The 144,179-nt window shown below is 36.7% G+C and overlaps 4 protein-coding genes across 6 annotated transcripts in view; 2 read left to right on the plus strand and 2 right to left on the minus strand.

The window, feature by feature from the left end:
• Positions 1-4,303: 4,303 nt before the first annotated feature.
• On the plus strand, positions 4,304-12,961 carry serp2 (stress-associated endoplasmic reticulum protein family member 2). The gene is made up of 3 exons (XM_030124981.1): positions 4,304-4,487; positions 10,975-11,047; positions 12,424-12,961. The coding sequence occupies exons 1-3, from the start codon at positions 4,404-4,406 to the stop codon at positions 12,462-12,464; spliced, it is 198 nt and encodes a 65-aa protein (XP_029980841.1). The 5' UTR covers positions 4,304-4,403; the 3' UTR covers positions 12,465-12,961.
• A 2,898-nt stretch (positions 12,962-15,859) lies between these two features.
• Positions 15,860-65,340, minus strand: LOC115412185 (TSC22 domain family protein 1-like). Of its 3 annotated transcripts, none has more exons than XM_030124528.1 (3): positions 61,858-65,340; positions 19,424-19,475; positions 15,860-17,608 (listed from the first exon to the last, which is right to left on the minus strand). In XM_030124528.1, the coding sequence occupies exons 1-3, from the start codon at positions 64,605-64,607 to the stop codon at positions 17,339-17,341; spliced, it is 3,072 nt and encodes a 1,023-aa protein (XP_029980388.1). In that variant the 5' UTR covers positions 64,608-65,340; the 3' UTR covers positions 15,860-17,338. The 3 variants fall into 3 exon arrangements, with proteins under 3 accessions (XP_029980388.1, XP_029980391.1, XP_029980390.1); XM_030124531.1 differs by lacking the exon at positions 61,858-65,340 and adding an exon at positions 30,192-30,546; XM_030124530.1 differs by lacking the exon at positions 61,858-65,340 and adding an exon at positions 19,752-20,460.
• A 22,630-nt stretch (positions 65,341-87,970) lies between these two features.
• LOC115413027 (general transcription factor IIF subunit 2-like) overlaps positions 87,971-144,179 on the plus strand; it is a 125,259-nt gene continuing 69,050 nt past the window's right edge. The window contains exons 1-4 of the mRNA XM_030125742.1: positions 87,971-88,036; positions 88,290-88,363; positions 88,464-88,482; positions 90,431-90,575. Of these exons, the coding sequence (XP_029981602.1) occupies positions 87,971-88,036; positions 88,290-88,363; positions 88,464-88,482; positions 90,431-90,575 (304 nt within the window). The remainder of the gene's footprint in view (positions 88,037-88,289; positions 88,364-88,463; positions 88,483-90,430; positions 90,576-144,179) is intronic.
• On the minus strand, positions 138,937-140,870 carry kctd4 (potassium channel tetramerization domain containing 4). Its single transcript, XM_030125741.1, has one exon. It carries the CDS (start codon positions 140,692-140,694, stop codon positions 139,918-139,920), a length of 777 nt encoding a protein of 258 aa, XP_029981601.1. The 5' UTR covers positions 140,695-140,870; the 3' UTR covers positions 138,937-139,917.

A 144,179-nucleotide genomic window follows, 5' to 3' on the forward strand; every position in this document is an offset into this window, starting at 1 on the left:
TGTAAAATACACAAAAACAATGATCTATCATCTAATTTGTTTCTCATCTCTTGTTTACCTTGTTAGGTTCCTTATCCATGAAAATATTGGTTTTAATATTTTTGGTGTGAGCTTCTGGGCCTTTTTTTTGTCAGTACACCCCCCTATGCGCGCTACCAACTCTAACTGAACTGACCTCACATGTGTGGACTAGGGGTGTGCATTAGCAAGAATCTGGTGATATGATACAAATCACAATACTAGGATCACGATACGATTCATCACAATATATCGTGATACTGTTAAAAAGACCATTTTTTATTGGTTTTGTTTCTTTTTTAGAAGATTATTTCCTGGAAGAATTGAATTACACCAGAAATATGCACAAATACTAAACACATTTTTATTTAATCACAACAGGATCTATATATTCCTGTGTTTAAACTTAAATTATGTTTTACAGACATTACAGTTTAAAATCCTGCTCAAATGTTCATATTCTATTAGTTCATAACTAACATCATAAGATTATTTTTGTGCAATCCAAACAAAGGAACTAACATCTGCCACTCCCAGATCGCTTCAAATCACCATTATTTAATAAAACAGTGTTAAATAATGATAAATAAGACATAAACAATAAAGAAAAACAAAAAACAAAAATGAACCTTTGCCATATCTGCATTTGAATGAATATCTACAAATATCGATACAGTACTTTTTAATATAAATACAGTATTGTGAGATGAAATATCATGATATATTGCAGAACCAATATTTTCTTACAGCCCTAGTGTGGACATGCTCGTCTTTACTTGTTTTGTTTTTGTGCAGGTAAAACTGGATAACAAGGCAAAGTGAGAATCCCCTAAAGTTCACATGATTGTTAGAGGAGCTGTCTGTCAGTGTGTTGGCTGCTTTTTTGTTTCCAGTTGGGGCTCTAATTATTGCTTTATGATCTTATTTTTAAAACTGGGTCAAAACTGACCCTATAACAACACAAGGTCAAAAATTTCCACATGAGCATGTCATAATTTAGTGAAAAAAAAAAGTTGTATTATTTTGTTGAAATAGAAGTTCCTTACAAAGTCAAAAAACCTTGATGCAATACACAAATTCTATGTGGTTCTTTTATGCATTTAAAATCTAAAATGGGTCAGTAGTGCCGACTCTTACACAAAAGGAAGATTAAAGCCACTGGAAGCAAAATGATGTAATGCGGGGTCCTGTGTAGATAACAGTGAACAGCAAAAAGTGAATTATATTTCAATCCAAATTCAGTCTGTTTCATTATCTTGATAAAACATCCAGTGTTAAACCTCAACAGAAGTGAGCATGTGCAGAAGGGAGCATGTGGGTTTGGAGAATGGAACAAGACTTTACAGAGTTTAATGTCTTAAGAGTCAAGTCAGTTTTATTTATAAAGCATTGACCAAAGTCCTGCACAGATTTAAAGCAGGAATGGAAATAAAAAACAGATAATAAAATCTACACAAGTAAAATAAAATAAAATTAAGCAGAATAAATACAAATACCAAAATGCCACTTCTCAGTCCAGTTCAAAAGCCAAAATATCAAAATGGGTTTTTAAGGGAGTTTCAAAAGTATCAGCTGTAGGTGAGGTCCTGATATGGACACGTACGCTGTAAGTGATTCAACAGCGAGTCTTAATGTGATATATCACAAATGTATGGGGTGAACAAAAACCCTTTTCCACCACTGTATGTCTGAACTGAAGTCACACTGTCAGATCTTTATCCTAAAGTTCTCACTGTTTAATTTTGTTCTGAGACTGATGTGACATCCGTCTGTGAACCCCCTGAACTGCGACATGTAAAACCACCACTTTTATCTACAAACAAAGACATCGTTATGTTTGTCAGAAGAAAACTGCACCATGTATAGTGTTTTAAGTCATGTATTAAACCCTTTATTTGTCCAGAAACACCTTCGATTTGACACAAATAGGCTCTAGAACTACTTTTTCTTCTAGAAGTCTTGTTTTATGTCAGACCATTTGAATGACAATATGCTAAACGCTAATCATGAAATTTTTGCAATGATGCCAAAAAGCCCCACAGCTGTAATGACAGCATTTACATATGTATTTGTATTTTTTCTGATCAAATATCCAGATGCTTTTCAGCTGTCACCACAGTCCGAAGTGTCAGTTAATAAAACTCAACTGGCTGTTCGTCTTATGTTCATCACGCTAATGTTGATGTAACGCTGAGTATTCGTCAGCCCACACCATGAGTCGGCTGTTTAGACTCGTTGGCTCGTCTCATCCTTTCTCCATCCGCAGATTTGTTGTGTTTCTTCCCAAGCCAACCCTTTGATGCAGTTGCTAGGCAACATCTCCTCTCTGGCCTCCTTTTGCTCTGTGCTGCCAGCGAGTGAATCTTGACAGATTGAGGGAATGATGTAAGTCAGAGGCAACTGATTCAGAAACATGTGCTCATCATACCTACGTGAAAGGGACGTGTCATTCACATAAGACAGAACCACAGCTAAATCTACGGGAACTGGATCAGGAGGGTTACAGTGTAAAGAGGATGTGTTTGTTTTATTTAATTTTTTTTGCTTATATTTGCATAAATCATACATCATCTTCCACATGCAGAGAAATTCTTCAACAAAACAAACCTCACCCCACATGCACACACACACAAAAAAAACAAATAATAATGAAAAATTTAATTCATAGCTAACAAAAAGTGGCAAAAGGCTGATGTTATTTTAACACTTAATTAATGTTAATGTTTCATTTTAACATATTTGTCTATATCAACTTAGTGGTCAATAGGGTCCTTATCTAGGTTTTTAAACGAGAATGGAAAAAAAGTCTATGAAATAAAAGATATTAAACATGAATTCTTAACATTGAAATGTTAAATAAAAAGTTATGGTTTCCAACTACAGTTGTGGATCTGGTGGTCATGTGATTCACTTTAATAAGGACTGAATTTGGAGCTCTTGTCTTTAGGTCTCATACTGAGACAATGTCCTGAGATTCTGAGAAAAAAACCATTACATTAAGACAATTAAATTCAGGTTAACATCTAAATGTGTCATGAATATAAGCATGATGAAATGGAATTTTAGACAATCTGAAAAAAAAGGTGAATTTCTTTTTGTTTTCATGGTATTTCACAGCAAAAGATTTAATAAAAGATTCAGATCAGGAGAGTATTTTGTTTGTTATTGTCCGTTTTTGTCATTTTAGTGATTATTTGTATTTCAGTTCATTTCCTTTATTATTTGTGGTTCATTTTGGTAATTATCTTTGTAATTTTTAATAATTTCATTAATATTTTGTTCATCCTTTGCTCATCCCCCCCCCCCCCCCCCCCCATTTTCATTTCCATATATATTGTTGATTTATTTTCTTCTCCATTTTAATCATTTTTGATAATTTTATTGATGATTTTTGTTTATTTTATTTTACTTTTGGTCATTTTTCCTCATGTTGTTATTGATGATTTTGATCATCTGAATTTGTAATACTCACTATTATGTTATGTTTTATCCATTTTTCTAAGTTTTGTTTAACGTTTTGTAGATGTATTACTTATTTTGTCAATATTTATTTAATATTTTAAAATTCAGTTCACTCATGATCCCCACAGAATATTTTTTATTCTTTATTTCTTTATTTCCAGCAGTAGGAGGAGAAAATACGTTGTGCAAATATAATCTGCGAAGTGTATATTTTCTGAGACTTTACATTTAGTCCATCCAGTGTATTTATTTATTTTACATATTTTGCACTAATATCTGCACTATTTAAACATATAAGTATTTATAAGTCATTACATTAACATATTTTGCTTGTGACCATGTTTTATACTTGTATATTTGATTATTTCATCAAAACATTTACAGTATTTACTTACTTAGTTATTAAATGCTTTTCCTTCATGAAGGTCGTGTATTACAACCTTTTATATTCATCCCCAAAGCTGTAAAACAGAATGTGTGAGTCATATTTTATTTTTCCAAATTGAACTAATTAAAATCCATTATTGATGGAGATTGGAGGGATGTTTTGATAAAAACAATAAAGTCTATCAACATGTTTCCGGTAACGTTCTTCAGAATAAAAGAACTTGTGAAAACTTAACTGTTAATTAGTTAGAAGATAATGATAAATCTAGCTCTATTGACTTATTGGAACATTTTTATTAGGCTTCCCTAAATAATAACAAACCAAAATGAAATTCGCGATTCAATTAGACTATACCGGTATAAAATATTTCTAGATTCTTTTATTTTGAAAGCCCCTGAGAGGAGCTTCCGGTGGCGCCGTTGCAGATTTTTCCGGACTTGATGCTTCGGTACGGTCGTCACCCTGCAGCTTCAGAAAAAAACCCAAGTAAACTAGATTTATTTATTTATCCTGGGTGTTGTAAACGTTCCGGAAGATGGTGGCTAAGCAGAGGATCCGCATGGCCAACGAGAAACACAGCAAGAACATCACGCAGAGAGGAAACGTAGCCAAGACGCTGGTGAGACGTTCACGGACAGGGAGATGCCGCCTGACGTTAGCCCAGATAGGTGACACTCAAGCCGGGCTGAGAACAGCAGCAGCTCCGTTAACCGGTGCTTTTCCTACATATGCCGAACAGCATGACTCAGGAGTGGTGGTCCTCTACCCACCGACATGAGGCTCATTTTCACACCGGGTTCACTGGGCTTGTTACCGCCCTCCGCAGTGGAACTCCACGGTACTTTAGTGGAAGCAGATAATTATATTAATAATAATAATAATAATAATAATAATAATAATAATAATAATAATAATAAAGACAGAAAAGAGAATATTAAACACATTCGCCCTGAGAATTGGAGGGGATGGATTCAACCAGGGATGTTTGTTTATAAGTGAAGGAGGATGAGGAGGCTGAAGACTTCAGGATTCAGGATGTCAGGGTAGATACTGATCAATTTAATCAAATTATCAGCTGATCAATTTATCAGTTCATTGATACATAGATTAAAAAAAAAATAATAATAATAATTTACTCTTAACCTGTGTACATCCTTCTGTTTTATCATCTGTAATATCTAAAAACTTCTCAGCTCTTAAAACTACCCAAAAAAAAAAAAAAAAAAAAAACCTACTAAAAAAAAAAAAAAAAAAAAAAAAAAAAACTACCACAAGAAAAAAACAAACAAACAAACAAAAAAAACAGTTTTCAGAGGAGTCTGAGGCAGGTTGCTGAGTTAGATACAGATCAATTTCATCAACAAATAATCAGCTGATCACTTTATCAGTTCATTGATACAGTCAGATCTTTAAAAAAAAAAACCTGAAACAATTAACACATGTACATCCTTCTGTTTTATCATCAGTAATGTCTAAAACCTTCTCAAAACTACCAAAAACAAACAAACAAACAAACAAACAAACAAAAACAGTTTCCAGAGGAGTCTGAGGCAGGATGTCGAGTTAGATACTGATGAATTTCATCAACAAAAATAATCAGTCAATCACTTTATGAGTTCATTGATACATAGATCTAAAAAAAAAAAAAATTATCTGTGTACATCCTTGTGTTTTATCTTCAGTAATCTCTGAAACCTTCTCAGCTCTCAAAACTACCAAAAGCAAACAAAAAAACATTTTCAGAGGAGTCTGAGGCAGGTTGCTGAGTTGGATACTGATCAATTTCATCAACAAATAATCAGCTGATCACTTTATCAGTTCATAGATACATAGATTAAAAAAAAAACTGTTAACCTGTGTACATCCCTCTCTTTTATCTTCAGTAATCTCTGAAACCTCAGCTCTCAAAACTACCAAAAACAGAAAAAAACTCTATTCAGAGGAGTCTGAGGCAGGTAGTTGAGTTAGATACTGATCAATTTCATCAACAAATAATCAGATGATCACTTTATCAGTTAACAGATACATAATTTGATCTAAAAAACCAAACAAAAAAAACAAACAAAAAAAAAACAACTTTTAACCCTTGTGCTCTGTTTTTTTTTCTTCAGTTATCTCTGAAACCACCTCAGTTCGGCTCAAAACTACCAAAAACAGAAAAAAAAAACCTCAAAAACCCAAAAGCATCTACTGATCTAACATTTTTATAACTTTTGAACCATTAATTCTATTAATACAATTAAAGGATTCAGTTAAATGCAGGTTTGTCTTTTTTTGGATGCATCCAAAGTCTGTGTAGGGAACATAGAAACACCAATAAAACCCATGTAGTTTAACAAATGACAGTGGCTGTAGATGCTTGGTGTTATGTAAAATAATTATATATTTTGCTGAAAAAGTAAAGTTTCCTTAATTTTCTGAGCTTTCGTTAATATTTACATAGTAAATAAAATATTGAAAAATACCTGATTTTCATTGGAAAAAATGCAAAGGCTAATAACATAATAAATATTCATAAATTACTCGTTAATGGTTGAATTTAGATAGAAATTGGCTTGGAAATCACCACAAAAATATTTCTGGGTCTTTGTGGGTTAATCAGTAAATAATAAGCTGATCGATTTCTCAGTTCACAGATACACAGTATGATCTAAAAAGAATCCACATTTTGGATTTAACACTTGTGCATTCCTTTGTTTTTTTTCTTCAGTAATCTCTTAAACCATATTAGTTCTGCTCAAATCTACCAAAAACTGAAAAAAATATAAACATACGGTAATTTTGTAGCAGTTCTTTATTCTTGGCTTGTACATTTTATCTGCCTCCAACTGTTATAAGACTAAGTAGGAATAAAGAGCAGCCTGTTACAGCACCAATCACCATTATTGATTTATACCAAATGTCCATGTAGGATAGATCAACAGGATTTTATGTGGTTTGACTCATTCCTTTCTTGGCTTTTGCTTGATGCTCCTATTTTAAGATTATGATTCAGAGACTTATGTGTTGCTCGCACATGTGTGACTGACTCCCACCACTGATAAAATCTTACAAAACGAAAAAATTTAAAATATTAGTTTCACAGAAGAGACCAACATTCACATTTGAGAAAATGGAAGCAGTTTTTCCTAAATGTTTAAATAACTTCTAAGACTTGTAGATGAGTATGTTTACGTTATTGTCTCGGAAAAAATATGTATAAAAACAAACAAAAAAAAAGTTTAAGTTTGGATTTAACAAAACAAATATGTAAGAGCCTTATATGAAACTCTTATTTAACCCTTTAACTGATGCAGTGAGGAGCTTCTCATGTCTTAAACAACTGCCTGTTTGCAGCGGGAATAAAGACTGGACTGAGTTTAAATGGAAAAGTCATGTGGTCTGATGAGTCCAGTTTGACCCTGTTCCAGAGTGATGAAGAGAGGCGGATGAAGTGATTACCCATCATTCTTAGTTCCTACAGTCCAAGCCTGTGGGGGCAGTGTTATGGTCTGGGGTCGGTTCAGTCGGTCAGGTCCATGTTCATGACGTTATGTGTTCAGAAAATGACAGAAATGAGTTATAATTAATGTGACACTGCATAAACTTATTAAAATGATGTCACAGTGAATATAGTGATAATCAAAGCTAAAGATAATCTAATGAAATATTAGAGTAATGGACTTTTTTGTGCCCAGGTTGTGTTTGTACTGTAAATCAATAATCCTCTTTGGTGTTTCACAGCGAGTCAACGAAGCAAGTTATGGACTCTGTCATAAACAGAGGACTGTTTTGTAAATTCTTTACCTTTTACAAACTAGTAATTACTTAATTAGTTGCAGTTATAATTAACTAATTAGGTCTGCATGTAGAATTAATGTACACTAGTTTTGTACTAGTTCATTTGTCTTTCAGGGCTTTTTATTAAAACAAAATATTACAAATAATGGGTTCCAGACACAACAAACCCGCCCCTCTCACATATTGTAGTTTATTTTAGCATCGATCCAGCTGATGTCACCATGTCTATGTGTGCTGATGTCAACATATCAATGGCCTCTATATATGTGCCAAGTTTGAAGTAAATTGAAACAAAATTGATGTTTTTTTTAGACATTTGAAATTTTGCCCATTATAAGTAAATGGGAAAAGAAAAAGATTAAAAAAAAAAAAAAAAAAAAAACTCATAAAAAATAAGAACTTTGATCTACTTTCCCCACAATGTAACCACATCTATTCTAGGTTACTGGTAATCTATTAACCCAATTTGGTATGAATTCAACCAATAGTTTTACTGCTAAAGTGTTAACAATCAAACAAACAAGCCGAATCCAAAACAATACCCATTGCCTCCCCTTCGGGGGGTGGGGGGTGGGCTAAATATGCAGTTGTTAGCATTGTCGCTTCACAGCAGGAACATCCTGAGTTTGATTGTCTTTTCTGTGCAGAGTTTGCATGTTCTCCTCATGTTCTGTCCATGTTCTCCAGCTTCCTCCCAAAGACATGCACCAGAATAGGTCATAACTGGTCAATCTAAATCACCCATAGGTGTGAATGTGACAGGGAATAGTGTATTAGCTTAATATTAAATAAATGTGAAAATACCTGAAAATTAGTGACTGAAACATTAACTTAAGGCCATTTCTCTGCATGTTTTTGAAGCTTGTGAATGAGAATCTGTAACTGAGGAACAGGCAAAATAAGCAACGTGAAGGTGTCATCATTTGCTCTAAAATGCACCAGTTTTTTCACAATTTTCTGACAAATTACAGAGTAAACAGTCGATTCATTACTTGGTATATAAAGGCACAAATTATGCACAGAGTCAGAATTGTACTCGAGCCATTATATAAGGCATATGTGCAGCATTTAATGTGTTTTAATTCAACTTAAATCAATGTACACACCGTAGTAAAACGCTTCTTTTGGAAGTTTTCAGTTTAAACTTTTTCAATGATATTTATTATCAACTCTAGTATTTCAGAATTTTTCTACACAGATATAATACAAAAAAAAAATTGTCAAAAATAATGCAGATTATTCATATTATTAGTGAAAAATGAGGACTCTATAACCTACCCTTTAAACAGAAACTTTCAGATCAAATACGGACACTGCTGAACAGAAACAGCCTCCCTCCAGCATCATTTAGATCACGTCTGTATCAGTTTCCGCGTCCTTCACCAGAGGCAGAAACACAAACAGAAGCGAGCAGGGTGACCTCATCCCGCGGGGATGATGGGTACTCCCCTCAATCTGTCTAGACTGATGTCTTGTGCTGTTCCACTCATCTTTTCCACATGAGCCATAGTGTGGAAAAACTGCTAACTGTGCACTCCTCAGTCTATAATTAGACGCCTGGGTTTGTTCAGCGAGACCGCCAAGTTGTTATTGTAGGCGTTTTAATTATCAGGAGACACTTGTTGTCCTCATTAAAGTTAAAAAAAGAAGTGAGCAGGATGACGCGCTGTTTAACAGGTTGTAACAGATAACAGGAGGTAGAAACAACACGACCAGTGGTGAAACTTAGTTGTAAACATACTACGGTTGTGTTTCTGTGGCAGTGGGACATGAGGTTTGTTAAAATACACACATCTTATATGTACAGTCATGTGCAAAAGCCCTGGTCCAACATTTGGTTTGTTGGTTTTGTAAAGTTCTAATGATGTCACATATGCATTTCTCAGTCTGTGTTAACATACACTGAGCAAAAATATAAACGCACCATGTGACACTAACTTTTTAATAGCAATAGATGTTATACAATATATTAAATCACACACAGTTTATTCTGTTGATCCATATGGTACAGATTTGTGTCCGTTAGAACATAGTGGCGTCTGGCATTCAGGGACATTCATGTGGACACGGTGGGGGCCAGTGGAAAGAAATCACAGCTCCATATCTCATGTGTCCACCATTAGCTTCTCATAGAGCAGGGGTGTCAAACTCAGGTCCTGGAGGGCCGGTATCCTGCAGGTTTTAGATATTTCCCTCTTCCAGCACACCTGGAAGCCATTACATCACTATCAGGCTTCTACAGAGCATGATGATGAGCTGATCATTATTTGATCCAGGTGTGGCTGGAAGAGGGAAATACCTAAAACATGCAGGATACTGGCCCTCGAGGACCGGAGTTTGACACCTGTGTCGTAGAGCAACACATCGTCTTCTCATCGAGTTGAGGATATTGTCGCTTGTGGCCCATGGAAAGTTATTCCACTCCTCTTTGAGAACCGCACAGAGCAATGGGATATTATCCAGAAACATTCCTGCATGATTTGCGACATCTGTGGCATGGTGACATCTGAGGAAATGCAACATTTTGAGGTGTCCTTTTATTGTCCCCAGTATAAGAGGGTCTGAATACTGTTAACACTGTTTGAGCAGCGTCTGCACATGACACACCTGTGTTGTGGGTGGAATCACTAGACCACTGAGCAAGTGCTCGCTCGCAGAGATGGACACAAAGTTTGTTTATAAGTCAAGAAAATTAACCATGTCTAATCACTAGAAGACATCATGAGCTCATTTTGGGCTGTACATCTCGAGTTACACAAATACTGTACATGGTGTGTTTATATTTTTGTTTAGTATACTTGTGGATATATACAGTCGTGGAAAAAATTATTAGACCACCCCTTGTTTTCTTCAATTTCTTGTTCATTTTAATGCCTGGTACAACTAAAGGTACATGTATTTGGACAAATATAATAATAACAACAAAAATAGTTCATAAGAGTTTAATTTCAGAGCTGATATCTAGACATTTTCCATGTTTTCTTGATAATAACCAAAATCACTTCAGTTGTTACAGTAATATCTATGGCATTGTACTGACAAAAACAGTGCTTTTAGGCATTCCATGTTTTCTTTTCTGTCTGTTTTAGTCACATGATACACACAGGAGTTGGTACTTGATTGCATAACCATTGTTTTTAATGACTTTTGATGGTCTAATAATTTTTTCCGCGACTGTATGACAGTAAATTTTTAGCTTGTTATTAAATGTAACTGTGTATTTTGTTCCTTCTTATGTTTGAATTAAAGTTCATCATAATCAACTAAACCAAACATTGCTATCATGTCATTTACTGATCTCCATGTTTGTGCTTTTTTTTCTGTAGCGACCACAGGAGGAGAAGTATCCGGTCGGCCCATGGCTGCTCGCACTCTTTGTATTCGTTGTGTGTGGATCAGGTGAGTCGCTCTCGTTTCACCTCATGTGTGATCGATCCTGATGGAACTCTGACAGTTTCAGACTCAAAGAAAACTGAATAATAGAAACACATTTGATGATTTCACACAAGAGTTTGGCTTCAACCATTCTGTTTATATGGAGGTTTGGTGTTTATTAATTAAAGGCAATATTCTGTGTTTTATCACTTGGCTGTACATGTACATAGTGTGGCGTAGGGATGGGGGGTTTACTGGGAACTGTTAGTTGAAAAGCTGACAAACTGCCTTTTATACCAATTATTTACATATTGACAGGATTTGTGGATCAACAGGTATTAAAAGGAGTGATATTTTTCTTTTTTTAAACTTAGTGTTTATTAGATTTTTTTTGTTTTCAAATACAATACAATGTATACATTTAAGCACAGTTCAATTAGTTTGTTTTCCTTTTTCACAGCTGTATGTATATTCCCACAAACCTCCACAGGCAACATAGGATGGAAATTAAAGAAAACAATAACAATCATAGCAAACAAATAATGTCCACTTCCAAAAATAAGGCTGTAGATATAAATCTTAGAGGCAGAATGACAACATCTTGATTAACAACACGGAGTTTTGCATCAGCAATAAATATCATTGCAGCAACAAAGGTAACAATATTTTGCTTTTTTAAATGGAGTTATGCATTTTCAAACATTTCCCTGTGGTCTATATAAACTGTAAATGCTCTGCTTGGGTCTGAATTCTTCATTAATTCAACTCCACAGGTCCATTTTCAACCCTATTTCTGAGTAATGACACCAGAAAGGTCATTCTGAGCGCTGGCCCTTTAAATGCAAATGAGCCACTTCAGGCCCCACCCCCTCCAGGTTTTTGACCATGCTTTCTGTCCCGTTCAGCCACTTGTGTTTGTTAATGCAACCAACAACTGAACATTTGAGGTGAAGTTTGGACATATTTTCAGTTTTTACTACTGCTGATAAACAATTATGTTGTACTCTGAGAAATGTTTGTCGGAAGTCTTGACCTTATATGTGCAAATGTTGTGACATAACTAGTTATAAAATGGAACAAATTAAGCAAGAATTAAAACAAGTTGTAGAACTCCACTCAATTTTTGCCAAAATGAATATAAAGATAGCTTTGCAGCACCTGGAGGGTTCAAATTCAAACTTTATGAACTGTTAGGGTCCAAATACACAAATAAATGAACCAAAGACTAATAAAATTGAGTTTAGCAAAATATGACCCCTTTAAACAGTTTAGATCCGTAGATGGTTTTGGATGTTGGAGTGGATGGACGTTTGGGTCTTTATGAGTTAAAGCAGTCACTTGTTCTGGTTGAAACGACGGTTCAAACATCACTGACGGAGGTTCCGTGTTTGCGTCCTCAGCCATATTCCAGATCATCCAGAGCATCCGTATGGGCATGTGATCCCGCTGGAGCCCCTGGACTCGTGTCCCCGCCTCATGCCCTCACTGAGCCCGGCTAAGCCCTCGTCTGCACACCCCCGACCCCCTCCAGAGGCCCAGAGACGGACGCCACGGCTTCGGATCCAGCAGACCTCGGAGACAGACAGACAGGACGGACGGACAGACAGACAGAAGCCCCGCCCCCTCCTCCTCTGGACACCGTCCCACCGTCCATCAGCGTTTACAGTGTTGCAGTCTGTGGTACTGACAGCTTTTCTATGGACAGTCTGAAAACCACGCTGGCTGTGGAGCGCCTGTGTCTCATTCCTCACTCGCCTCATACGTGACGTGGTTTTACGTGTGTGTGAAAGTGTCAGACTGTGAACGTGTGTGTGTGTGTGTGTGTGTGGCCTGTGATGTGATTCCTGCTGACAATGTGCCATAACTGTCCGATTCAGTGTTCGTCTGTGTTGTGTGAGGAGACTTTTTTTCAAATAAATGTGGAGCATTTAGGAAGCAGCCTGTTGGATTTCTACTTCGGTGGACTCAGTGTTTTGACCGACACACACACACAGTCTGTACTGTTCACACAGCTGATGTAGTGGATGTGGACACGTGTCCGAAAAGGGAAACACCACGAATGAACAGGCAGCTCAGTGTAGAGGAAACCCAGGAGTGTGGAAATGTCAAGTTTGATCTGAAGCTGGTGGTAAAAGTCAGCGCTGCAAAGCTCCGATGTAAAACACATTAAGAGGAACATTAACTGGACTTAAAGCAGGGCAGGGGTGTCAATATGAGAAGTGCAAAACTTACACTGAAGATAACAGTCAAGGGTGTGGAACTCATTTTAGTTCATACAGAAAAATGTGATCTCAGCTGGGTCAGATCAGACAGAATCTAGTTTAATGACCAAGTGTAGTAAATTCAAACTATAACCAAAAAAATATTTTGCACAAAGGGAAAAGAAGCTTTATTTGTAGAACATTTGTCTTATTTTTCATCTAAATAGCGACAAAAGCTTGCCAAGAGAGGTGACTGACACACACATCCAGAAAATGAAAGGTGTGCAGGATCCCAAAAAATTGGATGAAAAAATGAAATAACAAGCTTACAACCTGTGAGCTCCCAGAGAATTTATTTACCACGAGTGATGTTTGGGGCTGATGCCTTTCATCAGACTGGCTTGCCAAGAAATTTTTACATAACATTTATTCTTTATTTCCCAGCTAATATCAAGGTGATTTTAGAATAGAACAGAACAGGCTTTATTGTCATTACACCAGTTGTGCAACAAAATTGCAGGAGGTCTCTACCATTTTAAAAATTCATAGAAAATCTGAACTTTGACCTATTTTTCCCAAAATGCAATGACATCTATTCTGGGTCACTGGCAATCTACAAACCTAATTTGGTATGAATTCAACCAATAGTTTTGTTGCTAGAGTGTTAAACAAAGAAACCGAAACAAACTGAACCAAAAACAATCCCTCTTATCTCCCCTTTGGAGGTCGGGCTAAATATGAGCCAAAAGTTCTAAAAGGTGGTTTGGGTAAGAACCCTCACCTTCCACTAAGTCTATCAAAAGGATAAACCAGAAACAAAAAAGTCATTAGACCCACAAAACTAAAGACTCTGTGGAAATCAAATGAACAGGGGAATAGAGAAATACAGGGAGATCCAAATGGGGACGTGGACACCTCAGAGGTCACAACCAAACTGAACCAGGAGTTTCAGCCTCCTTTTATAGCCCCGCCCACTCAAGCCTTTCCCCCTCAGCTGTGGTGGAACCTCATGTGCATCCACTCACACCTGATCAACAGAACCTGAAGGCAGGATCAGCAACAGTGATCAGTGATTACAGCTGAGACTCGTACATTTAACCCCCAGTGTAAATGAAAACACCTCTGTAGAAGATGTTCAAAGTCTTGTTTGTGAATATGGATTTTTTGCTGAATGATGCTGAAAACTATCAAGTAATACAAGTACCTTAAAGGGGATAAAGATGTTTAAGTGTCTGAACACCAACTATAAAACAGAACAGTCATCGTCTTTGTTTTACCTGCAAGTAAGTACACTCTAAATGATTGAATAAGGAAACTGATAACTTTTCTTCTATAGTGTTAACCCATAAAGACCCAAATATCCACCAGTGACCAAAAGCATATACTGATCTAACGTGTAAACTTCAAAACAACTATAACCCTTCAATACATGTAAATAATTGGTGTAAAATACAGTTTGTCATCTTTTCATGGTCATCAGATTGTACCCATTTGGACATTCAGAGGCTCTGTAGTTACCGTGGAAACACCATCATCTTCTACAACATTGAGCCTGTTTACATTCACACCAATACTCTGATCATTATCTGATTTCTAGAGTTATCAGATTATTCCAGTGATCATACAGGATAATCTGATAGGCTTTATCTGATAACGGCTGTTATCTGATTATGACAAATCAGATTAACACCTAGATTTCTCCCCAGTACTCTCATGTCTTCACAGTATGAAGTTCACACATGCATACAGGTTCATCTGATTTCTTTAATTTTTGTACATCTGTGCATGTGTTAAAAAAAACAAAACAAAACTATACAAACAGAAGTTACGCAGTGACATCATGAGCCTAAGAAAGAAGGTAAATAATGAAATGAAGGATAGCAGCAACATGTGACCTGTTTTGTGGTCTTATTAACTCCCACATTAGGACAGCTAATGTTGATGCCATAGGTGTTGCCATGGAGACAAGACTGGTTGTTTCGAAAATGACAGGAAGTGTACGTTTTATCTGATAACGTGCGTATGTACGCCAAAAGAAATCAAATAATGGACTGAAACATGTAAACCAGGGTTTTTTGATTAGCGCATTTCTGAAGTGCATGTAAACGCGTCGCGTCTGATTATGGCAATCATCGGATTACTCCCAATTATCGGATTTTAATGGTCATGTAAACGGGCTCACTGATTCACCAGTAAAACCCATGGAGTTGGATCAGTGACAGTGGATTGACACACTTATTTTTACATTCAGTTAATGATATATTTTACTGAAAAAGTCCTTTTTTCTTAATTTTTTTTTCAATAACCCTCAAATGTAATCTCAGCATGATGATTAAAGTACACAATAAGTAAATTAATATAGGGAAATACTGGATTTTCACTGAAAAAAAGAGCAAAATACAGAGCATAATATTATAAATAATTACTTAAAGGTTAAACAGAGAGAAATGAATTTGGGAAGTGCAAAAAAAACTAGCACTGGGTCTTTATGGGTTAAATTTACTCCACGTTCAATTTAACATAATACCAATTAGATCCCACTAGGGTAGGTTTTACCCCTGACTCAATAAGAGTTTTTACTGATGATTTTACACACCTAATGTGTAAAAGTAGGAATCAGACACAGACAAGGAGGTTATTCTTCTTTAAGCATGTTTATTGAAAGTTGTGAAGTGCAGCTGTCAAGTGCAATTGTGGTATGTATGTTACAATTTCTTAATCCGGTCTCTGCGGAAACATGCACAGAACATGAGCATACAACCGATACACTGAATGAAAAAAAAAACATCCTCAGAGTTTGTAGTATTTTATATGTTGAGTTTCATCCAGAAGTACTTCACTGTCAAAAAAAAAAAAAAAAGGAAGTCTTAAAGGTGTAATACATCCGAAAAAAAGCGGCAAGTGAAAAATGGTTTTACAGTAAGAGTTAATGTTGCAGTAGAGGATATGGACAACAGTGTTGGCTGAGTGTTGTCAGTTAAATAACCTAAAGTCCTTAAGATCCACAGTCCTGAAAATACAGCATTAAAAATAGACACAGACTGGGCAAGACCAGCATGTTCCTCGCTCACCAGCTTCAATCTGTGTGACCTAGATATCATCTGTTGTTTTCTGCTTCTCCTCCTCACTATTTTACATGGTACTTACACTATACAGAAATATACATCATCTTCTGCCCATCACACTTTTTAGGTAAAAAGGAAAAAAAAATGCAGCTTAGCCCAATGTTTCAACCCTGTCAAATAAGGTTTAAATTACATGCCACTTCAGGGTCGAGAAAACAGCAACGATGAGCTTTGTCAAGGGCAAATGAGGAGCTTCAAAGTGAAATACTGAAAATAGAATATCATCATCTCCATAAGAAACCAGGTTTTGTTCATCCCACCAACCCACAGTTGAAGTAACATCATCAATGCTGCCAAGTGTTGTTCAAAATACCCTCCCACCCCTTTGCCCATACCCTCCCCCTCCTCCCCCATTCCAGATGGGGACTTTGTCATGATAATAATTGCTCACATTCTTCATTTGTCACTCTGAGAAGGCTTTTTCTCTCTCGTCTCCACTTAAATCTCTCCACCTGTAACTTTAGGGTCTAGCCTTAAGAGAGAACGTTTTTGTTTTATTTACATTACATCATTGAGCAAAAACTGTTAACCAGTACAATCCTCCACCTCTTACTCTTCCACCGCCATCAGTAAAATCGACATCACTTAAAATCCAGACACAGGCACAGTGATTTATTTTTCTAAAGTTAAGTATGTTGTCGCCACTGATGAGCTCTTGCTTCTTCTTGGTAAGACATTCTAGTTGATATGTCCAAAGGTTATTTGGCAAAAAGTTCTATTATTCATTCTCCACGGGAATCCAACCACCCATACAGCATCTCCAGATTGTCTCCCACCGCTGTGCGCCCCAGCACTGCACAGCTCATCACGCTGGCTGCCTCCGTCTGAGAGATAAATATGTGCAAATTCTTGTCTTAACAGCGAAACTTCCTGCTGTTGAAGGCAAGGTTTAGCTCTGCTGCTGTAGCAGAACTCAAAAGAAAAAAAGGAACAAAAAGAAACAAAAAAAATAGTAACGAGTCAGTCAGTCTTTGTGTGTGCAGACCAGGCTACGCTGGGGGGCCGGAGCTGTGTGAGGCGGGCTGGGCGAGGGTGGCGGCGCTCGGGGGTCCTGGTGTGGCAGCTGTCGGAGCGGCGGGCGGGGACCCGGTCTGAACCTGGGCCTGGAACTGGGCCATCTGCTCTGGGCTGGCCAGCGTCTTCAGCAGGGTGTTCTCCTGCTCCAACTGGGAGTTTCGTTCGATCAGCTCCTTGATCTGCTCCTTTAGGACCTCCACCTCCTCACGCACGGCGTACATCAGGTGACTCTTCACCAGGTCCTGAGGCAGAGAGAGATGAAGGTCATGTTAGTCAAGAGACGCCAAGTCACGTCGAGTCCATCAATGTCACATCAGTATAGGGTCAGTCCACTTTTAATGCATGAAGAGTATAAAGTGTAAATGAATACAGATGAAAAATGCACTGCAATTCCTCTTTCTTACACTAAAGCAGGGGTCTCAAACTCAGATCCTCGAGGGCCGGTATCCTGCATGTTTTAGTTGTTTCCCTCCTCCAGCACACCTGACGGTCGTTATCAGGCTTCTGCAGAGCTTGATAATAGGCTTATCATTTGAATCAGGTGTGTTGGAAGAGGGATACATCCAAAACATGCAGGATACCGGCCCTCGAGGATCTGAGTTTGAGACCCCTGCACTAAAGTAAATATCAGACCTTATCTCATTCAGAGTCTTTATAAAAAGGACCCTACAACATGATTCATCATTGAGCAGTGACATAAGAGTAACTAAAATATGTGGCACTGCCTCATATGCCCTGAGAAAAACTACTCAAGGATACATGTTGGTATAATGTAAACAAAGCATTAGTAGAGTATCACGCCACCAAGTCATACAAGAAAAGGGGGATTTTGAGACAATAATAGATCAATTCAACTCTTACGTCTAAGCCGATGTTTAGCAAGTGCCACAAACTGTTTCAGAGCTACAATGTTGAACAACTTTGTACAGTTTCTAGAAAGATGTTATACTCATAAATTTTTTTTGTAGGGTATTTCATCCATCACACTTTATTTAGTGGACTTGCTTTTTGTGTACTTTATAGTTAATTGCTTCAGTTATTAGAGTTTTACTGAATCATGACTGTAGTTTATCTCAGATTTTAAAAATGACACTTTGGCTTTTAAGGTTAGTCAAAATAGAGTATGATTGACTTAATCAGTAAAAATCCATATAAAGTTAATATCACTGCATATCTACATAGCTGATTCTGCTTGTGTAACTGTTTCATTTTGAGCTCCTATTTTTATTTTCTGATGCACAAAGGGTATCCATAAGTGTTTCCACTTCATTGTTGAATTAATGAAAAGAAACTTCTCCCTTTAGACATCAAACACCTATAAATGTGTATGATTAAAACCAATTTTAAGTTCATTCCTACACAGACTAGAAATGGATTTTTACAAAGGCTGCAAATGTATACAACTTGGTGAAACCCCAGTTAACAACATGAATAAAAAATGAAGAAACGTGATCACATTCGCAGGATGCACCGTCATTAATCCCGCCTACTGTAAACTGTAAGCCAATCAGAAGCCGAGATATTTATAACAACCTGTGAAAGCGTTGAAGTTTGCCTAGCAACAGGGCTGACAGGGGCCATAACAACAGAGACGCAGAAAATACTATCATAGTTAACAATCAGAAAAAGAAATGAAAAGCTTTATCTTGCAAAGCCTTTCTTCCCCTTTTCTTTTTTCCCCTTGATGACAGCGAAGCGAAGACGTTAATCATTGTGTTAAAACCAAAACAATGCGTTTGTAAAAGGTGTTTTGTTAAGCTAGTGCTTTGTTAATGGTTATTATCACAGCTCATTTGTAGCGTTGTAAGCTAGGTCTGCTTTTTTACAAACGCTGTATATTTCCACATAAGAAGGTTACTTTTAATGCGAGGGTATTTTTACAGAATTAAATTTAACTGTTCAAAATTTACGACATTTACACAAATCAGTGTGATAAAAAAAACCAAAAACAATGCGCGTGAGAGCTAATGTAGCATCATCTATTATGTAGCATCCATTCAGTTATATAAGAAATACTCAGCTACTGTTTAAGAGTGAAAAAATGGGGGAAAACTCACCATTGCTTGTTCAATCTTGTTGTCTATGGCCACAACGCTGGCTCCCGACGAGCTGAAAAGCAAGAAAACAATATTAATAAACACGTTTCATGCTAAATAGTGCTACAAATAAAAGATGCAGGGCCTATTTTTCTGTCTCCTTGTTACTACAGGAAGCAAAAAATGCACCTATAGTCCCAAAGAGGCGTCTGGAAATGTCTATAAATGCAACGGGCTTTTTCATTGTGTTTAGAGGGAGCCTGTGTGTGCATCCATCCGACACAGGCTGCAGGTGAAGGAGCAAGCAAGCACGGCTCGGATCAGATCAGCTCGGATCGGGGTTATTTACCTATTGTCGAGCTTGACGTGTGAGCTCTCCGCGCTCAGCAACGAAGACAGGAACGATATGGACGAGAAATTTCTGAACTGGCAAACGCCTAGATCCATAGCAACGGTGTAGCACGGCGTATTCATGCTGGTCATGTTTTTTTTTTTTTTTTTTTTTTTTTTTTAAGAGTCCGCTAACAAAACAGCCACGTCCCGACTCGACCTCCGCAGCGCCGGCCCCGGTGGTATCCGCATCCACACGGCCGCTCTGTGCTTCTCTCTCCCGTCTCTCCTGTCCGGTTTCGAAAAGCTCATGCACCGACCGCAGCGGTACAAACAATCCAAGGTCAGCTCATATCGGCTCTACACAAAAAAATCTGCAGCTCGCGGACGGAGACGCATAATTTATCCGGCGCACACAGGATGACGCCGCTCTGCCATTGGTCCGGACATGCGCACATTTGACTAATGTATGCGGGAACGCCTCCACCTGCCGCTCAGCTGACTCGTTTTTGCATAAAATATTCGAGGAGAGGAGAGGAGGTGGATTAAACCGGGGAGAACCGGATAGAAAGGAAGAAGAAAGAGCTGTAGTTGGAGAAAACAAGGAGCAGGGGATGGGCTGCGATCAGCGACAATCAAAGGAATTTATCTGCGGCTTTTAACAACAGATGAGAGTTCAGTCACCCTGAGGAACACTAACAGGACACCCATCTGATAGGCTGATACTGTCGTCTGTGATCTACCCCAACAGGACAATAAACAGCAGCCATACCAGGAGTGACAAACTCACTTTAGTACAGGGGCCACATACAGCTCAATAGGATCTTAATATATATATTTATATTTAACATATATCCTCAGTGTTCAGCCAGGGGCAAAGTGCAATATGTTTATCTCTATCATTTCTTGGTTGGTTGACATGCTTGTTTTAATTCTGTATATATATTTACACTTTTCTTTTGAACTGTTTAGCACTACGCACCATAAGAGAGTTGTCACTTTAATTTCATTGTACATATGTATAATGACAATAAAGGCATTCTATTTTGTTCTATTCTATTCTAGCTCCAGTACGGTAGGGATTCCCAAACTGGGGTATGGTACCCCCAGGGGTACTTGGAAGAAGCCCAGATGGTACTCGAAATTTTTTTGGAGAAATACATTAAACCATAAAGACCCAGTGCTACTTCCTAAATGAATTTTCCTCTATATTTAACCTTTCTATCACCATTTAATGTAATATTATCCCCTCTTTATTTGGTCTTTTCCCAGTAAAAATCAGCAAATTTCCTATATTTAATTCACTGACCATGTAGATCTTCATAAAAGTCGAGGGATATTATGCTAGAAATAGAGAAAACGGAAGAAAAAGTGACTTTTTCAGCAAAGATACCAATAACTGAACATAAAAACAAGTGTGTCCATCCACTGTCATTGATCCAACACCGTGGGTTTTACTGGTGAATCAATGCTGTAGAAGAAAACAGTGTTTCCACAGTAACTACGGAGCCTTTGAACATCCAAATGGATCATATCTGATGACCATGAAAAGATGTCAAACTGCATTTTATACCAATTATTTACATGGACTGATAGGATTAATGGATCAGAAGTTATGGAATATTTTATATCAGCAGATGGTTTTAGTCACCAGTGGCTGTTTGGGTCTTTATGGGTTTAGTAAGTCATCATGTACCGAATACAAAATAAATAATGAGAATTAATGCTGAAATGTGAAATACAGCAAATGCATTTATATAAGATTTTTATTGTCAATCATCTTGTTTAAGCTTCGGTAACATTTTAAGAACATTCTATTTTATATTATTAAAAATGAGTTTGAGTAGCCAAGTAATTATTTTTTGGTGATGAAAGGTTCAATTATAAATTAGTCACCAATTTATTTATTTTTCTTATTAATGAAAGAGGGCACTTTTCAGTTTATATTTTGCACACAAAATTTACTTAAAAAATTTTGTTATTTTTTATATATTACAGTTAAATATATGTTGTTGGTTTACAAAGTTTTGAAAATATAAACAAACACCTTTGGCACAGGAACAAATTTTACCAAATTTTTTTTCAATCAAAAATGCTTAAGTGAAAGTTGGGGTACTTGGCTAAAAAAAAAAAAAAAAAAAAGTAAATTTCAGGGGGTACTCCACTGTAAAAAGTTTGAGAACCACTGCAGTAAGATAACAGCATAATAACCAATCTTTGTTTTTTTGTGTAATGCAAAGGATAAAACAATAAACAGCTTATAAATCACTTGGGAAAAGTTTGGAAATCAGCATAAAAATTGTTCTAAGAGTTAAAACAAACAAATTTGAACTAAAGGACCTCTACAGGATCAAGTCAATATTTTGTCCGACCTCTAATCACATGACAAAAAGCAGCTGAAACTATAAGAAACGCCTGACGTGTGTTGAATGAAACCTGGTGTGAAACACTAGTGGATTAGTGCATCTTATATTGTCTGAAGAAAACAGTTAGACATGTTAAGTGCATAAGGAGGCTGATTATTTTTAATGCTAAGTATCTTTCTTGTATATCTTGGTTGTATCTTAGTACAGAGACAGATAATTGCATGTGGTAGTTTTCACTTTACTAAAACAACAAACCCTAATGGTGGCTTTTAGGTATTCTGTTGTACTCATATATGATTTAAAGTCAGTGGTGTGGGCCACATACAGCCCAATATGGTCTCAAGTGAGCCAGACCAGCAAAATAAGAGAATAATAACCTGTAAATAATGAGAACTCCAAAAGTAAAATAAAGTTATAAAAATGTAAACATTTACAAACTATTCTTTCCCCCCAAAAAACATGAATAACCTTAACAACCTGAAATTTCTTAAGACAAATAAGTGCAGTTATAACAATATTATACCTCAGATGATCATTTAAACATGTGCATTACAGATCAGATCTATAAAGGCACAAAACATTTAATAACAGGAATAATGTTGAAATTTTGGAGTTTGGAACTATGAGTTTGACACCCTTGACTGCTTATATCCTCAGTGTAATTTTTGCATTTTGGAAATTCGTCTCGCAGGCCAAATTGGACCCTTTGGCAAATGCTTGACACCCCCGATCTAAACTAAAGGTGGCACAACAGAAATAGAACATGTAATTATTATTTTCTTGTGCCTGTACAAACACAAAGTAGTCTCAGAGGGTTTAGGAGCAGCCTGGGATCCAGATTTTCCCTCAGAGAATATCATGCAATTTTGTACCATTATTATTCACTTATGTGCACAAGAAAGAGCAGATAATACACCAAACATCATCCACAAATCTTGCAAAACCTACAAACGAATCCAACTGAAAACAATCTCTACATCAGGGGAAAGTCTTCCACCTCCTTTTTATTCTCTCCACTTTGACTCTATAATAATTAGGTTTTGGTGCTGCACGTCAGCCTCATTTCTAGGAAAAACCCTGACATACTTTAAGAACTTTTTAATAATATCAGAACGCGCACTCGTGACAGAATCAAAAGTCCTTGTCTGGGAATGATTAAGATGCCAGATATTTTTAAGGGTTACACTAGCAAAGCATCCAAATACACACACTGCAAACGTCATTAGAATCCTTATATTACAGATTCAACACCGCAGAGTTATTTTTACAGTAAATTTCAGCTGAGAGTGCAGTTGCATCCTTCAGCTTTGTGCAGGTGATCAATCAAAATGCTCTGTGAGGCTGATGTAGTGCAGGTCTGTATGGGTCTGGTGCCCCCATGTGGAGATAACGGTGAGAAGCAGTGATGAACAAAGACGCTCAGACACAAAAATCACCAAGTAATCAGGAAATACTTTCACATGATTATATGAAATTAAGTCTTACAAAGATAGATGTTGAAGGCTTAGACGTTTAAGGCTGGAGATTGGGATTATTTTAAGAAGAGAACATGCGGGATGACAGTTCAAGTTTGTGCACAATGAATATTTCGTGGACGACAATGTCCGATTATTGGCTAGAGAAGACAAATGGTTTGAGAGGAGTCAAAGGTGATATTTTTGTGAAAGTGGAAAATCCTTCCCTGAACAGAGGTGGTGGTCTGAGACACTACTTATCAAAAACCTATAACACCATTTTAAATAACACTCCTCCATATACTGCACACTTGTGGCAGAGCTACAAAAAGAGATCCATGCACAAACTGGTGGATGCTTATAATGACTCGATGAGGATACTGCTGAGGGTCCCAAGACATTATAGTGCCAGTCAGATATTTGTGGATAGTGGTGTTCGATGCTGTGCAGCTCCTATACGGCATTTTATTTATTCATTCATGTGCAGAGTTACAAAATTATCTAACTCAATTGTGCAAGCCCTGGTCTGTCCAAAGAGTAGTTCTGTAAGGTTTACGTCTAAAATGTGGTCTCACTGGTGATCGAGCCTTTATGTGTAAGTAATATATGGATTAATGCAATTTCTTTTCATTGTGTGTATTTTTATTTTATTCTATGGACCTAATTTTTGTGTCCTTAATAAAGCTTGAATGATTCCCAAACAACCTTCCACACCTGGACTCACCTGAAACCAAGCAAACCCCCCCTGCAGGATTTGTATGGTGACCCACCCCATCTAGTCAACAACCCTGACACTCACACACAACACCCACTAACAACCCAACTAACGACGCAAACCCCTTACGACCCTAACAGGTAAATTGGGAGTAACACCTACACAGACCCCCTGCAGGTTTGTAAGTCCAGTTTCCCCCCACCAGTTATTAGAACTGAGGAAGTCTCTTAGATGAGAGATGAAACGTTTTCAAGAGCTAAATCAGTCTAGTTGAACCGAGAAGAAGGATGACCTGGGCAAAAGAGAACCTACAGACATGTTGCACACTGAATAAAAACTTACAAATTGTAGAACTATCTGCTTCTTAGCAAGTTTAAGTTCTGCTGAATTCAGCCATTGATCATGTTCATCTTAATAACTTTATTTACTAATTAGAATTAGAGATAGACTTATTAATTTACAGATGCGTGTTGTAAAACCTACTCCAAACTTGGCTCCAGTGGTGTCCAATCATGAGTTCGGTCAACTGGTATGACAGATATTGAGGGGAAACCCCACTTAAAACTGTTTTTTTAATAGTGAGTTTAACTCCTAAAGACCCAAACATCCACTGGTGACCAAAACCATCTACTGATCTAAAATGTTTAATAACTGTTATTCAATTAATCCTATCATTACATCTAAATAATTGGCGTAAAATGCAGTTATTCATTCGTTTATGACCCGTTTGGACGTTCAGAGGCTCCATAGTGAATGTTGAGACACCGTCATCTTCTACAACATTGATTCACCAATAAAATCCATAGAGTTAGATCAATGACAGTGGATGGAGACACTGGGTTTATGGTCAGTTAATGATTTCTTGGCTGAAAAAGTCACTTTTCTTCAGTTTTCTCTGTTCTTTGATAAATTTCCCCTTAACTTCAGTCTGAGCTTTGATGAACATCTACATGATCAGTAAATTAAATATGAGAAAATACCTGATTTTCACTGAAAAACATGCAAAACACGGAGGACAATATTATAACAAATGGTGACAAATCACTTAAAGTCTAAATAGAGAGACAAATTTATTTGGAAACTGCCATAAAAGTAGCACTGGGTCTTTATGGGTTAATGGTCAGTGTCAGATTTATTGATATGTTACTGTTTAGTGCTTATATAGGTATTTATTACTTTAATTGAGATGTTTAGATCAGCAGTTATCTGGATTATAATAAAGTAAAATGCTTAATTTCAATTTTTAAGGCTAATATTGCTTTTTCCTGTCTTTAAACAATTTTTTTTTCATCAGCCTACAAAAATCCTCCATCAGTCAGCCTCTAATGTGACTATAACCCATGATAAAAATGTAGTAAAAGTCAAAAATGAACCTGTACTGCAGCATTTACATACAAATGAATGTGTTTCATTCATTTTCTCACTTATTATGTTAAAAGGACTGTCTGACCTGATCCAAACTTACTCACAGATTTGTTTCTAACACACAACATGACCCATTCGACCGGGAAAGCATATGTCCCGACAATGACAATCTGCATGTGACGAAAAACTGAGGCTGATGTGACCTCATTTACTCCTCGCGTACAGCCTGAATGAGGTCAGTGTGACTCAAAACTTTTCAACACACAACCAAAACTGCCTTCTCCGCACTACACGGGGAGTATGGTCGCACACAGACACACCTAAAATGACTCCCACACACCCTTCACACCACATCTCCTATCTTCCCCTACACACACAAAAAGACCACTCTCACACTGCTGCGTACACCCACAACCCCCAATATTATGAGCACACACCCTTTACATTCCAGCCTCAGATCACACCCACGCACCTTATACAGTCTGCAACCTCGGACAAATAAAAGTACAAATCCTCCAGACTCTTCACACATATTTGTCAGTGTTCGTGGTTCACTGAAACGTGGAGCACGTAGCAAAATGACATAGAAACTCACAAAATATGCTCAGATTCATGCTAAGAAAGACTAGATGAGGACCGGATTCATGAAGCACTGTGTATATGTTGCCAGAGTTCTGGATTATTAAAGTCCATTACTGTGAAGGGACACTCCCACATGCAGGAGCTCCAGATGTCAGCTTCTGTTCACCTCCGATTTTAGTCAAATAAACATCACAAGCAGCCAAAGAGCTTTCTACAGCAGATGTACAGAAAGAAAAGAAAACAGTCCATACACCCCTATTAAAAAAGTAGGTTTTGGAAATGGGAGACAAAAATTAAACCAAGATAAACTGTGCTAAAAATGTTGGCAGGCTCCACAAAGAAGCTGATAAGAAATCAAAAACCATATGCAACTTATTAAAGTCTGGACGCCCCTAAACTAACACTTTGTTGATGCACCTTTTGGATTTATTTAAGAGTCTATTGGCTTGGCGTCCATCTACGTAATAGTGAAGGCATCCAGGGAGCCTGTAGCTTTAGCAATGAAGCGGCAAAAAAACTTCAACCTTGGTCTCATCAGAAGAATCACACATTCTTCCACATGGTTTTAGGAGGCCAACCTTGGATGTTTTCCTTCATAAGAAAAGGCTTCTGTCTTGTGCCTCTACCCTACAGCCCCGACATACGAAGAGTAAAAGAGACTGTTGTCACATGCGGGGACCAACCGTTACATGCCAGAGAGTCCTGCAGCTTCTTTACTGTTGCCATGAGTGTCTTGGCAGCGTCACAGACCGGTTTTCTCCTCGTCCTCTCGTCTATTTATTAGGGACGTCTGTTCTAGTGTCACTGTGGCACCAGCGTTTCTCCAGTTATTGGCAGTTATCCTCACTGTACTTTGTGGTTCATCTAATACAGGGGTGTCAAAGTGATTTTTGTTCAGTTCAAAATTCAGCCCAATATGATCTCAAGTGGGCCGGACCAGTAAAATAATAATACTATAATTCATAAGAAATGTCAACCCCAAACTTTTCTCTATGTTTTAGGGAGAAAAAAACTAAAATTACATTATGAAAATGTTTACATCTACAAACTATCCTTTAAAAAAAGTGAAAAATATGAACAATCTCAAATTTATTGAGAATAATAAGTACGATTTTAACAATATTATGCCTTAGCTTATCATTTACAATGTGCATTACAACTTACAGATCACAGTGGATCTACAAATACACAAAGCATTTATCAACAGGCAGAATATTGTTAAAATTGCACTTCTCTTAAGATATTTCAGATTGTTCATATTTATTCAGGTTATCCACGTTTTTTGTGAAAGGATAGTTTGTAAATGTAAAAATCTTCATGTAATTTTCCTTGTTTACGCTAAAACAAAGAACAATTTGGAATGGTCATGAATTATATGTTATTATTTTGCAGTTCTGATCCACTTCAGATCAAATTGGGCTGTATGTGGCCCCTGAACTAAAACGATTTTGTCATCCTTGATTGTTAATATCTTCAGTGTAATTTTTGCATTTCACATATTCACTCCACAGGCCAGATTAGACACTTTGGTGGGCCGGTTTTGGCCCACGGACCGTATATTTGACACCCCTGATCTAATAACTAAAATATTCTTATATTATTATAACCTCAGTGTTTGTGCACAGTAAATAAGTAGAAGAACCAGACACAGCCAACATTTCTCTACCACTCAGAGATCATATAATTCCAGATAGAAACAGAAACGAAAATACAAAGTGCTGGATGTCTATTATTCACACAAGTGAGACTGCATGTTGACCTAAAATATGAGAAGATTTGTGTCACATTTCTTGGAGCCATTATCTAAAAATGGTAATAATATAGAACCAAAAGAATGCAAAAAATGCAGTTTTTCATCAAATAACAACACAGGCCCATCGCGGCACATAAACTGTCTGCAAATATAGGAAAAACCCTGTCATGATTCATACCCTTCAGGAACGTGATCTGATGTTTGGAGAGCTTTTTATGAAGCGTGGCTTTCAGATGATGTTGGGATAATCCCGGAGGAACAGCTGAATTCTTTTTTTAGTTACTTTGTTGTGCACTATCCACTATTTGACATGGGATTTGATGTGTTTGTTTTATTCCAAACACCACCACATCCTCAATTATGAATGTGTGTACTTGCTTACCGCTAGATTTTTCTTTAATCGTTTTAATTTTTGCCCCTGAACAGTTGGTTTCCTTTTTTAACATCGCATAAAGCTTCCATTTCAACAGGACTGTGTAGACTTTTATATCTGCTGTAATACACTCTAAGCCACACTTATCTCTTCCGGTCTCTTCTTTGACTGGAAGAGGATTTAGCCAATTACTCAGACCCAAATAACCAGTAGTACCTGGAGTACAACTGTCCTCTAGCGTGGACACATTTAGAAACACAAGCACACAGAGGATTGGTTCGATCTATAACTGGTTTGAGTGGCAGCTAACAAAGGAAAAAAACTAGATCACGTTCCAAGAAAATGTCCTTAAGTCAGCGGTCAGGGACAAGACCGTCATACTCAGGATGAGAAATGTTAACATACCAAACACTGTGAAGATGTTTCCATTTCTGTGCTGTAGGTCAGACATTTAGTGATTGATTTGTCACTATACTGGACATCATCATTAACCTGATGGCCTGAGACAACACAAATAAATAACCTCAAGTCTGACAAACAAACATCTATAAGAGACGTCCTTTTAGCTGCTCTTGAAGTGTCTTAATCTACTTAATCTAAATATATCTTTTAATATAAAGCTACAACACCAGCACTAACTACTGCAGCAAAACTACAATGGCAGGATACTCATGTCACAGACACATGATCAATTAATTTCACACATTAAAATTAAATAACTGCAAACATATTGCACTTGGTTGCATTAGATTAGACCAGTGATTGCTATGCTTTTTCACCTCCAGACCCAGTAGTATAGTAAGTATAACTGATAGTTTCGTCATGAAATGCCCTCGATCTACATTTCTACTGACACTTTCACTGTCAAAACAATATCTCTGAAAGTCTATATTTAATTTTTTAAGTCTTATGTCATTTTCATCCTGTTGTCTCTCTTGTAAATATTCATTTTTTTGTCTTTATACTTCATTTCTGTCATTTTTATCTTGTTATATCTATGGTTTTGTGTGTTGTTTTTGTCTTTTTTACTCGTTTTTTGTTAAATCTTTTATCACATCCATCTTATTGTATCAATTTGGTCTTGTGTCATTTCCTTCTCATTATTACATCTTTCATTTTAGTCTTGTCAGGTTTTTTTTGTTTTGTCTACATCACTTTTGTCTCATATCTTTTACAGTCACTGTAAATTTCTCTGAATTTCACTTAACTTTGTTGAGGTCATCATTTACAGACTATACACTTTTGTTCTGCTCCAGTTAAGAAAATTAATCCACATCATCATATTATTGATATGCATTTTCTCCTGCCAGTTGGCAAAACAATGAAAACAGCTCTGTGACCTACTTTGGGTCCTGACCCTAAGATTTGGAAACATAGGATTAGACCACTTAGTCAAACAAACAAACTAATCACTAAAAATCAATGTATCTGTAGCCAACAAATGGTTGTAAAGGTACATATCCCACGATGTAAAGCAACAAAACCGTACTCTTTATGTGCTGCAGAACAGATGCCACACATGTCAACAAAAGAGTTCCTCCAAATCCCAAAAAACACGGGAAACAGTCAACTAAAAGAAGCACTCAGTGAGTTTACAGTCCCCTTAAAATAATATCAAATACTCTATTTGGGATGAATTCACCCTACTCCAGATCTAACACCCCCCAGGACTCCTTAAAGAACCCCTCGATGTGAGACCCTACGGGAAGTGCAGACAGGAACACAATAAAGTCGCACAGCCTTTTGTGTGCAGCTACTGTAGCGACTGGCTCGGGCAGCGCTACAGTGCACAGGCCCCCCCAAACACCCCCCGTCCCCCCTCCCCTCAGGACTCCCCGTCTTTATTTTTACCTTTTGAGATGCTGCTCCAGTTCCCAGAACAGAAGCTTCATCGCCATCTCGTCATGGCCTTGCACCCGTACCCCCTGCACTCGCATGGAGCCGTCCGTCAGCGGGAGCATATACACTCCGAAGTACCACCGGTATGCCTCACTCCTCTTTGTTTAGTGTCCCCCCCCCCAGTAGTCGTCTTTCTTCCTTAAATTTGGCAGGCGGATCTGGGACACCCCCTATAGATGCATTAATGAGCCGAGCAGGATGGGGCGCTAAAGGCAGCATGCCAGGTAATGATGACTTGGTGTACGTGTGCTCTTCATTTTCCTCTTGTCTATATAATCCATTTGTGTTTGAATGGCTGAGCACTGAGTGAATTACTGAGTAGAGACAGTAGCTGGGCGGGTGGTGACGCGCGATCATGTGACACCCGGCGTTACATAAACCATCAACAGCGATTAGCGTGTGGCCCGATGATCTCCCCACTCCTCACACACAAGCCCTCTGCCCTCTATAGCTTCAGACAGAAGTACACAACAAAAGGCTCAGTCACCTTCCCTCTCCTGTTTCAGATGGCTAAGATCATATTTTGGTACTTTCCCTAAAATTGTGGCAGACTGAGATGCATGGTTGTCGAGTATGGATGTGCTTCCGGAAGGAAATGTTAGTTTCAAAGCGTCATTTTGTGTTTGTTTTGCTCAAGAATTTGGAACAGGATTAAAAAATGCCCCCAAAATATCAACATAAAACATTAAATTGAAGTTCCTTATGTTAGTTCTGGCACTCCTCTGCACTGATTTTACTGAATTTGGCTTATGTGATGCCCAGAATGTCGTAAAATCTGAGCATAAAACCTCGTTGTAGTTCAGTCTTCAGTACCGACACAGATACAGTTACTTATGGCTCTCATTTTAGATTAATGTTACCAGCACATCCCCCTTGAATAAATGAAGACACAGGAATACCCTTGAATGTCTCCAATTTCTGGTATTTAATAATAATCCATTCATTAAATTTACCCTCAGATTACATCTTAGGATAATCAACACCTGCACTAGACAAACATGCTTTATAAGGGTCATTTCATTTCAACTCCCACTGATTTTCATGAAAAACAATTAATGTCAAACGTTCTACCAAATGAATGGTGTGCTGCCCTATTCCAAACAGTAAATGTCATTGGAATGATTATTTTAAGCCGTAAAAATTTCTAATTTTTCACATATAAATGGTATAAAGGGACAAATATCAAGGAACTAAGGATGTGCATGAACAGTTGATTAGTTGCTTACTCAAAACAGTCAAACAGTCTACATATTTTTGAGAGCTGACTTTTTTTTAATGGTTTTACTTAATGGTGATGTTAAACTAATGTTTATGTCGCCATTTCTGTCAGGAAGGTACATATGTTTTGAGACAGCCTAAAAAGTGTTTAAAGTGTTAGTTATAGTTCAGGTACTCTTTGGTTGCTCAGTATTTTTTTGTTTTGTCATGTTGGTTTGGGTGATGATAACGATGATGACCAAGCCCCTGAAACCATCTTACTTCAGTTAATTACATGACCATCTTTTGTACAAACCCTACGGATCATTGGCAACATAAATTCATAGAGTTTTTACTGAAATCAATTCGAGAAATGGTACTACTTTTGTTAACTAAATGAAGCATGTTTTCTTTTCACCAATATTTCAATAATACATTCTCTTCTTTTTGGTTTCGTTCAATTAAATTTGTAAAGTATTAATATTTTTCCATTACGTTATCTGGTCTTGCAAAAAAGCTGACTCCCAAAGACATTACTAAACAACTTCAGAGGTGAAAAACTGAAATTTTCTTAAAATTTCAATACAGCTATAGAATATTTGAAGGCTGTTAGAATACCCTATTAGTCGTATTTTAAATAAGCATGTTTTAACACTTGTGATGTAGTGGACAGACCCAGAAAAACGTGAACTACAACTGAGGAAATAAATAATAGACCCAATTCCTTTTACTGTTTCTTTCTTAGAATATTAGTTGATCAACAGATTCTCTTAATTTACATGTTTCTTGCCATTAATTTTTTTGTTATTGTCACTAATTGAAATGCAGTTTATTCTTTTATTAAATTTGTAAATCAAACATTTCCTGTGTCTTAGACTTTCATTCATGTGCACACAAGTAAACACTGATGCTTTAGCGGTGACACTATGCCATGAACTTTGAGGACAGTCTGAGTTGATATGACCTATAAACATTCTCTTTCAGGATCTGGATGTGAAACAGGATTTACAGAGTAAAGACTGCACCAAAAGTCAGAGATGACTGAGGTGGACAGTGGGACCCCAGTGTTGTTTCTGATTGCACAACAGTTATCAGAATTGCTGAATGGTCAGAGCTGTCAGGGTTTCGACTTTTCTTTTCGTGGAAGCAAAACTTCTGACATTTTAACCTGTTGGTTTAGTTTCAAAGTTTAATCACAACTTTTCGGACATGCTGCAGGTTTGTTGGCCAGACCTCTGCCCAACAGACGAGAGACCCTGTGCTCCAAGGTCTTATCTTGTCATTTCTCATTGAAAGGCAGCTTTAAGATGGCTTAGTGTCCCGGCAGACAGAAAACACAACACGCACTCGCAGAGACTCCGACCGCTCAGAGACGGCCGGCCAAGAAACAACAGGTATAGGAAGAGCACAAAGCGGGGAATTCACTTGTCCTAACAGATGTGCTGGGGTGAATCAGTATCACATGACTTCTGGGTAGGTCGTCAGTTCTACAGCAGCATATACGGCATGTTGGAATTAAACACCTCCAACAGCATTTTCACCCACATGGACACACTCATTCTAATAAAGAAGGAAAAACATAACTGACTGTGATGTTTGTGCTTTTTCAAGCTTAACTTTCCATTGAAGAGGTTGAAAAGTGTGTTAAAGTTCACCAACGCAAATATAGCAGACTTATAATTTTGATCCAAAATGTCAAGAATCACAAATAACATTCTTATCATGAAATACAATGATTACATATTATAAAATAAAAGTCTATGCTTCCTCTCATTCCACATTATTATTAAACTGTAAACCATAATCTACATTTTCCTCACCTTTATTGCTTTATTCTACTGGTTAATTTAATGAATTCATTTGGACTTGCTCAGATTGTAAAGGGTTGCCCTTCTTCCACCTTTCATGAAAACTGCTGTAGCGCAGTTGCATAAATCCGCATTCAGACATAAGTGATCACATAACCGCAGAGGTAATTACCAAAAAATTCTAGACGCTAAAGATGAAAGACACTATTGACTTTCTACTGAAAAACCAGTTATTTCTTTCACTCAGACCTCATACTAAACTGTTTTTACACTGAAGTGCCCAACATATCACTATCTGGCGACCCAAATCTGAGGCGATGCTAATGCTAAATTATTAGAAGGTTCAGTGTGTAATCCTTAGTGACATCTAGTGGTTAAGCTGAAGATAGTGTTGTTCTGTTGTTAACTCAGCCTTGCTATACAATGACCGCAAACACAGACATTCCTCATTAAAGTCATGGGCTTGTTTTGTTTGTTCTGGGCCTTTTACTTATTAGTATATTACCTCTGGTCCACAGTCAAAGGTAGAAAGTGACATTACTGCACTTCAGTGCTGGATGTCACAGGTACAGAATGGAAAAAAGAAGAGAAAGGAGCTGCAACAATTAACTAATTACTTGTCAATTAAACTGACAGCTATTTTGATAATTGATACTCCGAATAAGACAGAATAAAATGGTCTGATTCAGGCTTATTAACTCTGACTAACTAACTGGTTACCTTCCATCTCTACGATAATAAACTGTGTATCTTTGGACTTTTGGGTTGAACAAGTCATTTGAGGATAACATATGCTTTGGGAAACAATGATTTGCATTTTATCGACTTATCAATCAGTTGGATAGTCAAGAGAATAATCCATGGATTAGTTTGCAGTGAAAATGACAGCTGCAGTGCTAGTTCTGAACAAAAGTAGAAACATGTACAACTCGGTGGATTCTGAAAGGCTGTCCACTCTTTAGATGGAAACATCTCATTCTAATGCAAACAAAAACAACAACTTCAACTCCATGTCTGTGATTAGAGTCCATATAGACCTTACACACTGGACCACACAAAAATATGTTGAGCAACAAGCAGCAAAGGATGGAAAAAACGGAATTTTACAATAAAAGCTGATGGTGCATTTGGTACATTTCAGTGACAGTCACTAGCAGCAAAGCTCTACGTGAGTACATGTGTTGATTTATGCACCTATGAACAGGCCTCATCAACCTACTAAACAAAAGCCTTCACACTAAGAGCCAGTGTCTTCAGCTCCAAATGATAAAATCCACATAAAGGAAAAGCAGTCTGGACAAATAACAGGTTGTCAACTACAGAAGTGCAGCTCAGAGGTTTCTTTTCTATGGTTATAGCATCAATGGGGTTCAATACTCCTCAGCTGCTATTAGAAGAATGTACACTCCAACTGAGTTATTATCAACCATCCTCATTTCAAGACTTCAGATTATAAAGACAGAGAATTTATGTCTGGTTGAACTCTTGCTTTTTGACTAATATCTCTTACTCACAGGCAGAGGGATTTCAATCACACCTGCTGTATTTCAGGGAAAAAGCAATCTCCAAAAGTTAATAAAAGAGGCCTGGCATGTCCCAGCGATGAAAAAAGAGGCCTATTGAATTGATGAATTGCACAGGCTTTTGGCTGAGCTGTGGTTTGATAGTGTAGAGCGCTCACAGACTTTACCAGTAAGCCCTGGCAGGGGTTTTCCATAGTCACACCCTGACTATGGAGAATGACAGAGAGCTACTCAGTGAGTTAGTCAGAGAGGCAGGGAGGAATGATGAGTGGCCATTTTGGCCTCCATAAGAGAGAGAGGTGCTATTGGAGCATTTGGGCTGACAGCAGCAGGACCTTAGTCCTCGCTCTACACTAAACACACTGGGCCCGAGGCAGAGAAGGAGGGGATGGTCGGCCAGAGACACAGAGCTAGAAAGACCTGGATCCACTGCCTCAGCATTAGTACTGTCTCAAAGAACCACACACACAGTAAGACACAGCAGGCATCACCACACACAGCTCAGATTTAGATTAGTACACAGTTATATGGAAACCTGCAAGTCAGGTTTGTGTGTGTAGTTCAAGCTTTTGTAACACAGAAGCTGTTGTATCATGAGTATGTGAATAAACTGGTACTTCTGGACCATATTACATCCTATAATTCTAAAACCTCAGTAATTACAGTACAATATGTTTAATACATATTGCACATTGTGGGCTACACTGCAGAAAAAGCAAGTTTTATTCGGTAAAAAGACTTGTTTTGGGGATTTTTTTTCTCCCAAGGAAAAAATAATCCCATCAGTCATGTTCTAAGAAAATTTGACAATTATAAACCTTTTCTCAAGATACAAAATACAGAAATACATTTATCTATTCACAAGCTAATTCAGTTAAATCAGAAGGTTGTTTTTCTGTGATACATTTTCAGGGTTCCTACAGGTTTCTACAAGTTCAATTTAAGACTTTTTAAGACTTTTTTTTAAGACTACTTAGATTTTAGATTAGATTTTTGTGCCCATTTCACAGCCATACTGGCAAAAATTTGTGAGTCCTAGAATTTGGGAAAACGTATTTATTTACATCAGCAGAGACTGACTATTCCATACATACTGCACGCAGACCTGAATGTTCTGTAATCATTTCTCAGCGTGGGCTGCAAAGTTAGCGGTAACTGGGCTCCTATTTTAAATATAAATTGTCTTTATTTAAGACGAATTAGTAGAGTATTATTTTTCCATAACACAGGTTATAACGAGTGGAACTGAGTCGACTAACGTTACTTTCTTTCGAGTTTGGACATTTTCCTAACACATTTAAACACAATGCAGTGACCAAGTTTATGGCAACATAACTTAACACCTACCATATCAAATTTAATACCTTTTAAAGACTTTTTAAAGTTACTGAATGCAGATTTGTAAATTCAAGACTTTTAAGACTTTTTAAGACCCAGCAGGAACCCTGATTTTATAAGACAATTTGCACAGCTTGTCAATATATGAATACAAAGTTTTAAATAATTCATTTTTAAAGCCTTTAGTAAGCTTACTTTGCCTCAAATTTTGATTTTTTCCTTGTTTTAAGGCCCGTTATAAACGTTCAGTGGCTAGCCTTTTAAATACAGTTTTAAGAAGTCTAGTGAACCTAACTTTATTTTAGTTTGCTTTATCTGCTTGATACAAAACAATTAGCATACTTTAAATGACTACTTTTAATACTATTTAGCTTCTTTGTAGTAGGACTGTTTTTCATCCCCATCTATTCTAGCTAGCTACTCTATATAGCATGACAGCAGTGAACGTAATGGTAATTCTGAAGAGGATGACTCCATCCAACCAAGAGAAAAAAAAAAGGAGTTCAGATGTAAAAACAGGGGCTACTTCTGTGACATGGATGTGGTTTGGGTGTGACAAGAAAAATAGTCACTGGCTGCACCTCCAGTTCTATGAGTACATGCTATGCCCTTTAACAGGCTTAGCTATTGGTTTCCTACAGAGGTGAAGGCTGTTAGATGGAACTTTGATGGGAAAATCCAACAGTGAAGCTCTTTAGATAGAGGGTGCAGCATTTACAAAAAAATAAGAATCAGAAAATGACACTTATGTTGTAGACCAGTTCCCGTCAGAGACTCAAACACCATTAATCTCTTTTAGGACCAAGTTTAATGTCATGTGACATGTCTTGTGTTTTGTTACACATTTAATTGAAAATTTGGTTCTAAAATAAAGAGAAAAATATGAAATATGAATGTTTTATTTGTCAAGTATATAATTTAAAATGTAATAAAGCTTTTCCACGTGCTAATATTTATGTTACCTGCTTATTTATGTCCTATATTGTCTTTAAATATGGGAAAAAATTATAAATAAGTATGTTTTTGATCATATCCCACAGCCCCATCACATCCGACAACCCAACAAACCATTTAAAGGCAAAAAAACTCAAAAGTCCAAGTCCAAATCCAAGCTTAAAACAACATGTATGTGCAGTTTGAGCTTCTGCTGTCAACGGCAAAACTTCTGAGGAGGCCTCTAACACTGCCCTTCTCATTCACACAGAAGACCCGTGTTGCGTAACGTTGTCTGATGTGTGTGAGCAGCAGGTTTGAATAATGTGGAGTGAAACCTGGCATTAGAAGGATTAGCAGCCAAAGAACACACAGAACACTCTGAGTGCAGCCAACACAGGACAGAGATAAACGCCAAACGCGACAATATAGGAGAGGAGAGACGACGCACTATGGGTCGGACCATTTGTGTGGTGGAAATGTCGGAATATAATTCATAAACTATTAACGATAAATAAGAAGCAACAGCGAAGGTCACTTGGCACAATGTTACTGATAATACTGATATTGTGCAGTTTTGGAGGGAGGGAGTTTTCCTTATCACACTCCACAAATCTACAAGACCTGAGTCATCTCTGTTTTCATCTAATACACCCATCCCTTCCTCCCTTTGTTCCCTCAAATGCAATTTCTCAGACAGAGGGAGCGTGTATAAGGACATTTTTTTGTAAATACATCTACACCTACAACAAACTCTAACCAGTTTCCATGGGAAACTCAGTTTGGTGGGAGTCCACTAATGGGCAAAGTTAAGGGAAGGTTAACATCTGGTCAAAAAAATTTAATTACAATAATCTGCACCAAAGTTATATTTTTGAGAAGGTAATTACTTATGTTTTCAGGAAAATGTATTTTGAAATGAGAAGAATTTGTGAAGAAAAAAAAAATTAAGGAGTTTTACAAGTGAATGTTTGGAAAGTGACGTTTTGTGCCATCATTCTGGGTTCATTTTATAAACTCTCATAAATAAACTACATTTATTCCAAATACACTGATATTTGACTATTATGTCATATTCTAAACATACAGTGTTTAAAATGAATAAATGCATGTATCTATGCAAAATACATTTGAATATACTGTTAATATTATTTGTATGTTGTAAATATTATAAAAAAAAATGCATATGATATTGATAATTGAAATAAAAAATGTTTAATTTGATATTTACTTTTGTTGTCCATCCATGACGCTGCCATTTGTCAAAACTCTTGCTATTTAGGTATAACATATTTTTGTCCTCTAACCAAATATTAGGCTGTAAAATAGAGGGTTTAAGGTATACACTGAATACATTTTAGGATGAAAATATCAGAGGAACTTCACTTTTCAGAACTTTGTAATTCTTGCAAAAAATAGATGCTAATTTTTTGTCCATCCATGACGCAGTAGTTTTGGATATTTTCCATTTAAAAATATCTGAAACTAAATTTTGCCCTTTGAGTATGTTTAAGATGGCATTTAGACCTTTCCAATTATGTGTAATATTTGTCTTAAACTTGTCTGGTTCAAAAGTTATAGATCAAAAAGTAGTGGGCTGTCCATCTGTGATGCCCTTGACCTCGCCCTCATATTCAGTCTCTTTATCACATGGTGTAAGGTAGGTCACAGAACATTACATCTTGGGTTGTTTGCAGCTTAATGTTATTATTCCTTTAAACTCATAGGATGTAGCATGGCTCAACCTATGGTCCATATTTTACTTAATTTTCTTGTGTAACTTTCCAATGATGTTCAAATTTAGAAAAAAAAATCCTTGATTTATTCTTTGTTATAGTTTGTTATTATAGTCCATTTCCCTTCATGGCCTGTCATTGGTGTCATATCCGTTTACGAAGCCAACATTAATTACTTGTGTGTATATATGTTAAAAGCAATTCTTGTGAATGGTGATGTAAACAGTGGATCTACAAGGATAAACAATGGACATCATCTGCCATATCTATCAGAGACAAATACTCTGATTAAAAACACTTGCAGTCCTTTCAGGTCTATTTATAGGAGGGCTGCACCATTAATTGAATTGCAATAATAATCATAATATATTCAGTTATATAATCGCAAAAAGCTGCAATTTAAAGGTCCAGACTTGGGAGGATTTAGGGTGATATAATCACAGAAACAGGAAAAAAAAACAATCTTTTTTGTCCAATGACGTGTTGGATTTGTAATGGTGATCAGAGAGAGGGAATGTGGAAAACCTGGAAAATAATGACACTTTTTTAGGTGGTTTTTAATCTTGGTTTAGTTTCATGTTTGAGCTGAAAACTAACCTATTTCAACATTAGTAATCTGTTTTTTTCATGCAGGAAGTTATTACAGTAATTCAATGTATCTGCAGTTAGTCCATTTTAACCTGCAGAGATCGGTCTAAAGTCTTTTACTGCCATTTTGTTGACTACGCCATTGGACTTGAGTGTCCTCGTGATGGAACAGACATAAGCTAAACTGTTTAGTTTACCTGTATGTTGGATTAGCAAAGCAGTAAACTTAGAGCATTAATTCTCTGGCTGATGCACAGGCTGTGAATGAGTCACTGCTCTGTTGTGCTGTTTTTAACTCTGCTCACAGTTAAAAACTAAAGTTATGTACAAAGGAGATCAAAGGGTTTTCACTGTTCAAAAGTGAGTTACTGCACTCCATAATATTTCTGGTTCATTATGAGAGTGTGAGGAAGCAAAATAGTGTATGGTGTCTACATATTAATAGTACAGCTGTTTTTATATCCTTTTAATCTATTCTTGTATTTTATTCTATTATTTTACTTTTTTACTCTTCTGTACGACACTGTTTTTAAATTGTACAGCTGTTTTTAATGTCTTTAATCTATTCTTTTATTTTGGTCGTTATTTATTCTTCTGTACGGTACTTTGGTCCACTGTGGTTGTTTTAAAGTGCTTTACAAATAAAGTTGAGAGAGCGAGAGCTTAATTGTTAATCTTCCAACGTAAGTCACTTTGGAAAAAAGTGTCTGCCAAACGCATGTAAATGTTTTCCATTGACCCTCAAATTGCGCGAATATAAATAGTACATAAAAATTGGCCTAATGGAAAAACAACAATTTCGCCAGGTGGTTTTTTGGGCTTAGCATAAATGGTATATTACAAAAAACTGCAATGGAAAGACCCTTTTCCGCAACTAGAGTCATGTGAATAAAAAAAAAAAAAAAAACAGATGTTGACAGACGTTACAACAAGCAAAGAAGAAGACTTTTTAAAGAAACATGGCACAGTATGTGTGGACTCACCAGGAAACTGAATCATTTTTTAATTTAGTACGAAATAGAGGGGTAATATATAATAATAATGAATATATCTGTAAATCTACACCATATTTATGTTCGTTTCCATGTTTATGGAATAATTTCTCATGTCATCTTGTGACAACAAATAAACAAATCATCGCATTTGTGATTGAATGGAAAAACCAACCATACGCAATTCAGTTTTTTCGACATTTAGTAAATATCAGTAAAGTTTTGCGCATATGTCCAATGGAAAAGTGACTATTGTGGAATCTTACAATTCGCCTAATGTATGCAAAAACTTATTTAGAATTTACAGAGAATGAACATGGACATTATGATGAAGTCCCTTTTATCGTGACTTCCTTGTCAAAAACAGTTTGATTAAAATCCTAAATGTTTTTATAGGAACAAAGGGCACCGACATCCTTCATCAACCTCCCCCCGCCTGTACCAGACCACTGGTTAGTTTCATCATTTTCATGGGGATTGTTTTAAATGGGTCTGTTATTTTAACTCCACCGTTTCTCCACTCATGAGTCATCCGTGGCCCCTTTACACTTTTCTTTGTGCGTCACCTGCTGATTCAACAAATCAGAAGCCGCAGAACAACAGGGTCCTGACCCATTTTCCTGCCATCCTATTTGTGTCTGGAGGTCAAATGTAAGATTACAAGTGAAGAGAAGAGGCCGGAGCAGGAGGAGGATTAACTAATGATGACTATGCCGTCAAGGTGTAAGTCTCTGACGACAGCAGCGCTATCATAAGCACGGCTTAGGTAGAAACTGCTGTGTCCTGTACAGCTTTAAAGAAGTGTCCCTTTAGCTAAGACCATCTGTAAGTCACTGCATATAAATACCCTGTCACAACAACACTGAGGCTGATGGGACCACAATAATATATATTACACACATGAGTCATAGAAGATGTTTTGGATGGTGACAACTATGGGAGATTCACTGGCAAGAATGACACAACACCTGACAACATTTAAAAACTGTACTCTACAAAGTCCACACAATGAGGCACAAAATAATGCACTTAAATTATTGCAAAGAGTGATTTCTGTAACATGCTGCTTCAAATAATAGTAAATCAAGGGTGGAATAATTAGAATTTAAGATTTGGATTTTTAACAGATAGTTTTTAGTTTACCAGCATGATTTATAATTACATCATATAGTTAATTACAACTCAGGGCTCCATAAATAAAGAATTAAAAATGTCTTACCTGTTTAAATGTGAAGAACCGGTGGGGATAAGACATGAAAGAAAGAAAAGAAAAACCAAAAATGACTAAAAGTGAAACAATGCACAGGCAAGCAGTTTGCTATTTTCAGTTTCATTCAACATTAATTAATGAAAAAAACAAACAAACCAAGAATCAGAGTTATAAAAGTTGAAATACCCATATGTGTTTCTGTGACTATGGTAACAGAATTAAAAAATAAAGACTTGACATTTCAGCCACATACAAACTTAAGTGAATACTAAAAAAATCCAACCATATTAAATTGAATTTCTTGACACCACTCAATAGACTCTTTGGTGAGATTAACAATAAAACATTATGAAAAACAAACACATTTTTGATATGTGCAATAAATGTAACAAGGCATTCTCTCACATCTCTTCAATACTGTAATGCACATTCCCACTGGCAGGTAGAGAATGCTTATGGATATGGTGGCATACAACGCCATCTAGTGGCCAACAGGAACAATACATATTAATACACGTTTCAGTACTGCTGATTTGCAAACCATCAAAGTGTTCTTGTTTTTACATCCAATAAAACTCTGATTCAGCCTCGAGTAAAAACCCTCTGAAGCTCGTTTAAGTTCACACATATCATCAAATTATGCAAACACTAGCTTTACCCGGCCTACCATCTTTACTTCTATATTTAGGCATTTGTATATAAAACCTACATAAAAAGTTAAGGTTCTCCATGCCACTTTTAATAAAAAAAACACAAAACAAAACATAGCAGTCTTTGCACAAAATGACTAACACGTGGTGCCAGGCACAACAAATCCTGCCCCTCACATGTATTTCAGCCATTATAAGTAAATGGGAGGATTTTTAAAAAATCTTTAAAAATTTGAACTTTGATCTACGTTTCCTAAAATGTAATGATATCTATTCTGGTCATTGGCAATCTTTAAACCCAATCTGGTATGAACTGAACCAAAAGTTTTGCAGCTAATGCATTAACAAACAAAAACAGAAACAAACAAACAAACCAAAAACAACACCTCTTGCCTTCCCTTCGGAGCGCGGGGTAATTATCCCTTTAATAAGACAGACAGTAATTTTATTTTATTAGCATTTAGTCGTATAACAAGACCTCACTGACTCTCACTATTCAGTCCCTTCAATAGACTCAGACACTGGATTCTCTGGTTTCAGATGTCAGCGGTGCACAAATGCATAAACCTTTTCAAAGCACAGTCAACTTTTACTACAAAATGAAAAAGCAATTAAAAAGGTGATCTGATTATTGCAGTAATGAACAACCTATAACAACATCTAAAAGATGAATGAGGAAATGGGACAACAGATAAAAAGAATAAAAGAAATATTAAGATACTATTAAAAATAAGACCAAATACTAACTTGACGTAAACAGCACCGACAGCTTATTGATCTAATTATGATCAATTTAGTTAATTTACCTTTTAGGTGATGTGTACGAGATGCAAATATATCTCTGCAAATGTCTATAATTGTTCAGCATTAGCTCAATAAGCACTAAACTGCACTTGAGAGGGAAAAGGGGGAAAAAAATCCAGATCTAAGGACACGACTTGATATTTATCAGAGGTGTGAGAATCAGTTTTTCTGCATCATTCCTGGAAACGTGGAAACATCTTAATTCAAGATACATTATAATTGTACTGTGAGGCCAGTGAAGTTCAGCAGCTGTACCTGTAATAGACTGCAAAAGAGTTTGTTTTGTAATATCCACATACTGAGGTGGATCAGAGACGCTCATAGTGACGAGATGCTGTCATTCATATAATTAAATATCTGGTTTTGAAAGCACTTGCTAAACAACAACCCTTCAGAGGATGGTACATCCACTTGGCCCCTCCAAAAATCAAAAAGTGGTCCTTGTTAGTGCTAGCTTACTTTCACTGACAGCAGAAGAGTCAGGAGAGTAGTTTGAGTATTTTACTGGAAAAAAATATTTAATAGTTTTCCAGTTCTGCTGTAAAAACAAAATTATGCCTGACAGACTGATGTACAGTTCTGTGCAAAAGTCTTAGTGCACCTCTAGCTTTGTTTTTGCAGGGTTTAAATGAGCATACATGTTTATTTCTCATTCTCTTTTCTTCAGATACAGCAATAAAATACTGGAAATATGTGCATAGCCTTAAAAAGACATACAAAAAACACAACTAAATGGGTTGCAAAGGTTAAAGCTACTATTTAGTGTGACCTCTGACCCCATGACAAGAAGCAGCACAAACAATAAGAAACATCTGACTTGTGTTGAATAAAACCTGGTATAAAACACCAAAAAATTTATGCAATAAATCTCATACTGTCCAGACATGTTAAGTGCAAAGGGAGGTCACACTAAATACTATCCGCTTTGGTTTGTAGAAGCTGTTTTTTTCCCCTGAAACTTTTGCTTTTATGGCTGTACACACTTATACGCACATATAAACCTAAATTACAACATCCCATTCTGCAAGACAACTTTCAGACAGTCATCCTTCTCCTGTAAGAGTATTAAACTCTGGAACTCACTGCCATCAGAAATAAAATCCATCTCAGAGTTCAAGATGTTCACCACCAGAACCAAAACCTGGTTAAAGAAAAAACACAACTTTTCTCATCTGTATATTGTGTGGAAGAGTGAGTGAATGAATGCCTCATATCATATAAATGCAACACTGGATTATTGAATTGTAAGATCTGATTGTTTGAAATGATGTATATTTTATATTGTTCTGCAATGTTGTGGAAGAGCCCAACCGGGGACTGGAGTTGAGAATTAGCACTAGCAATAAACTCTATATGCATCACATCAGCTGCAACTATGTTTGACTGCATTGTCCCAGTCAAATAAATAAAAAAAAATATATATAAGTCTATCCACTCAATACAGAGACTGAGAAAAGCCTATATGTAGTCATTAGAACTTTAATAAACCAACAAATCTAACCTGACTGATCCAGGACTCAACCTTTATCGGACTGATTCTATAACTTACTAAAAAGGTAGTCATGTGCAGTATTGCAGAAAAGGAAGAATGCAATATTGCACTGATGAGCAGGCATTTGATTTGGCGAGAAGCGAGACCAGTGATGATTTACAGCTCTAATAACCGCGATGCTTTTTGATAAATTTATGCCAGCAGTCACATTAGTCTGAACTTTTATTTTGGGGAGTGCTTTTAATAATCAGACAACAGCCTATAAAACACAAACAACACCACCTATTGAATGCCTGTACCTCTACAAATACAAAACAACCACTGCGATACTAGGTGTGATGCGATGAGATACACCTTTAAATCGGGAATTTTCCACACCTAAGCCTGAAAAAAAAAAAAAACTAGTAGTCAGTTCATCACATGACACGCACTTAAAATAAGATGAACATGGTGTGTGTAGGCGTTTCACTGCTTGACGACCAGCAGGGGGTAGTACAGAACTATTTTTCAGCACTGAAAATACCTAAAAGGGTGACTGTACTTGTAACACATTTATTAAAATAATGACAGTATTATCAGGGTTATAACGTGTTAACACATAGATCTAAACTTACATCTGTTTTGGGAAGAAGGCACCTTCATGAGTTAAATCACATTAAATTTCCAAACACAGGCACAACCAGTTAAGTGTTTCCCTGCTTTAGTCATGCCAATAAGAGAAAGCAGGCTAGACTACTGAAGGTTTAGAAAAAGAATTAAACAAAAACCTCCACCCCCTCCCTCTACCAGCCTCTATCCATTCAGCAGCAGAGCACAGAGAGGGGGATTAGCTCACACAAAGGGAGACTGAATGAATATCAAACCCTTTGGGAAAAGACACTCACTAGCCAGAGCTGTTGCGTCATCATGGCTGAGAAGAAAGACTGAGATCTGATCAGACGCTGTCAGCATGGACAAAGCGGATAAATTAATAATATCGTCACCTCTTTGCAGTGACAGCCATAAAGAAGTACCAAATGATACAGTCATCGCTGCTCACCGGAGGATAAAGCTGTCTGATGATATGTTTACGCAGTGGGATAAGACTGTCCAACAGGATCTGATGACAATACAAGTATGTCACACAAATACTTAGAAAAACCCTGAGAACACTGACATGAACCAGGTAAAGTGCATTCAGCAAAGTTTTTATGGATTACTCTGAAGGCTTTGACATCTTCAGCTGAAACATGACAGATAAATAATAAAAATGAGAGACAAGAGACATTAGAGGATGAAATATCCCTCCACAAAATAAAAAAGTAGCGCCTGATAATGATATTAGCTTAGTTTTATTGAGCGGATAAAGTGTAAAAAGGTCTACCCTAAAGCCGTGTATTAGGCAGTGGGCCATGCACCCGTGATTTGGGGATAATTTTCGAAAATCACGGCCAATGGATCATGATGTTGTTGTGCTAAGCGTGCTGCTTTTATGCCCATGGGAATATTACAGTCTGGTTTTTTTTTGTTTTTTTTTATACACACCCCGTTCCTCCATTTCTGCCTAATACACTGCCCAAAATAAAACTTGAATATGGAGACAAAAAATGGCCAAAATCCCACTTTTCGGGCAAATGGGGGTGCCGTGGCCACCGGGAACATAATGTAAACCTAGCTTAAGATAGCCTACGTGTTGTGATTACTTTAGCCCGCTAGCTAGTTAGACGCTATCGTCGTAATTATAATGTTTTCATCCATCTCCGTTTATCAGGCCACCAGACTAATGTTACCTATCGTTGACTAGAACTAATACATACCATGCTACTTTGATAGCCTTTAACCAGAGCTGGTTGAAGACTATAGCTTGCTAGTCTCTAGCAATAACAAGTCTAGGTAGCGGGCTAGTGCTCACTAATTATACCCAAAGCCATTATGGGATGTAATCATTAGTGACTTGTCTGCAGACTATATTGCTTTGGGTTAAACACTTATCTTTGAGAATTGAGTCTTTTATCTTTATCCGATGAATCAATTAGTTATTAAAATAATCTACAGATGAATTGATTATTAAAATTATCGTTAGTTGCAGCGCTATAGCTGAGTGAAATGGCTAATGCCATGATATGCCAATGAATTTTTCTGACTCAAACATCAGAAGACTGTTCTCTCGAAGAACAAGATGACAAGGATGCTAAAAGTGAGATTCCGTTAAGGTACAGTTATTGGAGGAGACAGTAAAAATGTACACATCATGGAAGTTTCATTATGGAAATTCAAGGTGGATTTCTGTAAATTTGGATCTCTCCAACTCATGAAATTTTACTTTTTGGGTCTCAAGCAGAAAAAGTTTAGAAACCACTGTTGTGGAGTTTTCTAGTTCTGCTCCGGATACAAAATCATGATAAACTGTATAAACCGACAACACTAGGCAACACTCCAATACAGCACGGAACTGATAAATTGTCGCATTGTGGGAAAAAAAAAAAAACACTGAATGACTTCCAGTTATGGTCTGGAAATAAGATGTTTGCAGACATGCTGGCTGCTTTTCCCCATGCATTATATGCCCAAAGACACTAGCCATAAATATTTATATGTGAAAAATGCAATTTGCAGCACTAGAGCTCCATTACGGTGACATAGTGCACACTGAATTAATGCAAACTTGACAAGACCCTAAACTCTCATGCCATTTGGCAGTAGTTTTATCCAAAATGACATAAGATGATCAAACAATGCAGTCAATCACAGACAAACTGAATAATGTGCTCAAGAGTGATGGACTAAAACACTGAAAACAACATAATTTCAAACAATTTTGCTTTAAGACAGTGGTTCCCAAACTATTTCAGCTTTCAGAGAACTTTGGTGTCTCTTAAAGCCTTAAAAACATGTCACACATTTTCATAGATATACATTTTCACTAAAAATACACAAAGAGTCTTGTCTTTTTTCTTGGTCTCCATGTAATCTAGTGATGTGTTTATGACAGGGGCTTCTCACATGACTTTAGTGAGGTCAACACTTCTGATCTCTTCCTGATACTGTGTTCATTCTGTTTTAAGTAAGAAAAATTAAGTCACACATAATATTATTGTTATATAATTTACTCTGAATTAATTGCATTGTATGTCACGCCAGTTCTTATGGCATTTGGCATGCTATACATATGCATTTTCATCCTTTCACGTGTAATTCAACGCCATTTGATCGCGTGTCAGTTTACGCCAAGATCTCCGGTTTACATATCCGTAACTGTTCATCCTAACCCTAAACCTAAACCTAACCCTAACCATTAATCGTGTGGTATTGGATGCAGCGTGAACATACACGCGGAAAGCTTATAATGCATACAGATAACACGTCAATTAAAAGTGGCGTGTATATTTACGCAATTCATGATATCACGTTGAATCGCCAAATAAAATCAGCTCTTTGACCCTTTTTGGTTCCCAACCTTAACTTTGGAAAACAGATTAGGTTTTGATTTTGCGCATGACTTTCAACCTTCATGAGTAAATACAGCTAAATTCAAGGAACACGCAGAGATAAAAGCATGCCAACATTAAACATATAGTTCATGAGTTATTAAAAAAACATCACATTTATTCTAGTGCCCCCTTGTGGTTTGCAGGTTATCAAGTAGCAAAAGGACCCACTTTTACACAAACATGATTAATTACAGAAAGCCTGGTGAAGAAATATGAAGTGGTTTTACAGTTATGGTCTGTAAACAAAGTGATGGACAGATGACCATGCTGATCCCACATCATTAGCCTCATAGTATAATTGCTTAAGTCATATTTTTTTCAGATCATAGCCAATGATGCAAAATGAAGCAGTGGTATTGGGACAGTAAAGTCACGCAGATATCGCAATTTGGCCAAAAACATGACAGCAATTATGCTATGAGCCTCATGTATATGAAAGATACGGATAATAAGACTGGAATGAAGGTCCTGTTAGCAAAGTCATGAGCTGCATTCCCTCCATCTACATACAGCATGTGTGTGTCTGTGTGTGAGTGTGCGATTCCTGGAGCTGACTGGACAGTGTTCAGGCCACAGGAATGCCAGCCATGATTCAGCACATTGCCTGCATGTTTAGGGGAATGACAGTGGCAGCCCTCTAAAGCCTAAAAATAAAAAAAATAACAAAATAACAAAAGCACGGCAGAGAAGAAATATTTAACCAACATGACTTCCAGGCTTTTGGGTGATCACCTGTACTGTACTGATCACTTAACTCATGACACATGGGAATGTGGTAATGATTGTTTCCTAATATGACTCACAGGAAGTACTCTGTTGGAATAATGGAGTAGCTCAGTCGGCAATTTCCTCCTTTTCTGCCTCTTGTGTGTTACTGTTTATAAAAAAAAAGCCTCAACAAACCACAACAAATACATATAGTAAAGTTGGACTGTTTGCTTCTTCATCCACTCGTGCAAATATTCCACAAAAATAAGTCCCCTCTCTTGAAAATCAATGCAAAAATATCATTGCTTCATCTGTCAGCTCCAAAAAGAACTGGGATTGTTTTAAAGTTGTAATGTCGATCTACACGATAAACAGTGGTATCACTCAGTATCAACCGTACTGAACATGCAACTAAACAGACCTTAATGTACAAGATTTGCCACGAACAGTGTGCATCTTAGAAGATAAAGAACAGTGAGTCAAACCTGCTAATGTTAGTGTGATAGAACAAGATAAAGGCAAAAAAACAAACAAAACAAAAGTAAACAAACAAAACAAAACACACTGGCTAAATTGTTATATTAAACATTACCGTAAGCCTAGACCTTCAACATCAGTACAGTCCTATTTTTATTAATTTTTTTTTATTATATCTTTATTTGGAATGGACATGTAAATAAATCATCATAGCAACTTAGTAAAATAAATACAAATGACCTTCTAGTTTTATTTGTTTTGGGTCCAGAAAAAATCCATCACCAGCTGTCAGGGCATATGAGTCTGAGGAGTCCATAGTCATGGATTGTGGATCAGACTTCGTTCAGTACAGTCCTATTTTAAAGACAACACAAACAAGCCATCTGCTGTCCCAGAGTGAAAACTGATTCATGCTCTAATGGTGGTACTGCACTAAAATTAAGTTATTATTGTAGTTATTTAGTGATTTATTACATTACAAGTGTAGAGTTACTGGTTTCTTCATGTTAGGTTCCTATACTGGTGTCGTGTTAGCTTATTAGCTACATAAATTCAACAACTGTATTCAATAATCACTGGGAATAATATTGAGAAATAGTAAATATTAGGAGGTGGGGGGTATAGGCTGCTAGTAAGTGACTATTTCATAGTAGCATATCAACAGACAGAAACATGGATGCAAACATGTAATGCAAGAGAAATAGAGGAGTAACAGCCTGAACAGCCTGACACTGACCATCTGCTGTTTGACACTTAATTATTCTCATTATCACCATAAAGTAAATACCATTGTATTCTGGTATTTCCCCCTGTGGGACAAATAAACGCATATCTTATCTTATTATAATATGTAATTTCTAATTTAAAGAAAAGCAGCATTTTCAATGTAACACAAATCAAACCAACCTAATGTTAAGGATCTAAAACCTGCATCACACCTAAAGAAAACCTTTAATTGTTAAAAGTGTTAAGAGATGTTTTAGTTCATCAGTCAAACCATTGGTTAAAAAGACAAAAAGATAAGCTGCAATATACATATAGGAATTACAGTAGGAGGAAGTAACACTACATTTTACCTGGATTTCAAGAAATAAAAGCTGACACAATTACTTTTGTGAAGTTTTTTTCAAAGCTTTTGGTTTGTACCGTTTGTAATGCGCCTTTTCCTAGTTCCATGTGTATGTGACAAAAAGAGCTCCATGACACTAAACTTCTGTTCCCATGTTCACTTTCTGATTTACCAGACCTCTGTGGTCCTGAAAACATGTGTCTGTCACTAAAACTGAGGTGGAAACGTAGCAAAAACAGCTGTGCAATACTTCTGCTCAAAAGATGCACAGAACCAAAGACAACTGTCCCTATGATATCTTTTGGGCCATACTTCTTGGTAGTTCTAGGTTCAACTGGACTGGTTTAGCTAGGTTGCTGTTTTTTCTAGGTTCAACTGGACTGGTTTTGCTTTAAAACTGAAGACGTCTCTCGGATGACAGATGAAATATTTCCAAAAACGCAAAACAGTCCAGTTGAACCTAGAAGTACCAAGAAGAACGATGACCTGGGTAAATGAGAACCTACAGACACCTTATGGGCCATACCACTGCTACTAAACACATGGGAAAATAGACTATTTAACAGATGTGTCATGAGTTTATTCAAATATTCTGAACTTACCCAATTATTACTATGCAACTGTTTTCATTTGAAGAACAACATCTCACACCCATGAAGAATAAACTACCAACATCAGATTAAAACAAACTTCACATCAGCCGGTCAGGTAAAATCCAGTATGAACTCTTCAGCGTCACAGTTCACCTGTGTCAGAAAAGCACATGTATGGATACGATTAACACTCAGAGAGATAGAACAGCTTTGTAATACATGATCTGTCCTCACTCATTTGGCTTTTCTAAACTTTAGTAAAATTCAGCATGTGATTCAGAGGAACCTTGAGCTTTGTATGATTCATGTACAATCATATGAGGATGGATGAATTTACCAGAAATTAAGAAAAAGTTGTTGTAAAAATGTGATATTTTCACTGTCACTTTGTTTTTTCTAAATTATAGATAGGAACATAGACATTTTAGACTGCCAACTGAATGTTTGTCTACAATCGTTCCTAAACAACTACAGCTGTTTACACTCAAATTAAGAAATCATGATTAATCAATGCTGCGCACTGTTGAAGGCTTAAACATATTCACTTAACAGCCTCTGAAAGTCTGAATAAGACAGATGTGGTTCTACTGTAAAGCTGGGGAACTATATTTAGACTCCCTTCAAATCATACGAGTTGGATTCATAATTAAAGGTTTTGAAAATGTTTAGCTGCAGATCTTGATCATGTATGAACATTTATTTTACTCTTGCAAACATGTTCGGAATTAAGCAGATGTCATGTCTCTGAGTAAACCTCACAGTCGATGTATGAGCACAGTTTTAACAACGTACAAATAGAAATACTGACAGAATTATTAATGAATTTGTAAGTTTTAAGACTTGTGTCTGTTGGACTTTTTATGGCTCATAGAGTATAAAACATGGGCAGTAGCATGAGAAAAGGGGATGTCATTATTCCCAATTTTTCTGTCTTTGTAAATGTTCCTCAGTGGTGTTTTTTGTTTTCTCTACATCTGGGCGATCGCACATCTTAGATCTTAATTTGACACAGGAACCACTTTTCAGAGGGATTGTACAGACCATGTCATTAAAACAATAAACAGCACTGTCAAAATGTTTCTACTGTTAACATTCAATCTAAATGGCCCCATTACCAATGTAATTACAATATTTTACAGCGAGCAGTGCATTATGGGATGTATGTACATTTATGACAACACTTTGCATCTCCATACTCCAGTTCTCAACAAAACTGACAAATCTAACTGGTTTTACACTCATTAAATGCCACTGGTTAATGCAGCTGCAGCATTACACTGATTTACCAACAGTGTACTTTTATTACTATAAAGAAATGTTATTTTACTGAGCATAAGTGGGACTGAGCCTTTCATTTAGGGTGGCAAACTTTATATCACACCATTTCCTACTTGTGCTGATGGGAAATGTCTTTTTTGATGAAGTGTCTGTACAACTGATTATTTACTGCGATTTACTGTGTGTGATTTAGATCCCAACTGATTAATCAGCTGATTATAGCGTGTCACCGATTAATCAACATCGGCCAAACTGTAACCGATGTGTTAACTTTTTAACTGTGTGGAGTTTCTGTCACTTGCTGCTCCTGTGTGTCTGTGCTGCCCAGAGAGTTAGAGGAATAGCAAAGCGTGTCAGTTTCACTTTCACTCCAACAATCGTACCCCCGCCCCCCCCCAAAAAAATCACGGATCTATCTATCATTATCTAGTAGAGATGGATCTATCTATCAATATCTATCTATATATCTATCAATCTATATCCATCCATCCATTCATCCATCAGCTGATATATCACTTCTTTTTTAGCCCCCAATATCGGTATCGGCCCCAAAAATCCCATATCGGTGAGGCTCTAGTGTGATTTACAATCCCTGTCATTTGTCAAACTCCATGGGTTTTACTGGTGAATCAATGTTGCAGAAGACGACGGTGTTGCCATGTTCATTATGGAGCCTCTTAACATCCAAATGGGTCATATCTGATGACTATGAAAAGCTGGGAAATTGCACTTTACCTAAATAATTTCAATGTATAAATAGGATTAGTGGTTTGACAGTTTTTAAACATTTTTGATCAGTAGAGGTTTTTTTGTTAGCAGCAGCTGTTTAGGTTTTTCGAGGGTTAAGCTTTGATTTTTCCAGTGAACAACTAAATTACTTAGTCAGGTCTAAAAAAACCCTCCAAATTTAGATTCACCTGCACTGCCTTTTTGATGGGATTAGACCATCACAGTGTTGTGTGTGTGTTGATCATGTGTTCCTACAATTATGTATGAAACTGTCTTTTATGTGCGCTTCTTTAAGGGCGGGAGGGCAATTTTGCTCATAGATGAAAGGGAGACTAAAAACACAATCCATTATCATCCATTACAAGCCATTAGTTTTCCCACTGCACTCTAAGTGAAACAGTCCTGTTTTATTGATGGAAAAATAAACCATCGCAAAGAAGGGGGCAGACGGATGAAATCAATGACCCGGCTGCACAAAGCATACTAATAAGAGAAAAAACAAAGACAGGGTGATTTATAACACGTTGTAAGTGATTCATATTAACCTTTGGTGCAGTGACACAAAGCCAACTGTTCACAGACATGTTCGGTTTCATTCTTCCATTCATGCTTTCACTGCTTGGCTTAAAGAGACATAGTAAATGTTAAGCGGTGAGATATGTGTGTGTGTGTCTCCCTCTCTCTGCCTCATACACAGTGTGTTGCTGCTCTGTTGTGTTCTGGTGTTCTCTGGCTCGGTCTATGTGGGAGAAATGGGGGGAGGTGTCAGCAGCATAACAAATAACAAATGCTGTTTACTTTTAGGGAAACACTTTGGTGATGTGAAACGCCGGACAGAGTTGAGCGCTATAAAAAAAAAAAAAAAATGCCAAGAGAAAGAAGCACTGCCTCAACAGGTGCATGTCTACAAATAAATAATATCCATTATATCATCATATCTGAACAATTACCACTACTTGAGTGGTAAAGGTAGCCATGGACAAATACAAAAAAGACCTCCACAGGCTTAATAAAATGGCTTTAACAGAAATTATTTTGATGATCAGCCTCAGACTAGTAAAAACATTCTTTGTAGAGCCATAAAAATTTGTTCATTTAAGCGTCACTTAACTATTTTGATTAATTATTAACTGATTTGAGCTGTTTTTCTAACAAAAAAAAAAAAAAAAAAAGGAAAAAATATGACCACGCAATAACACAAAAACATAAATAATAATTTTAATTGCTCAACATGATGTAATTTTTATAATACATCACAATTTTTCTTGGAGATCAGTTTTAATTTTAGATCACTATCACCAAACATCTCAAAGCTCTTAAATGTAAGTACTTCCAGATTTCTTTAGAACAATAAGCAGCATTTCTTTTCAAGGTTTTGAGAAATACTACCACTGTCATTTTCTCCATTTTCAGCCTCAAGAACTGACCAATCAGTCAAGGACATAATAGAATAACTGACTGTGAAAATAATTAGCAGCTGCAAATTCTTGCACTGCACACATTAAGGACATTGGGTAAAAATTGGAATTACTAACATTTTAGATGGTGTTCACAGATTTGGTGGTTTGCTTTGACTGAGGTTTCATTTCAGTGTGTATTTTGTCCCAATATATAATGTAATATAATTTTAAAGCTATATAGGCCTGACAAAAAAAAAAAAAAAAAGAAAAAAAAGTCAATTATACTAACAACTCAGTAACAACTCATGCAACCCTAAAATGACCCGCATGCGCAAAAGCAGTCCTGACGTAATACGTGACCACACAGACATGCACTGTGTTTACGGAAGTAACACTCCTGGGACACAGAATTATGACGTTTGTCTCATTTCAATGATGAAAAGGTCAGATAAATGCGACCTGGCTGTTCAGACTGAAGTCACATTGCAAAATATCAGATACGTATTAGATTTAGGACCACATATGAAAGTGGCCTGAGTTGGATTTGAAAAAAAATCGGATTTTGTGCATTTCAAACTGTCTACAACAGATCAGCTACAGGTCACAAACGGGAAAAAAACAAAACAAACAAACAAACAAAAAAAACCATCATATTTGGGCCACATTTGCCTGCAGTCTGAACGTAGCCCGGGGGTATTCAAATCCAGTCCTCGACACACCTGGGAGCCATTACATTGTTTTCAGGCTTCTGCAGAGCTTAATGATGAGCTGATCATTAATTGAACCAGGTGTGCTGAAGAGGGAAATATCTAAAACATGCAGGATACCGGCCCTCGAGGACTGGATTTGAATACCCCTAATGAAGCCCATTTCACCTGACTTTAACATAAATAAAGACCTGGTACCTGGACCTGCAACTGAGAAATAAAGGCCCTAGCTACTGTCTGAGGAAATAAATAAGTTCATTGTGATATATGCTGTTTTAGGGGACATTTCTGATTTATTTTAGACTTGAGTGACAACAGATAATGTGTTTGATAATGTGTGTCAGAATTGTTAAAAAAACAAAAGTTGTGATTCCTATTCTACTACTCTTGCTGCAAAGAAATTGTAAGTAACACTGACTCCACAACAACCAGATCAAACTGAACTGAGCCAAACCACAAACCACATGTGGCTGAAGCAACTAGAAAAAAACCAAAACCAAGCCTCAACTGGAACATCTGGACACCAAGCCTGTCGTAGACTATGATATAACCTCATCCAAAATGATCTACAGAGCAGACACTGTTGAAGGAAACAGTGGAGCGACACAATGGCAGGATTTATGGGAGCTGGAACTGTGATGCACGGCTCTGTTCAGTCTGGTTCCATCTGGTCCTGCTCAGTCGTGGTCTGGACCGGCTTCACTAGACCTGACTAGGTTGGCTTGGGTCAGATTGGGTCACTTCCTCTGAGCGTTGTGAATTTTGGGGATCTTGCTGATCTCCACACAATGAGCAACAGGCCCAGCGCACAGTGGCTCCGTGCACTGCCAGGGGGAAGATTACATTGAAAACAGCCAGCAGCAGAGATAGCCATCATACTGCCAGCCAGCCCACATTCCCCTGAGCCTTCACACATTCAGCACACACATACACAACAATAACAACACACACTCACTTTCTGCTGCGTTCAGGCTGACAATAGCGGTGTGTTATAAGGACGCAGCCTCCTCATTCATTTCAATAACACTGGCAGCACACAGGACCCCCAGCAGGAAAAAAAAAAGGAGGGCCACATCACAAAGCAACATCATCCAGGAAACTCAATGCAACGGCTGCTCAAACTCACAAGAGCAAGAGAGACTCAAGATATAAGAGAAATTCATTCACCAAAAGGAAATGCATAGCCTGTATGATGCACGAACTGGCAAGTCACAGTTATGTAAAAATTTAAATGTTGCAAACTGTAATAATATAAGATAAATTTAGTCAAAAATAACACCAAAAAAAGAAAAATACATGTAGAATATAAGTATTAAGACTACTGCAAATGCTGCTGTGATAACTGTATATAACATAAAAGTAATATTATACAATAAGGAGGAAAAAGACAGTGATTAATGGTAATATATAGGCTACAGACACTTCAGAGCAGTGTTTCCAAAGTGGCTCACAGCTGTTTCTATTGCATTATCAACTGTCAGACTAAAAATAATTTACAATAATATGATATGTGGATTAATTTAAAAAAAAAATTAAAATAGGAAAAGATTGTCTGGATTTGTTAACAAAAACTAACAAACTCAAAACCATGTAAACAGCAGAGGAGAGACCTCGGTCATAAAAGATGACAAGACGAAAAAGATGTAAAAGTTATCTAAGACACAAAAAAAAAACAATACAGAAAAACAGTGTAAAAAAATCATGCAAAAACCATGTAGAATATAAACAATACCAAGGAAACTTATGTAACAAGACCAAAGCAAACATTACAAAATAAGACAAAAACGACTCAGTAATATAAAATTGATGTGGTAATTATGATGTAAGAAGGTGAACAAGTAGAAAAAGACACAGAAATTATGCAAAACATGAAAGTGTTGTAAAAATCTGAAAAAAAGCATTAAAAAATATATAAAAACGACCAAAACCTGCATTTAATGAACGATATTTCAACAATAAAAGAATCAGTAAAAATACAGATATTATGGCAATGTATTACATTAATTTTGGAGGTGTCTGCCTGTTAAAAGGAAGTTTTTCCTCATCACTGTCACCACGTTTGCTCCTGGAAGATTCTGTTGGGTTTCTGTACATTGGCTTAAGAGTCTGGTTTCGACCAACTCAATCAATCAATCACAAAATTTTTACAGTCAAAATCGACAATCCATTTACAAGACACATTTTGTAATAGGACACCCCAGAAGCAGTCCTTAACTTATAAACTCCATACGTAACGTGTCATGAGATAACTTTTATTATGATTTGATGGTATATAAAAACAATTTAATTTGATGTGATTTTGATGAGACAAAAAGCAATATTTCTTGGGTCTAAAGCTGAAAAAGTTTGTAAACCACTGCTTTAGGGGAATATTCTAAAACTGTAGCTCTTCATTAAATACCTGTATCACTTTATACAGCGAGAAAATCTTAATTTAAAAAAAAAAAGGTGATAATAGAGGCTGATATAATCAACATGCTTTCACCTGTGGAAGTGACAAGTAATGAAATTATGGTAAACAGTGAATCATGTCTCTCACTGCATTTGACTCCTAGAAAACTACCTCAATAAGTGATCAAAGTTTTTAACCTGAGTCCTTTATTTTTTACTCTACAAAAACATCTACAGTCCAAACACTCACACAGCTCAGATGAAATCCATATAGGGGACGCTTCATGTTTCCAGCTGCAGTCGTTATATAAGAGAAACATATCATTATAAGTCTCTGTCAGACATGATTTTTACTGTAGAAGACACTGTAGACAAAATGTACAGTTAACCAACATTTGTTCTGTGTGTCAGGAGATAAACGTTGCTGCTTAGGTTTGTGCACAAGCCCTTCTATCTTCTCAAACACATGACCAAGACCCTGTTGTTCCACAGCTTGGCCTTATATAGTGATTTATTTGACAGCGGGGTCGGGGTGTTGACAAGAGGGCTCTAATGAAACCACGTGCTGTACAATGTAAACCCACCAATATGGCACACAGCCGCTTCAGATAAACCACATGTCTAAATACAATCCTATCAGACGACGTACAAATCAGTGTTTATGAGCAATTAAAACACAGAGTAAAGAGCTCCTAAGGCAGTGATCTGAACAATGATTCCATTACAGGAAGCACAGTCACTTATGTTTTATCATGTCTAAGTGTTTCCTCTGGGATTTATTGCATTCATTTACACTGTTCCTTATTACTTTCTCTCTCTGTCTATTATGTTTCTTCAAATAATTTCATTTCATTTCAACGTTAACTAAGAAGTGAGTGCAATTACAAAAGTAATTAGAGACAATTAGCATATTTAATGAAACTTATACAGCACAATTCATAGTTTTTAGACAATGTATGGTTGTAGGGCACAAGTTCTCTACTGACAGCATTTATGTTGAGTTGCTGAACTTAAAACCAAAATAAAACCAGCTAAAACTCAGCAGATTTTAGAGAGAAGCAAAAAACAAGTCCAGAAGTCCATGAGTTTCACAGTGTTTAAAGCAAGCTAAAAATAATGGAAATAAAGACTAAATCAATGGCAATAACATGCTTTTTCAGACCTTTTTTCTAATTTCATGCAACAGCCTCAGTGACGTTTGTTAAATCTACATAACTATCTGTTTGACCTGATCTCATTATAGAACTCCAGCGTTCTCAGAGTCATGGCGACCCTATGATATAAGTGTTATATCATATCACATAAGTATTATATCATATATCATATAAGTATTATATCATAGGGTATGATGCACTGCAGTGATATAAAGGAATACTTAAATCTTGGTACTGCTACACAATAAGTGCAAGTTGTAGCCACCTATCAGTATTTCAGCAGGTTCTGTTCATTATATCTACCAATCAGATTTCTGATTAACCACAGAGAAGTAAAGCCGTGTATCTTTCGTTCTTTTCACATTCAATTGAGAATCCACAATCAGAAAATGAAAAAATGACTTGTTAAAATGACTTGCTATTCATGTACAAATAAAAAGTAAAAAAAAATAGATGTTTTTCATTCTTTGTACACACAAATTAAAAATTGGACATAAGCAAATGGACCAAGTTTTGGGTTTCATGTTTACATTTTTGATATCTGATTTGGTATGACCCGAAAGTTACTGACTTCTTCGCGTGTTACGCAAAGTGGCTTCTACTTTGACTGGCTACCATTGGCCACCTTTGAATAAAGGATTAGATTTTATATAGCGCTTTTCTATGAACGCATACTCAAAGCGCATACAGAGGATCCTTTATTCATTCATTCTCACATTCACACTCTGGTGATGGTAAACTACATTTGTAGCCACAGCTGCCCCAGGGCAGAGTGACGGAAGCGTGGCTACCAATCTGCACCTACAGCCCCTCCGACCACCACCAAACATTCATACACCAGTGTGAGTAGCAGCACTGGAGACAAGGAGGGTAAAGTGTCTTGCCCAAGGACACAACAGTACATGGACAGAGTGGGATTCGAACCACCAACCCTTGGGTTTTTGGACGACCCGCTCTACCATCTGTGCCATGGCTGCACCTTTGACTACAAAACAGTAATACCTGGAAGATCCTAACCATTTTTCCATTGTCATGTCGTACTCCTTGAGAGTAACGCGTTTACTGCCTCTGAATAACACAAAATTCTCCATTACCACAGAATGCATTAGGCAGACTACTAGCAAACCCATGATTGTCCAGCTTCAACCAAGAAGAAGTCAGTAACTTCTGGATCATACCCAGCCTCTGAATAACACAAAATTCTCCATTACCACAGAATGCATTAGGCAGACTACTAGCAAACCCATGATTGTCCAGCTTCAACCAAGAAGAAGTCAGTAACTTCTGGGTCATACCAAATTGGATATAAAAAATATCAACATGAAACCCGACATTTGGTCCATTTGCTTATTTCCAATTTTCAATTTGTGCGTACAAAGAATGAAAAACAACTCATTTTCTGATTTATACATGAATAATGAAATAACAAGTAATTTTTTCATTTTCCGATTGTGGATTCTCAATTGAATATGAAAAGAACGAATGATACACGGATTGAAGTGAACTGTGAATTCATTTCATTTGTGACCAGGGCTCTGGTTTGGCCAACACACACTGCTTATCATCAGAGGAAATAATCCACCTGATCCCCCATAGATTTTACATTCCTCTGAGTTCAATGTCATGTGATAACAGCAGCCATCCATCAGAACCCATCCAGCTGGCTCATACAGATACTAAACCATCCCTATATCCACTGATTTGATGCTTAACGCTTCATCGTGATCATAATGAAAACCTCAACATACAAATCAACCTGAATTCCCTCAATAAATAATAATAACCTTCATACTATAAAAGACTGATCATACACCAGTACATCTACAGGTAGAGTAGGAAACACATTTTCCAACAGTGACGGTATCACTAAGCCTTAATGCGTTGGCTACATTATTAGAACAGATTATACCGCAAACCAGGGATGGATTCTCTCATCAGCTCACAAATCCAGCTACTTCCAAAGATTACATGATTTGGATAACAGGACACCTTTCCATGTAATGTGAGAGGGCTGATAATTCACATCTGAGCTAGGATTCCAACCACCACAGAAGAAGACAGTGACAATAAAACATGGAGTAGAGTAGAATTCATCAATATAGAATGTCACAAATGTATTTTGACCATACTGTTATCTTTTTAAAGATTTAGGATGAGCAGACACTAAAGGAAAGGACAGGTTTTATCTATAGATTAAATCTAAAATGCAGTTTTATCTTTTATGTTGTGATGTACAATGTGGTTACTTAAAAAAAAACAAAAAAAAAACTCACAGAATTTAGATTTAGACACAATTGTATTGCGATAGCCTTCATATGGTATAAAATTACACTTACATTTCATTTTGGCCATATTATCTAACCCTAATTTTCAAGTTAGGCAAAACGGCTTGAGATTGAAATATGAGTGAAATGTGAGCAACTTCTAGTTTCTGCAAAGTGATTAAAAGTACAAAGTAACCTGAAAATCAGGTCTTAACACTCATTATTGGAAAGACATTCCACAGGGATTTTATTTGGTTAATAGCCTAAAATGGCAATAAGGTAAGAGTGACAAAAAGGATAAAGAAAAAGGGAGAGAAAGAATGTAGAGCGTGGAGAGAGTAAGACATAGAGCTCTTAATAAAATCAATAAGCTTTTAGTGAGGGAGAAGGAGTGCTGCGCTGCACATTCCATGTCAACAAGTAAAGGAACATTGCTTCTTCAACTCAACAGTAGAAAGCTTTGAAGGTTTCCATCCTTAATACATGAGATAAACTGCAGAGCAAGGTTATATATTGGCTGCAATGTTTTGAGCTATTTTTGTGTAATCTGACCATTTATTCCATTTCTCTCACAGCTGCCCACATTTCTCTCCCTCTAATTAAATAATCATACAATCATCGCTTTGTATCCTGCTCATCATCAACAAATGTGCTGAGAGAGCCTGCAGCAAACTGTGCACCCGGCAGAAATTGTGCCCTGCAAGGTGGACAGGATTCAAACAACCAGGCAGTCAGGAAGGCTAGGTAAAATGTCTAATCACTGCAGCTACTTGATAAAGACACAAGACGTCACATCCAGCTGAGTCCTGCACGGTGTCCCGCAGACAGAGGCCAGGCAGACTGTGGCAGCCCGGCCACTGTCTACGACAACAATAACACTTTTCTTCCCTCACAGATGCCACAGGGAGAGCAACTAGTGAAACCGTCCAGCTTCAAACTGTCTCTGAATGCAAAGTTAAACTACAAACAAACACCCATTTAATTCAAAGTATGACTCATAAATCTGATTTGAATTCAGATGAGTATTTTTTATGTTTAATCAATACCACTCCTGTTAAATCGAAATAAAAATGCTGATTTAAAAAAAAAATAAAGAGGGTCTCTTACCCATCCTCCTCTCCATCTACAGTCTTGAGACCAGCTGATGCTGTTAAGGCACTGGCGGCGGCGGCAGCGTTGCCCTCAGCTTCTTGACCCTGGCCAGCATTAGATCCTGACCCTGCCTCTCCTCCAGCCAGCTTGGGGAGCCCTAACAAAGCCGACTGGTGCTGGAGAAGCAGCCGCTGAGCATCCTGCAGTTGGGTGGTGGTAAAGGTGGGCAGACTAGCATAAAGAGCACTAGCCTGGGCAGCATGAGCCAGGGCCTGTGCGCTGCTGGGGTCCTGGGACAAGCTGACACAAGACGGCTGGCTCTGGGGGACACCCTGCGGGGGCATCCTTCCACTATTCCCAGTGTTGATGGGCTGGGACTGAGCCTGGGGGTCGCTCTGAGGGTTGGGAGCAGGAGGCACACTTGGTGCAGACACTTGGCTCTGGTGGACTGTATTAGGCAGCTGAGTGCCCAGGGCCGGGGTTTGGATTTGTGTTGGGAGTGACTGGGGTTTCTGCTGCTGGCAGTCCAGATGGCCAGGGTGGCTCTGAGGCTGCTGGCCAATTCCGACTACTCCAACATGAGAGGGCATACTGGAGGTGGTGGCTTGAAGAGAAGAGGGCTGCTGGGGCGGTGCGTGGAGGAGTGTTTGGTGTGACTGCTGCGGGCCTCCCATCATGTGGCCGTTAGCAGGTGCAGTGGTAGCTGATCCAGTTTGGTTGGACAGAGGTTGAGAGGGAGCAGCCTGAGGGACCGCTTGGTGTGGCTGGGTGTACTCGGGTGGCCTGACCTGCACTGGGGCAGTTTGGGGGGTAGCGGTTGGCTGCTGTGGCATAGAAGCATAACCCATCTTCTGTTGCTGAACACCCACTAGGCCCTGTGCAGAGCCTGTGGGTTGATTAGCAACTGCCTGGGCATAAGTGAGTTGTTGCTGGGGTACAGCAGGGGTCGGGTGTCCAATTGTAGTCTGGTGGCCTGACATGGGAGCAGGCTGGTGGATGTTTGTGGGAACAGAAGGGGCCACAGTAGTCTTCACATGTGAATGGGTAATATCCTGGGGGTGCATGTGAGGTTGGGACTGGGACACTCCCATACTTAAGCCGCTGGGGAGGATTGCTTGAAAGCCCTGGGGAGGGGAGGCGTAATCCTGGGCATGCTGGGTCACTGTTGCTCCCCCAGCCTCTCCGCTGCACACACTCTCAGTGTAATGGCTCAATGTACTGATGGTGCTACTCACAGAACTCCCACTTGTGCTCTCCCTCTCTGAGGCCCCAGTGAAACTATCAGAAACAAACTGACGCATGTTAACAGACCCTGTGTCAGATGCGGAGGAGCTAGGAGCAGAGGCTGGGGTCTCCTTGTCATAAAATTCAGTGCATGTCCATCTGCCCTTCTTAAAGGGTTCAGAACTAGAGTCCAGCTTCACCACCCTGAAACGAGAACTGGTTGTAGTCATCGCAGGAGCTGGAGCAGGTTGAACAGGTGCTGATGTTAAAGGGGCAGTGGCCACAGCTGTGACAGGGGCGCTGATGGGCTGCATTACAGCAGATCCAACTCTTCCCTGGATCCCACTGGTGACTCCCATCGTTCCAGAGGCACTGGTAGCAGAAGCAACAGCAGCAGCAGCAGCAGTAGTACTTGTCAGAGTCATAGTGATGTTAGAATTGATGTTTTGGTGTTGCTGAATCATGTTAACTTTAGTGGTGGTCATAAGGTTACCCCCAACGGCACCACTTCCTCCTCCACTCCCCCCGCTGCTGCTTATCACATTGAGAGGAAAGCCACAACTGCTACTGCTAGCACTCGTGCTGATCCCCCCCCTCACAGGCACGTTGGCAGAGCTCAACATATTCACATTACTAACACTGCTGGTCTGGGGATTAACTATGCTAACTGTAGTGCCCACAGCAGAGCTATGCATTCCAGGGACAGATCCCGGGGCCGCAACCCCCACAGTCTGAGCCACTACACTTGGAGGAGCAGCCTGGGAAACATTCTCTTGAGGTACCCCGACATTAGAAGGCATTTTCAGGGTGACACAAGATAAAGCTCCAGAAGCAAGGGTAGATGAGGAATTCCCAGACCCAGAAGATGCAGCATAGCCCTGGGCTTGGTTAGGATGATGATGGTGGTGGTGGTGGTGATGATGCACAGTCCCATTTACCATGGCTCCTCCATGCTGTGGAGCTGGGTTCAGGGAATGTGGGTGTGAAGGCTGGTTGGGGGAGACAGCTCCAGGGGTTTCTGCTTCATGAAAGTTATTCAGCGTCTCCTCAGAGGAGCTCCTCTCTCCTCCAACGATGTCATTCGCTCTGGACAGGGAAACATCCAGGATTTCAGAGGAGGACAGATCTTCAGTGTGGGATTCGTCCAGGTCGTCGTAGCTCTCGGTGTCCTCTGCAATACTGTTGTTGGTGCTCACAGATATTTGTGCTGGGGTCACACTTGTGATCTGGAAGCCGCTCTTCTTTTTCATCTGAGCTCCGGATGACTGGGGGGGCTGGGGCTGGGAGAGCAGATTCAGACTGTGGGGTGGAGGATGATGGGGACCCGGGGAGGATGAACCAGCAGGAGGTTGGCACTGAATCAACAAGGAGGGCTGATAATCATCGGCCGCGACGTGGCTGTTATTGACAACCGAGTTCGCCGGCGTTGACAGCGCGGAGCCGCTCCCGCTGCCTGTATTACTACCCCTTCTGTGAAAGACAGCCGGGTGCGCCATCTTTCTAACACTGCCAGAGTCTCCTGCAGGGTCCGGATGATGCATTTCGAGAAAATCCGGGGGGTAGTTGGTCTCTGACAGTAAGCCGTAAGGTTGCAGTTCGTTAGCGGCGCCGTTTTGACAAAACTACGGTGAACAGACAACACAGTCAAAAATAAATAACTGAACCAAGTGTCTGGTGGATGTTCGGAGAATTCAGGCAAAGTTGTGCCAATATTTACAGCCTCTCATACACAATCCAGTATTCTCCGTTAACAGCAACGAAGCAGGAGAAGAAGCTAGTGCTGAGTAGCTAGCAAGCTAACGTCAGCTGATGCCAGATGAAGTTTGCCGGTGTTATCCGCTTGTAGCTCCTTCTTTATTCACAAGCTGGCATTTTGAAGGTCTAGTAAAGAGCTAACTTGTGGTGATCACTCGTAGTGCTAAGCAGAAAAGCTGCTGAGTAAGTTAGCGTTGAATTAGATGCTAGCCGGACAGAGGAGTAACGTCAGCTAGCTAGCTGCCAGTCTCCATCACCGGCTAGCTAAACACAGACTACACTGAGCCGTTTTCGCTGCTGAATGTGCTCAAAGGAGAGAAAATTAAAACACGCAACCTTTTATCCGATGCACGGTGATGTAAAACCGAATGAGATCACTTAGCAGCGACGTGAGAAGGTTTAATCCATTCCACCCAGGCTTGGTTTTGCTCTTGGTTTTGCTGTATCACTGGTCCTCCCCAGCGATAGCGTTGTTCAGTATGTAGCCTCCTCCTGTGCCGCCGCTGTGGCTCTGTGCTGTGGCTGTGACGGGACTGAAGGGGAGGGGTGCTCCGTAATATGGCGACCGCGCATGGTCTGTTCTGCCAGACATAAAGCAGTCTGGGAAAGGCGGCGACGAGCCCAACATCAACATCACACATCACCCAAACGTGCTGGAAAGTGCACAGGGCGCACCCTCAGCACCCAGCTCCAGGGCATCCCACCGGATCAGGCGGATTTTGACTGTTTAATGGTCTGAGACTGTGAAATAGCACTGGCAAAAACAAAGAGAATGATATCACACATGCATTGGGGCTGATATTAGTGCAATCCAAGCCTGATGAGCATTGTTGTGGATGGAGCAAAAACATCCCAAACAAAGGTGAGGACAGAGAGGTGCTAGATCTCTCTGCAGACACAGGTGTCAACCACAGTGAAGGATTTTTCTACACACAGGTACTGTTTGGGGCCTCTCTCTGCCTCTCTTTCTGGTTGAGAGAAAATGTACACATATGGTGTTCTGTAATGTTGCCACTCCAGGTCATTGAACTCTAGTGTAAAAAAAAAAAAAAAAAAAAAGTCAAGCATCTCCCTTTCTGTTGTCTGGTGTTTTCTGCTCATCTCTACTGGAATTAACAGCCTTTTTTTTTTTTTTTTTCTTTTTCTTCCAGTGGCAGAGGAAGTACTCAGATCTACCACTGAAGTGAACACAACATTGTGTCAAGGTAAAACATACTATGCTGTGAGTAAATGATCTGCATTCAGAAACTTACTGTAGTGATAAAAGACCAGAATGTCACTTTTGCATTCACTGTAAAAGACTTAAAGCATCTAATGCAATAGAATGTTAACCCATAAAGACCCAGTATTACTTTTATGGCAGTTCCCAAATTAATTTTTCTCTCTATCTAACCTTTCTTAAGTGATTTATCACCATTTATTATAATATTTTCCTCTGTATTTTGCATTTTTCCAGGCTCTTGAACAATAATATGTGCAATATATGAGTGATGTGTGGGTGAGCGAGAGTTTATAGTTTTCCAGCGTGCTCTGTTTTATTGTTTTTATACTGTGTGCTTTTATATTTTTATTGTTTTTACATTTATTGCTATTTTATCTGTTGCAGTTGGGTAAGGGCATCCTGTACCAATTTCGTTGTAACTTGGAATGCAATGACAATAAAGCCTATTCTATTCTATTCTATTCTATTCTATTCTATTCTATTCTATTCTATTCTATTCTATTCTATTCTATTCTAAATTGTGTATTTTGTAATATTTAATTTGCCATATTTTATTTAGATATTCATAAAAACTTGGAGTAAATTCAATGTTATTATATCAAAACAGAGAAAACAGAGGAAAAAGTGGCTTTTTCCTCAAATATATCAATAAATGAATGCAAAAACAAATGTGTCCATCCACTGTCATTGATCCAACTCCATGGGTTTTACTGGTGTATCAATGTTGTAGAAGGTGACGGTGTTTCCATGGTAACTACAGAGCCTCTAAACGTCCAAATGGGTCATATCTGATGACCATGAAAAGACGACAAAGTGTATTTTACAGCGATTATGTACATGTATTGATAGGATTGGTGGATCAGCAGGTATTTAACAGTTTATATCAGTAGATGCTGTTGGTTGCCAGTGGCCGTTTGAGTCTTTAAGGGTTAAATAACTTCTGATCCTCTAATCCTAAATATATTCAGATAAAATGCAGTTACTTAGCTTTTCAGTGGTATCAAATATGATGCATTTGGATGTTCACTGTAAAAAAAAAAAAAAAAGGTGGGGGACACACCATAATTTTGTGCAACACTGACTCACCACTAAAACCCATTTAATTTGACAAATAACAGTGATTGGAGACACTTGTTTAATGTTAAGATAATAATATCTTTTGCTGTAAAAGTCATTATTTCTTCTGTTTTCTTTGTTTTGATATAATAACCTTTGAATTTCCCCTTGAGCTTTCATGAACATCTACATAGTAAGTGAATAAGATTTTCACTGAAAAATGCAAAATGCAGAGAATATTATAATAAATAGTAATAAATCCTCTACAAAAAGTTAGATGTAGAGGAAAAATCAATTTTAAAACCACTTAGGTGATTGTGTTCATCTGTAATGTTGCAGCTGGTAATGGTGCTTATCCTAATATCTACAGTATTTTTGGGGAGTTTATTATTAACACACTGACTGATTTTTCATTTTATTGCCTATTTATGATATGAATTAGCAAAAGTATTTAAAGGTTGAATTATCAGATAAATATGGTGGAGTAAGAAGTCTAATATTTACCTCTAAGATAGAGTAGTAGTTGTATAAAGATGCATAAAATCAATACTCAAGTAAAGTTTAAGCTTCTTAAAATGTATGCATGTACAGTACTTGAATACTTAATAAGGTACATTTGACTACTCTTCTGTTCCATTCTGAACTAAATAGCCTCTCCATCATGATGCATTACATGACCACACTATGGACTTTGATGCAGTTCATATTTAGCAATCACACAAATAATTCAGTACTTGTTCATGCTGTTCTCCTCCTGTTTATTCAAGCTAAACCATGTATTTGCATATGAACCACATCCACACATCAGGACACCTCCATACTCACTGATTTGTGTACACATGCTTTCATGTCAACACATGACCCATAGCTGTTACTTGGAGATGTGATAGGAACATTGTTGACGATAACATGAACATATATGTCCCCGCAGGTCTTTATTTCAGTTTTTGGCGTGGTGAGCTGCTGGGAGTCTGAGGATCTGAAGCATCCACCAGGAATGAGCCAGCGCCAACTCCAGAAATAAAAGAGCAAGAATAAAAATCCCCTGAAAGATGCCAGAGCAGACTTTGACACAGGAGCCATGTGAGCTTTTTTTTCTCTCTTTTAGACAGAAGTTCTTGAAATAGAGAGAAGAGGCTGTGGTAAGTCGCAGACAGACAGACAGACAGACATACAGACAGATAGACAGACAGACAGACTGAGACAGAGCAGTGGTTAGTCAAGAAATCAGAGAAAGGAAAGAAGAGAGGTAGGGATTGACTGTCAGGCTAGCAGACAGGGTATATCCATCGATACAAATGATAGAGGATGAGAGACAGCAGGGCCTAGTGCAGTGTAAGCGTCTGGTGCTGTCAGCAGCTTTAAATCACACTGGCACTCCACAACAAAAAAACACACAGCACTATTGTGCCGCTGCTCTAACAATAATGCTCAATTTATATGCTCTGGACTCTGCATTCATTTTGAAAACATTCAATCATTTGGTTAGTGTGTGTAATAATCCACGATGAATCTGCAGGGCTTATTAAAAGACATACAGTGGTTGGATATAACTTATATTAGTTGTTTGTAATTAATATTAGCTGCTAAGGCAGTGGTTTTCAACCTTGGGGTCGGGACCCCACATGGGGTCACCTGGAATTCTAATGGGGTTGCTTGAAATTTCTAGTGATTGATAAAAATAAAAAAAACCAAAAACTTACTAATAAAAAATATATGGTGAGTTGACAGAGACAATCCCAATCCATAAAAGACATGACAAGCTGAAGCTGAAACTGAAGCACTGTGGTTCTGTTTATCTGTCAAATGTTCATTGTGGTCGGTTTCAGATGCTGCAGCTCTTTCATAATTCATAGTTTGAGTTCTTGTTTGTTCAGTATTAATTGTCAGCCTTGGAAATACAAGCTGGACTGACTGTACATATCCTGACAAAGGAAAATCAAATTCTCACTTTGTGCAGTAATCTACACCTGGCTTTTCTGCCTCCGTCCATAATAATATACATTATATTACATATGTTGGTGTGTCTCAATGTGTCTGTATGTTTTGTGTGTATGTGTGTGTATTTTTTTTAAATTATGTATGCATTTTTATTTTTTGAGTGTGTAATTAACCTTTTTGTTTTGTTTTGTTTTGTTTTGTTTTGTTTTATTTTCCTTTCTTGTCTTTTCTTTTCATCATACTGTCACTGTGTTCTATGATATCCCATGACACGTTCTTATGTCTTGGGCCCACTGTTGGTATTCTCGTTCTGAGAATCCATTCCAGTAATATTGTATCCCCTGAAATACCTCTGTTGGACTTCATTTGTTAAATGATATGAAAATTAAAAAATAAAATTTGATCACAAAAAAAAAAAAAAAATCATTATATAGCCTAAATGTCATCTAAAATTATTGTTTATTTGCAACATAGTATAGCAAACTATTACATGATCAAAAACAAATTAATTTTAGCCAAAAAAAAAAAGTCTTTGTTTTGAATGTCTGGGGTCGCCAGAAATGTGTGATGTTAAAATGGGGTCATGAGCCAAAAAAGGTTGGGAACCACTGTGCTAAGGCTAAGCAGATGAGGTAAATACAGAGAAAGCTATACAAAATCACAGTTTTCTGCTATAAAATCAGCCTATGATGCCTGATGTTTTTACACTAAATAGTGATTTCAGGACTTCAGACGGCAGGTAGTGGTGGTGAAGTTTTGAGCATGAGGCCATGGAGTCGTCAGTGTGGAGCGGTGATGACGGTGGTGAAACCAACCTAAAGTTCTTAAAACAACACGGGCATTGGCTGCAGGGAGTATCGGGCCATGCCCAGTGATGCGGTGCAGTGTGTCTGTCTCTGTCTCTGTCTGGGGCTTGTGTCCACTGAGCCTCCCCACGCTGAATGGAAGCCAGAATAGATGCTGGCTTTATTTTTATTGGATGGCCCTCCCAGCAGAAAATCACAGTGTGTGATACTAGTTGTTTAAATATCCAGGCCAACCCCGTTCATTCATGAATTTTTCTTCCCACAGATTCTGCAGTCGAGCTGAAAAACAGGTCAGAGGAGGTTGAGGAGTAAAGGCAAACTTAAACAAATTAAATTTAGGAAGTAAGACCTCTTTAATGTCTGTGTGTCTTCACATGTAAACCTAGATTACAGGGATTTTTCAACAGCATAAAAATGACACAAAATGCAGATGTACATATAGGACTGAAAAAATAAAAATAAAATTAAAAAGAGCAAAAAATAAAAGAGCAGAAAATCAATTATCCATAAATAATTAGTGCAAAAAATACCCTAAAATCCTTTATTTCAATATATAGGTAAGTAGTAAATTATAGTAATAAGTAGGCAAGTAATGAAAAAAATACAAGTCTGTAGCTCTCTGTTACAAAAATAATCTATTTTATTACTTTTATTACCTGTTGGGATTTATTGATTATTGATTTTATGCAACAGTATTTTTTTGCTGTTTCTCATTCAAGGGTATACTGGATGAGTCTATCCTCTTTGTGCAGAAAGTTTCATACATCCAGACAGACGATATGTCAAGGATTCAAGACTTTATTGTTATTCCAAACAAAGAAAAACAAAAATCAGATACTGAGGAAAGTTAAAATGACAATGCCAAGAAAAATAGACTATAAACAATAAAATAAAATCATAATTGGACTTTAAAATGCATAGACAAACTCTGAGGATACTCAATTATTATTATTACAGAAATACTTAAATTACTTATTACATATTTATCATTGTTACGACTATTACTGTTATCACTTTATTATCTTCATTTATTATCCTGTGACTTAAAGCATATATATTTATAAATATATGGTGCATATTATGATATTAAAACATAATATAATAGTTATTTATTATTATTACTAGTACTACTTTATTATTACTGCTGTGTTAATTTGCTGTTGTTGTTTTTTTTTACTAGTACTTTGTAATGTGCAACTGTAATAATATGATATATCATATCATATCATATCATATCATATCATATCATATCATATCATATCATATCATATCATATCATACAAATAAAGGTATACATAACTGAAACCATAACCTAATCCATAACCAAAAGTATCTACTGATCTGTTTAATACCTGTTGATCCATTAATCCTATCAATACATGTAAATAATTGGTGTAAAATGCAGTTTGTCATCTTTTCATGGTCATCAGATATGACCTATCTGGACATTCAGAGCCTCCATAGTTACCGTGGAAACACCGTCATCTTCTACAACATTGATTCACCAGTAAAACCCATGGAATTGGAGCAATGACAGTGGATGGAGATGCTTGATTTATATTCAGTTAATGATACATTTTACTGAAAAAGTCACTTTTCTGTCAGTTTTCTCTGTTTTTGATATAATAACCCTCAATTTTAATCTGAGCTTTTATGAACATTTTCATAGTCAGTAAATTAAATACAGGAAAATATATGGTTTATACTGATAAAATGCAAAATACAGTGGATAATTTTATAATAAATGGTGTCAAATCACTTGAGAAAAGCTAGATACAGAGAAAATTTCATTTGGGAATGGACACAAAAATAACACTGGGTCTTTATGGATTAAAACTGATGAAAAAAACCCATCACCATAGCAGTAGAACAGTCAGAAGAAGTCATGGCTGTTGTTGTAGTCTAATGGGTAAAAGTCAGACTCATGGGATGTAAAGTCTTCATAACCTTTAAGTGTTTATTTTGGTTCAGAGTGAATGGGGGTGAGAGGTTCTGTTCAGCAACAAGACAATAACACTTACTCAACCAGCAACATAAGAGCAACAGACAGCTATCAACAACACTGTCGGATGGTGTGGTTGACATTTATGGACACTTACAAGAGTATTTTTGAAATTTATTTCATACGAGTTGTACTAAAAGGGAATTGACTGCATAGCTTGGCTGTTGTAAAGTGTGTGAAGTATTCAGGTAATATTTCCATCATGCATAATAGTGCTTCAAAGTGAGATTCTTTTTTATAATTTAATATTTTTACATTCATTTTTATGAGATGAAAAAATAAAGAATAAACAAAAACAAAAACAATAAATAGTCAAACCTAAACAGTCGCAGATGACTAAAAGCACCGACTGATCTAAAATGTTCAATAACTTCTTTTTAACCATTCATTCTGTCAATGCAGTTGAATAATTCAGGTAAAATGCAGTTTCTGAGCTTTTCATGGTCGTCATCATGTTGCTATATATTGTGCAATACTGTACACATTCAGACGTTCATTTTATTATATTTTAGCATATTTTATGGTAGTTTTTATTCTTTTCTATTTAGCTTATGTACATTTTTATTTTTCATTTAATATTTTATCTGTTTTTGTGCTTCAAACACAGAGACCTGGGTAACGATATTTCATTCTATTATTACTGACTGAATGACAATAAAGTTGAGTCTGATCAGATATGACCCATTGATTCACCAATAAAACCCATGTAGTTTGACGAATGGCAGTGGTTGTAGATGCGTGATTTATGTTCAGTTAATTATATGAGTGTGTGTATATATATATATATATATATATATATATATATAATACAATAAATACCATAAACATATCTAATAAAACATCCCTATATGGCATATATGAAAAAATATGGATATCTGCAGTAGATACTGATTACAGTTACTCACAAATGAAACATGAACGAAAGTATAAAGAAACAAAAAAAAAGAAGAAGAAAAAGAAAAAAAACATACATGTAGATGACCACCTCTGAATGCTTATTGCATTAAAAGGTTAATCATGGGACTCCATCTCTTTGTAAACAGCTCTCCCTAAATTCTAAGCACATAAGTAATTTGTTCCATCTGATAGATTTCCTTCAATTTCTCAAACCAAATGTTGTATGTGGGAGGTTCAGATTTCAACCACTTGATAGTGATACATTTAATAGCTGCCGTTAGTAAGATTCGCAAAAGGTATTTTCAGTTATTCCCCACTAAACTTTCTGGGATTACACCTAAAATACCAAACTTGTTAATGATATATTTTTGCAGAAAAAACTCACTTTTGCTTCAGTTTCCTCTGCTTTGACCTTAGAGTTCTTAGAAATCTAGGTAATCACTAAATTAAATATAGGAAAATTCCACTGAACAATGTCAAATAATCCAGTAAATGGTGATAAATCACTAAAGAGAGAACAGTGAGAAAAATTCATTTGGAATTCAACTGCTGCAAAAATACTTCTAGGTCTACAAGAGTTACATGTACAAGAGTGAGTATTATTTATTTTATTTTATTTTATTTTTTTTTACCTTTATTTGACCAGGGAGCCCCATTGAGATTAGTAATATCTTTTGTAAGAGAGACCTGACCATACAAAGAAAATAACCTGTAGATGACCACAGGTCGAATAAAAGTACAACAAAAATAGTTTCATGCTGCAAAACTTTGTCTTCATTGCAGTGACAAAGAGTCAGCACAATGAATTAATTAGACAGTAATCTTAGATGCACATGCCTGGCTGGTGAGTGAAAGGGTAATGTGAGAGTGGCTGGTGGAAATACTGTATTTAATAATGAAGGAGAAGATAGCACCAGCTTCCTGGGGAAAACTGTTTCAAATGATGAGGCTGCCAGGTTGACACAAGGGAACGAATCATTTTTGCAATAGGTATTTGAGGAAATAACAAAACTCTGCAGTATTTATTTAAGTGAGCTATTCTTATAGAGTCAGTCACATTTAAAGTCATTGATCAACACCACAAACCTGCCTTTAGATAAAGTAAAAAGTGTAAATTAAACAGGACTTTTTCTATCATATAGACTTTTACAAATACAAAAAATGGGCCTGTAATGCTAGAATATATATGGAATAATTATAAAGAGATCATATGACTTTAAATATCTCAAATATTCCTAACTGTCTGGCAATGTAACATACATTTCCCATCCAATAAGTAGCATTGTAGTGATAAAAGACCTTTGATTATAGCACCCTCATCAGGTCATTCAGCATATTTGAGGACTTAATGCATCTCCCCACAGTTTATTTTCAGTCAATATATTCCTGTCTGTCTGAGTCTGAGTCAGCAGTGGTGTTTTTTTGGTTATAAAATCTGAACTGTTTAGTAAAAAGAGCAAAATATGGAAAAATATACCTGGAACATGCCTCAGAAAAAGAACAGATAAAAGGTTTACCTGTCACTGTAATGTATGAGTCATGGGTTAATGGACGTTTGATAACACAGGAAGTGTCTTTAGAGGGGCTATATGTAGTACTTCTACTGTCAAATATTATAAAATGAATTAAAATGATCACTACAGAGTTCAGAATAAAGAGGTCTGAAGCATGGAACACTCTCCAAAACCACCTGAAACTTACCACACTTTTATCATTAGGACAATTTAAATCCTTAATCACTTCTTATTTTACTTCTAGCTGCTCCTGTTTGTAAGTAGATGTCTTTGTTTTTATTTAATCTTGATCACTTTTACTTTTTGGTACCTCTGATATGGCGTTGTATTTTTCAAATATTTTGCGTTTTGAATCCATAATTCCATTCTTATTTTACCTCCAGCTGTTCCTGTTTCAAATGTTTTGCTTTGTCTCAGCTATATTTTAAATGAGGTTGCGTCCTCAATATATCTCCGAGTTTAAATAAAGGTTATGAATGAATGAATGAATTAGTGAATGAAGTTCTGCCAAAGATGCCAGTGTATTGAGCTGCAGAGATATGAACTGAATTTATTTCTAGTGATTTCTCAGGGGGATTTATCTGATCACTAGAGGGAGTAGTGAGTCACTCCCATGTCGAGGAAAACTAACACCACAGGACCTCTGATCTAAGCATCAGAGAGTGACCAGATGGGATGAGAACCATTAAGAAACAACTATTTGAGTCAAAGAAAAGAAGTGTTGAAAATAGAAGCTGTTGTTTTCTCCACTGGACTCAGCTCTAAATGAAAAGATGGAGTTTGATGCTGAAATGGCAGCGTTTCTTCTACATGAGTGAGTTTGATTCTGAGGTTTATGAAGGTATAAAGTAGGGCTGTCAAAATTAATGCATTAATGTGGATTAATCCATTATCATGATTAATCTGATTAAGAATTTTAACGCCATCACACAATATGAGTACAAATTTATGCAGTGCAGAACGTCTCTGCCAATGCCTTTTGGGCAGTTTGTCCAAGTAGAGTTAGCGTCACATTAATGGGCAGTTGATCCGGTAGTGACAGGCAGCAGAACCAACCCATAAAGATGGAAGACACTGAGACGCTGGATGGAAATATGAAAACAAAAAAACAAAAAAAAACAAAGACGGAACACTCGACTGACATAAAATATTATACACACTCAGCAAGAAGGAGTTTTCTTTTCACCGAAGCACTTCCATCTTAAAATACCACATTAACGTGAAGCGTACATTAGTCGGGGATTCTGCTAGCACTTTGGCTTAGATTAAAAATTTATGATATTTAATCGTGACTAATCAAAATTAATCCACAGCAACCCTGTGATTAATCTGATTAATAAAAATTTTATAGTTTGACAACACTAGTATAAAGTTATTATGGGATGTTATTATCTTTGCTAAGTTTGCGTTTGTTGATTCAGACTGAACAGTGACAGTTCTGACCTTGTTTGGGCACTTCTAAACGAATCTTTAGTTCAGTTACTGGCAACACAAACCATACAGAAAACAGAAGTGATTTGTGGTTTTACTGTGACTGTGTTCTGTCTAAAAACAGAGCTAAGCTAACAGAGCTATAATGTAAACTATCAACTGATCCAGCAGGTGAAGATTGTAAAATTAGGGCTGGGAATCTCAGGGTACCTCACGATATGACACGTGATACATGGCTCATGATCACGATAATATCTCGATATCACAATGCTGCGATAATCAATATATTGCTCATAATAACCTATGATATATCCGTATGTTTAAACATTATGTTATGTTTTTGCGTTCAGTTTAACTTAACTGCTCAAATCCACCATATTAGCGTCGTTGTTTGTTTTTTCTTCTTCTGTGAGTTCGGTCCAATTTTCAGCCACTCGTACGAGGAGTGCCCCCCGGATGACTGGAATCACTAAGGACGAACGATGAAAGAAGTTTATAGTGGCTATATTTTAATAATAATAATAATAATAATAATAATAATAATATAAAAACAATACACAGAGAGAGCACTTTGATAATCCATTTTAAGATTAAATATCGCGATAGTTCACTGTATCGATATTTTGACACATTCCTATATAAGATGCAGTGTTATTTTTACTGTCAAAATAAGCATCTATGAGTGTTAGTTTGAAGAAGAAAACTTGATGATTCCATAATACAGATGTATTTCTATTTATTCAGTGAGGGATACAGTCTGTGGATACATACCGCTTATCAGTTGGTGTTGCTGTTGAAGGTGTGGAATATCAATACTATATATAAAACCTCTTTAACACTATAAGATGTGACGTATTCCAACAGGCAGCTGCTGCACATAACACATTAAACACCATATTATCAAAATTCTGAATATGACTTTGAAGTTTATAATTTGGCTGTCTCTACTGATACCCTGAATTAGCGCCAACATTTGGACAGTTTTTCTCCTTTCCTTCTGGCTTCCTACTTTAAAAACTGTCTCTGCCGACTCAGAGCTGCCATGGCAACAGTCCTTCAACCCACTGTGAGCGCGCTCTGTTGAAACGATAACAAAGGGGATGATGGTTTATATTACATTCATGCCAAATCATGTCATGCTCTGTGTAAATTATCGTTCAGGACGGCAGTTGCTGAATTAATACATCAAAATGAAATGATGCCGTTAATGACTCTTGTCTTAGTTATCGTTATTAGTTTTTGATTAATTGAAATCAGCAGGAGATTTTAACACAGTGAAATGACAGTGAACTTAACCCATAAAGACCCAGAGCTACTTTTGTGGCAGTTCCCAAATGAATTTTTCTCTCTATTTAACTTTTCTGAGCTGATTTATCACCATTCATTAAAAAATTAGCACATTAAATTAAAATTATCTTGAGAATTTTGCATTTTTTCAGTGTAAATCAGGTATTTTCCTATATTGAATTCACTAATCATGTAGATGTTCATGAAAGATCAGATTAAAGTTGAGGATTAGTATGTCAAAAACAGAGAAAATTGAAGAAAGAGTGACTTTTTCAGTGAAATATAGCATTAGCTGAACATAAGTCAAGTATCTCCATCCACTGTCATTGATCAAACACCATGGATTTTACTAGTGAAGCAATAGTCGTTTTTCCATTGACCCTCAAACTGCGCAAATATAACTTGCACATAAAAATGTACCTGATTGAAAAGCAACAATTTCACCAAAACTCTCGTTTTTCGATGAAAAGTTTTTGCATTGGCAAGAGGTGGTTTTTCAGGCATAGCGCAATTGGTATATCACGCAAAACTGCAATGGAAAGACCTTTTTCCACAACTGGAGTCACATGAATTAAAAAAAAAAACAGATGTTGACGAACATTACAACAAGCGAAGAAGAAGAGTTTTAAAAGAAACATGGTGCAGGATTCGTGGACATACCAGAAAACCGAATCATTTTTTAATTTAGTATGAGGTAGAGGGATAATATATAATAATAATAATGAATATATCTGTAAATCAATACAATATTTATGTTCGTTGCCATGTTTATGGAATGACTTCTCGTGTCACGTCGCGATAATAAATAAACAAATCATCGCATTTATGATTTAATGGGAAAACCGACATTACGCACTTCTGTTTTTTCAACATTTAGTAAATATCAGTAAAGTTTTGCGCAATTGTCCAATGGGAAAGTGTCTAATGTTGTAGAAGATGACAGTGTTTCCATGTTCACTATGGAGCCTCTGAACGTCCAAATGGGTCATATCTGATGACCAAAAAAAGATGACAAACTGCATTTTACACCAATTATTTGCATGTATTGACAGGATTAGTAGTTCAACAGATATTAAACATTTTAAATCAGTAGATGAACTTGGTTGCCAGTAGCCGTTTGGGTCTTTATGGGTTAAAATGGCTCAAAACGTGGGTGACCTTGAGAGGAAAAGCCCCGAGTGGTCTGTGCCAAGTTCATTTTCTCCCCGATGAAAAGCCGTTTTAATCTTTCAAGCGGTCAAGGACTGATAAAGGCTTTTTGGAATTCAGCGACCTGTGTGAGTCAAAGTTGGGTAATAAGAGGAAGTTGAGTTTATAGGATTCATTGTGTGTGTAGTCACATACACACACTTTCAACACATTCCAATGATGCAGATAAAACACCGGGACAGTTTGGAGGCTGCGTCTTGGAGGGGGACAGTGGAGTAGATTCTGTTTGTTCTGGTTTGTTCTAGGTCATCCTGTTAAGAGATCCAGTCCAGAACAGCTTCTTAGTTACAGTTTCATGTGATTCATTTGTCCCAGGATTGATTCAGTTAGTCAGGAATTTCAGGACCATCTTCAGAGCAAGGTTCTAATAGTTTTGGATTTTTCATTATAGTTTAGTTTTATTTAGTTTTGACTTTTTTTCCCCCCTAATTCAGGTAGTTTTAATTAGTTTTTAGAGCGGGTTTGCTAGTTTTTATTAGTTTTCGTTATTTTCTAATTGCTTAGTTTATGCTTTAGTATTAGGGTTTTTTTTTTTATAACTTTTATCTTCTTCGCCGTCAAATTCAAATAAATCCCAGACAGGACTCTGCTGCTTTCTCCCAACTTTAGTCTCCATGTTTCCAGGTAGAGTGGAGAAGAGAAGATGACTCTAAATGACAAGTGATGAGAAGTGATGGACCGTTAAATATCATTTGGTGCCACCAGCTAAAATTGCTTGAAGGAAATAAATCAATTTCATATCAATCAAACATTGACAAAGACGGAAACTAAGGGAATTTTATCCATAATTTCTATACATTTTAGTTAGTTTTGTAAACACACAGTACAGTTTCAGTTAGTTATCGTTTTAAACTAATTATAGTTTAATTATAGTTTTTATTTATTTCAGTTAATGAAAATGTTTTTACAATTCTAGTTTTCACCATTTTGTTAGTTTTCGTTAACGATAATAACCTTGCTTCAGAGTTCTTCCTACTGTCAAATGTGTCTAGGATCTCCATGAGTATTTAAAGGAGTGATATTTAGCTATTTTTTTAAATGGAATTATTTTAAAACATTTCCCTAGCTCTGTTTTAGACTGAAAACAGCCACAGTAAAACCTCAAATCACCTGTGTTTTCTGTACAGTTTGTGTTGTCAGTAGCTGAACTAAAGATCTGTTTGGAATCGAACAAACAAGGTCAGAACTGGTTCATGATACTGAGGATATGACTGGGCTTTGACAGATTTGATGAAAAATTAGTAACAAAAGTCTCCCGCAGCTTTAAAAATGCTTCAACATTTGTATTTTTGTAATTTTACTCCATTCCTTTTAATCATAATAGTTTTAAATGTTCTACCTCTAGACTTCGGAAATATTTGTCATGTTCTAACCATAAATGATCATTTTCAATCACATTTAACCTTCTGATTATTTCAAGTATCACTCTGAAAGAGAAATCAGCCTTTAAACTAAGAAATATTGATTTAACATTTAGCATTTAACAACTGACATGAACGTTTTTATTGTGATACTATTCTGAAAGAGATTCCTAATCTCAGTGGGACTTCCTGGTTAAATAAAGGTAAAATGAATAAATAAATAAAATGGGAAGTCTGTACAAAATGTTAAAAAAAAAAAAACAAAAAAACAAAACCTATATATTTTTATCCTTATAATATACGCCCAAAGACAAACATGTACTTGTTTTTTAACAGAAAAAGTAGACAAAAATTAAGAACTTCAGTTAAATTCAGGGCAAAGCTGTGTGAGTATAAACACCTGCTCGTTGAAAATATTATAGAAACTGAATATATGTATTGCATATAAAAAGACATCCTACCTAGTTTGCAGGAATAGTTTTAGAAATATCATCTCATACAGCATAGGTTGAATTTTTATTTTTTATAGTTCATAGTTTGTGCAATACTGCTGTAAGATAACTATTATTTGTGAAAACAATCAAGTACATCTCTGTGTTTAAGACTTGTGAAGAAATGCAACACTTCTGTCCTACGTTTTATTGATTTCTTTTAGATGTTATTATTAGTATTTTTTTTTTTTTCACTCCAAACGCAGCAGTGTGTTCAGTGCTGGTTTTCATCCACAGGGTGGCAACGTTTACAATAAATCAGCTGCTGTGATAAAGGGAGATGCTGAAGATTTGGTTGCATAATCCACCATTACATGAAAGACGATGGCCTTAAGATATGTGATTTATCTCATTCATTATTCATTATCTGCTGATTAGTCTCTCTCCTTTAGAAAAATGAGAAAAGGTTCACCCTCTGTTGTCTAAATTTCCCAGTTCTTCTTATAATGTAGACGTCACCACTAATATAAAATGAACCACACATGGTTTTATCTCTCTTCTATTCAAAGTTACAGCTGTATTAACCTTTCACTTAATATTAACCAATGTTATGTACATGCATTTACTTTTAATGTACTGTTAAAATACTTAACTCCATTCTATTTTTCATGGAGCACGAATTACATTACAGTCACACTCTGATGATTTATGTGAACGACCTGGAAAGCTAATCTTGATTTACTCTCTCCAGCTTTACATACATAATTTATTTAGTGAAATAATTAGTGCTGCTCTGAACTGGTGACTTCAAGTCACAGTGCAGCCTCTTTAGGCTCTTTACAAGCCATTAAGGACATATGTGTTCATCAACAAAGCAAAATGGGTATAAATGAAAGAAACAGAAGAGGCAGAAGTGTGAAAATCTCTCGCTGATGAGTAATTCCCAGTGTTTTTGCAGGAAAGGATTTAACATATGCAGCCTTTTACTGGGTTTCTATATAATATAAAGAGGACTATTTAATTTTCAATATTAATGATAATAAAACTGTAAACTACTGATGGCTGTAAAACTAAATACATTAATTTCTGTTAATGATTTTAAAAGTATCATGGAGAATGCAGCGAAGGAGGAATGTCACTGTTTTTCTTGATGCCATTATGTTTGAATAGTTGTTATTGTGTTTTATTGTTCATTGTGTATCATGTATGTGTTTTATGTTGTTTGGACTTTGTATGGCTGATACCTTAGCCAAGTCTCCCTTGCAAAAGATACTTCTAATCTCAATCGGACTTCCTGGTTAAATAAAGGTAAATAAAGGTAAATAAATAAATTAATTAATTAATTAATAATAATAAAATAATAATAATAATAATAATAATAATAATAATAATAATAATAATAATAACAACAACAAGAAGGACTGTTAACTCATTTCCACACCTAAGGTACAGCATTAAAGCATGTTTTTATGAATCTGTTCTAAACACCCATGTTCAACAAACGCTGCTTGAAATATCACATGACTGGAAATATGCACATTTTCCTAACAACAGACAAAAATCAGATTGATTTCATTTCCCTGTCCTTTAAACACTACCCTCTATTGGTTTTAGTTTTAGTTTTTTTGGTTTGTTTAATAGGGACAGTGTACATTAATTCACATTACTGTAAATGCACTAGAGTTAACCTAATGACTATTTTTCATCTGCAGTCCCTGGACAGCTGTTACATAGTCACCTTAAAAAGTACACAAGGTTATAAACATACAATTTTAAAATATATAGATATTATATACAGCTCTGGAAAAAAATAAGAGACCACTGCAAAATTATCACTTTCTCTGATTTTACCATTTATAGGTATGCGTTTGAGTAAAATGAACATTTTTGTTTTATTCTCTGAACTACCAACAACATTTCTCCCACACCCCCCCCCCAAAAATTTGGTTATTTAGAGCATGTATTTGCAGAGCACGACACATGGTCAAAATAACAAAAAGATGCAGGTGGTTTCAGACCTCAGATAATACAAAGAAAACCAGTTCATATTCATTTCTAAACAACACAAACTAATGTTGTAACCTGGTAAAAGTTCACACATCAATATTTGGTGGAATAACCCTGATTTTCAGTCAGGCTTTCATGTGTCTTGGCTCTCCTCCGTTGCTGTTGGATGACTTTTTGCAGCTCCTGGCACAGAAATTCACGAAGCTCAGACATGTTCCATGGCTTATGACCGTCCATGTTCCTCCAGAAGTTTTCACAGTGGGTTCAGGTCTGCAGATTGGACTGAACATGACAGGGTCTTCATCTGGTGGTCCGTCATCCACACCTTTATGGACCTAGCTGAGGCCAGGAGCATTGTCCTGATAGAAAAACTAGTCCTCAGAGTTTAGGAACATTGTCAGAGCAGAAATCCAGTAGTTTTCAATTGTTACTTTTGGATTCCAATTACTTTTTCAGTACTAATAGCACTGTTTTTGCCTATTGTAAGAAGATAGTGGTGGACACAGTAGTGGTGTTTATACTTCTCCTTCTTAAATAAGACATGGATCAGGTGTTTATTCAGTAGAGTAAGGTGGGTTTGTGTTGGAATTCAACAGACACATAAATGGAATGGCTGTCATACATGCACACATCAGATTCAGATTCAGATTCAAGTTTGTCATTTCAGCTTATAAAAATACACAGAAACGAAATATTGTACTCAGGTCCCCGACTGTCAGCAGCATTTAGTAAAAATAGTATAAGTTACTGATAAAATAATAAAAATAATAAAATACTGATATAAAAAAATAACAATAACACCCCCTGTAAAAATTACTTATAAATAACTAAAAAAAAAGTATTATTTATAAAGTGCACAGCAGTAAAGTGCCAATTTAAAAGTGCATTCTGGGCTCGAAGTTCAGCAGGAGTTCATCATTCTCACTGCCTCTGGATAAAAACTGTTTTGGAGTCTGGTGGTCCGGGCTTGGATGTGCTGTAGTCTCCTGCCTGATGGGAGAAGAGTAAAAAATGATGATTTCCCAGGAAATTGCAGTGGTTTACTAATTTTTTCCACATCTGTATGTCTATATATAACTTTAAAATACCTAAACACAGACAAGTACTGGAGATATGAGAGTGAAAATATTGAAAATATATAAAATATTACTGAATAGAATTGTCTTGAAACATTGAAGCATCAGAAAACACAGAGTTTGACCACAGTCGGTTTTATCAAATGATAGAAGAGGACGTAGATGATCATCAAACTGACAATTAAAGAGAAAAAAAGTGCAGGTTTTCTGTTGATCCACATGGTGATGCTGCCATTCTCTGTTAATAAAAAATACACATGAAGACATGCCTTTGTAAGTTAATGTGGGTTTAATTTACAAATACAGTTAAACAAATACTAGTTTAGTTCTATTGCCACTATATAATTTTAACCATTTTGAAGAACAGTCTGTTTCATTCGCTGTTTCCTTATTTTTATTACAATATTTCATCGTGCAACACATACCAGTACATGAAAGTTTTATTCCATTATTGTTTTTAATCTTTAAACATTTAGAAAAGATTAAGAAGTAGATATTTTTCCATTATGATAAAAGCAAAGACAAACAGAGATGGCTCAGATGAAGCGTTTTATGCCAAATCTGCACAGAGCTGAGTATCTATAACTGTGTAATTTGTGAGTTTAATGGTTTGTGTGTGTGTGTGTGTGTTTGTGTAGGCTTCAGCCTGTCAGTCCTTGTCCAATATTACAGTCATCCAGTTCGACAGGTCATGCATTTACTGCTCCCCTGGACCATGGACCTGCCTGGTAATTGGACTGCAACACTAGCTTCTTTTCAGCGTCTGAATAAATCTGAGAAGTGGGTGGCGATTCAGATGTCTGGAAACATGAAATCTTTACAGGTTAAGTTGTGTCAAGTATCCTCAGCTACGTGACACCAACCAACAGCCACTTTTTAAAACACATTATGAACATTGTGTTAGAGTTCAGTGACGGATGGCGTGGCTCATTATGCAAAGGGGTAAAAAGAACAACTGGACAGTATCGACTCTGTTCATTAAAATAATACATGACTGTGCTTGGTCCATTCTGACTCATTCTGATGGATGAACGGATCTGTGCAATAACCTTGTAGCTAAAGAAAGATCTGTAAGCAGAGGTCTTGAAATCCGCTGTTGAAGCCGTATCATTTGATGTTGTGCGTCAGTAGTTCATATTCTCTAAAGGTTTCATGTAATTGCAGTGGACGTGGCGTCTCTGAAGCCTTTATTGACTGATGACGCCATCCTGTTTCCCACGTCTGCGACATGATTTACATGAGACATATCAGAATAACATGTGACTTTAACTGTGGGATGCAGATCACAAAATGACTCATTATGGTCAGTTCCCTTAAGATTAATTAAATAAATCAGCATCAGAGTAAGTAAAAATATCATTCATTAAAGTTCTTTTTAAAGATTTTTTTTTTTTTTTTTTTGCTTGTTTTAACACTTGAAAGCATGTACTCTGTGTTCAGTATATGCATTAGGTGTGAGTGTGTTGTAAAGTGAGAATGGAAGGTAAATGAAAGGTACCTTCCATTCTCACTTTACAACCCACTTACACCTAAGATCAAGTAGAAAAAAAGTCTTTAAAAAGAACTTTTATAAACCCTGATACCAAAGCTTTTCTTAACAAATTTTGGCCTCCATCTGAGTTTTATTTTTTATTTTTTTTTGCCAAAGAGTAAATGCACATAAAGGGACTGGAAACCACTTTTTGCAATAAATTCTGATGTGAAATGTGTCTGGTACAACAGGTCATGATGAGGAGGCCAAATTATTCCTGTGTCTAGTCCGTGAAAAAAGACGTTACAGCCATATGAGATGGAGAACATCAACAGAACACTCTACTTTTTCTACTCTGTCCATTAGAGCCATGTGTAATGTAGCCTCCAGCGCCACCTACTGGTGACACAACATACTCTAGATTAATGATTCTCAGACCTGCTGCGACCCAAACCGATTAAAGTTATACATCTTAAATTTATTTAATGAAAACCTGGTGTATTTTGAACCTGAGATAATACTGAATATCACAGTATGCCAACGCAGAAGACGTTTAATGATAAACCAAACTGACCAGCAGGTGGTGATGATAAATATGGAAATATTCCCTTTAACACAAAATTGGGTATATTTTAACCAAAACTAAAACATGCACTCAGTTAAAAATTAAAAGTGCATTCAGTCACTTATTCAAGCAATAAACACAGTGAGGTTTTCATCATCAGTGTAGGTAAAACCATATCTGATGTAACTGGTGTCATAGCTGAGTTTTGCCATGACTTGAACAGAAACTTTTGGTTCTTCTTCAACGCTGTGAAATGTCTGGTGTTAATTAGCATTACAGCGTGTTACTGCCACCTACTGTTGGGGAGTGTGAATGGATGGCACTAAGCTCCATAAAAAATAAAACAACATCTCAACATTATTTTTTGACCACTCTCACCACAAGGTTGCTCAACTAAATTTCTTAATAAATGGCAATCTTTTTTGGATTACTTTCGATCTTTATGAACACTGCCTTCAGATTGATCTCTCACACCTCCGCCCTACTCTCTTTCTTGTGTTTGTTAAGGTGTTGTTTTTTGTCTTAGTCCATTCTGTGTACCAATTATTTTCATGTTTGATATATCTATGTAATGCCTAATATGTTAAAGTAGGCACATGTATCTACAAGCTATGTCTATTTTTTTCTCTTATTTATTTATTTATTTGTTTATTTTTTATTTATTTATTTATTTATTTATTTATTTATTTTTCTCTTCTGTTTCTTTTGACTCAGTTAATATTTTTGTATATCACAGATTTGTTACTGCTTGTAGTTAATTGATTTTTTTTTTTTTTTTTTTACAATACAACCATTCAAACAAAAACATTCAACTATAAAAAAAATTCAAATGATGAAATACAACTATTCAAAAAAATAAATAAATAAAATTCAACTTTAAAAAATTGAAATGATGAAATACAACTATTCAAAAAAAGTATTCAACTATAAAAAAATTCAAATTACGAAATACAACTATTAAAAAAAATGTATTGCAAAATAAAACCATTCATTATCTGATGGCACACATTCGCTTCCATACTCTACTGCACAGAGACTTTGTCATAATGTTCTTATTTCTGCTGTTGCCCCTTCTAGGAGGGCCTTGGGGTTGGTTTGGGCATGGGGGGGACAATATAAAAGGCAATGTATAATGTATGTACTGTAATTCCACTCCTTTGTATGTAGTGTTACATTGCTCAAAAATCAATCAATCAATCAATCAATCAATCAATCAAAAAAATAAAACATTATTTTTTGCCCAAAGGCCCACGACCCACTGAAAATGGATTTGCGACCCACTTTTGGGTCTCGACCCACCAGTTGAGAACCACTGGTCTAGATTATTCACTTAAAACCAGTTTACAGGTAACTGATCAATCCCAGTATATATCATATTTACACACAGTCTAAATTTCCACTGTTATTCTAAATAAGACAGTGTTCAGAATTTGTGTTTGGATTTTCTGAATTTTTTTCCTTAATGGAGCATTTTCTGATTCAGACATGTGTGATCATATGCTAATATTATTTCAGTTTAATAAGGGTACTTTGGACATGTAAACAGCCTGTTTGGAAAATAAATCTAATTTTCATATTTTATGTTTATGTTTATGCATTTGGCAGACGCTTTTTTCCAAAGCGACTTACAGGGGAAAACCAATTAAATCACTCAATCAATCAATTATTTATATGGCGCCAGATCACAAAAAAGTTATCTCATGACACTTTATATATAGAGTTGGTCAAAACCAGACTCTAAGCCAATTTACAGAAACCCAACTGAATTTTACGGCAGGTTCAGACCTACGACCCTGTTTACACTAATCTGAGTTAAAGACACTAATGAATCCAATGGAAAATCCCCATTTGTCGTCAGAAGAGGAAACACATCTACTGTTACACCTGATGACAGAGGAGGTCCACAGGTTTATAGAGGGTTTTTAGGTTAAAAAAATAGGGAGGATTTTTACAGCTGTGAAAACTTGGAATATTCATTTTCATTAACCCCTTTACTTGGAATTTAGTCTTTTTTCAGAATAAGTGCTAAAAGCAGATTAACCATTTAATTAACACATTGTACATATTCAGCCAGATAAGCAGTTTTTTAATTACAGCCTGGTATCAGATCCTTACATGGTATTGGTAGACACACAAAGCCTGAGATTCGGTATCTGTACCAGATCAGAGAATCACTAATTACCTCAGAAACAATGAGAAACCATGAGATAAATGAGAACAGAAAAAACACTGTGGATTTAATCTTCAGTTACATTTGTGTAAAAAAATGTGATTTTTATTCCAACAGTAACATTCATTATACATGTTATATCATTTATTGAACATTTTATTTTAATATAAGCATTATTTCATATATTTTTTTAGTCCTGTTGCAGTGTTACTTGCTACTTAAATGGTAGAAAATCCTGTTTTTGACTTTAGAATCTGACTTTTAGTCCTTTCTGTAGCACTTTGCAATTTAAAACCTTAATTTTAAAACAAATGTCTGACTCAAAAAGGTGTCACTGTTGAAATAACATATTGTCTGTGTTTAATATATGTATGAACTGTAACTTTAAAGCACTTTTTTAGGTGTAATATTACTGTAAATGATAAGGACAGGAAATGAACCAAATACATAAACAGAAAACTTAGGAGCAGTTTTGTGATGTTGCTGGGTTTAATAAAGAGTAAACTACAACTGACTTATTTACTCCATTTCTGTCCATATAATTTTGGTCTTTTTAAGTTTTATTTTGAAGTAACAGGAAGTGTGAGTGGGCTGCTTCTGGTCTTCATCAGACCCTCCAGACCAGACTGAGGAGGTGAACCTGTTCATAGATGTTGAACCAAAACCTGCAGATCCTGGTTTAGTTTCACAACATTTAAAGACAATGTCAGACAAAACGGAGGTGAATCTGACCGGAGTCAAACAGAATAAAAGTGTGTGGCTTGTGAAGGTTTGTTCAGCTGCGTTTAATTATTCTAATGAGCACATGGGTCTGTCACATGTTATTTTGGTGAAACTGTGTCTACATGTTGTTTTGGGGCAAAACCAGAAGAAGTGTTTATATGCGGTAGCTGAATTTACACTTTAACAAATGCATTTATTTGTCTTTTTTTGATAAAATAAGGTAATCTGAGCCACAAAAATATGATTTACAGCCACAGTTAAATCATGTTAAACTAACAAAAACACGTTTTCTTGCTCAGGTTCCCAAATATTTATCTCAACAGTGGGACAAGGCCACAGAAAAAGGAGAAGTCGGGAAAATTACTATTGGAAAGTATGTATTTAAATGACTCACAACTCTTATATTTTATGTGTATCTTCTTGTATTATCAAAAATGTCATTAATACACATTTATCTTCTCATCCACCAACAGGAAACAAGGCAAAACAGAGGTGAGATATTTATATTTCATAATATTTATGTATTTTTTTCTGTTTTGTTGTATTTTTAATAACACTCAAAGACCTATGCAGCCAAAAGCATCACTTTATCTAAAATGTTTAATAAGGTTTCAATCACTAATCGCTTAAATGCGAGTTGAATTCAGAATGTTTATGCTGTGATATTTGTACTTCTACTTCAATAAATCATCTGAGTACTTCTATCCTTTTTCTGTTTTTCCCAGTTGTGTCTATTTACCAACCCAACAGGAATCAATACACTTTTCATTATGTCACGTCTGACCTTAACCTTTATAAAAAAAAAAGTGCATCAAACAGTTTTATTTATTTAATTACGCTAAATTTAACCTTTATTTCACTGGGAAGTTCCTTGATGGTAAAATGTAAATTTAAATGAAGACCTGACACATTCTTCACTACCAAACAAAAAAAGAAAAACAACAAGAACATATGAAATAATACATGTTAAAATATTGAGTCAAAGTGTAACATGTGGTTGTTTTATGATCAGAGAAGAAATTATCCAACTTCTGTAAAAATCCATGATGAGAGGAACATGAGTTTGAGAAGCTGTTGGTAGAAGATTAAACTAATAAGATGGAGTTTATCCAGTAAAGCTTTGTAAATACACTTATACCAGTGATGTCCTTATGGTTAATGAAAGCCAAGAAACCAGATCAGTGAAGTACACAGTGATGAACACAGGATCGAAACACAAAAAAACAATGATTCAGAGTCCAGAAAACACACTGAACAGGAAACAATGTTAATAATACAGTCTCCTATTAACCCGAATTTACAAAAATATGTCATGAAATTCAATAATATCCATATTTCTACTGATTCTTCCATCGTTAAGCAGAACTGATTGATTGAAATCTTTATTTTGAACACGTAGACAGTGAAATCAAAACAAAACCAACCAACAAAATATCAGTAATGATACATAAAAGGCTGATAAGTAAATAAAATAAAAAATAAAGATAAATGAAATTAAACATGCTCAAAAAGGAGTAGGAAGATTTAAAAACTTATATACTCCAACCCCCGATTTAACCCACATTAACCCATAATGACCCAGTGCGACTTTTATGTCAGTTCCCAAATGAATTTTCTCTATTTAACCTTTTCTAAGTTATTTATCACCATTTATTGTAATATTATCCTCTGTGTTATGCATTTTTACCTCCGCCAAGGAGGTTATGTTTTGGCCAGGGTTTGTTTGTCTGTTTGTTTGTCTGTCCGTTAGTGTGCAACATAACTCAAAAAGTTATGGACAGATTTGGATGAAATTTTCAGGGTTTGTTGGAAATGGGATAAGGAAGAAATGATTAAATTTTGGGGGTGATCGGGGGTGGGGGGGCCCACGGGGGGGCCCACTGATCAGCCTTGGCGGAGGTCTGCGCTCTCCGAGTGCTTCTAGTTTTCAATGAAAATCAGGTGTTTTCTTACATTTAATTCACTGATCATGTAGATGTTTATAAAAGCTCAGATTAAAGTTGATTGTCGTATCAGAAACAGAGAAAAATGAAGAAAATGTGACTTTTTCAGTAAAATATATCATTAACTGAACATAAACCCAGTGTGTCCATCCACTGTCGTTTATCCAACTCCCTGGGTTTTACTGGTGAATCAATGTTATAGAAGATGACGGTGTTTCCATGGTAACTACGGAGCCTGTGAACATCCAAATGGGCCATATCTGATGACCATGAAAAGATGACAAACTGTATTTTATACCAATTATTTACATGGATTGATAGGATTAATTGATTAACAGGTGTTAAACAGTTTAGATCAGGGAAATCTTTTCATATGCATAATTCCATTTAAAAAAAAAAAAAAGTAAAATATCACTCCTTTAAGTTTGAGGTCTGGGATGATCTCTGGACTTCCTCGTACAACTCTTCTCCAAACATCTGATTGTCTGTTTTCTCAGGTACATTTCAGTCTGGATGAGGATCTGACCGGTCTGGACGCTGTGGGGGAGCAGGATGCGTCACTTCGCGTTCCCAGGGATCACCCCTTCACTATGCACCCGGTGGGAGGACAGAGCATGGCCGTCTTCAGCCAGAGCGACACAGGTTGGTCTCCACCTCCGCCTCGATCCTGCTCCCTCTTTGGTCCTGGATTATATAAATAATAGGGCCTGGAGGGTTCAGGCTCAAATAGACACTGTAGGACGATGTAGGAGTGGGCAATCTGACACTAACAACTGGTCTGTCAGATGTCCACAGCTTCGCATTTCACTGAATAATACAGATCACACCAGTTCATGTTATATTTTTTCTGGTTCTGAATGTCACATAACAACAGCAACAACAACAACAACAGGCTTTTAAAGGAGCAAAATGTAGTATTATTTCTATCTGAACCCATAAAGATCCACTTTTGTGGCAGTTCCCAAATGATTTTTTCTCTCTATTTAACTGTTAATGTGTTCTTTTGTTGGAAGCTCCAAGAAAAAGTCCAGATTCTTTTAGGTCTCATTTTTTATGAATTTAATCTGGCTCATCTGACCACAAACAAAGTACATAGTATGACTCAGAGCTGAGGATCCACACCCCAAGCAGGGAAATGGATTCAGACATTCCAATGCACATCAGTTTTATAATCCTTGTAACCTGATCTTCAAACTATGGGCTGACCCCCTTATGCTGGGTGGGTTGGGTCACAGAAAATGGACTGGTGTCATGGGCGTAGAATTGCGTATGGACACCAGGGACACATTCCTACCAATATCCAGCCACTACTGTGTTGTCCCTACCAATACAACCGCTGTCTGTAGTGTTTAGTCAATGATTATGGCACACAAAGGATTAATAGTCAGTCTCTGCTAGAAGTCCCGCCTCTAACCTAATTATCACTCTCCGATTGGCTCTGTGGTTTTGCTACTGTACATGTGATTGGCCGTCCCCGCTGTTACTCCATCTACTTGTAAAAGCTACAGTTATCCGCTAGCTGGACAAGACAGGAAAAATAAAAAAAAATTTTAAAAAAAGTTGGACTGGACAGGAGGCAGCTTGTATCTCCAACCGCTTAGCGTAAGTTGTCAGCATGTATGCATTTGTTCTGCCTGGGTAACCTCAGCTAGACGGATTTGAATATCAGAGGTGTAATTTGCATGTACATTTGTACATGTGTCTGTTTGCCTGCATGGTCGTGCGTATGTGTGTCCGTGCGTGCAGGGCCGGTTTGCGGCATAGGCTGATAACTGATAACATGATAATTTCTCATTAAATGTCTTAAAAATAGAGAAATGAGAAGAAAAAAAAACAAAACAACAACCCCCCCTCCTGTAATTTCTCAGGTGAGCTCTCCCAGACCGGTGCTCACTGTGTGTGTGAGTGACAGAGACAGAGCAGAGCTGAATGACAGTCAGACAGGTGTAGAACTGAACATCCAGGTAAAAGATGGTGAGTTTATCCACATGAAAAGGCCTTCCAAGGCCTTAGCTGCACAGTAGAGAAGAGGAGGATGAAAACTAATCCAATTATAGAGGGATGTAACCTTTTATAATGTTAAAAAACATTTTATGTTACTAGCAACAGCTAGCTGAACTGAAATGAAGCAAAGTTGGCTAATTATGGAACTGTAGATGATTAAGATATGAGATATCTGCTAAGATGTGTGGTTTACTGCTGCTGAACTGTTTTATATATGGTTTATATATGTTTCTATGTGGTTTATAAATGTTTCTATCTGATTTATTTATGTTTCTGTGTTTACTGCTAGTTGGCTGTTTTATATATGTTTCTATGTGGTTTACTGCTGGCTGCTTTGTGCATCTCCTCTCATGCTTCATGTAGCTCCTCTTCATGCCCCCCCCCCATATGTATATGTGTGTGTGTGTGTGTGTGTGTGTGTTTGTGTGCATGTGTGTGTTTTTTTTAAGGGGGGGGGGGACCAAATTCATATCTCACCTTGGGTGCTAAAATGGCTAGAACCAACTGACTGTGATTGTTTGCTTGTTTGATCAGCTCTACATGACTTCTGAATGCATGAATTCATATGAATTCTGATCACAAATGCAAAAAAACGTCAGCTTTCAGGAGTGCTGCCTTGGAGCACTTTTGTGTCCCCACCAATGTCAGAATCAAACCTACTCCCTTGTTAATTACTGACCAGTGAAACAAAGAAATCTAGTGACACAAAGGAATTCTAATTAATACTGGCTAATATGTGATTAAACTTAAGAATTCAACGATCTAAATTAAAATAATATTTCATAACCTGCGGCTGCGTAGAATTCCAAAAAGGTCCGAGTGACGGTCTGGTTTTGGACCAGACCAGCATTATCTTCCTGAGACCCAGCAATGCATTTTTGTCCTTGCAGCGGACAAAAGTTTGACAGTTTTACATAAAAAATCTTGTCCATTGCAAAGGACATTCCATTAGAAAATAAATAGATAAATAAAAATAATTTTAAAATGTATCTGAAAAAAATGTTGCATTATGCAGTTTCCAATCAAGACAATTGTTTAATGTAAAGAAAAAAATTTTTAAAAAGCTAAAATTTTCACTTTCCTGGGTCTCAGGAGGATATGGACAAATCCACGTCATGTAAATAATCCATTTCCAAAACCACAACCAACACTAAAGGAAAATTAAGTTCACAACAGAACTTGTTGCTGCTTCACCTTCATGACAGATTAAAGCTTCTGCATCTGCTTCGTCCAGTTTTATCCACGGTGTCCACAGGTTGGACAACACTAACAATGGTTTGTCTGAGCATTTGGACCAGTTTGTAATAGTTTTTGTGGACATTTATTCTTATCTGGAGATATCCTGTAGCACAAGCGTCCTATTGACAGAATGTCTTTCAAAAACTGAGGAAGAAAAAAAAAACATCATGTAATTTCAGACCGTGCATGATTTATTCTGAGAAAAACCAGATGATATTCAGTGAAAAACAGCTTAAGACAAGAAACAACAGCTCTACCAGAATTAAATGTCAAAATGTTTTGGATTGAGATAAAAACCCTGACGGTAGAGAATTAAGGAATCACTCGTCAGGACTTGGCCGTCATCATCAGTCTGAAGAAGACTCTGTCATATTTAGAGTTTTTTTTTCCTTCGTTCTTTGTTGGAAAGCTGTTGTTGATATATTATACATTGATTGCACTGTATAATTCATGAGTATACTCAGACTGGCTTCTGATTTATGGAGGGCATTTGCTGCCAGGCATGATGTGTCATACTCAGTTCAGAGCCAGAGGGATTTGCATCGGATCCAAAGCATAGAGTAAAAATAACCGCAATGGTATAGATGAGAAACAATGATTAGGCTCTGACTGTTAACAGGATTATTCTGTCTTAAGCAAATGTTTCACCAAAAGACAAATAATAATAGGTTCATTTTTTACGACGTTTAAACAATACTGATTGAGTACACATCGAATGTTTATGTGATTTGGATAAAATTATATAAATAAATTAGAGATGTCGGATCATTTATATGAAGAACATCGAAAGCAATTTTGCACTGCCCAGGGTGCCTCTGTTCAGTAACAATCAGATTACAGGATCTCACAGTGCTTCTTAAACACTGATAACGATGCACGTAATTGAGTAGTTTGAGTTTTGGCAAATAAATAAAATTGACTAAATGAGATTGACTCACTTTGATTAAATTGCAGATGTAAATGGATCAGCCAATCAGAAGAAAACACACAAGAAAGAAACATTTTTAATGCTATGACCAGAGTGTGTTCCACTGCTACTGTTGGTGTATTCAGGATGTTAAACAGCACCTGTATCATGGATGTCAAAGTCATTTTAGTTCAGGGACCACATACAGTCCAATTTCACCTCAAGTTCAAACCAGTAAAATAAGAGCATAGTAACTGATGAACACAGAAACTCCAAAATTATCTCTGTTTTAGTGCAAAAAATTAAAATAAGAGTATGAAAATGTTTAAATTTCGGCCTGATCACAGTCAAGGTGTACAAGTATATTTGCATCAGTTATTAATCAGTATTGTAAAAAGATACCCCTAAAACCATTCCCAAGATGTTTCTTTGGCCATCTTTTTACTAGATCTTGCAATCCTCCAGATTTGAAGAAAATCGGATAAAAACTGATAAAATGGCGACCCAATGAGCGTGAAAACATGCACAATTTTATTGTTATTAAAGAGCAAAATTATTGTACAAAACGTTTTGTCACACAATAAATAATTCCTACTCAACTCCTGTGTCTTTTTATTACAAAATACACACATCACATTGCTTTTCATTTATTGATCATTTTTGTTGAACAGCTGTTTGATTATCAATTCTTATTTTCAGTATTAAGACAATCAACCATTTTGTTCTGAAAACCCTTCTTTTACAGCCCTTTAATTGTAATAATAGAATGGGAACCTGTTATTTCAGTATTATTAGGACTAAATATGCACAACTAGACAGATTTTGGTATGCTCCGTGGCTGCAGAAAATTTGGTAACAATGTGGTAAGCGGATGTTTACCTCGAACCGCATGTTTTCAGTGGCACGTTGTTCACCAAAATTCATGTAGTGTCCATACACCAATATATTTCCATCAATAATATCGCGTATATGTCTTATAGATATATTGTTATAACTTGTTCACAAATGTTTATTTACTTCTGTACCAGGAAGACTTAGTTACAGATCTAACAGAGATGCGACCATGTGGTAAGTCAGATTTCCATTCCAGTCTCGTAGAGTCTGTACACCAAGTAGTGTCCGTACACCATATTCAAAATATGAGGGTCTAATTTTATTGTTTCTGTCAATATATGGAATTTTTCAGCACACATGCTTTGGACACAACATCAATGCAATAAATAATGCATGATTATCCTGAGTGCTGAAACATTTGTATATCTTTGTAGGCATTACATATGTAGGCTATTAGGCTGGAGTGTCTGTATACCCAATGATTTCTGATTTGACAGGGGTACAAGACTGCAAAATTTTTAGTAGACACCATAATACAAAAAATATTTTGGACTTCAAAAGAGAAATATCAGACAAATAAAATGGCCTGTCTGATTTTTTTGATAGAGCATTATTATTTTTTATCTATATGTGCACCCTTTCTGGTACCCTTGATTGTGATCAGGCTGTTTACAAATTATCCTTTCACAAAAAAATTTAGAAAACGAAGTGCAATTTTGACAACATTATGCCCCAGTTTATCATTTACACATGTGCATTACAACTTACAGTTTTTATAGTTCATCTGTACAATACCTTCGCCTAGAGGTGTCACCAGAAGGGGTGGGGGTGGGGGGGGGATTGTCAAACGGGGTTCGTTCAGCTCTGGCAGGTTGGACAGGGCATTTCAGAGGGGGGGGGGGGGGCAGAGCTTGTCCATGGGGGGCAGTTCTTGTCCCTGGTGGGGCTGAGCAGGGTCACTGCCACCCCCGGCCACTCCGGTTGTCCGTCCGTATGTGCAAAAACTTTGGCGTAGACTGAAGGCCGAGGGTTTTCAACTGTGGGCATGTTATGCTGATCTGCCTTGGCAGAGATCTGTGCTCTCCGAGTGCTTTTCCAGTCACAATAATTATTTTTTATTTTATATTGTTTGTTTTCTTGCACTATCTTTATGCATGCACACTTTTTCTTGCACTTTATTCAGTTGCTGCCAGAAACCATTGAATTTCCCCGTTATGGGATCAATAAAATCTAATCTAATCTAATCTACAGATGACAGTGGATCTACAAAGGCACAAAACATTTAGTAACAGGCATCTGGAACTGAAAAATAGAGCATGTAACTTTGTGATCAAAACAACTTGACTGTCAGTGTCTTCTGTGTAATTTTTGCACTTTGTAAATTCATCCTGTGGGCTGGACTGGATCCTTTGGAGGGCGGGGTTTGGGTCCCTGTGTCGTATGATTGACACCCCTAATTTATATGAGTCATGTCTTTGTAAACAAAATCGGCCTTTCAAAAATACTTCCTACGGGTGTAAACTTTATCAAATGAAAATGTAAAACTGAAATTAAGATGTCAGTCTCTGCATCATGAGCCAACTAATCTAGACCCATGCATCAGATGACACACTGAGGAAATGACCAAGAGACACAGGAAATCATTTAAATAATTTCCCATGAAGCAGCTGAGGACATGAGCAGACAAACATGGACTGTGAGAATTAGATTATTTGTGTTTGCAGCGGAGGATGTACAACATGACCTTGTTTGTGGAACAATCATGGAATAGGAATGTTTTTATTTACTGTTGCTATCACCAGTGTCAATAGAATGTTAGTTTGGATGGATTATGGTCATAATATCCTGCTAGAAGTGAGTTTTTAGCAGCAATTATCACCCCAGTCCCTGTTTTTGTTTGGTTGGTTTGTTTGTTAATACTTTAGCAGAAAAACTACAGGTTGAATTCATACCAAATTAGGTTTATAGATTGCCAGTGACCCAGAATAAATGTGGTTACATTTTGGGAAAAGTAGGTCAAAGTTTACATTTTTTAATGAATTTTTAAAATATTTTTTCTCATTTACTTATAATATGTGAATTTCAAATGTCTGTAGCAACAAAACTCTTGGTTGAATTCATACGAAATTAGGTTTATAGATTGCCAGTGACCCAGAATACGAGGGCTGTTCAATAAGTTCATGGCCTCACCCAGAAATACTGGTTGTTATAATACAGGATGTTACATTCTTTTGTGATGGGATAGTGATGCTTGAACATCGATGGACCAAGTGCATTGCTGTAAATGGAGATTATGTTGAAAAATAAAATATAAATTATCAGTCTGTGTTCTGTTCTGGGTGAGGCCATGAACTTATTGAACAGCCCTCGTAGATGTCATTACATTTTGAGAAAACTTGGTCAAAGTTAAAATTTTTTATGAATTTTTAAAATCTTTTTTATTTTCTCCCATTTACTTATAATGGGCAAAATTTCAAATGTCTATAAAAACAGCAATTTTGTTTCAATTTACTTCAAACTTGGCACATATATAGAGGAAATTGATATGCTGGCATCAGCACACACATAGACATAATGACATCAGTTGGACTGATGTCAAAATAAGCTACAATATGTGAGAGGGGCGGGGTTTGTTTTGCCTGGCACCACTTGTCTGTGCATCTTTTAGTTTCCTTTACTTTTGTTCTGTTTACCAGTTGGCCAAAGTCAAGGGAAGGTTAATATTTGGTCAAAAAAATTAAATCACAATAATCTACAGGTAGGTAATTATTTATATTTTCAGGAAAATGTATTTTGAAATGAGAAAAATTTTGTGAAAACAATTTGAAGAGTTTTATGAGTGTGAATGTTTGGAAAGTGACAAAGTTTTCTGGGTTCATTTTATAAACTCTCATAAATAAACTAAATTTATTCTAAATACACTGATATGTGACTGTTATATTATTTATGTCATATTCTAAATACTCAGTGTTTAAAATTAATAAATGCATATATCTATGCAAAATACATTTGAATATCATGTTAACATTATTTGTATGTTGTAAATATTGTAAAAAAAAAAAAAAAAATGTATATGATATTGATAATTGAAATAAAAAATGTTTAATTTGATATTTACTTTTGTTGTCCATCCGTGATGCTGCCATTTTGTCAAAACTCTGGCTATTGAGGTATGATCAGTTTTTTTTTTCCTCTAACCAACTATTTGGTTGTAAAATAGAGGGTTTAAGGTTTACACTGAATACGTTTTAGGATGAAAATGTCAGAGGAATTTCACGTTTTAGAACTTTGTAATTCTTGCAAAAAATAGTTAATTTTTTGTCCATCCGTGATGCAGTAGTTTATGATATTTTTCATTTAAAAATATTTGAAACTAAATGTTGCCCTTTGAGTATGTTTAAGATGGCATTTAGACCTTTTCAATTCTGTGTAATATTTGTCTTAAACTTGTCTGGTTCAATAGTTATGAATCTAAAAGTAGTGGGTGGTCCATCTGTGACACCTTTGACCTCTCCCAGTTACCATCCTCTTCCTCTGCTACATCTGCTGCTCATTTCTCTTATTTTTATGCATTTTTCAACTCAACGCAAATACCTTTAGCTGTATAGGCCTCAACCCTTTCCTCTGTTTTTGCAGCAAATACATTGTACATTATGTTTTTGCAGCTTTATTAGAATATTGATTTGTTTGGTGTGAATGTTAAACAGACCAGCTTTATACAAGGATTCTATTTTTTCATGTGGCTGCTTTCACACGCTGTCATAAATCATAGAACTTTGACAGGTGTTCCACTTTGTTCCAGTCTGTAAACACTGACATTGTTGATCGATTGCCTACATTAAGCACATTCTGTATACGGGTATATTGATGGAATCTGGGTGTAGAAACTGATATGTGGCTTCCTGTTCTATTATTTCCACAGTGTTACCCACCGCCGTGGTGAGCATCCCACTAAGTTTGTTCAGTAAAGTTGATTTAAAGTGTTTCCCCTCCCCCATTTTGACACAATCCTCTACAATGAGGAACAGATGGAAGGAGGGGGATTGGACTAAAGTCTAGGTGTGAATGTGTCTGACAGCACAGGGTCAGGGTCGACACGTGGACAGAGAATCACAAGACGCCGAATGCTGAACAATATGAGCGTCTGAAAGGATTCAATAAAACCAACCAGACTCACCCTCTAATGACAATAATTCTGCAGTTACAGCCACGTCTGTTATAATATTTTAATGCTTTACTTCCATCTGATTGAAGCAGCAGTGAAAGATGATCAACAGTGCTGTTTTTTTTGTTTTGTTTAACTACTCTGGTGGTTCTGAAAAGAGATCAGAGTTTACACATCCAAATGGGGGCAGAGGTATAGCAGGTCGTCCAATAACCGAAGAGCTGGTGGTTCGAATCCCACTCTTTCCTATTCAGGCTGTCGTGTCCTTTCATACACCAGTGTCACTCACACTGGTGTATGAATGTTCGGTGGTGATTGGAGGGGCTGTTTGGCGCAAATTGGCAGCTACACTTCCGTCAGGGTACAAACATAAAAGTGAAAGTGAATGAATAATGGATGAATAATGGATCAATAATGTAAAGCGCTTTGGGTGCCTTGAACAGCACTATAGAAATCTAATCTATTATTGTTATTATTACTATTACTACTACTATTATTATTATTATTATATGATTATCAACTGTATTTTTAACCAATTATTACATGTATTGATAGGATTAATGGATCAACAGTTATTAAACAGTTTATATCAGTAGATGGTTTTGGTCACCAGTGGCTGTTTGGGTCTTTATTAGCTAATTATGTTGAATGAAGTGACACATTTCACTCTATCAGGATGAAGGTGGAAAGACCAAAGATTTTAAAACAGGAAGTGGCATGTTGAGATGTTTGCATCCCTATATTGTGAATTTTTCTTTATATTTACCCGTTTGTATGCATATTATCACTAGAATTGGTGTATTTCATGACCATTAAATCATAGGGTTCTGTTTACAGCTTAAAAACACGTTAGTGCATGGCAAAAATCTAAATGTTACCCCAGTGGATCGCAATTATTGATGAAATATATACAATGGAGAGGGTGACTCACAGACTGTGATTACAGGATGCTCAAATGGACAAAAAGTGGAATAAATGGACTGTTTACAGAGCTCAGAATGGTGGAAAGACTGGGTAATGCAAATGTACTGAAATATGTGTAATGCACCCAAGCAATATTGGTTTGTTTGTTTTTTTGTCAAATATATATGTAAAAAAAAAATTCAATAAAAACTTAAGTGAAAAGACAAAAAAAATCTAAATCTTACCAAGTGTATTTTTCTCATTTCTGGTCAAAATATCTCATCACACTAAAAGTAAGACATAATCACCTTAAGAGTAACTTTTCAGTGAGATATAAGAACTTATTTTCAGACACTAGAACTGGAAAATCTTATTTCAAGAAATCTTACCAAGATAATTTTTACTTGTTCCACTGGCAGATTTTTTTTGCTTAATTCAAGATTTTTTTGTTTAATTCAAGCAAAAAAATCAGCCAATGGAACAAGTGAAAATTATTTTGGTAAGACTTCTTGAAATTAGATTTTCAAGATCTGTTGTCTAAAAATAAGTTCTTATATCTCACTGAAAACTTACTCTTTAGGTGATTTTGTCTTACTTTGAGTGTAATGAGATATTTGATTAGAAATGAGAAAAATACACTTGGCAATGTTTAGATTTGTGCAGAGCACTAACATTTTTTAAGTTGTAAACAGAATTCTATGATTTAACGGTCATGAAATACATCAATTCTAATGAAAATATACATACAAACGGGTAAATATACAGAAAAATTCACAATATAGGGATGCAAACATCTCAACTTGGTAAGAGTTAGATTTTTGCAGTGTGTCAGGCAGGTGAATATGAACAGGCTTTTCAAAAAAACAGAGAACACTGTCAGAATAAGGGGACGCTTTCAGATTCTCGTATGAGCCTCATCTCTGCTGTACCTCTAAAGTCCGATGAAAATTAAAACAAAGCTATCTTTTCATCAGGTGGCATGTTACAGCCAGGTTTATTCTATCACCGCCCTCATGCACTTTACATGCACCCACTCTTGAATGTGCATTAATACCTCCTACATGTGATAATGGATTTTGCCGCTGTTTTTCTTTTCTTTTTTTTTCTTTTTTTTTCTCCAACCACCAAAAACAGCAACACTCCACAATGATCAGTATTGAAATTTCCAAGAAGTATTGATGCGTTGGGTTTTTAATGCTCTCAGGTGTTCGAGGGGTTCATCAGTGTAATATTTTTGTGTTTGTGAATGTGAGAACTTGGCATGGGCAGATAGACGGATATACAGATGGGTGGATTTTTCTTCAGGGTGTCAGTCCTACAGATCGCTGTCTCAGGTGCCAAAGTGCACTGGAAACAAAAAGTAGGATAATGTCCTTGGAGATGTGGTGGTGTGGAGCCTCTATTTACCTGACCGACGCTCAGCTCCGCCCCCACTCGCCTACAGAAAGGTGTACTGTATGACACCGGGCTCCCACTCACTTTTCCACAGTCTCGCTCTCTTGAACACACACACAGCAGCTTTTCAACCTCACTGTACAGGCACGCTCACACATTTGCACTTGTTTGATGTTGCACTTGCACTCTCATTCTCACTTTTATTTGCTAAAAACACATATTTCTTACCACCTACACAGATTTAACTGCCTCATGACACTTCGGGGACAAAGCAACTATTGATTTAGATATCGGAAATGTAAATTTGCCAAATGGAAAACTTTGTGTGGCTCTTAACTGGAGGAGAGTGTTGTGTAAATGTTTTTTTTTTCCTTTTGCATAAGCTCTGCTGAAGTTAAACAGAAGTTACTTTGTGTTTTGTGAAACTCAACAAAGCACAAACTTCTTCCCAATGCTTGTGTCTGTTTATTAGGAAATATGTAATTTATCCATCTTTACACCATCTAATCCCACTAATCCAAACATTTCACACTGTAGACCGCATTCCATCACCTCTGTAATGCAAGTATTCAGCCAGCCAACAATATAAAGAGGTTGCTAATGGTGACGGTCACTGATTGATATGTATACAAATGGTGTCTGACATGGCTTTTGTACTGTACGGCTGCTAGCTAAATGTTCCTCTATTATTTCCCCTCTCGTTGTTCTGCTTTGTTCCGGCAAGAACCAGGTATTGATTAAGAGGTTGCCTAGCAACAAGCTTCGTTGCCACAGAAGCTTGCAGAGGAGAACAGAAAGCCAGATGTAATGTACCGCTCTGTTACAGTATGACTTTCCTTCAGCTGCCACTGTGGGAGCCTTTCACTAAAAACTCTTGAATCCTTGAACACTTTGACGTGATGAATAGAAGCACCTCGTCTGCGCCTTTGTGTCACCTCACTTTCCAAACTTCTTTAGATGAAATGAATTGCTTTGTTGCACAGACTCCCAGATGAGTGTGTCTGCCCTCTTTTTTATCCTCCAGCTTTGTAGTCCCCCCCCCCCAGGCATGTTCACTGAAGCTTAAGCCGCACATTTAGTTTTTTAAATCACCAAATATATGAAGTTATTATGACTGCTCCGGCTGTTTCCTTCACTTTCGACACCCCCTGCCTGCTGCAGCGGGTGGGAAAATCCAATCAGCCGCTGAGTCAGTCAGTAATAGTGATGGTGTGGACACTGATGGGGAGTTTGTGCTGTCAGTGGGCCAGGTGAAGACAGTTTGTCCTGCCGTCCTCTCTGCTGCAGCTGGAGAGACAGCTGCTACTGAGCACAGCGACGTCTGAATGGAGTTTGGAATGGGTGTAGATTGAATGGATGAATCCACACGCTGCATTTACATCTCAGCTTTAATAAAGATCAACACACTCTGACTAGAAAAGAACTATTCACCCGAGCAAACGCCACATTACTCAGACATGTAGGCAACCATTCAGAGGTCTTGAACCAATGTGATTATGAAAGGAAAACCCACCAAGGCCTCAGCTCGTGCAGTTTATTGGATGTGATAAACCCTGTTGTCCTGCTGTGTGATTATATGAAGTCCCTGTTGTGTATCCTCGTGCACACTGCGCACTGTGCATGCTGCTGGATCCGGTGCAGACTGTCGTAGGTGTTTTTATTGAAGGAGTACTGGCTGGAGCAGCTTTGTAGGTTCATTCCAGAAGTGTGGCTCATGAATCGCTGAGGGTTTAAAGAGGAATATCTCTTGACTGGATACCTCTTATGAAGCACAACTTTGTAGTCAGACGACACTTTGAACAGTTGCTTTCAGGTCTGTGTTTGGCTTCATTCAGAAGGCTTCAACAGGCCCGCGGTATGAATCGCTGCCATTCAGTCCAGGCTTCAGCGCTGCTTCCTTCTGCACTGGAAGTTGTGAGCAAATATAACTGTATGTCTGGGCTATTTCTGGCTTGAGCGAGCAGTGGTGGTGTTTTGTTAGTTAAGGCGGTGTTCTGGCTGCTCTAATCCGCCCAGAGGCTGTAGTGTTGGTGCTGTCACAGAGTGCCGGCCTCTCGGGCATGCTCACTGTCAGACCTTGTGAAGCTGTCAGCCCTCTCCTTTTGTGCTGCAGTCTGCCGTCTCAGAGCAGCAGGAAAAATTGCATGGAAAAAAAATATATACTCTGGAGATTTACTATGACATTCTCCAAGTATCGCAGGTATTGTCTGAAATGAATTGCAAGTCATGGAAGATTTTTCCAGCATTTTGTTCGAACAGATTTCTCAGATTCCTTCCAGTTTTTCAGATGGGTCTAGTCTTACCTGTCGACTTCTGGTAATTTGGAAGTCAACCCACCATGTCTATGTTCTGTTTTTTTACTTCAAGGGGTCATATTTAGCTAAATCCACTTTTATTAGTCTTTGGTTCATTTATTCATGTATTTGGACCCTAATAGTTCAAAAAGTTTGAATTTGAACCCTCCAGGTGCTGCAAAGCAATTTTTATATTAATTCCAGCAAAAATCGAGTGGATTTCTACAACCTGTTTCAATTCCTTCTTAATTTGTTACATTATATAACTAGTTATGTCACAACATTTGCACATATAAGGTCAAGACTTCCGACGAACATTTCTCCAAGTACAACTTAAGTGTTTATCAGCAGCAGCGGTTGTAGTAAAAACTGAAAATATGTTCAAACTTCGAGCTGATTACCTAAAATTTTCAGTTGTTGGTTGAATTAAAGAACACAAGTGGCTAAACGGGACAAAAAGCACAGCCAACAACCTGGAGGGGGTGGAGTCATTTGCATTTAAAGGGCCAGCGCTCAAAATGACCTTTCTGGTGTAATTACCGTACTTTCCAGACTATAAGCCTCACCCATCCCGTCTCCAACGTCTCACCATCTATTCATTGATGCCAACCTTATGTGCAGCAGCTCTGTTTTCTTCTCCGTCAGCCGGATCAATCGTTAGTCCAGAAAACTTAAATTAGCTGCATCATTTTAGAGCCGTGGGTTCACAGCGCGTGGAAAAAAGTAGCGGCTTATAGACTGGAAAGTATGGTACACAGAAATAGGGTTGAAGATGGACCTGTGGAGTTGAATTAATGAAGAATTCAGACCCAAGCAGAGCATTTACAGTTATGTCAGGGGTGTCAAACTCATTTTAGTTCAGGGGCCACATTCAGCTAAATTTGATCTGAAGTGGGCCAGACCAGTAAAATAATAGCATAATATATAAATAATGTCAACTGCAAACTTTTCTCTATGTTTTAGGGTGAAAAAAGTTAATTTACATTATGAAAAGGTTTACATCTACAAACTATCCTTTTAAACAATGTGAATGACATTAACGAACTGAAAAAATAAGTGTAATTTTAACAATATTCTGCCTCAGTTTATCATTTACACATTTACATTATAATATAAAAAATACACCAAACATTTAATAACAGGCAGAATATTATTAAAATTGTACTTACTTCTCTTAAGACATTTCAGGTTGTTCATATTTGTTCAGGTTATTCACATTTTTTGCGAAATTACACTTTGTTTTATTGTAAATACATGAAAATATTTACATTTTCAAAGAGAAAAATTTGGAGTTGTCATTACTTATATGTTATTATGATCGTATTTTACTGGTCTGACCCACTTGAGATTGAATTGGCCTGAATGTGGAACCTGAACTAAAAGGATTGTTAATATCTTCAGAGTAATTTTTGCATTTCACAAATTCATCCCTTTGGCGGGCCGGATTTGGCCCCCGGGCCACATGTTTGACACCTGTGGTTTATGTAGACCACAGGGAAATGTTTTAAAATGCATAATTCCATTTAAAAAAAAAAAGAAAAGCAAAATCTCACTCCTTTAAAAGTGCTTATATTATTCCCTGGTTGTGATGTCAAGGCCAAATTCACCACTTGCCGACAGCTACTGAAAGACACAAAAATGTTCCTTACTGTGGCTGTTATGTGTGTTATCCATTCATCTTTTCAGATGTTGCTCTTGTGAAGAATCAACCTTGCTGTTTGAGGGAATGTCAGTGCTCTATCACGACATGAGCCTCCTGGAATTACACCTAAACACTTTTTCAGCTTTGATTTATCATCACCAGTGCAGCCTCTATCATCCTTCACCAGGAAATAGGCTGAATAAACCAAAAGATGTTGAAAATCCCAACAAATAACAGAGCTAATATTATCACAGGACCTCTGAGTTTACTGATATAGTTTAGGTCAGGGGTGTCAAATTTGATTTAGTTCAGTAGCCACATATAGACCTCATGCAGCCGGACCAGTAACATGATAACAACACATAAATGATGTCAATTCTAAACTGTTTTCTATGTTCTACAGTGAAAAAGTCAAATTACATAATGAAAATGTTTACATCTACAAGTTGTCCTTTAACAAAATGTAAATAACATGATCAACCTGAAATGTTATCAGAAACATAAATGCACTTTTATTTGGTAAGTATCTTTTTATTTATTTTTTTCAGGCAGCATTATCTTATCAGCATTTTACATCATGTATATAACTTCTATATATGTAAAGAAAAACAAACAAAAAACAAAAACATAGTCATACAGGGAAGCAATGACAGAAATAATAAAAATATACACACTAACCTAAAATAGAGTTAATGGGAAATAATAAGTGAATAAATGTAATTTTAACAGTATTATGTCTCAGCTTTTCATTTCCTCATGTACATTAACTTGTCCATCCCAGTGGATTTAAATTGGATTTAAATATTGCATTCATTTTTCTTAAGACATTTCAGGTTTGATTTGATTTGATTTATTTATTTATTTCGAACATGCAAAAAAAAACAAAATAAAAACAAAATAAAACATTCAAATGGACAGAATCTATCTCCAAGCACTTACAAGTCTGAATTTTGCATGGTCGAAAAGGAGTGGGAAGAAGTATGAATTTATTTAATCCTACCCCTCAGCGCTTTTACACCTTTATCGCTAACTTGATACAAGAGTCAAACAATAATATTTTCCTAATTTTAACATCAAGCCACGTCAAATAGATAATGCAGTGACTGAATTACACCCAACAATATGATCATGGCAGTACAGTCATACAAGCAGACTCAACAATTCAACCATTTTCTCAGGTAGTACATGGTTCTCCACATTTTTTGTGACAGGGATAGTTTGTAAATATAAACATTTTTATATAATTTAACTTCTTTACACTGAAACAAGGAGAAAAATTTGGAGTTGTCATTATTTATAAGTTACTATGATAGTATTTTTCTGGTCCATTCAACTTGGGATTGAATTGAACAGGATGTGACACAGAAACTAACATGACTTTGACACCGTTGACTGTTAATATGTGTAATTATTGCATTTCTCCCAGATTGGACCCTTTTTAGTGGGATGCTTTTTACCCTGGGGCCATATGTTTGACACCCCTGGTTTAGGTCATTTGCAGTGGAATTTTTACCTTAACAATAACAGGTGTGGTTGATTTGCACAGGATTCAGATCAGACAGTTCACAGGTAGCACCAGAGACAAGGGGTTATGATCTTAATCCCACACAAATCACCCATGTCTGTCAGTTATTACATTAAATGTTTTCATATAAACTACCCTTACTCCATATCAGTGAACACAGATATCCCATGGTAACAATAGTCCTGTGTGAATCAACATCTCATTTGCAACATGTTTTGTTTCCTTTGTTCATTTTCCACCCTATTCAGGAGGCTCATGTCATGATATAGCACAGATATTCACTGAAATAGCAAACTTGAATCCTCCAGAAATGCAAGATCTGAAAAGAAGATGAGCCGGATGACATGGTGACAGCAACAGTAGGGAGTATTTTTCTGCCTTTCAACAGTTTCTGTGTTTGATGAGTCTGCTCTTGACATCAGAACTGGGGAATAATGTCAGTAAATTTGAGTAAAAAACAGACTTTGGAGACTATTATTAAAATTATGTAAAATAATGTTTAGTCATTTCTACATGTAGCCTCTTATCAGTCCATTTTAATGAACATGGAAACACACTTTGAAGGAATTTAGAATTTGGAACAAACATTCACATAGACCAGGGGTGTCAAACTCATTTTAGTTCAGAGGCCACATGCAGCCTAATCTGATCTGAAATGGGCCGGACCAGTAAAATAATATAAATAACATGATAAGAACTGATGAATAATGTCAACTCCAATGTTTTCTCTATGTTTTTGAGTGAAAAAAAGCAAAATTCCTTCATGAAAATGTTTACATGTACGAACTGCACTTGAACATAACATGAACAAATATGAACAACCTGAAAATTCTTAAGAAAAATAAGTGCAATTTTAACAATATTACACCTTAGTTTATCATTTATACATGTGAATTACAACTTACAGATGACAGTGGATCTACAAATACACAAAACATATAATAATAGGCAGAATATTGGTAAAATTCCACATACTTTAGACATTTTTGTTCAGGTTATTCACATTTTTTGTAAAAGGCTAGTCTATAAATGTAATTTTACTGTTTTTACACTAAAACACAGGGGTGGTGGTGGTTTTCATTATTTATAGGTTATTATGATAGAATTTTACTGGTCTGACCCACTTTAGATTGAATTGACCTAAAACAAATTTAACATCCTTGATTGTTTTTAACTTCAGTGTAATTTTTGCATTTTACAAATTCATCCCAGGGCCGGGCTGGAACCTTTGGTGGGCCGGATTTGGCCCCCGGGCCGCATGTTTGACACCTGTGACATAGACTGAAAGATGCACTGAGGCCAAAGGTCATGATGGTTGTGACCTCAGCGGACATGTTTTGGAAATAAATGCTGTAACTGAGAGACTGTAAGGATAGATTCTGATGCACAGTTTCAGGAGGGATCTGAGTGAACTTCAGAATCGTGTTCGGTTTCACTCCGTGGAGGCTGGGAGTACAGACTGGTCTGAACTCTGGAGTATTTTACAAACTCCACTGACTTTTCACTTTACTGTGTTTCTGCCTTCAGGCTCTTCTGAAACAAAACTTAGTCCTTAATCTGACAAACAGCCTCATACTGCGAATCAGGAAGAATTTCAATATATCATGCTACACTATATGGACACGTTGAATTATTTCTTTTCTAACAGGGGTCTGGGATACAAAACAATAATAACAAATGTCATAATATAGTTTTATATTATAATAAATATCTTTACATTGGCTAGATTTGTTTAAATCTTTGCTTCCAAAATGCCTCAGGTGTTTTTTTACTTAATTTCTCTCAACATTATTTATTTATGTTAATTTTTAATCCATGACTATGATTTTAAATGTTCTACCTCTAAAAATTTTAAATATTTTTCATGCTCTGACTGTATATAATAATTTTCTACCACAACTAACCATTTACATTCTTCATATGTCACTTAGGAAGAAAAATCTACCATTAAACTTTAACCCGTAAAGAACCAGTGCTACTTTTGTGGCAGTTCCCAAATGATTTTTTCTTTATTTTTAACTTTTCTTGAGTCATTTATCTCCACTTATTCTAATAATATGGTCAGTATTTTGCATTCTTAAGTGAAAATCAGGTATTTTTTCTAATATTCAATTCACAGATCATGATTGATGTCCATAAAAGCTCAAATTAAAATTGAGGGCTGTATCAAAAACAAGGCAAGGCAAATTTATTTGTATAGCACAATTCATACACAGGGCAATTCACAGTGCTTTACAGAAATGGATAAGAGACAGGTTAAAAACACACAATTACAATTAAAACATAATAAATAAAACATAAATAATCAATTAAAATAAAGTAAAAGAGTAGAGTGCAGATAGAACCCTTTCAGTTGTTCTATGTACAGTTGAACAGTGCTGTTTTCAGCCTGGACTGAAACAGACTGGAATAAAACTGGACGTGTCAGAGTGGAGGCCTGTCTCACATCATCAGGAAGACCGTTCCAGAGTTTAGCTGCATGGAACTGAAACGCAGCTTCACTGTGTTTAGTCCTGACTCTGGGCACCAGCAAAAGATCAGTCCCTGAGGTTCTCAGGGTCCAAGATGGTTCAAAAACAGAAAAAATGGAGGAAAAAGTGACTTTTTCAGTAAAATATATCATTAACTGAACATAAAAACAGGTGTGTTTTATTGGTGAATCAATGTTGTAGAAGATGACTGTGTTTCCATGGTAACTACAGAGCCTCAGAATGTTCAAATGGGTCATATCTGATGACCATGAAAAGATGACAAACTGTATTTTACACTTATTATTTACATGGATTGATAGAATTACTGGATCAACTGTTATTTAATCTTTTATATCAGTAAATGATTTTGGTCACCAGTGGGTGTTTGTGTCTTTATGGGTTTAGCAAATATTGATATTTATATCTCAAATCAGCATGAACTAGACATCTTACAGCTGTAGCCATGATGTGTCCCAATATTTTTGTCCATATAGTATATAAACATCAATATTTCCTTAAAGTTTAATGTGAGATTTTTCTTTAAGTGAGATGTGAAGAAAGTTCATGTGTTTAAATTGGAGATAAAGTTACAGTAGTCATGTACAGAATGTTTGCAGTCGAAAATAAAGTACCAAAATCAAAACAAGTGGACCTCTTACTATGTGGTGACTCAGTAAATTTATATACTATACATAGAAATACATTTTTTCATTATCATGACTCTCTCTGGGTTTGTTCCTCTTAGTAAATATACAGATGCTGCATTTCAACAAGGTCAAATAAGTAAAAACATCACTGGTCATAGATGAGTGTGTGCACACAATAAGTTGTTTTGTACATACAAGTCTGAAATTCAGCTTGCCCCGCAGTCACTGTGAAGAGCGGAGCTGAATCACTGCGATTCAGGGCCTGCTATTCTTCTGTGAAATACACGGCTGTTATTGCCCAAGGTGAAAAACAGGCGAGCGAGCCAGCAATTGTTTAGCTCGAGAAATGTCATCTGTGGTCTCATTTCTGTTTTGCTTTTTGAAATAAAGGTTTTGTTGAACCCCTGCTGTGGTCCTCACACAGGACACACGTGACATGCACATTATAATAGAGGAGTACAACGTGATAGTGTGCTGTCAGTGGAGGCTCACAGGAGAGGCTGAGTTGAAGGGAGAATGTTAACATGTACTGATGAACCTTATATGAATCATGCTTTCAATTAAGTCGCTGATGGAAAGTGTTGAAGGCGTTGCATTTTCATGACCTCTGCCTACGTGTCCAAGGTTTAATTATGAACATACAACTTACCAACAAGAAACTTTTACTGAAACGTGTAAAAATCACTTATATTATGAACTTGGTGGATATGGTATTACTTTAATAAATAAAGCTCATTACTGAAATACTCCTATGGCACTAATTCTACATTAAAATCAAAGAAGAAGAATGTGACACAATAGTCGCTTTTCCATGGACTTTCAAATTCCGTAACATAACTTGCGCATAAAAATTTACCTAATGGAAAAATTTTGCCAAAACTCTTGTTTTTCAATTTAAAGTTTTTTAAAAGTTGGCAAGAGGTGTTTTTTTTTTTTTTTTTTTTGGGTGTAGCACAATTGGTATATCTACAATGAAAAGACCTTGTTTCACAACTAGAGTCACATGAATAAAAAAATGGATACTGATGGATGTTACAACAAGCGAAGAAGAAGATTTTTAAAAGAAACGGCGTGGTATGTGTGGACACCCCAGGAAACTGAATGATTTTTTAATTTAGTACAGGATAGAGAGGTAATATATAATAATAATAGTGTATATATCTGTAAATCAACACGATATTTATATTCGTCACCATGTTTATGGAATGACTTCTCATGTCACCTCATGATAAAAAATAAACAAATGATTGCATTTCTGATTTAATGTAAAAACCGACAATGTCACGAAATACAGAATGTCACCGAATGTGTTTTTATTTTTTACATTTCTACAATAAGATCATGACAAATCCTCCAAAATCTTAATTCTGAAATTGCAGCCTCATGCGATTCTATAATAGCACAGGCTGATACTGTGAGAATAAGTGCATTTAATAGTCCAGACATCGTGTTAACATAATCCATTACATTGACGACAGTGTCATACTAACTGCATTGGCTGACTGATCAGTGTTAATGTGACATTTTCCCAACTATCGGTGTCAAATGAACTTCAGGCTGAAGGTTAATATTAGACTTCTAAGTTGGAAGTATTTAATTCAAGGGCAAAATAAAATGATAATCATGATTAATCGAAATTAATCCACACCAACCCTGTGATTAATCTGATTAAAAATTTTAATCGTTTGACAGCACTAGTTTTTATATTATACAGTGTAGCCTTAATCCCAATATTATCAGATTGTTTATCCTCTTTTTTTCCTGCTACAAATCATATTTATTATATTGACTTTTTTTTTTTTTAATCTAATTTGTATCATATTTGTTTTGGAATATAAAACTTACTCAGATATTATATTTTTTTTCCATTTTAGGTGGTTAATAGAGGAATGCTGACATTTTCCATTGCTTTTAACTGATTCTTTTACCAAACCTCTAACCTCTGTTCTATTCCCACAAGGCTGCATTACAGCTCTGATTTCAGCAAAGCTTTTTGTGTCCGACTTATTTTACTCCCTTCACCGCTGCATTTGAAATGAGGGGTCCAATTTTCTCTAACAGCCCATTTGTGTCTTTAATAACCAGAGGCTCATTTGTCCAACACCAGTGGGTTTCAGAGGTGGATTAGAAGTGACGGCCACATTTGGAGGGAGTCACGGACGCTGACACATGAATTAAAAAAGTCACATTGTTATTGTATGAGTGTGTATGAGTGAGTGTGTTTGAGTGTGTGTGTGTGTGTGTGTGTGTGCTGCATTCAGCTCTTAATTAGAGATGTAATAATAGCCAATAGTTAGTGCTGTGTCATCCACGGGTCACATAGCCCATATGTTTATACCTCTTTTATGTGAGATGTCTGTGCTGGAAAATAATTTTGCCGTGTGTGGGTGGGTTATACTCAGTGGTAACAAAACTTGCCTCACTCAGCCTGAAAAAGCTTCTCACCCACCATTAGTCTGGCTTTCCGTGGAGAGTTGTAGCTGCGTTTCTCCTGAAGACAAACCCTAACGCTCATATTGATCCACAGTTTTTTGAAAGAAAACAAGAGAAGGCTGTGTGATTAATGTCAAAAGCTGAATGTCAGTGTGTATGAGCGTTTCAGAAAAGGAGTCGAAAAAGCTTCCATTTAGTCATCGTTTAAGTTTCAGGAAAATGCAGCATTTCCTGTTATTTTAGATTTGTGTCATAGCAGTGAAAATATTAGAAAACAAGTGGTGCCAGGTACAACATACCCCACCCCTTGCACGTATTGTAGCTTATTTTGGCATCGATCCAGCTGATGTCATCATGTCTATGTGTCTGTTGATGTCAGCATATCAGTCACCTCTACAGGGTGGGGAAGCAAAATTTACAATATTTTGAGGCAGGGATTGAAAGACAGTGTATGACCAATTAGTTTATTGAAAGTCATGAGAATTTATTTGCCACAAGAAAATTGACATATAGAAAATGTTTTCATTCTATGTGTCCTCCTTCTTTCTCAATAACTGCCTTCACACACTTCCTGAAACTTGCGCAAGTGTTCCTCAAATATTCGGGTGACAACTTCTCCCATTCTTCTTTAATAGTATCTTCCAGACTTTCTCGTAATAGTTTTGCTCATAGTCATTCTCTTCTTTCCATTATAAACAGTCTTTATGGACACTCCAACTATTTTTGAAATCTCCTTTGGTGTGACGAGTGCATTCAGCAAATCACACACTCTTTGACGTTTACTTTCCTGATTACTCATATGGGCAAAAGTTTCTGAAAAGGTATGGATAATAGTGTTAGGTATGATTATGACATCAATATATGTTTGGTTTCAAAACAATTGACGTAGTGCCTGCTGAGAAAACAACAACTAAATGTTCATTGTAAATTTTGCTTCCCCACCCTGTATATATGTGCCAAGTTTGAAGTAAATTGAAACAAAATTGATGTTTCTATACACATTTGAAATTTTGCCCATTATAAGTAAATGGGAAGGGAATAGAATTTAAAACTTCCTAAAAAAATTTAAACTTTGACCTGCTTTTCCCAAAATGTAATGACATTTTTTCTGGCTCACTGGTAATCTATAAACCCAATTTGGTATGAATTCAACCAATAGTTTTGCTGCTACAGACATTTGAAATTTCACCCATTATAAGTAAATGGAGAAAAAAAGATTTGAAAAATTCATAAAAAATTTGAACTTTGACCTATTTTTCCCAAAATGTAATGACATTTATTCTGGGTCACTGCTATCTATAAACCCAGTTTGGTATGAATTCAACCAATAGTTTTGTTGCTAGAGTGTTAACAAACAAACAAACAAACAAACAAACAAACAAACAAACAAACAAACAAAAAGAACCAAAAACAATTCCTTTTGCCTCCCCTTCGGGGGGGGGGGGGGGGGGTTAATAACCTGGATATCCAAAGCACTGACCCCATTAAATCTATTGAGGTTCTACATGCAGCCACCATATCCTACATGTAGCATTTCTACTTTCATATTTTAGAGAATGACTAAAAAATTATTAGTTTGTTTAGAATAAATAGCTCTGAAGTTCGGCCTTTGAGCAAAGTATCAGAAAGTGACCTGATGATATGAGAACCATTAAGAATCAACTTTAAGAGTCAAAGAAAGTGACAAAAACTAGAATCACTGTTGTTGTTTTCACCACTGGACACAGATATAACTGAAAAGAATGGAGTTTGATGAAAAACGACTGTATAAAATATCTCACAAAATACTAAAAAAAAAAAAAGTCTGCATGTTTACCATATTTTGAACCACAGTATTCCAGTGTTTTCTCTCACTATTCCACATTTCCCTTTTCTGTACACGTGACAGCTGCAGTGTTTCCATTAAACACCCAGACTGTAGACTGGCTAAATTAGCTGACTGGAAATTTATAATGAGCCAAAAACGTTTTTACACTCCAGTGTAACGCTGAAGCATCTGTGAAAATCCGACTGGGTGGATGTCAGAGTTCAGAAACACACTGTACACTCATGGAGTTACGGTAATTCTTCACTTTCTAAAGTAGTAAGTTCATCGCTGGCAGCAAAACGTGTTGCACAAATTCTATAATTTAACACGAAATAAAACTGAACAACAGAAAAATCACCATAAACGGACTCAACTAAACACATTATCCCCAATATAACAGCTCAGTGTGTTTGTAATGATGGTATTTTACTGTAATTACACTGGTACTCGCATAGTTTATAATGGTTTAAAATATAACTTATGATCATGTGCATCATTGTGTTAATTACATTCAGTATTCTACAGGTCGAACGGTCGTGGATTTTTAAAGGCCAATGCAACAACAGGTGTTTGTGGAAAATAACCAAATGTGATATTAGTCATTTGATACTGGATAATAGTTGGAGACACACATTAACTCTTTAAAACCTGATGTGTCATTGGTGACACACCCTGCACATGTGCAGTTTGGATGGGTGTAACTCAGTGGTTCCCCGAACTTTTTTGGCTCATGACCCCATTTTAACATTACAAACTTCTGGCGACCCCAGACATTCAAAACAGAGACATTTGTTTTTGCTAAAATTAATTTGTTTTTGATCATGTAATAGTTTGCTATACTATGTTGCAAATAAATGTTAATTTTAGACGACATTTAGTCTATATAATGTATATTATTATGGACGGAGGCAGAAAAGCCAGGTGTAGATTACTGCACAAAGTAAGAATTTTATTTTCCTTGGTCAGGATATGTACAGTCGGTCCAGCTTGGATTTACAAGGCTGACAATTAATACTGAACAAACAAGAACTCAAACTATGAATTATGAAAGAGCTGCAGCATCTGAAACTGACCACAATGAACATTTGACAGATAAACAGAACCACAGTGCTTCAGTTTCAGCTTCACAGTTTGTCATGTCTTTTATGGATTGGGATTGTCTCTGTCAACTCACCATATATTTTTTATTAGTATTTTTTTTTTTAATCAGTTACTAGAAATTTCAGGTGACCCCATTAGAATTCCAGGTGACCCCATGTGGGGTCCCGACCCCAAGGTTGAAAAACACTGGTGTAACTGTTTCACTGTTTGTGCAATTAGAAAAATTCCACCAGTTTCTGAAACCTGAGACATTGCACTTTATAGGTTTTATTGGCTCATTAGGGTCATTTCACTCACGCCTTTGATAGAAGCTGGAGAAGCTGTTATAGCAGTATTATAACAAGCACCAAATTGTATATTTCTTTATTTAAGGATTCCCATTATTCTCTACCAAAGCAGACTATTCTTCCAGGGGTCCATTCCCAATATTAACTCTTTCAGTGCCATGGGCCGATTAAATCGGCTTTGGAGAACACGCCATATTTGTGTACAAACAAACCATCCACCCCCATTTCTTTCTCACATTTCGATGACGTTCTTTCAAATCTTCTTACAAATTACGATCAATAATGAATCGGCTGCGTCCGGTGCATTTTGAATCTAAGTAGCAATCAGTCGGATGTTACCGAGCGGTTTTTGACCAAGGAAGAGCTCGCGTTTCGTTTTCTGCTTGGGAAATTTTATGAATGAATTTATGAATGAAATCATATGCAAATTAGATGGCCATTTTGTAGTAATATCGTAAACACAGCAATCTGTCAAAACAGTCCCATCTGCTAGAAAATGAGTTCTGATGACGATTCAGACTTTGATTATAAAAACGACGTGAAATACTGAAAAACGGCCAAATTCTGTGGCACTTTTAAGGCATATTAGCCCCTTAACTGTCTGGCACCGAAAGAGTTAAAGTATTAGCCAACAATTTTTACATTTACAAAGCATATTAGACAGAGAAAAACAAAAACAAAACATAGTTGCATTAGCTTAGCGTTGTTTCATTATTGATTACAGATTTCTTAAGATTTGTTTTAAAAACAACTTGATTTCTTCTCAATATAAAAATATTACAGTTTATACATTTACAAAGCATATAGTCCAGGCTGAAAACGGCTCTGTTCAACTGTCCATAGAACAACTAAAGTCTTCTATCTGCACTCTTCTCTTTTACTTTATTTTAATTGATTATTATTTATGTTTTATTGATTATGTTTTAATTGTAATTGTGTGTTTTTAACCTGTCTCTTTTCCATTTTTGTAAAGCACTGTGAGTTGCCCTGTGCATGAATTGTGCTATACAAATAAATTTGAATATCCTTGCCTTGCCTAGACAGAAAAGAAAGAAAAAAAAGTAGTTACATTACTGTATATAAGTGCTAGATTTTGAAAGTTCTATGCGCTCTGGAAAAATGGGCCAAAGGACTCACTCACAGCATAATTTCTGACCTTTTTATGGTCAAAATATGAAAAAAGTCCAGATGGACCACTTTAGGCTTAAGGTTTAAAGGGTTTTTAAGATAAGATAGGAGAAGATAATCCTGTATTAGTCTCATGATGGGGGAATTCACAGTGCTACAACTGCATAGGGATGGTTATATTAAAGGTAAGAAACATAAAGTATTAAAAACTTATACAAAATAGCACCTGGTAGAAACAATAATAGTAAGTACAGAAAATATATGTAAAAGAGCACAGTATGAAGTAGTACAACAACTCTTGCATCCTGCTGAGGGACATATATTCAGATAATAAACATATAAATGTACATATATCAGTGCTCTGTCAGTTTTACACTCTCTAACTGGAAACTAGATGGTTAGTTTCTTTATTGAGCTGAAAAAATCTACAAAAACGGATTCTTCCTGGACTGTGTTAGAGGTGTTCTTTGGTCATATATGTCTTCAGCAAATGACAAAAAAGTCCATGGCACTGGGTTTTTTTTTTTAGAAATAGGATAAAACCAGACTACCATTCTGCTGTTATGACGCTGAATAAGACAAGTAAATAAATAAATAAGAAAGAAAGAAAGAAAGAAAGAAAGAAAGAAAGAAAAGAAAATTAAATGCATTGATTGTAGACAGATTATTTTGGAAGTCTAAGGGTATAATTTAACCATGACGTGACAATAAAGTTGTTTTAACCCTTAAAGTTCCAGTCATGTATTCTGTTCATTCTATAACTTTGTATCTTTGCAAAGTTTCATCCGGCTCTTTTAAAGTCCACATTTTCTACTTTCTTTGCCTGAGAATGAATAATTTTAGAGGAATTTCTTAAAAAAAACAAAACAAAAAAAAAGATGTTTTTACCATGAACTCTGGCAGAACCTCAGAAAGTTAGTTTTTTCTTTACAAAGTCCAAGTTTTCAGCCTCCAAATGATTGTTTTTCCTCTATGTAAGCAACTTAAAAGTTCTTATTCTAATATAACTGTGGTTGTTTTTCAGGGCATTTGTTTATATTTGTGAACTGGCTGTGCACATGTGCCCAAAAAGACTTATACTGTATTATCTACTGAACAAATGCAAACACTGACACTTCTCTTTTTTCATAATTTACACACATCTGCTGTTGAGTTTGTGAAGATCCAAATGAGACCAGATGCAGATTAACTCTGCTGTAAAACACACTGACACCATTAGAGGTTCAGCAGTTATTTTACAGCTATAGATATGTTTGGTTCTGGCCTTTGAGGATTAATTCCTCTTCTTAAAAGTGTTCTATATTTCTGTCTGATCTGGCAGAGCAATTCAGTAGGATTTAGATGTAGGTCATGTGACTGGGCAGGATGTTCATGGATGGGTGGATACACAGCAGTGGCGATTTCTCACAGACTGCAGGGGAAGCCCGGCTTCCCCTAAAATTACGAAAATTAAATGGTTAAATATGTACGGCTGTGTTGACATTTTATTGACTACAAATGTGTTAGAACACGTTCATCTCAAAGACGAGTTTGTTCAGAATCAGCTTTATCACAAATCAACGGACGCGATGTTGTTCACTTCTCATACATTCCCGTTGCGCTGTTTTCTCCTCCATCTCTGCTCAGTGCATTTGTCCGTAGACTGCGGGCGTCTATGGGCTTCAGTGGGACTGAGTGGAACAGTTTTTTTCATTGACTCAAAACTGGACAGTAATTGGATAAATGCCACGATGTTGTCCCGCCCCCGGACGCCGGGCGTCTCTGGGGGTGAATGGAGCTGTGGGCGGAGCTCAGCTGGGCTGGACGCCAGAATCTCACGTACTGATTGGAGGATCGGTCGAAAGGCTGAATCCCATTTGATTGACAGCTACTTTCAGATCTCCTCCTTCACTGACACAGTTCAGTTTAATACCGTCGCACATTCGGCTGTGAAATCAAGAGAGAAACCACTACGAAATTACTCGTTCATTTCTTGCACTGTAAATAAAACACACTCATTGTACTTCCTTGTTTCAATTTAACATAATTTCAGCATTTTCTTGTTTCAGTTCCATAATTTAATCATTTCTTGTTCGAGTTTAATTTCGTTTTGTAGATGGTTAAATCAATCAAACTGTCGGCTAGGTCGGAGTGAAAGGAGCATCTGTAGTTTAAAAAGGCTGAAGTCTTACACCCACAACACAATGGTCCAAGGCCGTCTAAACAGCCTAGCTCTGCTGGACATTCAGAGGACACTGGTCCAGTCCCTGGAAAAGACGCCTAAGGTCACTGACCATTTTCTTAAAAAGGAACGGAGGGCCAAATTTATGTTTAAATAACTTGACAATTTTTTTATTTTTATTTTTTTTTTATGTAAGCCGACAATGAGCTTCCCCTGTCTCAAAGACGAGCAGCCGCTACTGATACACAGTGTAGTCACGGAAAAAATTATTAGACCATTTAGACCAGGAGTGTCAAACTCATTTTAGTTCAGGGGCCACATTCAGCCCAAATTGATCTCAAGTGGGCCGGACCAGTAAAACAATAGCATAATAACCTGTAAATAATGATGACTCCAAATTTTTCTCTTTGTTTTAGTGTAATCAAAATTAAATTATAAAAATATGTACATTTGCAAACTAAACAAAAATGATGTGAACCTGAAAAAAAAACCCTGAAATTTCTTGAGAAAAAAACAGTGCAATTTTAACAATATTACACCTCAACTTACCATTTATACATGCATATTACGGATTGGATCTACAAAGGCACAAAATATTTAATAACAGGAAGAATAATTAATAATTAAAATTTCACTTTCAAAATTTCAGGTTTTTTGCATTTTATTGTTAAAGGATAGTTTGTAAATGTTAATATTTTCATCATTTAATGTAAGTTTTTACACTAAAACAAAGAAAAAATTGGAGTTGTCCTTACTTATTTATAGATGTAATGTAATATTATGTTTTTTACATTAAACTAGAAAATTTGGAGTCATTATTTATAGGTTATTATGCTATTATTTTAGCTGAGATCACATTGGTCTGTATGTGGAACCTGAACAAAAACAACTACAACTTCCTTGATTGTTAATATCTTTAGTGAAATTTTTGCTGATTCATCCCGCGGGCCGGCTTGGACCCTTTGGTGGGCCGCATTTTGCCCCCGGGCCACATGTTTGACACCCCGATTTAGACCATAATAATAATAATAATAATAATAATAATAATAATAATAATAATAATAATAAGTTGCATTTATAAAGCACTTTTCATTCGGCAGAGTCTCAAAGTGCTACAGAGAGAAGACAGCCCAATAAAAAAATAAATGAATAAATAAATAAATTTAGAATGACCTCCCTTTGCACTTACGTCTTTAACCATTTTGTTCAGACAATGTGACATTTATTGCATTATTTTTCTGTTTTTTTTTATTCCTGGTTTAATTCAACACGTCAGATGTTTCTGTTTGTCCTGCTTCTTGTCATGGGGTCAGAGGTCACACTAAATAGTCACTTTAACCTTTAGAACCCATTCAGTTCTGTTTTTTTTGTGTGTTTTTTTACTGCTGTGTACATATTTAGTGCATGTTCTTGTCGTATTTGAAGAAAAGAGAATAAGAAACAAATAGATACAGTATGTTCATTTCAAATAAGAATAAGACATTTGCATAAACTACTGTAAATGAGGCAGATGAGTGTGTTTACATTAGCTTTAATTGTTTTGTTACCGTATTTGTGCCGTTTGTGTTATGTTGATGTGTTTTGTGAGGCGGACTGTAAAGTATCTCCATCCAAGAAAAATAATCTATTTCTCCAATTTGTTTGGATTTCTGGCAAGTCATAAATTTTGGCTACATTCTAGTCTTGATTTCCCACAATTCAGTGTGAAGATACCTTGTGCCTGCATCGTTACCAAGACAACAACATAAAACATGCTGCAGACAAGATTGTGTTTTCTGGACAGAACCAGTGGAATGTGAGCTAATGGAATGGTGGCAGCAGCACACATGGTTTGTTGACAACAGGTTTAAGGTTTTTTTTAATTTGTGTAGAACGTCACTGGAATGAAGGTTTGTTCTGTGCATTAAATACTGACCACGGCCTCAGAGAGAATGGACATTAGAATGAATGCAAATACAAACCAACTGTCTGGATTAATACATGAAAAACAGAAGATGATGGAAAAAAAAAAACATCAGCCCAAATTACACACACCAGTCTGTAACATTATGGTGTACCAGAACGGAGATTACCCCAGGATCTACCTCCTCTTCTTTTTCTTTTTGTATATCTTGTTGTTGTTGTTCTTCTTCTTGTGTTTCTTCTTGTTCTTCTTGTGGTTGTTGTTGTTGTTGTTCTTCATCTTGTGTTTCTTCTTGTGTTTCTTGTTCTTGGTCTTGTTCCTCTTCTTCTTGTGGTTCCTGTTTTTCTTCTCGTGATTCATGTTCTTTTTCTTCATCTTCCTCTTGTGATTCTTGTTCTTGTTGTACTTCTTGTTCCTCTTGTTCTTTGATTCTTGTGTTTCTTCTTCTTTTTGTTCTTGCATTTCTTGTTCTTATCATTCTTGTTGTTCTTGTGTTTCTTCTTGTGGTTCCTGTTTTTTTCTTCTTCTCCTCATGGTTCATGTTCTTTTTTTTCTTCTTGTGGTTTTTGTTCTTCTTGTACTTCTTGTTCTTCTTCTTGTTCTTTAGTTCTTGTGTTTCTTGTTCTTTTTTTGTTCTTGCATTTCTTGTTCTTCTTTTTGTCATTCTTGTTGTTGTTGTTCTTGTTTCTTCTTGTGGTTTCTGGTTTGTTTTTTTTTCTCCTCATGGTTCATGTTCTTCTTCTTGTGGTTCTTGTTCTTCTTGTTCTCCTCGTACTTCTTCTAGTTCTTGCGGTTCCTGTGTTTTTTTTTTCTTCTTCTTCTGATGGTTCATGTTCTTTTGCTTCTTCTTCTTCTTGTGGTTCTTGTTGTTCTTGGTCTCCTTGTTGTTGTTGTTGTTCTTCTTCTTCTTCTTGTGTTTCTCATTCTACTTTTTCTTCTTTTGTTTTTGGTCTTGTGTTTCTTGTCCTTGTTCTTCTTGTTCTTCTCGTTTCACAAGTGTAGTTGTTTGGGTTTCAAGGAAAATCCACAGATTATTTTAGAAACGTTTAGAAACTGTGAAATCAAACACACAAACTTAATCATAGCATCGAACATGGCTGAAAAACCCCAGAACTTGTACTTGAACAAGAAACTGTGACTCTATAAATAGGTAGAAACTGACAGAACATGAGTATTTATTGATCTGTGTGGTCTGTTGATCAGAAGTTTTCTTTTTTTCAGTACTGTCTACTGACACCCATTAACACAGTAAATACACACATTTGGTACTGTAACAAATTTATTTTTTTTAACTCCTCGGCTGTGAACAGCTGCTGTTTTTGCCAGCAGACAGTCCTCTGGTGGTTATTTGGATGGAGAAAAACATGTTGCTGTGGTAAAATGAATACCAATATTTGTGCTTAAAAAAATGTTTGTAAAGTGCAGCAGGTAAAGCAGGATTAGAATGAATTCACAGCACCACAGTACAATCTGACACCGAATTTTCACTACGTGGAACCGACTCAACTTGACTCGGCCTCTTTACATTTCCATTATGTAAAAGAACCTGGAATCTGGTACCTGGTGCTGTTTTTCTAGTGTTTTCTCGGCCGAGGTTCCAAAACAGGTAAAGAGATACTAAAATGTGACGACGTATAAACACTGCAGACCACTGACTGGTCAGAGAGTTGTGTCATTGCGTCATCAATGCATTGTCTAGAGCCCCTTTGTTCTTTTGTTTTGTTTGTGAAGCATCTTTGAGGGTCCAAAAAAGTGCTATATAAGTGTGATGTATTATTATTATTATTTTTATTATTATTATTATTATTACACTTATTGTTTTTATGTGAACATTCTTCTAATTTTTGGTCCAAAATTGAAAATTATATCATATCTAAAAGTAACAATGAAATAAATATAACATCCCAAAATGTAATTACTTATTTTAAACATGATACTAACAATCTAGAATTTATTGTAAATTTATTTATATTATTTGGAAAATTTCATATACATAAAAACAAATATACTAAAACACTCCCAAATTTTAAAATCTTCCTATTAGAATTTGAAAATTATATTAAATCTTTAGAATTCATATAATAAAAAAAGCACTAACACATTGGCTATTTATAAACAATTTTTCAATACTGATTGAACTCTGTGTTGCATTTAGTTATTTATCTTTATCAGATTTATTATTTATTTACTTATTTACTTTTTTCTTTTTTATTATTATAATTTGTATTTTATACTCTGTATTTTTAAATCTATGCATTATTTTCTTAAACTTATATTTTCAAATGCTTTTTCTCTTGACATTCTGATGTTTAAAATTTTGTACTGTATACTCAAATGTTGTTAATAAAGTTGTTAATAAAAATTATTATTATTATTATTATTATTATTATTATTATTATTATTATTATTATTATTATTATTATTATCATTATTAGTATTATTATTAGTATTATCAATACGCGACCTGCAATTAGAAAAACAAACAAACAAACTTAATTTTACAGTAAGTATACCGGTAGGCTAATCCTTGATGACAGTCCACAAAATGACACCATGGTTGGTTGAGATGGTTCAGACATTTTTGTCCTTGGTGGCCGATGAAAAGATTCAACAGGAGCTTGACGGGGCAACACGCAATGAGCGAGTTACAGAAGTTTTGCACAGCATCGTTATGAAGACAAGGTACTCTAAAGTCAGCAGCATCCTGTCATGGAAATGGTCTCCAGGAATAGTACCTGGTACCTGGGTCGAATCAAGCCAGTAACACATAGTGGAAATGCAGCAATAGATAAGATACATGATGCGTATTATTACCTCCGCCAAGGATGACAGAGGTTGTATATGTATAAATACTGCTGTTGCTGTGAAGCCATGATTGATCACATGCTGGACCAAAGTGGACCTGATCTCATCTGAGGCCAAGTCTTGGATGTTCATGTCTTCATCTTTAACCCACAAAGACCCAGAGCTACTTTTGTGGCAGTTCCCAAATGAATTTTTCTCTATTTAACCTTTTTTGAGTGATTTGTCACCATTTTTTATACTCAGTGCCGATGAAAACACAACACTTGAATGTGTTTTATTGTTCCTGAGCTGCATCAATATGTTTCAGTTTCACCTGTATAAGATAATCCCAGACAATTTCTTAACAACCTGAGACAGGTTGAGCTATTGTCACGCTGGAATGAACTTGTCTGCATTCATAAGACTTGTTTTTCTCATTGCTCAGCAATGAACTGCTCAACTTAAGGAACTGTGGTCAGTTAAAGAGTGGTCATGTTCGGAATATAAAGGCAAGCTGAAAAGCACCAAAATCATTTGCAATAACTCAGCGATGCCTAGACTGACACGTGACCAAAGATGCCATGCTATGGGGCTCCTGGAGGCCGGAATCTCTGCTCGGCAGGTGGCGCGCCGTTTTGGATGCAATGTGTCCACCATAGTCAGGATGCAACAGAGGCATGAAGAAACTGGCTCAACTGCAGACAGACCTGGCCCTGGACGAGAATGTGTGACCACGCCACAGCAGGACCGCTACATTGAGCTGCACCACCTCCGGGACCGCTTTGTGACTTTTAGTTTTGTGGGTCCTTGAGTTTCTTTCTTTATCCTTATTTTTGGTCAACAAATTTGGATGTGATTTTTTATTTTTACTGTATAGAAATGGCCCATGATTAATTCCAAAGAGCGTATGGAATAAAAATCCTCATCGATTTAAAAAAAATATAAGAATCTTCAAGTGTTGCGTTTTCATTGGCACTGAGTATATAATATTATTTTCTATATTTTGCATTTTTCGCTGTAAATCATGTATTTTCCTATATTTAATTTAGACATTCATGAAAACACAGTAAACAAGTAAATTCAAATGTTTTTGTATCAAAACAAAGAAAAATTAAGAAAAAGTGACTTTTTCAGCAAATATATCAATAACAGAATGTAGAACCAAGTGTGTCCATCTGCTGTCATTGATCCAACTCCATGGGTTTTACTGGTGAATCAGTGTTGTAGAAGATGACAGTGTTTCCATGGTAACTACAGAGTCTCTGAACGTCCAAATGGGTCATATGTGATGTCCATGAAAAGACGACAAACTGTATGTTACACCACTTATTTACATGTACTGATAGGATTAGTGGATGCTTTTGGTTGTCAGTGGATGTTTGGGTCTTTATGGGTTCAGTTATTCTCAGTCTATTTGTCTCCTTCATATAGTGTCACAATTACCATATAATCATCATTTTGTAAGATATTTGAGATAATTATTTTACATAATCATAATAATCATCTCCATTCACTTGTACAAAGGAGGTGGTGAAACTAAATGAAATAACATATTTCATCATTACTTCCATTGTCACTGTCTGATGCTGTTTAATACAATCTTTTTTGTGTCTTATTCGTCCTCTACCATGAGTTCAGTGCAGATCTAAAATCAAAGCAGTTTATTTAGGGTTTGGATCTTTGCTCCAGTATTTCATTAATGGGCTTAAAGTTGTATCCTATTTTTACTTTTTTAATTATTACTTTTTAGATTTTGTACCTTCAAAATATTCTAGTTATTTCATTTTTCCTAAGTTTAGGTTTCATTAATAAAAATGCAAGTAGAACTCAAATGTTTAAACTTTCTATTGTAATATATGTGTATGTTAGTATTTTTAGATTTTCCCGTTGATTGTATCAGCTCAGCCCATTGTAGCTTCTTTCTTTCTTTTTTTTTCCCATTAACTAAATGTGACATTAAATCACACAGGTCACAAATTGGTCACTACCTGATTGTTTCTGCATCAATATGTGCAACATGGGACATCAATCCAATCCAATCCAATCCAACAGAAATTTCCCAAAGGTATTATTAGAACCAATTCTCAAATAGGATCAATACTGACAAAACAGCCACAGATTTGAGTCTAAATACTTAAATTCTTGCCTGAAATGAATGTAAAATAGTGTTTTTATTTGGAAAATTATAGTTTTCCTTTCCTCTCCAGTCAGTTGACGTGTCACTTGTAGCTGCAATTGGGTTGCTATGACAACCAGCCATGCTGAAGCGCACTACACATGTAGACTGTATATATATAGAGTGGCTGTTTATTTATTTGTTTGTTTGTTTTTTTGTTTGTTGGCTGAAAGGCAGTGCCAGTCAGGGGTTACCTCCATAACTTCTGTTTTGTTATAACTGCACTTGTAAAAAATAAATCCCCACCACATCCACAGGCTTCTCAAAGCACTGAAACAAATAATAAACTGAACAAAAGTGGTTGAAAAAAAATTAATTCCTCTGCTCTACTACATTTTAGAGGCAGTTATTGTATTTTTACACAGAGCAGAACTATTAGTTGAAGATTTTTCATTTGTATTTTACTACTAATCTGCATGAGCTGCACGTTTTGTTTTTTGTCGTATTCTTTTGCTTTAAAAACATGTATGATATTAAACACTGTCAAAGTATTATTGATATTTCCTTGAATCCATTTGCATTTACAGTCCTGTGCACCTCAACATTACATTCTATTGTCCACACATGTGCATTTGTCTCTGTATTAAGATCCAATCAGATATATGTGAAGTATGAACAGCCGGGAAAACAAAGGTTTCTGAATAAAAACAGCTTCTATAAACCAAAGTGGTCATGTTTAGTCTGACCTCCCTTTGCACTTAACATGTTTTCAATCCTTTTGTTCAGACAATATGAGACATATTTTAAGAAATCTTACCAAGATAATTTTCACTTGTTCCATTCTCAGATTTTTTTTTGCTTTTGCTTTTTTTTTTTACTTAATTGAAGCAAAAAAATCTGCCAATGGAACAAGTGAAAATTATCTTGGTAAGATTTCTTGAAATAAGATTTTCCAGATCTATTGTCTAAAAATCAGTTCTTATATCTCACTGAAAAGTTTCTCTTTAGGTGATTATATCTCATTTGAAGTGTGATGAGATATTCTGACTAGAAATGAGAAAAATACACTTGGTAAGACTTTTTTTTTTTCCAGTGCAGTGGGAAAAACAAAAACAATAATATCATCAATCACTTATTTGTGTGGTAATTAATCATCACCTCAAATCCCAAACTATTCTGACCACATGCTTCTGTTAGAAAGAGGCGTGGCCTGTCGGTACATGTGTGATATTTCAGTTGTATGTTCATCCTGATGAGTAAATGAACACTTTTAAGAGTCTTGTCCCATGCAAAGACGTGTGTGTAACTGAGCTGCAAACACAGTGTAAAGCTGATATTTTGTGTGTAATTTTACAGCCTTTGTTAAATGTTTTGGCACAACAGAGCGACCAGTGTCAGTGTTAATATTTGGACCAAATTCTACTGCTTACCCTGTCGTTTACTATTTAACCCATCATGCATTTAGGTTCACATCAGCTTTTTTAACAAGCCTCATTAGGGAAGTATCAGTAAACTGAGAAATCAGATCTGATGTGAGAAAATAAAACTGACATTTGTGGTTAAAATGTGCTGCTTTGATAAAGTGTTTTCAAGAAAATACTATAATTAAGTGGAATTTTCCTGTTACGAGAAATTCTTGTAAACAAGGAATTATTATTTCACTGCTATTAGTCATGATTCCTGTGTGTTGTAGATGTCCTTGGAGGCAGATTTATTCATTTACTGTTACATTAATGTGAAGCTGCCACCTTTTAAATGACATCTTTTGTCAGTTTTAATCCAACTAAATGCATTAGTGTCCACGTCATCTGTCATTTTGCGAGCCTGCATCGTGTACCGCTCCTCTTTTTGTGACTCTTTAAAGGTGGCTGCTGCTTTTTGTTTGAGCTGAGAGTGAAAAGGGGCTTGACCTCCCTCCTCCTCCTCCTCCTCCTCTTCCTCCACTCCTTCATCTGATCTCCTCCCCTCCCCCGCTGCCATTGCTTCTCTTTCTGGAGTTGAAAGATAAAAAAAAAAAATCTGAGGTATGTTAGTCATTTGCTGGCTGAGCAGCAGCACATGATAGAGGCATCATGGTTAAGGTGGAGCGCGAGGGAAGGGGAGAGCAGCTTGTGTTGCATATGATGTAGGAGTCGAGTTTGCCTGGCAACAGGTGAAAAGACTAAGATGAATGTGTAGATAATAGTACAGCGTGAGCTTTTCTGACATGTGTTAACGCCTCATTTCCATCTCCACCTGTGCGTGGTGGATCCTCCGTTAACCAGAGCTGCTTTTTGATGAACCGTTTGACCCAGCAACTAATAAGTAGCTTAGCAATCATCATAAAAAATGCATGTGGCTGATCTGCAATTTAAAAAGGCCTCAGGTTTTGGCGTTACAGAGGGTAAAGTATTAGTACTCAGGTTATGACTTTAGCCCAGGTGAAGGTGAGCGCATTCATCCCGAACTGAGAGCGATCTGTATTTGTGAGGAGTGGGATCAGGTTTTTTTTTTTTTTTCCCGTGGGTGTGTGAGTCACAAAGGGGGGGTGGGGTGGGGGTTTGATTTGACGACATCGCCTGCTGGAACAGATGGTGTCAGTCGCCATGGAGGGGGCGCAAAGACAGTCATACAGTCAGAGATGGAGCTCATTGAACACTGGTTGATTGTTTTCCCAATGAGTGCGATAAAGAGATAAAAATACGTTAACCTCGTGAGAACTTTACGCTTAATTTAAAATAAAGACGACTCAGAAGGCTGCTTTTGCATATTCCCACTGCGTTAAAAAAAATATCACCCTGGAGCAAATTGATGTTTCTGAATGTTAAGAATTCAAATATACACCCACATGTTTCCATAAATGCATGTTGATGCAATAGTGTCTCACATGATTTATCTGTAAACCAAGGAGTTGTTCTGCAGTTGCTTTGGATTTTATTTAAAAAAAAAAATAAATCTTTCAATCTCAAGTAAGATCTTCAAGATTTATTGTCATACAAAGAACTGTAAATAGCACTATTATGTTTATTATTTTAATACCTAATTCTGCTACCACTGTAGTAGACGAACAGAGGAAAAGTTAGTCATCGTGTTGATTTAAAATGAGCACTTGCTTTTTGCACAAAGGAGCTCCATCAGTGACAGGATGAGACCCCCCAAGTGTGTGAAGGGGAGGTATCACAGGTCTTTCCTTCCTGTAGCAGTCAGGCTCCACAACAAAAACTACTGCAAATAACTCTGTGCAATAAACTGTGCAATCATCCGTATCCCTGTTCAACCTGCAGCATAATCAACATTCGCACAACTGTAAATAATATATATAGCTTTTTTGATTTGTTTTTATTCTTTGATTTTGCTCTTCTTCTGCTCTTGTGTACTTTTTTTTGCTGCACTGCTGTAACCTGAAAAAAAAAATATATCTAACTTTTTTGTACTAAAGCTTTCCAGCTAATATCTGAGTGATTTTATTTCTTGTACTAAGCACTGTTTGGTGAAATTCTAGCCTTTTTGTCTAATTTTAAGGCACATTATAGTTTTTAGTCGATGGGCTTTTTTTTGTGCTTGTTTTAAGAATTCTAGCCAACAATTTTTTTCTGACCCCATTGGCAGAATTTTTTGCTCAATATAAGCCAATTTTACCAGATTTAGGAATAGTAGGCTTATTTCTTGAGGGAATTTTTTGCAGTGTTCAGTCACTATTGCATCTAAATCCAAGAAAAAAAACCTGCTTCCGTGAGAATAGAACGTACTCCTCATGAATTCCTGTTTTCTTTAGGTGTGATTATCTGGAGAAGTAAATAATCATATTGAGCCTGTTTACATGACTATAAAAATGCAATAACTGGGAGTAATCCAATAATTACTGTAATCAGATGCGACGCGTTTACATGCATTTCAGAAATGCGATAATCGAAAAACCCTGGTTTACATGTTTCAGTTCATTATTGGATTTCCTGAGTACGTATGTATGTTATGACGTAAGACATACACATCCTGTCATTTTCAAAACATCTGGTCTTGTCCTAATGTGGGAGCTAATAAGACTACAAAACAATAATAATGATTAGATTTCTATAGAGCTTTTCAAGGCACCCAAAGCTCTTTATATTACATCTGGAATTTCCCCTTGTGGAAAAAATAAAGGCGTATCTTATCTTATCTTATCTTATCTTATCTTATCTTATCTTATCTCACCTCATCGCCATTATTCATTCGCTCTCACATTCACACTATGGTAGTCCAGATCTAGGAGTGAGAAAGTGGTAAAAACTGCCATGACAGTACTTAGGAAACAAACATTTCCAGTCCCTCCAGTCAATATATGAACAGATAGTTGTTCACCAGACTAGCAGAATCATTAAAGCCCCATCCCATATCCTCCACCCCAAATGTGACCTATTACCTTCAGGGAGACGCTACAGAGCAAACCGATACAAAACCAACCCTGACAAACTGTCTGTTTTCCAAACATCCATAGCACTGTTGAAGAAGAAACTAGATCTGATCAATGGGCCCTGAGTCCTCTGGCTTTGATTCAACCTTGCCTCAGGTCTGGTTTTTAAAACTACCTCTGTTCTTACTGTTTATGTGTTTCAGTGGTTTTTACATTTTTACTCTTTAAGCAATAAAATTACTCCCACTCCTTTTTAAATTAAAGGTGGGGTGCGAGATTTAGCATTTTTTACTCTATTGCTTAAAATCCCCTTCACACCCCAGTTACAACCAATTAATTAAATGCTCTAACACAAAAATTAAAAAAAAAAAAATTTGTCACCTTTGGAACGGACAGCCAGAGTTTGGCTATGTTAGCTATATTAGGATGGAACTATTTTGCCACTGACATAAATCACCAGGAAATGTAACATTAGTCAGATAGGTATGAACTGGGGCTGTTCTGTAAGAGCAGGGAGGTTGGAGGAGACTGAATGAGGTATGCATGGATCGGGACCGGAGCTGCAGCCGGGCAAATTGTTGGTGTGCAGCGCTTGTGAACCCTCGGGAACAAGCATTGCATGTGCCAGTACTCTGGAGGCGTGGCTTTGGGGGGGATGTCTGAAAAAAGGGGTTTGGACTTTTGAATTGAGTATTTTTCAAATGTAGCTTGCTTGAAACCGTTTTTCTAAGATCTCATACCCCACCTTTAAGTTGTATCAGTTAAATTTATTGTATTTATTGTATCTTGGAGGAAAGGGTGCAACATATGGACTAAGTTTAATACACAGTTGTGATTATACTGACTTCAAGATTTTGCGACTGAGTTGTTTTGTGATTGTATGTGTCTGAATATAAATGCAGAAATGTGTAGCACTGTTGAGCAAAATCAATTTCTCATATGGGACAATGAAGTTTATCCGGATGGCGGTAAACTATTTTTGTAGCCACAGCTGCACTGGGGCGTGGCTAACAGAAGCATGGCTGCCATTTGGCCCCTCCGACCACCACTAAACATTCATACACTGGAGGAAAGGTGTTTGAAATGTCTTGCCCAAGGACACTATTGCCCCTTTTCCACTATGTGGTATCGACTCGACTCGACTCGGCTCGACCTTTTTTGCGTTTCCATTACGAAAAAGGACCTGGAATCTGGTACCCGGTACTACTTTTTTGGTATCACCTCTGCTGAGGTTCCAAGACTGGGGACCAGATACTAAAATGTGATGTGTACACTCTGCAGACCACTGATTGGTCAGACAGTTTTCTCTGTGACCCACCATTTTACAAAAAACAGATGCGGAAGTTGACAGTAAATATAGCGGTACATTAATCTACATGATAACAGCCCAAAACTACAACGTGGTTGGTCGAGGAGATTCAGTCTTGGGTGGCTGACGTAAAAATTCAGACAAGACAACACGCAACGAGCAAGTTTATCAGCAACTCTCTGAGCAGACGACACGGAAGTAACACGCTGCATCACTATGACGACCAGATACTGTAAAGTCGGTAGTATCTTGTAATGGAAACGCTCTCCAGGAATACCAAGTTGAGCCAAACCGAGTTGAGCTGGTTCCACGTAGTGGAAACGCGGCAAATGGCACATGACTAGAATAGAGCGGGATTTGAAACGTCAACCCTACGGTTACTGGACAACCCACTCTACCTCCTCAGCCACGGCCGTCCCATATAGAATATAAATAAGTCACATGTTGCAGCTATCTTTCATTTCATTGTTTTTTGACCTTTCTTCTTAGGCTCACGTCGCTGCGTAACTTCCGTTTCGAAATCTCTCTGACGGGACATTTTAGAGATAATTTGACTGATTAGTGTTGGTAAATGACCCTCATTTTTGCTTTTGTTGGACCATAAGGGATTATCCAAAACAAGGAGCTACTTTATATTGAAATAAATATTGGAATGGCATTCAATTAAAGTTGGCTCTGATGGGACATTATTGTGTTTTGACCTTTATATACGAGGGACGATTGAAAAGTTTTGAGCCTAACATGGAAAGGATTAAGATATGAAGACCAAATTTGGTCCAGGAAATCTTTCACATATCTTAATCCTATCCACTAAATTTCTTGGTCATAGCAATCTTTTTCCCTGTTTTACAGGTCCCTGAACTTTCTGTATCAAGTGTTTCCTGAAAAATGGGCAAACTTGAGTATCGGGCTGTCATCAAGTACGTGTATGGCCTTTGCCTTCTTTGGGGTTGGTGACATGGGATGTTTCCATTGTTTGGACTGCTCCTTGGTCTCAGGCTGATAGTGATGGACCCAAGTCTTATCCATAGTCACAAATCAGCCCAATACTCAAGTTTGTCCATTTTTCAGGAAACACTTGATACAGAAAGTTCAGGGACCTGTAAAACAGGGAAAAAGATTGCTATGACCAAGAAATTTAGTGGATAGGATTAAGATATGTGAAAGATTTCATGGACCAAATTTGGTCTTCATATCTTAACCCTTTCCATGTTAGGCTCAAAACTTTTCAATCGCCCCTCGTACGTAGATTTTTTTATTTACACGTGCAGATAATAATATAATAATAGCTTTATTTATATTGCACCTTTTAAAAACAAAGTTTACAAAGTGCTTTTGACCGACAAAGTAGAGGGCACAACAGCAGGATACAAGATGCAAGTAAAAACACTAAAACAGAAGCAACACAATAGGAGAGATATGTATAACAAATGCAGAAACATGACACTTCGAATAAATTAACCCTTTCATGCATGAATTATGAGAACCTTATTCAAGATTTTTTTTTTTCCTGACTGTTAGGCATGGAAAAAAAACAATGTGATTGAAATTTTTTCTATGAACCTATTTTTCATGGAGTTACAAAAATAGCCACTCAGCTGGACACCATGCATTTAATTCTTGAAGCAAAAAAAACATGCATTTAGTGATTAAAACCATGAAAGAAATGTTTTAATGCTGCTAATCTGATGTTTTCTCACATTTTTAACATACTAAAATACTAATTATTACTCACTCCGATAATAAGCAATAAAAAACTTTTTGTTCAAAGAAAAAAAAAGTGTTAATTACAGTCTAATAACAATTAGCAATTTATTTACCCTCAAATATTTTACTGCAGATCAGGTTTATCAAGAACAGGAAAGTTACAGTAATGGTATGAATTACAGTGAATGGGATGGTGCATAAGGGTCAAAACACAGTATTCAAAATCTCTCTGATGGGACATTTTAGAGACAATTTGACAGATTAGTGTTGCTAAATGACCCACAGTTTTACTTTTAAATTAAATTTTGCTTTAATTGGACCATAAGGGATTACCCGAAACAAGGAGCTACTTTACACTGAACTAAATGTTGGAACGGTAATTAATTAAAGTTCGCTCTCTGACAGGACATTACTGTGTTTGGACCAATAAGCGTCCACTGTGTTGGCTGATATGCAAGTAAAACAACAAAATCCATGAATATACAAGAGAATAGTTGTCCACTGTAGTGACCAATATGCATGAAAGGGTTAAATGAATTGGAATAAAGAAGGCAGGGATAATGTAACATGATGCTGTCAAATCAATGTAAAAACAAAGGAGTGAGATAAAACAACATCATGTATGCGAATTAAATTAATAACACTGGGTAACAAAAAAATGTTTTTTGCAAGTTGTCCAGGTTTTTTCAACTGAATTAGGACCATTTTGCACCGCTAAATCCAAAAATGACATCTGTTTTTCTCAATCAGGTCAAGTTTTTTTTGCTAATTTGATTTTGAAAAATTTGATCTTCTCACAAAATTGATTACATTTTTGTGACTTTATCAGTGGATTTTTTTTTATATAGTTCTCACCCAAAATAGGTTTTAAGAGAAAAAAAATCATTTTCTAACAGGATTCCTGTTAGGTACAATGGTGTATTCACCGCAGATGTAGCAGAATACGTCAGGCTTATTTTTGCAAGATCTTCAAGTCGAAGCCATTTCATTTACCTGTAATATTAAAAGAAACATTAATCATAAGCAAAAGTAAAATCTTCAGAACTCGTTTATTGCAAGAAATATGAAAGAATTCTGTATCATATGATGTGAAAATGCCCATAAATGTAAGCAAAAATGTTAAAAAAGCCAATATGTAGCATAGTTCAGAAAGTTGACCTGATTGAGCAAAATTAATGTGATTTTTGGATTCAGCACACCAAAATTATCCTAAATCAGCTCAAAAAACTTAAACAATAAATTTGTTGTTGACCAGTGTAATCAAACAGGATAGGATTCAAATTAAAAAAAAAAAAAAAAAAATCTGATTAACCTGTATACATACGTGAAGACATGGGAGTATTGGGGAGAAATCTAGGTGTGTTTATCCGGTTTCTCATCAGATTACTACTGTTATCAGATAAAGTCTATCAGATTATCCTGTTTACATGATCACTGGAATAATCTGAAAACTCCAGAAATCAGATATTGATGGAAGTATTGGGGTGCATATAAACGCGCTCATTGTCTTTATTCGACAGCTGTAAAGCTTCTGGCATAAACTCAGTCACTCTGCATTATTGGGAAATATTTCACACAGTATTAATAGTAAGGTAGATGATGACACACATCTGACTGCAATGCAGAGATAAAACGAGGTCCTCCTTGAGGGAAGAGGGTGACTGGCCTACTTTGGAAACACTGAATATGTTCAGTGGAGCTGGAGGGTTTGGGAGGGCTCCCCACAGACCTCTGCACCGCCCTGGCCTCGAGCAGCGCAGCACACCGCCATGACTAATGTGAATACGTCCATTAAACAACCCATTAGTTAGGTGAAGAGCCCCGGAACGCTTCTTTGTATTGATTAAGTATTAAACATGGAGGAGAGTGAACTGGTTATTAATAGGTGTGTGCTTCTCTTTTACCATTTGTGGAAAATTGGGCAGATTAACAAACTCTAGTTCAGAAAAGTCCATTTGGAATTACAGTTTATGATGTTTGATTGTATTTTTTGTTGATTATTTTGTCAATTTTCTTATTGGTAGTTTTGCAACCATCAATACCTTGTTACATTTGAACTATTTACACTGTAACATGTATGTCTGCATGGCTTACAGTGTTACATTTGCACATTTTTATACTACTTTTATTCTCTTAACTCTACCCTTTCATTCAGTATATTTGTAATTTGCACATATTTAGATTCCACACTACTTTATATCTTATATTTTTCTATTATATGTCTGTATCTTGTGTTGTTATTTAGGTGTGAGTGCACCGTCGCTGTCACCTGTCAGTAAAACATATTCTATTCTATTCTATTCTATTCTATTCTATTCTATTCTATTCTATTCTATTCTACAGGGTGTCCCATAAGTCTCCATACATAGGAGACATAATACATTCCATACATATATGGTTCTAACATGTATTTCTTTATAATTCTTCTTTATATTTCTTCAGCAGACACGCATTGAAATGTGTTCCTGACAAAATGGCAGTCATATAGAGCATATTATATAAATAAAAATGGTTTATGTCAAGAAACGTTTATTTTTCCTATGTATGGAGACTTATGGGACACCCTGTATTCTATTCTATTCTATTCTATTCTATTCTATAAGTGGCCTGAATCTGACTTTTTTGCCCACATGTGACTTGTATCTGAATTTTTTTTTCCAAACAGCACAAATCTTTTTTTTTTTTTTTTTTTTTCAAATCAGACCCAGTCCACTTCCATACGTGGTCCTAAATGATATGCATATCTCATGTTTTATAATGTGACCTCAGTCTGAACAGTCATGCTGCATTTCATCTGACTTTTACATCATTAAAATGCAACACATGTCACAATTTTGCGCTGAAAGAGGCAGGACCCTGAAAGTACAGTGTGATGCATGTGTCACCGCTTCAGGACTGTAGACTGTTCATGTATGGGTCTGATGGCATTGCATTTAAATTATAATATGGAGAATCATGCAAAAATAAAAATAAAAATCAGATATCAGCAAAAAATCTGAATTGTGCTTTAAAACCTGCAGAGTGAACATAGTGCTGGTGATACTGCAAATAAAGCTTCACCTCAGTATATTCCAAAATTGAATAAAGGTTCTGGTAATTTACTCTCCGATGAGCACCTAAACATGTGTACTCAGCTGAAACTCACTCACATACTGGGTAAAACACAATAGAAATAGGGTTTTTTTTATTCTTCACTCTACCACTTGAGGATGACAGGTGCAAAAACATGTAATTAAAGGTGAAGAAGTGAATAGAAATGCTAACATAGAGCAGTTTAATATGTAAAAATGTGGCCATTTCTTGATTACATCATAATGTGTGCATCATAAACATATAATATAGTTTTGTGATGCACTAGAGGAGGACTTATGTCTTGTTTTTGTACATATTAGAGAGCCTGCTATTGAAAAACATACATCCGTCTGTATTATTGACTGTTTTAAAGCACTTTCAAAATTAGTTGGGGGAGTTGAGATTTACCAGACTGTGTATTAACTGATGGAAATGGATCCATGAATCATACAGTAAATTAACAATGTGCTACATTAGATGCACTGAAAGTCATTGTGCATTTGAGTCACTGACAAATGAATTGCAACAGAATTAAATTAGGAGGCCAATGAAGACTTCTAGCTCTAATAGCACTGGTCTACAAGGAAAATGCTTCCAGAATAAAAGTAGTGAAATTTTACCACGTGAGTCACTGATAAAGGAAAAATTAAGTCATAAATGCTGGTTGGCTGAAGTTTCCAAGATACAGTCTGGGGTCAAAATGTGAAATTGGAGAATTAACGGCAGAATTGGTTTTACTCAAAGGGAATATTTGTCTCAGAGCTACCAGATCAACTTTAAAACCTTGTCTGCACATTATTATAATACAATCGCGGAAAAAAATTATTAGACCACCCCCTGTTTTCTTGAATTTTTTGTTCATTTTAATACCTGGTACAACTAAAGGTACATTTGTTTGGACAAATATAATGATAACAACAAAAAATAGCTCATAAGACTTTAATTTCAGAGCTGATATCTAGACTTTTTTTTTTTTTGATAATAACCAAAAATCACTTCAGTTCTTATATCAATATCTATGGCATTTTACTGTCAAAAACAGTGCTTTTAGGCATTCCATGTTTTCTTTTCTGTCTGTTTTAGTCACATGATACACACAGGAGTTAGTACTTGATAACTTTTGATGGTCTAATAATTTTTTTATGAGACTGTACATTCACTTTACAGGTTCTATCTAGTGGAATATTTATAAATCTATTTTATAAATGTACATAAACCAGTATATGTATGTGTAATAACCTTGAAAACATCAGCAAACCAGCACTTTTATCGTTTGTTTTCCAAGTAATCTTATTAAAACACATAACATTTAGCACATTTAAGATAGATAGATAGATAGATAGATAGAGGGTGGGGAAGCAGAATTTACAATGAACATTTAGTTGTTTTTTCTCAGCAGGCACTACATCAATTGTTTTGAAACCAAACATATATTGATGTCATAATCATACCTAACACTATTATCCATACCTTTTCAGAAACTTTTGCCCATATGAGTAATCAGGAAAGCAAACGTCAAAGAGTGTGTGATTTGCTGAATGCACTCGTCACACCAAAGGAGATTTCAAAAATAGTTGGAGTGTCCATAAAGACTGTTTATAATGTAAAGAAGAGAATGACTATGAGCAAAACTTTTACGAGAAAGTCTGGAAGATACTATTAAAGAAGAATGGGAGAAGTTGTCACCCGAATATTTGAGGAACACTTGCGCAAGTTTCAGGAAACGTGTGAATGCAGTTATTGAGAAAGAAGGAGGACACATAGAATAAAAACATTTTCTATTATGTCAATTTTCTTGTGGCAAATAAATTTTCATGACTTTCAATAAACTAACTGGTCATACACTGTCTTTCAATCCCTGCCTCAAAATATTGTAAATTTTGCTTCCCCACCCTGTAGATAGATAGATAGATAGATAGATAGATAGATAGATAGATAGATAGATAGATAGATAGATAGATAGATAGATAGATAGATAGATAGATAGATAGATAGACAGATAAAAATTTTAATCATCTGTTAATCATCAACTGTAAACTGTAATAGACTTTATTTATTCCAAACTGGGAATTTACAGAATTAATCTCTGAGGCAGCTAATTTCTAAAAAAAAAAAAAAAAAAAAAAAAAAATCGTACACCAGTTTAGTAAGTGGTGCAAGAGTACAAGTGGAGTAGATTCCTCCTGGTTTCTATAATTGAAAAGCTTTCACCGAGTGTCTCTTTGTGAGTGGGATCTGAACGGATGGCTTCACCACTCAGGGAGCGGAAACCCAGGAACATCACACCTTTGTGCTGTTCTAACGACTAATGTATGGAATGACAAAGACGTCTGTGCGTCACGTCGGTTTATGTTTGTTCCTGTGATTCTTGAATTTTTTTGCACACCTTCTACGCTTCGCATATGAAAAACAGCGTCTCGACACATGTGGTGAAGTGTAAAGTGAGTAATTTATTCAAGGGAAATAGTCTGGTTTGATGGAGCTGAAAGTGAGAGCCAGATCAGTGTGCTTCTGTCACTTCATTGTAATGAGAAGGTTCTGGAAACATAACACCAAGAGAGAGAGAGAGACGGAGAGAAAGAGAGAGAGAGAGTGGTGGCACCTGTCTGGCTCAGAGTTAACACATTGCACTGACAGTTAGTTCAGGTAGGTCAGGATTAAATGCTTTATATTTGAGTTTTTTTTTTTTTTTTACCAAACAAAAAACTCATAAATCCTGCACATTTAAGACTAAGATGAGGTCAGTTTTCTACGACCAGATACACAAACATTTGCAACAAACCTTAAATGCTTGTCGTTAAGATTGTCAGTGTTACTTTTATTTGTAAAATACTCACATTGGAAATAACAGGCATTGTTGTGGCACTGACTTCACAGAGTCTCACAGCACTAACAAACACACCGTTTATTTAGTGCACATGCATCATGCTAGATTCAAAGCCCTTACAGTAGTCACAGTTCTCAGCACTGAAGCTCATCTTGGCGCAACAGTTGACATTGTTTCTGACAGATGTGAAGTTTATCCGTCCGACCGAGAAGAAAAAAAAAAAAAGTCAAATCGGCCTTAATGCACTGGTGCTTTCCCCTTCAGGCTCCAGAGAGGCTAATAAACTAAACACAAGCTATTAAACCAACTAAACACAGCGCACACACAGTATATAGCCACATGACACACACCCACAGTCACACACACACACACGCGCACACACACACGCACAGACTGTAGTAAAAGCTGACTGGCACCACAGTGCACATCACAGCTGGTTCTGAAGGCTGGTCGACAAAGCAGCAGAAGCAGTTCTTGTGCAGAGACAAAGATCCACAGATAAAGCTGTAGGTGTTAAGAACGTGAACCCGTGGTTTTATCTGTGAATGAAACCACGGTGGTTCGACTTCCACATGACAATGTGATACTTGTTTGTGTATAATACCTACTCGGATGCAGCCTAGATGCATCTGGGACATTTTTTTTTTTCACTGTATAAGTACGAGCTGACAGAGGTTGATGCCTTTTCGTGGATATCGATCGGTCCGACGTTATGAAATCCTGCATTTAAAAGCCGACATTGTGCAACAACAATATAAACACTGTCCTGTGAAGCGCTCCAACCCACCTGTTCTCCCATATTCTCCCACCTGATACCACATGCTACAGCTCAGCACATGTTCTAAGATGTTCAAGCCAATACCTTACATTAGTGGGATGGATGTTGAATCAGGCACTACTCTATTCCTTTTCCCTCTCCTACTCTCTCTTTTCTGTCTGTTTGCCTCTTTCTTATTTGACAAAGTGCAGGGCCTCAGCTGCCACCACGGAGCCTTTGCTGCTGTCAAGGCTGGTGACCAACTTATAGCCTGATCTTAACGCTAGCATCACTGTCTCTAGTTTCAGACAGTCAAGTGTGCACAGAAATGTGCTGTCCTCCTTCAGAACCAGCCTCGAGCCGGGCTCCGACTTGATGAAGTGACGAAACTGGATCACGTTGGATGACACGACAAATTCTTCCGGAAAACCATCCAGGCGGCTTTTAGAGATCTGCACCAGCCGCGCTTTGACCTTTTCGATGAAGGCGGGGTCACTGCAATAAACTTTGAGTCCCTGGGACCTCTCGTGGCTGTCCGTCACCTCCAAAAAGGCCGGCTCCTTCTGCGCGGTTCGCTGGCTTTCCCATTCGAGCACGGCTTCCACCAGTTCAGTCAGACGGTAAAAATCTGCCTCTCTGCGGAGAAGCCCCGCCTCCCGGAAGTCGTCTGGCAGCTGGAGCTCTCCAGTTCGAAGGTAGTTGAGAACGTGGCGAAAAACCGGACCATCTCGGTCGATGAAGGGGTTTCCCATGGAATCGGTGTGCTGCACGGGCTTCTTACCGTTGGCCAGCTCTTCCAGAAAGGAACCCTGGTGTTTGGAGAGGGTGGTCCTGTGGGCGGTGTACAGAAAACCCCCTACATTGAGGGTGATGGTGCCAGAAGAGGGCTTCTTAAAGCTCTTGCTGGGCTGCAGCAGGTCCGGGTTGATGTGCCTCAGTTCACTCTCCATCCTACTGAGGTTCCATTCCATTCTCCAGTCACCCTCTCCAGCTTCAACCCAGCCTCCTCAGAGCCGGTGTGTCGGTGTGTGTGCGCAGTACGAAGCTGCCTCGTTTCTCTTCAGGATGTGGCTGTTTGGAGGGTTCGTGACGGAGGATGGGTGAGGTGCTGCCTGGCAGAGGAGCAACTGTGAACTGGGAGCAGAAAACAGACTGGCTCTCTTTGCTGTTCGGTGTCCCTCCTCTCCCTCTCCTTCCTCTCTCTCTCTCTCTCTCTCTGTCTCTTTCTTTAGGAGTGGGTGGGCAGACAGCGTCACATACAGGGAGGAGAGAGAGGGAATATAAGAGCAAACAACACAAGAGTACAGACTCCAGGAGCTCATTCTTTATTTCTGCTCCCGTTCCCTAATTATCCTCGGTAAAAGAGGTGCAGAGCTGAGTTCCAGTAATTAGCACGCACACACACACACTGTGACACACAACACACAACACACACACACACTCCCTCTTGTCACCAGATGGAGGGTGGTTGCTTCCACAATTTTTTTGTGGTGTGAAACTGTCTCACTCGTGTGAGTCTGAATCTGAAAGTCCTTTTTGCAGCCAAATTCATCTGTTTACCACACAGCATTACATGTGAACAAGAATCTGTTTGAAGAGGAATCCAGTTTAATTTGGGGGTCGACTGACGTTCTTTTTCTGTCTCGTGTCTGCTTATGACAGGGGGAAGTAGGCTGCTGGCTCCTCCATATGTAAATGAAAGCAACAGGGAATGCATAAATAGGCTGTTTTTCTTCTTGCAAGTTAACAAGCAGTCCCTCACTTTGAAATTGTTGTTTGTGGATTGATTGTGTGTGTGTGTGTGTGTGTGTGTGTGATTGGTCCATCTCTGTACTGGTTTTAAAGACATCTATGGTGGAAATGGACCAGTTACAGTCGATAATGGTGTGTGTCTGCCCTTAGGGGAGCTGTAATAGGCCGGTAATTTGTAACAAACGCTTCATGACACGACTCGTGTGTTTGGCATGATCTTGTACAACTTAAGCATGTGGAAAAGCCTGGAAAGGTTGTAGTAACAAAGCAGTAGGATAGTGTGTGCATAATGACAAAGGTTGTCAATCAACTGAAGGACACAGGTTGACAAAATCCATCTGAGCCAAATTGTGTCGGTTTGTAGTTTCTGTAAATTGGCAGATTTAGCCAAAAAAGATCCCAAACATGTAGTGCAAGCCACAACAAACCCCGCCCCTCACACATATTGTAGCTTATTTCGGCATCAATCCAGCTGATGTCATCATGTCTATGCATGTGCTCATGTCAGCATATCACCTTCCTCTATATATGTGCCAAGTTTGAACAAAATTGAAACAAAATTGATGTTTTTATAGACATTTGAAAATTCAGTAATTTAAGTAAATGGGAGAAGAACATTTTTTTTTTAAATTCTGAAAAAATTTGAAGTTTGACCTACTTTTCCCAAAATGTAATCACATGTATTCTTGGTCACTGGCAATCTATAAACCCAATATGGTGTGAATTCCACCAATAGTTTTGCTGCTACAGACGTGAAATTTCACCCATTATAAGGAAATGGGGAAAAAAGATATTAAAAATTCATTAAAAAGTTTGAACTTTGACCTACTGTTCCCAACATGTAATGAAATCTATTCTGGGTCACTGGCAATCTATAAACTAAATTTGGTATGAATTCAACCCATAGTTTTGTTGCTAGACTATGAACAAACAAACAAACCAAACTAAAATCAATACCCCTTGCCTCCCCTTCGGGGGGGCAGGGTGATAAATTCCTCTCTTTTTAAATGCATCAGAGTCTACTGCAACATGTCTACAAGAGATAAACTAATTGTTTAATTTTTACAGTCTGTGCTACTAAAAATAAACATGTAGTAATCTATGTTATGGACTGCATCATTTACATTTACATTACACATGGGCCAAATGTGGCTCAAGGCCCAGAACTGATCTGTCAACAAGTCAATCCAGCCTGCAGCAACTTCAGAGGCAAACAAAACAACCCCCACAATCAATAAAAGCATTGCTTTAATGAATCTCAAGGTGAATGACTATAATGAGTCTGTGTTGTTGTTGGACTGCTTTCAAACACGTGCATTAAGCCACAAATACATTATTATAGAAAGAAAAGGGAAAAAAAAAAGGAAGTGCAAATCAGTCGATTCAAGGATGACTTCAAGAATCTCTCTAATGGTGAATTTTTAAAAGACTGTCCACATTTATAATAAAATATCATGTTTAATCTGGTTTCATCTGATTTATACAGTGGTACATATTAGCATTATGTAAGAGAGTCTAAAATCTGATGAGTTAAAGGGGCTATATGTAATTTTTTTTATTTTCAAATATTAAAAAATCGCCTAAAAATATTATTAAAGTGTTTAGAATAAACTGCACTGAAGTCTTGCCACATTTGTCAGTGTATTAAATTGTAGAGATATAACCTGAATTCATTTACAGCAGGGGTGTCAAACTCAGATCCTCGAGGGCCGGTATCCTGCATGTTTTAGATGTTTCCCTCTTCCAACACACCTGATTCAAATGATAAGCCTATCAGCAAGCTCTGCAGAAGCCTGATAATGACCGTCAGGTGTGCTGGAAGAGGGAAACATCTAAAACATGCAGGATACCGGCCCTCGAGGATCTGAGTTTGACACCCCTGATTTACAGCTACAGGATGGGGGATTTATGTGACCACTAGAGGGAGTAGTGAGTCACTTTGCCGGTTTCCTATGGTGAGGAAAACTAACAAGTATCAGAAAGTGACCAAATGTGATGAGAACCATGAAGAAACAACTTTTAGAGTTAAAGAAACTGACAAAGTGATAAAAGCTAGAATCACTGGTGTTTTCTCCACTGGACACAGATATAAATTAAAGGAATGGAGTTTGATGCTGACATGGCAGCGTTTCTTCTACATGGGTGACATCTTATGAAGGTATAAAGTTATTATGGGATGTTTTTATCTTTGCTAAGTTGCTGTTTGTTGATCCATGGTTCAGACTAAACTGTGACAGTTCTGACCTTGTTTGTTCGATTCCAAACAGATCTTTAGTTCAGCTACTGACAACACAAACTGTACAGAAAACAGGGGATTTGTGGTTTTACTGTGGCTGTTTTCAGTCTAAAAACAGAGCTAAGCTAACAGAGCTAAGCTAACAGAGATGTAAAGTAAACTATCAGCTGACGCAGCACATGAGGATTATAAGACAGTGTTATTTTGAGAGAGTCAAAATAAGAGCCTATGAATTTTTGTTTGATGACACACTTGATGATACCATAATACAGATGTGTGTAAACAATGAGCTTTATTGTCATTGTAAAAAAAAAACATAACAAGATTTTTGTTTTGTTTTTCAGTGAGTGGTACAGTCTGTGGATACATAGCATTGATTCGTTGGTGGTTTTGGTCATTTTAACTCTTTCGGTGCCAGATAGTTAAGGGGCTAATAAGCCTTAAAAGTGCCACAGAATTTGGCCGTTT

This window comes from Sphaeramia orbicularis, chromosome 21, assembly GCF_902148855.1.
Source record: "Sphaeramia orbicularis chromosome 21, fSphaOr1.1, whole genome shotgun sequence".
Taxonomy (NCBI): Eukaryota; Metazoa; Chordata; class Actinopteri; order Kurtiformes; family Apogonidae; genus Sphaeramia; species Sphaeramia orbicularis.

Excerpts from the sequence above, each read along its gene's own strand:
- serp2 (XM_030124981.1), top strand. The coding sequence starts at position 4,404 with ATGGTGGCTAAGCAGAGGATCCGCATGGCCAACGAGAAACACAGCAAG. Across the intron at positions 4,488-10,974 it reads GAAACGTAGCCAAGACGCTG|CGACCACAGGAGGAGAAGTA; the intron begins GTGAGACGTTCA and ends TTTTTTCTGTAG. Across the intron at positions 11,048-12,423 it reads ATTCGTTGTGTGTGGATCAG|CCATATTCCAGATCATCCAG; the intron begins GTGAGTCGCTCT and ends TTGCGTCCTCAG.
- LOC115412185 (XM_030124528.1), bottom strand. The coding sequence starts at position 64,607 with ATGCATCATCCGGACCCTGCAGGAGACTCTGGCAGTGTTAGAAAGATG. Across the intron at positions 19,476-61,857 it reads GTAGATGGAGAGGAGGATGG|CTCGTCGGGAGCCAGCGTTG; the intron begins GTAAGAGACCCT and ends CTTGCTTTTCAG. Across the intron at positions 17,609-19,423 it reads ACAAGATTGAACAAGCAATG|GACCTGGTGAAGAGTCACCT; the intron begins GTGAGTTTTCCC and ends TCTCTGCCTCAG.
- kctd4 (XM_030125741.1), bottom strand. The coding sequence starts at position 140,694 with ATGGAATGGAACCTCAGTAGGATGGAGAGTGAACTGAGGCACATCAAC.